Source organism: Grus americana, chromosome Z (assembly GCF_028858705.1).
Source record: "Grus americana isolate bGruAme1 chromosome Z, bGruAme1.mat, whole genome shotgun sequence".
Lineage (NCBI taxonomy): Eukaryota > Metazoa > Chordata > Aves > Gruiformes > Gruidae > Grus > Grus americana.
In genome coordinates, this window is record NC_072891.1 from 80,870,495 (window position 1) to 81,010,703 (window position 140,209).

The following is a 140,209-nucleotide window of genomic DNA, read 5'->3' on the forward strand; positions in this document are numbered from 1 at the left end:
GGGGCGCCGGGAGCTCCGCGCCGGGGGCGAGCGGAGCGGGGCCGCGGGAGCCCGGGGCGGGGGGGGGGAGGAGGAGGAGGAGGAGGAGGAGAAGGAAGAAGAGGAGGAACAGGGCGGGGGTGGGGGGGTGAAGGGGGTGGTTTCTGCATCCTCCGCTTTCTTCCCAGCTCCGTGTATGAGCGGCTTGATCGTCCGGTTCCCATCGGGGCTCCGGCGTTTGGGGGGTGGGAGAAGAAAGGGGAGGGGGGGGAAGGTCTTTAAAAATAATTGCTTTTCTTTCCCGTCTTGAAACAACGGATGCAAGAAAGTAGCCCTGAGGCTGGGTTAGCCCCGGGGTTTAACTCTTAGTTGCTTCTTGGTGGTGCCTGTAGGCAGAGTATGGTGCCCTTTCCCCCCGAAATTTCTGGTCATTCAGTATCTCCCCGTCCCCAGGAGGGGTAGCCAGCTCTTCAGCTGGACCCCTGGCACAGCGGCTGTCCCAGCAGGCACAGACAACTGCAACTTCCCCTCTTGGGGTTGTCCCACTTGCTCCAGGGGCAGCCACAGCTGCAAGAAGATAGCTCAACTCTGCAGGAGAGCAGGCATCTCCACACGGTAGGGACAGCAGAGGCACCGACTTCTCTTCCCTTCCTTTGCCAGGAGAAGTTGTTCAATCTCCAGTGGCCAAGAGTCAACAGGTGATGGAGAAGCAAGACCAGGGCTGCAGAGGTGGCTTCTGCTTTGAGGGGAATCACCCCTCCTGCCTGAAGCCAAGGCAGGGAGTGGAGTAAGAACAGATGAAGCTGGAAAGATGGGGCGAGTGGTGGAGGCTAGAGGGGACAACCTAGCTACCTTCAGTTTGCTGTGGTGCCTGATCAGTTACGAATTCCCCATTTATCTTGGAGCGTGGCCTGGTGTAGGGGAGATGCCTGATGACACAGGGTATGTCCTGCCCTCCTGTTCTGAGGCCTGGAATGGTGGTATCCAGAAAAGGGAATGGGCCACTGGAACTGGTGGAAGGAGAGGATTTGTCCAGAGATTCTCGCTTTATGCATATGTCCTCAAAGGGTTGCACCTGCAGCCCGAGAACGGGCTGAGATTGTATGGGGAGAGGGAACAGTGCCCTAACCATGCATCTCACACAACCCCTTTACGTCTGGGAGGGCTTGTCTGAACCAATGTCGGAGAAATTCAATGTTAGTTTTCTCCTTTCACCACAACATTGTGCAGAGGAAGCGTGCACAGCCTCAGCAGTGAGGGTTGCTGTCTACACATGGCGAGGCAGGGAAGACCAGGCTAGAAAAGAATGGAGTTAACTCTGACAACCCCCTTCCCGTGATTTAGTATTAACTGCAATGCCTTTGTGTGATTTTGCATCAAAAAGCCTCAAAAATATGCCTGCAACTCTTTATTGTGCCTGTTTGAAAGCACAGAGTTGCATTTCTGTCAACTGTTCCACCGCACAAGATTTAAGAATTGAGAAACTCACAACCCAACCTGAAGCAGGTCCAGTCTGTCTTGACAGGGTGTTGCCCAGGAGGCATGCGTGCCGTGTAGGGACCGACCCATGCAAGAGGAGCTGGAGGGATCAGTGCCAGGGGGGTGGCAGTGGTAGGGAGGCTGCTGCACACTGTTTATGTTCACACAGGAGAAGGGGATCAGCCTCTCTTCAATGCTCTGGGTAGCAAGTAAGCAATTGTGGATTTACCCTATTTAAGGAGGAAAGACCAACAAGCTCTGTAAAGGTGAGATAAGGATTTCACCCAGCGGTCCAGCTCCATTCACACCCAGGCCACAGCTCACGTAAACCTGATCTGGTTTAAGCCACCAAGTCTCCATTTCCCTCTGCTTGGCTGTCTTCTCTTCCACCTCCCGCTCCTCCAACTCAGCACCAAGGGCTGTCTTTAGAAATGAGGGCTTTGGGCTTGTTTCAAACCCTCTGCCAGCATAACTCTGGGGACCAGAGTAGCTGGAAAAGTAACAGCGAGAGGCACTGAAGGAAAACTCCTCCTGTCTCTTCCTAGCAGTTGTACCTGGGGCTGCCAAAAACGTGCCCAGAGCGGTGTGATCGGACACACCTATTTCTCCAGGTTTTTCTTTTTTGGCTCCGGATTTACACCTTCCTGGAGAAGGGAGAGATTGTGGCACACACGCTCCTCTGAGAGGGAGAACGCCAGAGGCACTGCTTTTGCCAGCATTTTGTGCCTGGTGAAGGGTGCCTTTAAGCGTCTACCACATACCAAGATAGGTACATTTTGGGAAAGGAGCTGCCGGAGGAGCACAGCAGACCCTGTATTAATTGGTGAACTTCCCTTGTAAAAGGGTGGTTTAGAGTTCTGCTTATGACTTCATCTCTGAGAGGTTTGGACAGCAAATGCAGAGTCTAATCTTATAAAAAAAGGGGAAAAAGAAGAAAAAGTGGCTGGAGATGCGTAAAACTAGGGTGGAGAAGCTTGGATCGGGAGGCTGCTGATGTGAGACTGCCTGTGAATTGGCACCGGCAGGGGAAGTTTGGAACAAGCACCGATATATTCTTTCATTGCAACCTCCGCTGAGATTGGGGAGGCAAAGGGGAAAAAGGGATTTCGGTCCCAGTCACTTTCCCCCATTTCAACCGGCTTCGGGGAGCCAGGGTGGAGGAGGTCTCTCCATTCTCTTCCCGGTTAATTGTTTAATTGGGGAACAATGCGCCTTTCGCACCCGCTTGCCCCTCTCCAGAGGACCGATACCGGGCGAGCGAAGGGACCCGTCCCGCCGCACGGGCTGCAGTTCCCCGGTACTTTTGGGGCCGCTCCCGGGCTGGGGTCTGCGGGGCCCCGAGGGCTCTCCGAGGGGGCGGCCGGGCCGGGGCGGTGTGTGTGTGGGGGGGACGACTGGGGCGCGCCGCTCAGCGGAGGCAGGCGCTTGGGGCTCTCCTGCGCCCAGCAGCTGTAGGAGCTTTGCAAATTGCAAGGAGGCTCTTGCAGAGCTTGTGAACCCTCCTCTCCCCGAGCCAGCGCCCCTCCTCTGCAGCGCTGACGGTACAACGATATAATAATGATCGGTGGCTGAGGCTCGCATTTGAACTTGCAGGCGAGCTCCCTTTGCTCACAACTCAGCTCAGGCTCCGCAGCTCGGAGTCAGGTGCTCGCCGGCGGGGAGGGAGGGGAGACCGAGTTCTGGGAGAAGGGGAGACCCCGGAATCACCGTCTCCTTCCAGCGCTAACGAGGGGATTTACTCTTTCATGCGGCCACTGGGATCTCTGGACTAGCCTAGCCACCACGTTGTGATTTTTTGCAATCTCTGCAATACGCTACCTTTTAAGGTAACTATAACTCTGTTAATGCGGGTTGGTTTTTTGGGGGTTTTTTGTTTGGGTTTTTTCTTTTCCCTTTTCTTTTTTTCTTTACATATGATTGCCAGCAAACACCTAGTGTAAGATTTAAAACGGTTGTTTTACTGCTGGTACTTGTAAGGACAAAGAGTTGAACCGCAAACCGTAAGCGGGACAGAATAGCGATGATTGGTGAATTTAAACAACCGGGGGTAAGTTCAACCACACGCAGGGAGAGAGGAGAAGGGATGCTCGGGGACCCACAAAAATCCCCTGGTGCAAAGAGGAGAACAAAGAAAACTAGGAAATAAAAGACTTTGGGGTGGGAGCCCTGACAGAAGTCTTTGGTACTGGTTGTTTGAATGGCCGGGAAGGTAGAGCTGCACCTTGGTGTGCGACGGGGCTCAGGAGGGAGAAAGGAGGAAGCTATTTCGTACGGGTATTAAATACACAAAGCGCCTGTGTGGCAGGAGCGACAAGAATGGACCTTCCCTCCGGCCACCAGGTTTTCCTGCGTGTGCTCGGTCTCCTCCGCTCTTGTGTGTTCCCCTCACCCCCCACCCTCCCTTTTTTTTCCCTTCCCTCTCCTTCCCCTGATGTTCCTGGAAAGCTGCTCACAGGGCAGAGCGGGGCTGAGGTGCTCGTACAGCATCTCTCCAGAGGAGACGGAGAGCGGGCGTCCTCTGAGCCACATTTTCATTGCTGAAAGGGGGGCGGTGGGTGAGGAGAAGGATCACAAGGTCAGTGGAGCAAAACGCCCCCTTTTACACCCACGGCCAGCTTCTCGGGGCACGGGCACTGCCTTCCCTCTCTGTTCCTCGGGATTTCGCCTTTGTTTTACAAAGAAAAAGTGAGAGCATCGTGGAAGGAATTAAGGGAGTTTCGACGGCGGGAAAAAAGCGGGTGTGTGTGTGTGTGTGTGGCGGCATCGGGTCGGGATCCCCGCGGCAGGGCATGGGGCGCCGCAGGCAGCCTCCATCCGGCCCCCGCCCGGGCGGCCCCGAGGCACCGTCCCCGCACAAAGGGGCGACCGGGAGCGGGCGGGGGCCGGGGCCAGCCCTCATTGTCCCCCTTGTCACGTCCTCCCAGGCCACCCCCTCTCCCTCTGGGCACCGGCTTTCGGGATTAAGCCCCGATGGCTTTTCTTTCCTTTTTCTTTATTTTTTTTATCTTTTCTTTAAAAAAAAAAAAAAGGAACGAGTGTTGAAACGTGTTGCAGAAGCCTATCCCAGGATGGAAGAGTGTGAATGTTGGGTGGGTTTGGGGTTTTTTTTGAGGATTTTTTCCTTTTTTTTCTTCTTTTTCTCTTTTTCTTTTTTTTTTTTTTTCTTAAAAAGGCTGAGCGAAAGGGGAAGTTTCCCTCCCAAAAGGAGTGAGTAAGACTTGGCGGAGCGAGAGGGGCGCAGCGCCCGGCGGGGAGCCCTTGCTCTGGCAACGATGCGCGCTGGCGGGGCGGACCCGGCCGCCCCCGGGACGTGCTGCCGGGCGGGGCAGGGGCGAGAGGCTCTGCCGGAGCTCGGCTGTGGGAGTCGCCGACGGCCGCTGCTCAGAGGCGTCCTGGATCCGCCGGGGGGTGGGGTGGGGTGGGGGGGCGTCCAGGCGGGCGGAAGGGGGAAAGGCAGGCGGGGGTTGGCGGGGAGCGGCGGGCCGGGGCCGGGGGGTCCCGCCACAGGGTCCAGCCACAGGCGGGCGCGGCCCCGGCCGCTCTCGAGGAACGGGACGGGCGCGGCGGCGGCACCACGGCGCCCCCTGGCGGCCCGCGGCGGGCTCGTCGTTTCCGTAGTCGCTCGTTTCCCGCCAGAGGGCTCCGGTTTCCCTCACCTTAAAGAGGAGGGGGGAAAAAAAATCATCATTATAATAAAATATTTTTTAAAAATTGTCGCCACGGCATTTCGGGCTTGTTCCTCCCGCTCCCCGGACCGACGCGGGAGCCGACGCCGTCGACGGCCGCCCGTCGGGTGCTGTTTGACAGCGGGGCGTGTCCGGCGGGTTTCCCGCCTCCGGCCGGTCTCTCCCAGCGCCCCGGGCTGAGGGTGTGAGGCGGGCCCGGGGACGCTGGTCCTGTCAGTGACACCGCCGGGCGGACCCGCTGAGGGGGGTTAAGAGCACTCGCAGCCTCCTGAGTGCCCAGTGCCGACGCCGGACGAGCCCATAAGACCTGCTTGAGGAAACCCTCGTCCAGCCAGCATACTGGTCCTTGTGCTGAGCCTCGTGATGGTGGTACGGAGTCGTGCCCGCGGGCACTGCGAGCTGCATCTTTACATCTTTTTCCCATTGCTGCTCCTCACGCATGCCTCTCGATCCCTTCACTGTGCCGGTGGTGTGGGTGCTGGGGAGAGGTGGGGCAGAAGAGGTACCCTGGAACGCAGGCTGGCAGGCGAGAAGGCAGAGCCTGCCTTTGGGGTGATGCTGGAAGGAGCATGGGGGTGCATGTGGCTCTGCAGGCACGTGAGCCCTGGGACCTCGCTCCACATGCTGCCTCCGACAATTTTCCACTGTCTCTCTGTGAGGCCGTCTGAGAGCCCAGAGCCGCTTCTGGCATAAATTAGCGGAGGCCTGGGAGGGATGTCCTCAGGCAGCAGCTTCTCGGCAGCTGCCAGAGTGAGGAGCGCCAGAACACGCTGTGCTCTGGTCACTTTTCCCGTCTGCGCCCCTGCCTGCACTTGGGGCTGGAGGCAGCGTTGCTCTCGCCTGTTGAGGCTCCAGCATGGGAAGAGTTCCCCCTGTAGCTGCTGGTGCTGGAGGTGGTGAGGAAGGGATGATGCCGATGCCACTAGGACCTTCTTGGGGGCCTTGGGTGGACCTTTGCAAGTGATAATGGGCTAAGCAGATGCCACTGATGAATCAGATGCAGGCTGACTCTGCCATGTGGCAGCACAGCGGACTAATTAATCACATGGCAGAGATGTGGTGAATCTGGCAAAGTTAATTAGGCAGCACTTACAGTGAGCTTGATACATGTCAGCAGTTAACAGTCAGATCGCATAAAATGATCAAAGGACTGCGAAAGCAAAAGAAAGTGCAGACTGTGTGCATTTGAGAAAGGATAGCAGCTGTGAAGGTTTTGGGCAGAGCTCGGAAGGTGGCAAGAGGTGTGCTATGTCTGGGGTCGGTCATTGATAGCTTGCCAGGGTTTCCCTGGAAAGATATGTAATTTATTGTTTTACCCATTAGTAGGAGCAGCAACCTCAATTCACTTCTGTAGTGCCAGGTTCTGTTAGGGTTTCCCCCCCTCCTTTTTTTTTCTTTGTTTTTGAATTTTTTTATGTGAACCTGGCTTTCACTATGCAGGCAAGGAGGGTCAATGGGCAGAGGCTGCTTTTTACATATTTAAGGAACATGTCCAGCTTTCACAATACAGCTACAGAGCATGTGCTGAATCAATCTCAGTGTGACCTGAGAAGCCGCAGCCTTCAAAGACAGCGTCACCTCCATGAAAGTAGCTGATTTCTTGTTGTCCCAACTTTAGAGAAATTTGGAATAGTTTTTAGACAGTAGATTTTAGTCTGCTCCACACCAGGACAGTTGACTGTCTTTGTTAACCTGGGTAGTTTAAAACAGAGAGACATGATGATGTCCCATCTGGTTAAATTAAAATAGCACTGGTGTGAGGTCAAGCTTACATTGTAAACTAAACACGAGCTGGAATTTGATCAGAACTTATTGCTCCTGTGAGTTTTTGCTGTAGTGAGGGAAGGTAGCAGTGCCTGCAAAAATAGGAGCCCTGCTCTCTCCCCACAGAGAGAACCTCTGCTGCTATTTTTTAAAGATGTGAACTTTGTCGAGGACTTGGCATCTTTGGTTAAAAGACGTTGTGCTCAGGGTTGCATCCAGTTTAAAAATGTAGTGCAAATTACTACTGTAGATTGGTCTGCCTGTAGTAGCTCCTAATAAAATGGATCAGTGCAGCTGGAAACTAGCCAGCAGGCAACCTGAGTCTGGTCACATTAAGTGAGATACTTTTTTTAACAGAAGGTGGAAATTAAACACTTACTCAAGTCTTGCAGTCTTTAGTTGGCAGGATTTTCTTACTGTGTCCATAATATTATGGCTTCCTCTTACTCTAGGTGAAGTGACAGTAAGGGGGGAAAAAAACCACCAACCACCTCATGAAAAAAGGTACGGTTAGAAGGATTTTGGCTAATTACAGTGGACTTAGGGGCAGTATGGCAGCCAGCCAGCAGAGGCCTTTGTAAACTGCAGAGTGCTGGAATGGGATATACAAACCAATTTTAGAGCAGGGATTTTGCTCAGGAGGCTACAAGGGAGCACAGTCAGCTGCAGCCTCTGCCTTTAAGAGGGGAGGAGGCAGGAGCAGTCACATCTGATAGCGGTGAACGAACGGGAATTGGGGGTGCCAGGTGTAAGCAGCAGCCTCTGCCTTGCCTGTGGCTCTTGAGGAGGATTGGTGGCACTGAATCTGCAGAGTTCTGCTTTCTCCTAAGCTAGGCTGCCCTGGATGGCTGAGTGAGGTACTGCTGTTGTTTGGAAAAGGTGGAGGAGGTAATTGCACATATAACTCTGGCAGCTGTAGTGGAACGGCACTCAGTAACCCAGGAGTGTTTATGGGAGCCCACCAAGGACCAGAGTGTGAAAACCCTCGTGCATGGACTGTTGCATGGGAATCATACTCGTGAGCCTAAAGGCTGAAAATTGGACCTTTCCCCCAACATTTTCCATTGCTTGAATAAGGACATCAGGGCAGAGGAGATTTAGGAAAAAGAAAAGGTTGAGAGATGATTTTCCAAGAGTTGGGTGGGGATTTTTGGCAGGTGTCTCATATTAAGCTCCATGCTCAAACAGTGACATTTTTTTCAGCTATCTGAGCTTTTGGTGCAGCAGGTGTAATTCGTGCTCTGCTCAGTAAAAGGCTAAGTAGCCATCACAGTCGTGAATGCTCTCTTCTGTAGTGACGGTTGCGTTCAGGAATCACAGGGTGTCTCAAAAATTATCCTTCCACAGTTGTCTTTCTGTTTTCATATTTAATCATGGGTGTATGTATTGTGTTTAGTGACTGGAAGCTGAAGATGTGAGGGTTTTTTTTCAGTAAGATTCCTCAAATTGCACTTGTAATGCTGTCGCCAACACGACATTGGAGGATCAGTGCTCTGTGCTTGTGCGCAAAGTGGAGAGGAGTGGGAAGATGAGGTTCTCCCTGTACTCTGGACCTGGAGTGTAGGGCAGCAGCTCATGTTCAGAGCTCTCAGCTGGCTCTGAGCATAGCAGCAGGGTTGTTGTCTTACGAAATGTAGAAGCCGTTCCACCACCTCTTGTCATGACAGTATTGCAATGAGCTTCTGCGGGTAGCAGGCCTCCCATAGGCATGTGCCAAGTACACAAGTACTCCTGGGCACGGCCGGTGCTGTTTAGGTGCAGCACGCCCATCTTCTAGGAAAAAGAAAATCCATTATTCCTTTTCTTGGCAAATTTCTTGGATTCCCTTGTTTCTGGTCCCAAAATCCAAGGTTGCCTTCTGGGGGTGGAGGGAGATAAAGCACATGGGTAAACATGGAAAGCTAAACTTGTAAACAGTTTGTTCTAGATTTTTGTTTAGCTATTGATGTAGCCCATGTGCGACACATGGGAAACACATGGGGACAGAACATCTCAAAAGAAGGTCTGGAGCCGCTCTGCTTTCACGTGGGCCAGGGATTTTGCATTGTCTTGCAGGCAGGTCCAGCATTCACTGCCTTTGAAGGTAGAGAAGTCTGTTGGTCTTTTTCTGCTCTCTTCAGAGAGCTTGTGTTACTGAAGGAACTGGTCTGCAGTGATTTTGGAGCTTGAGGCTTCCAGCAGTTTCAGGATATGAGGGTTGCTTGAAGAGCCTTCTGGTCCGTGCACATCTGTAGGCTTAGTGTGACTTCTCATTTTTTTAAATGTTGCGTAATAATGAGGATCATTTAAGTGTTTATCTAAGCAAACACGTGTCTGTATTTCAGAGCTGGTCCATTGCGTCAAAAGGACTTAGATGTCTGCAGCTCTTATCTTGTGCAACCTCCTCAGTGATAACGACCTTCTACAGGAAATTATTAGGGCATACATAGTATACCAGGGCACAGTACAGATTTTTAAAGTTAGCTGTTAAATAGACACTGTGTTTTCCATGTACAGTTTGGCTTGTGTAAGTGCAGGGAGAAATAAAACTCTGGCTGGAGGTATGTGTTAGAGTCTTCAGGAAAAGCTTTATGGCAGGTAGGGCTCAAACTGAATCAAGTCAAAGAAGTCCCAGTTCTTGTTTGGGGTTTAGTCATAAAAAGCGCAAATTCCATGAAGATAATATTGCAAAATAAGTGATATCACATTATACACTCAGCTCTATTGAATGGCTGAAGCAGAGATGGGGCGTCTTTGGCAGCGCGCAGTTTGCTCTACGGAAAGCAGCTGTATTCTTTCCTCCACGCCCTGGGAATAGGTTGCAGCATATGTTTCCCAGTGCAACCAGCCGACTCTGGCCATCCACGTATAGGGAATGAAAAGCTCTTGGGTTTTCAGCCCTTTTGGGTGGGAATTTTTAACATGATCCTGTTATGTTAGAGATTGCCTCATTGGAAAGGCTTGGTTTGAGATGTTTTGCATCTTTTCTGAACTGTTCAGCCATTACAGGATAGATGCCAATTCACACAGACCCATGTGAAGTTTGGACTGCAGCTGTAAGCTGTGGAGAAAACTTTCCTGAGACTGAACACGTCACCAGTAGTTTTTCTGAAGATGTTTCTCTGTATGTTGCTATCAAGTTCAGTATAGTTTGTAGAGGTTTTTCAATGTATTAGTTAATGTTTTCACCCTAAAGCATTATATGTAAGTACTAAAGAACTGAAATGCTAACGTGAAAATGCTAAAATGCCTATGTGCAATACAAGTTCCGTAGTTATAACACAGATGCATATCTATTAAATCTCTGTTTCACTGTTCCTTAAAGCAGTTCAACTGTATTCTCTCTTGGACAGGAAAAAACCTATCAGTTCAGGTTACTGGCCCAAGTAAAGAACCCAAGTAGCATATTTTGACAGCAATATCAGGAAACTCAGGATTTTGTGATAAAATTTTTTCAATGGCAGTGTTTGATAAACTATTGCTGAAAGTTATTTCTTATGTTGGCTAGATAGTACAAATGTGTAACTGTATGGAGGAGGGACTATTTATAGACCCTTTATAGTAGTTGACGTTTATGGGACTTGTAATGCTTTTGTTAGTGTACTTTTCCAATTTTCAAGATATTTACAGATTCAACGTGTGTAACTAAGAACTGGAATAAAAATGAATATATACTATTATGAACATGCAATATATTGTTATGTGCATATGATATATGTGGAGGACTTTTCAGCTGTTAAAAGGTGGAGTCTGTAAAGGAAGTGAGAAGCAAACCCAAAGGGAACTGACATGTCTGAGTATCACTCTGAACTCAATAACCTGAAACTCATTATGAATCTGTATTCAATAGGGACACATTATCATTATAACAAATTTCCACCATAAAATATTATATGGTGAACTCTTGAGAGCAGGAAGTCATCTGGCAACCTACTTGCAGATGGGAAGGATCATCGTGTGTACAATGACTCACTATCAAAATTCATGAGAAGCTTGCCATGGGAGCCCCTTCTGACATGAACCAGGTTGTTTGCTGTTGCTAAATGATGGGTAGTTGTGTTACGGACATAAAACTACCCAGAGGTTGGATCTGAACTGGCAACACCACACCAGGAACAAGTCATCAGATTATACGCATATACTGCTACCACCATATGGGAATAAATTTAAAACAGTGAATAAAATGGCAGAAGATTGACATATTAAGAATTATTCACTGTCCTGCTGAACATCTCTTTTAAGTAGATGACTGCTTCTAATATCAATGACAAACATTGATGTACTGAGTTACACCACTTGATAAGGACACAATGCAATACTAACCACTTACTCCTTTGTTCTTTATTTGTAGGTCAAGATGTTGTTAAGTATAAAAAGTATCTTATGGATGTACTCTACGTTAGTTATAACATATACGCTACCTAAAGGTAAGTCTGTTACACACAGAACCATTCATTAAAATTCATTTTAGTGGTCCAGTTAGTACGGTATTTCCCAGGACTCAGGCATCAACCTGAATTCAGGAGATTCAGTTTCTGGTCTTGCCTGTGTCACTGTTTTTGTTGCACTAACTTTGTTCCCATGTTCTCCTCATTACCGTACTGATTTACACAGAAAACCCTTGGTGTGTGGGCATATTTTTGACAAGGTTTTTACATGCCTGTCAGATGTCTGCTGAGGTTTGTAAGTGCCATTACTATAATTCAAGTAATAATAAAGAAAATGCCATAGGATTACACTGTGTAAAGCAAAATAGATTGCCTTCTCCAAATATTCAAGAATGCATTTTAATCCTTTAACCTATGTTTCTGAAATGTTGGACCTGTTGGCCAGGTATGTTTCACACCTTCATTTTCCATCATCCACTAAGGAGCTGCTTGCAGTAGAGGAGGTGAGGGCTGACGGGGGGTGCTAAGTTTAGTGGGGGCAGACAGCTTCCATGGGAGCTTCAGCCAGGTGCCAGGGAGGGAGCAGTGCGCAGTGCCAGCAGCACAGAAGCAGGAGCAGGTTCCTGGGACAGACCTAGCCAGGCTGCAGAAGTGGTGAATGAAATGGGGGAGGTTTTGGGCTACAGGAATACTGGTTTGGCATACCTCCCGGTCAGATCCAAATGCATGGGCTTATGTATGTTGTGCCACAGCAGCCTTTTGGGTCTATAGGTCACAGCTCACACCCTCTCTGTATTCAGGGTGAAAGGTGCCACATGCAGGTGGGATACAAGGGAAGACAGTAGCCCCAGTTTCTGCATTGATCTGTCAAGGAGCAGTTGGGGACATGCCTCCTGGAGTGGGCATTCTGGCTGCCAGCCCCGTGTTGTGGGGAGGCTGCATGAGCTAGCCTGGTGGCACGTCCCTTGGCTGGTGGGGTCTGGAGCAAAGACGTGTTAGGGCATCTGCAGGTCTTTGGTTTGGGTGGAAATGAGGACCCCTTTTTACTTGGTGACTACATGCTAACACTAAAGTGTGTATTCATGTGTGGTTGCCATGGTTATTTGAAAGTTTGAGTCAAGCCTTTAGTAAGGAAGAGGTCCCTATAGCTGCTGCAGATTCACAAAATTGGGATAACAGCTTTCTCAAGCCTCAAAGCAAGATTTTTCTTGATTTTTTTTTTTTTTTTTTTGAACATTCTTTTCTTTCCAGGAGCTCCTCAAACTGATTTTAGCCTTTGGGAAAATCAGATGTACTCATTTCTTTTTCCCGGCTTGAATACTGTTTCTAGCAAAGTTTTTAGGTAATCCTGTAAGATAAAGGAAAAGACCATTGTGCTTAGTGGAGCCACCTAAAAAAACAAACAAAAAAAAGTGTTGTTTTTTTTTTCTTCAGTCAGGTTGGGAGCACTATCCTTTACTATTTCCTACCATCACTTCCTCCTTAAAACTGGTTTTGTTTCTCCATTCTTCGTTAAACATACAACAGGCCAGGATGATTAGACTTGTCCTCAGGGACAACAGACTCAAAGCTTCAAGGAGGGGGCAAGCCACTAAAACTGAGCTTCCATTTCCTTATTCATAGAGGGCTGACACTAAACTGTCTGTAAGTGTAGACTGATGTCTGGATCTTGGATCCACAGCTGACATTTAATAATTTGTTCGTATGAAGCATTTGGAGAGGCAAAGTAAGTGATTGTCAGAAGAGGTCATGGACTTGCAATGTAAGTCTGCACAGTGAACTTGGGAATTTTTATTTGATAAGCCACTTAGACTTAAAGGGAGCTTATAAGAAAGATAGAGAGAGACTTTTTACCAAAGCAGGACAAGGGGAAACAGTTTTTAACTGAAAGAGGGTAGGTTTAGATTGGACATAAGGAACAAGTTTTTTACAGTAAGGTTGGTGAGACACTGGAACAGGTTGCCCAGAGAAGTTGTGGATGTCCCATCCCTAGAAGTGTTCAAAGTCATAGAATCACAGAATGGTTTGGTTTGGAAGGGACCTCAAAGCCCATCCAGTTCCAGCCCCTCTGCCGTGGGCATGGACACCCTCCACTGGACCAGGTTGCCCAAAACCCCATCCAACCTGGCCTTGAATCTTCAGCTTAAGGCCATTCCCCCTTGTCCTGTCACTGCATGCCCTTGTAAACAGTCCCTCTCCAGCTTTCCTGTAGGCCCCTTTAGGTGCTGGAAAGCTGCTATAAGGTGTCCTGGGAGCCTTCTCTTCTCCAGGCTGAAGAATCCCAGCTCTCTCAGCCTGTCTTCACAGGAGACTCGGATGAGGCTTTCAGCAACGTGATATGGTGGAAGATGTCCAAGTGCAGCTGATTAATTTGTTTAAAAAAACCTCTAAAAGTAAAATATATTTCTGCATTTTGAACAGTTAGACATCTTAAGTTTCACCTTTTTTCTTTTTAAATCCTGAATTTGAATATAAAATTGAGGCCTTGAAATCTTTCATGAAACACAAATTCCCATGCTTCAATTCCCCCAATGAATTGGATCACTCCATGTATTTTAACTGAGTTTAATTAAATAATCACTTCAATGTGGTGCATTGCAATATTTCCTTTAAAAAGCTTTCAGGCAAAATTGTTCTTAAAGTTTAAAATTTTTCTTTCAAGAGTCATATGGGAAATGTGTCAAAATCAGCAGTAATTTTTAAAGTGTAAATTCTGGAATCTGTAAGTCTTAATATTAAGTCATAACAAAACTGCAACTTAATTTAGAACACAGCAAGTTATAAGCATGCAAGGTTTTATGGATTCACCGCTAATCATTATTCCCATCTTTGTTTTCTTTCCCGCTCTCATCAATGGTCACATTCATAAATACCTAGCATGTTTGCATGGTGTGCTTGTTACATTTTATGTAGGAACAAAAGTGTTTTTCCTTTGAGGGCAAATTGAGAATGGTCTTGCATGGCTTCTTAAAGACTTTAAATTCTCAGAAGATGTGTGTCAGGAAGGCAGCAGGAAATACGGTGTAAGCTTCTGGGGTCACGGGAGTGCCCCTCTGCGAGACCTTTGCTGTTTGCTCTGATACATGTGAAGGATTAATGACAGAAGTTCACGAGCAAGGTTTACACCTACTGCTAGTGTGGCTTTTACTCACTTTGAGCTAGCTGATGTTAAGATATTGTAGTTTATAAGGTGGACTCTGTGATTATGATCAATGTTGGAGTTTATCTTACCCATTTTAAGCAACTATTTGTCATGCCATGGGTGAGTATGCTTTTGTGAAAGCCCTGTAATCCAGAAGACAGTAGAAATCCCCTAGACTGCAGTGTGTATGTTCTTTCAAAGTTATATAAATAATGTGCCAGTTTGAACATCAGTTTATCTGATTATGTTTATGTTCTATATGTGCTATAAAATACATGTGTGCATGCCTATGTTGTGTGCATACATTATGTTGAGTTCTACAGCTGAGATTTACATTTGCCTGGTTTCCTGTGAGTTTCTTGCAGAATATGTAAGTAGTTGTTTCTTCATCACTCTATGCCTCCTTCTCTTACTTTGCTTGCTCAGACCACAAATCACCTGGTAAAGAACTCAATGAGTGTTTTTGTTGGGTCTCAGTCTGTTACCTCTGCTGTCAGGGTTTCATACAAGTTTGTGTAAGCGGTGCATTCATTTTAATTTATCATCATCTACATTAAAAGATTTATAATTAATGCGATAGGACAAGGGGTAATGGCCTTAAGATGAATGAGGATAGATTTAGATTAGATATAAGGAAGAAATTCTTCCCTGTGAGGGTGGTGAGGCCCTGGCACAGGTTGCCCAGAGAAGCTGTGGCTGCCCCTGGCTCCCTGGCAGCGTTGAAGGCCAGGTTGGATGGGGCTTGGGCAACCTGGGCTAGTGGAAGGTGTCCCTGCCTGCAGCAAGGGGGTTGGAACTAGATGGGTTTTGAGGTGCCTTTCAACCCAAACTGTTCTGTGATTCTATGAAAAGACTTCTGTTAGGCTCAGTGTTAGTAGTCAGATTAACAGAACACATAACTTCATTGATCCTTTCTATTGCTTACCATATGTCTAGGCAGGTTGTTGATGAACTAAAAAATGAGATTCAATTTTTTTTTCTTATAAATTTGGCTTAATATATATAGATTTTTTATTCTTTAAGCATGTGGTTTTTGTCTGCATGCTCAGTAGTAACATTCTGTTCAGTTAAACTTAATTAAATAGCAAAATTGTTCCTCTAAGCAGCGGCACTTCATGTAGGGTATTCTTTTCATTAGACTTCTTGTCCATTACAGACCTACTGGTCTGGTTGTTGTCGTTAATATAATACAAAAGGGCAGATTTCTGTCCTTTTTTTCTCTTTAGATTTCTACTTTAAGTGTTTTATAACATTTACCACAGAAAAAATGTACAAATTCTAGGGAAAGAGACTTTGTTCTCGAGCAAGAAGTTCTTCTGTAGTTTGTCTCCCACTTCAGAAGAAAGATATCAAGCTATGTGTCATTGGTAGGATAAACTGACTTTGCAGCTGAAATGGTAAACTGGGGGGACCTAAGGCAGTTTTGCTGGGGACAAAAGCATGAAAAGGGAAGCTGCAATTTTTATTTTTTTAAAGAAAGAGTCATGCCATCATCCTCACGATAAACTGATACAAATGCACAGCCATAGCTCTAGGTTTGGAGAAAATAAGGCAGTCATAAGTTGTGGCAAAATCCTACCCGATAAGTTAGACCTGACAGGACTGTCTTCTGTCAGGACATCTCATGGGAGAAGTTTTCATTCTGCATTCTGTTCCTGCTACTTATTCCGATGCTGGAGATATTTAATATTTAAACAGAGGAACACAGCAAAAATGCCCAACTGTAAGGCATGCTATCTACCGAGTCTGCCCATAATCTGACTGCATTTTGCTGCTCTCGGCCCGACTCCATAGTTCCATCATTTTATACAAATCTCCCATTGACTTTGCTGGGAGTTCTGCCAAGAACGTTTGTGGCCAGGTGATTTGGACCTGTGTATTTTATTTCTTTATTGTCTATGTATTTTCCCTAATAAATTAATTATGCATGAGTAATACATATGAGTTAGCAACAGAAAAAAATGCTTATATTAATTGCCAACCAGCTTAATAATTTCAAAACCATCCTCTTGTTTAAGAGTACGTGAGGTTACAAGTATTCTAGGTCCTACATGGCGAGGTGAAGATATGGTATGAACAATGTTGTCAAATACCTGCTTTTCTCAGTTTGTCTTCCAAACAGTTGCAGAATGTTTTGTTTGTATTGTTCATTTTATGTCCCTTCTAAGGAATAGTCTATCACATACCATTAATAGTGGCTGAAAAGGAGATATGACATGGAGTATGAGCCCTGGGAAAATGCTAAAGGAACAAAAAGGCTATAGGGATTCGTAGAAGATATTGATACTTTCTGCATTGGCCAGTAAATTCTGCTTGACTGGCTAACTTGGCCAGCTGCAAGAAATCAAGCTTTTTGGAACTGTGCAGGAACATCATTTAATCTTATGTTTCAGTACCAAATATTGTTTTATTTTTCTTAGTAGGGAAAAGCTTGTCCTCTCTTCTTGTCCACTCTTCTCTTCCCCTCTTCTTGTCCACTCCTCTTGTCAAATAGTGCTTATTTCTACAGTTAGATGGGCATGTTTGTAGCTACATAGTCTCCTAGTCTGGGATGAAGCCCAATGTAGGGCAGATCTAGTTTGCATATCATTACGATATATGTTGTTTGCCAAGGGTTTCAGTCTGCTGATGTGAAGACACAAGTTTTAAAGAGAGGAAATTTCCTCAGGGTTCAGTGCTGATATTCCAGATCACTCATAAACAGAAACAATGTTCTCAAAAGTTTATTAAAATTCTGTCAGTCAGGATAATTATAACTAGGTCATTTTTCATTTAAGAAGTTCCTGTAATGTATGTAGATGACAAGAGATCATAATAAATACTAAATATTTTGAGACTGATTTTAATCTCCCACCTGTGCAATTTGGCAGTAATTCCATCATAACTGATAAGACTGAGTATTCATTCTGTTTCTTTATCTCTACCCCACTGTAACTCAGTGAAGTTTCAAGAAATTAAAGGTTATATAAAAGGCAATGGTGTTTCCATACTGTACATCTTCAGAATAAAATCAGTCCTTTCTAGTTCTAGTGCGATCAATTGACTCTAGGTGAGGTGAGTTATTATTTCCTTGTGGAAATAATAATTAAAACAAAAACACTCAATTTTTTTTCCCCCCTAAAAAAATATGTATGCGGTCAAAGTTTTTGAGCTAGTCTTTAGTCTTCAGTACCTTCTACAGGATTGTCTTCAAGCCTTGTGAATTCTCCAGTCTCCAGTTCTAGATTGGACCTGCTTTTATTTTTCCCTGTTTTACAAATAGATTCTTGCTAGGTCTGGGCCCAAAGTGTATGAAGTGATTAGTTGCTTTAATTATTAGAAGTGAGTTGTACCATAACTGGTCTCTGTTTACAAGTTAATGGAAGAATGAAAATCTCACTGCATGCCTGAATCACAGAGTGAGCATCTTGCTGGTAAATGTGCTCAGACAGAGCCATTCCATGTGAACTTTTCAGCAGAGCTTTGGGTGCAACACAGATGTTTTGGCAGAGCTCTACCCCATTGTTTTATACTCTCTCTGGTCTAATCAGTTTTGATACGGTCATGTTGAACGTATCTACATTGTGTTCCCAAGAATTTCTACTTAGGTAGGCATGGATGCAAAGACCCCGAGGACTTCCATTCAGACTTCTGGGTCTTCCTTGGTCAGTCCATATTTTTTTTTTTTTTTTTTTTTTCTTTTTTTTTCCCCTAGTTATTACTTTATTGTTAAAATGCTTGGCCATCAAGCTGCTGATTCTTGTATTCAGCCTTTTTAGATAATGCTATTAATACTTTATTCTATATAAAGTCATCTGTCGCTGTTAAAAATAATCAACTCAATGAGCAATTTGTCCTTTTTTTTCCTTCTTCCACTCCCCTCCTCCCACCCCCAAATCTTCTACTTTTTATGGAGAGATTATATTTTTTATGATAGATACATAGCTAGATAATTTTCATGTGCTGTTGTCTCCTATTTCATGTATGATTCTGTTGGTAGCTAGTATGTGAAGTTGTTATATTTCTAAATTTTATGAATCCTAGCTCACTTCAAATTAATGATCAGCATGTTCCACCTTTCAAAAAATGTTAGAGTGCAGAACAGTGAAAGAGGTAAGATAGATACTGTTGTGCATCAGCTTTTAATCTTCATTAAGCCATTATGTATGGTGAAATAACATCACATTAAAAATAAATCTAACAGAAATCCTCTCTTCAGACAGTTGATGTGTGCAGGTTGGACGAACAGTAGTCAACTTTCCCCTCAGGATATTGTCAGATGGAAGCATTTCACTGTAAAGTGCTTGCAGCTGGAGATGTCATAAAAATGATAAAGGTCCTATCATGTCAAGACTGAGCCAAGTAGGGACTTTCTGCGTGCTTTACTTCCTTCTTTGCTTCAACATTCTGAAATAATTTAGTTCTGCAATGTGTTAAAGTCCCTGAGGCTACAAGGAAATAATTTTAAAAGAATGACTGTTTGGGAGAATCTCACTGGAAAGGCTTTCGTTTCAGCATCAATGCAATACAAAGAGTTAACCCTTGAAAGAATAACGGGGTAGGCGATGTCATGTATGCAAAGTCATGGGCTATGTTTTACTCTTAGGGCAGGAGCAAATGAACAAATTACTGTGAGGTAAGGCAAGGTGTAAACATCAGTAGCTCCCCTATATGCATGCTTTTGTCCACCAGTAGATGCGAGATAACTCACCGTCTTTCTCTCAGAGTGGTCTTCCTCCTATGAAGTAAAAATCCATAGCTCTTTAGATGACGGTTCATCTGTCATCTAAAATTTCAAAACAGTTTCTGAAAAAGGTCAATAACTTGGTGAGTACAACAAATGGAGAAAAGTCAGAGAACAGTGAATTAAATTTGCCCAAACAGAAAAGGGGTCCATCAGCAGCCTAGGATATTGGTGCAAACTTTTTTCGCTTATACTAATCAGTTCTGTTACAAAGCAGCCAAGGTTCATGGATTTCAGGTCTTGTATGTCTGTGAATTGTTAAATAATAATGAAATATATCTGTTTCTGATTTTGCTATTCCGCTAACATGATTTCTCCTTTCTCTACCCCTCTCTTGCCCTTTTTCTAGTTAAAGCAGAAAAAAAAACCCTGGTAAAGGCATCTCTCTCTGGAACTACCGTCCTGCCATGCTTCTTTTCAACCACACCCACTATAGCCTCCAGCTATGCAGCTGAGTATCTTCGAATCAAATGGTCAAAGGTTGAACTCGATAAAAGTGGAAAAGATGCAAAAGAAACCACAGTCCTGGTGGCCCAAAATGGCAACATCAAAATTGGTCAAAGCTACAAAGACAGAGTGTCTGTTCCGACCCATTCAGAGGAGACTGGTGACGCTTCGCTGACTATCTCTAAGCTGCGTGCAAGTGATGCAGGGGTGTATCGCTGTGATGTTATGTACGGAGTTGAAGACACACAAGGCATTGTATCATTGGCAGTTGAAGGTAAATATTTATCTGTTTCATTTGTAGTCAACCCTAATTCCAGTTAAAATAGTAAAAATTAGTAATTAACATTTAACTAGAAAGCATTTAAAGGAGTGTCTTTGCAATTTACTCTTCCTTAACTGTTCACTCTTCCCATTCTCTTTCTGTCTTTTATTTATTCTTATGAATCTTTTCCAATCTGTAGCTCTCTCATTTCTCACTTACACCTTTGGGGAGGCTCCTCTTGATTCCTGGAACAAATGGTTTTTGCTTATTCCCAAAGTAGTTTGATAGTTTGGTTGGGTTTATATTCTTTGCAAGGCAAGCTCCTTCTTTAACTTTTTTGTTTGTTTGTTTTAGGAGATACCTTTAAAGTTTACTCAAACCAGCCCTTTTGAAACATGATACATATTGTACTAATGCATCTGTCTGAAAATATAAGTGTCCTTACAAGAAGACAGACTTGGCAGGCAGAAGCAATTTTTTTTTAATTGTGTAGGATGAAAAGAAGCAACTGCCTTGCTGCTGGAGCTGTGGTGCGATGTACAAAACCATAATGCCATCAAAACTGGGAGCCACTCTTTCTGTGATAGGAACATCAAGGACAAAGGAAGAGTTTCTTTTGTCCCTGTAATAAAGGTTGGATAGGTAGGAGGAAACCCATCTGTTAGAAGCTGCAGGAAAACAAGTAGGGAGGTGGCCACTAATGTTTTCCCATGTGGGGGTTCCCGGGCTAAGAGTTTGCTTGCCATCACTACAAGGAAATAGCCTCCAAAACTTTGAAGGGGAGAAGTGTACATGTAAAGAGAGAGAAGAGACAGAACTTTAAAAACCATGTAAGTGCCAAAAGGAGCATCTGAACTATACGTGTTTTTCTCCTAATAGTCTGCTTATACAGCACGATAAGTACAGCATAGAGACCACTCCAGAGCCCGGTGGTGTATAGCCCTGTCAGTTTGGCGCTGAGCCTGAGCTAACAAACTGTGCTGAAAGGCAGAACATATTAGCCCAGGCTCTGTGCCATGTAAATGCAAATTCTGGACCTGAATTACTGTGCATGCTTAAAACAACACTGTGCTGTATGGATGTACCAACTCGCGTGAGCCTTCGTTTGGACGCTGCCTTGCACTCCTTTCCACTAAGGTGTTTTTTGAAAGTTCAGTATTTACTCAAATGGCTGAATCCCAAAACAAACATTAATATCTGCTGCTGGAAATTATGGCTTTGGCTAAGATTTTTTTGTGAGCTTAATACTGCATTGTTCCAATATGTTTAACCCAACTTGAACAGTCTCATGGCATTGATTCAATGAAAGGTTTTGAAGGTGTGGTCTTAATTTGGAAATAGAATAAATCAGTATAACCATTAAGGTCTGTATAAATTCATAACCTGTTTAGTCCTAATGGCAAAAGCAAAAGAAATCCTGATTTTAATATTACTTTTCAGTAACTAGAGTACCTGGCATTCCTTATTCCTTTTCAAGTGCTCCCTTGACTACATATCTATATCCAGGAGCAGCAGATGTTTATTGCAATAAAATACCTGATGATTTATGGCAATACTTTATCTTCTGTCGTTAGTGCTCCTGCAAAACACTGCAATGAGATGAACTGATCATATTTTTTTTTAATTGAAAGAAAATTTCACACACTCCATTTTCTTTGTGCAACTGTTCTTTTCCATGATTTCTTTAATGTCAAAATTTCAGGAGGATAAAAAGCCAGATCTTTACCCAAATGGAAAATAGCATTGTTCGATTGTCATTTGTGCACTCCATTCTCCATTTTACTACATTAAGTAAACAAATACTGTTTATCAGACTTGGAAGAATTTAATGTGAATGTGGTTTCTTGAATCTTCTGCACTCATTTCAGTAAGGCTTTATGGGTTTTTTTGGTGATTTCAGCTTTTATTTAAAAAAAGGAAAAAAGTCCCAAATGAAATTTATTTCCATTATGTTGTCTTTTTGACTCTACACCCCAAAGTGATAACAATTGGAGAGGCATGATCTTCTGTGCACTCTCTTTGAGCATTCTCCACTGCCTCTTGCTAGCGTGGTGTAGGGAGATTTTTCCACGTTAATCGCAGTAACTTCAGCGCTGACAGCTAGCATGGTTCAGCACTGTGCTTTGGTCAGCTCTCCTGGCTGCAGCTGGGGCTAGTGCGTACGGGGCGACCCATGGAGTCGTGTTAAAATTATAACCGTTTTTGCTGTTCTGCACATTTTATACTCATCACAAGTGAAACATATAATGCGTTTGTGTAACTCTCTTTCTCCAAGGACCGAGCAGGCACGTGTTGCTTTAGCTTTTCAGTGCATTAAAAAGTATGCAGAAAAAGTCGTAACTCTGGCTCCAGTAGTACTTGCTTGAACTTAGGGATAAGCTTGACCTTAACCCCAAAGTGAAGCAGAATAATTTTACTAAATATAGGAAGCTGCTTCAAAATTCCCTGTGTGGGGCAAACTAGGTGTGGGAAGAACTGTTACAAATGCTTCAGAAAGCAACATTCGTCTGCTTCTTTACACACTGTTATGTGTGTAAAGTCTAATTAAATAAATTTCTCGGAAATGGCCAAATTAAGTAGGCCAAAACTTATCTGCATCATTCTGCTGAAGTAGGTGAAATTGCTCTTTTGTTATTATAACTGTATGGTGTTTGTATGCTTGGGGTTTTGGGTATATTTAAACCAATGCAGGAATAGAGTTCTAGATATTTTCAATATTTCCATTTGTTTTACAGTTTTTCCCTAATTTCAAAGTTTTAAACAAAACCCACATTCCAGCATCAATGAAGCTAGGTAAATAAGCATAGACTGCTTTGTGTTTTGTTTTTCAAATGAACCTTTGCAAGTAAGATAATAGATAACTGGGAGAGCTAACCTGAATAAGAAAAAACAAATTACTGTAATTGCTATTTCTATCCTTTCATTTAGGTGTCTTAAGAATATAAAACTGTTATTGAACTCATTGTGCATCAAATGATTGTATTTTACCAGCGATGGAATGTATTGTGAATGACAAATGAGATTTCTAAGAAAGAACGATTTTCTCTGTAGCATATAGTTTTTCCCAGGTTAAGCTGTACAAGCTGAGGAGTTGGTATTAGTCATTGGAAGTAAACAGTAAAACTTTTAATGCCTGATTTTTTTTGCCTGAGTCTCAAGACCAAGACTATCTACAAAAGATGAGTATAATTGTGCATCTATTTTTTTCCACGTAGCTATCACAGCACACAAATTTGATGATAATCCAGTTAATATGCTATTTTTAGATGCCAAAAGAACTTCTGAAGTTCAGAAAAGTCAAATTTATACATTATTAACAACAGTATAAATACTAGCCTTACCAAGAAGATAGGATGTATATACAAAACTGCCATCTTCGACCATGACAAACCTGTATTTCGGTGCTTTGACTCAAAATGCTTCAGCATCAAATCCTACCTTGCCATAGGATTATTTATATAGGCTCTGAGTAGAAGATTTTGTTTTTAATATAAAAACTATTGCCTAATTTACATTCCATGCAAATTAGGCCAAAACCAAGCTCACGTCTGTACCATTTCAGACAAAGATCTGTCTGTCCCAGTGTCCTGTTCCAATGAAAGCAGCAACAGCTGATACCAAAGTGCAAATGTAGACAATTTTCCTGCGTACTCTATTGCTGGCAGAGACTTGTCACTCCTGACTTCCTGAGGCAGAGGCGATGGCTTTATGTTAGAAAATCCTGCACAGATTTTTTTTTTTGCCACTTGTTTTTTAAATGTATGTAAATTTTTAGTATCCACAGCAGGACTCCTGGTTAAGCCACCACTTAACCACAGCTGGTTAAGTTGGTTATTATTCACAAGGAAGATATATATTTTTAATCTTTCGTGTTGTCTTTGTCTCTACATCGCATGTTTCTGCTGCATCCTTTTTTTGACAAGTAAAATCTTTCTAAAGAATGGCAGGATCTTGGAAACTGACCCAATTCTATGCTTTTTCTTTGCTTTGGTTGTAGGCACAACCTATGCCAGCTACTTGGGTATCAGTAGCTGCTTATAGTCTGTTCACTAGGACCTCAGAAACATCACCAGGACACTGTGATTTAATATGGTATCTTGTATCTGCTGAGCAGTGCTGTATATGCTTCATTAGCTTGTGATAGATGTGAAATAATTTAATTTGAATTCTGTGTAAACTGCTCAGCTTAAAGCTGTGTCTGAACTGCCTTATTTTTACTAGGGTATAAGAGTGGTTGTGTTCATGTTACTAACCGGGGTGTCTCAGTTTTGTGTACAGTCCCAGGGATCTGATCTGGGAAAGTCTTAGCAATGTAGGAGTAGAAGGACATGTGGGGTCACTTAATCTAGTTCCTTTGGTATTGCCAGTAACCATGTTATGTGCTGTGCTACGTGACTTTATTAATCCCAAAATCAAGTGAGACTACCCATTCACATGGGTTATTAGGTGCTTTGCATATTTCATCTCTAAGATCAGTGAGGTAAGATTGAACTGTACCCTATATGTTACTGTTCTCATTTCACAGCTGATGAAAGTGTGAGAGAGGAGTGAAACAATTTTAGCCCATGCAGGAAGTTCCGGGGCAGCCAGATGCCTGACCTTCTCATTAATTGCAACTGTAGAGCTGTCCTCGAGGCCAGGGACGCTGCCAGTGCCGACAGGTCTGCAGGCTAGTGCAGAGGGGCAGTTTTTTGTTATGTTATTTTGTCTTCATTCTTAGTTGTTTTCTTTGCCACCGTTGTCTGATAATGTCAGGTCTCGGAAGCCTTCAGCTACTTGAGAGATAGTTTTCCCTTCCCAGTAGCTAACACTGAGCTGCCACTTCCTTCCCACTTTAAGCTGCTTTTGGACACGGGTTGGTTTTCACTGTATCCCGGTAGACACATTTGAGAACACGGTGGAGGTTGATGACCAGCAGGTAATGCCTTCTGAAGATCCTCCCCAAGTGTTCACTTGCCTGCTAATAGTTTACCGAACACAACTTAACAGTCTTAACTCAGATGCCAAGTCTGAAATCAGGAAACCTGAAGTAAGGGTGGGATTTATTTCACCTTTGACAATTTAAGGTCACATGCCTAGACTAAGCTAAATATGCAAGCTCGTGCTACCTTCAGCTCCTCTCTGATGAGAGCTCTCCGGCAGTCCATATCCCTGGTCACCAATTAGAGAGATTTAGATGACTAGTTTAGACTAGAATTCTAACCTTTAGGCAAAGCAAACTTTGGTGAGTTGAATCTCAGAAAGGATTTTATAAAACTATTGCTGTATATCTCTATGTCCATGTTTATTCCCTTTCTTTAGTTATAACAAAGTCCAGTTGTATAAAAAGGTGACCTAGAAGTGCAATATAACAGTACTCTTCATTCTGGAACATAATTGAATATTTAATGAAATTCTCATTTTGTCTGGTGTTATGATATTGGGCAATGAAAAATAACATGTATGACCAAGTGTAATCAAAAAGAAAAAATCTGAACAAACCACTCATTTGAGCTGATTTTTTGTTATCCTCCTTGGAGATGATTTGGTTTAAAGGGATCAAAGTGACAAATGGAATCCTTCCAGTTTTGTTCCTCTCTTTTCATATTTTGTTTTTGAATATTTTTTACCAACAGTGAGAGCACTTTATCTGTTTCTTACTGATGTTTTGGGAGACCACTGTTTTCATGGGCCGTATGTTGGTAGTTTCTGTTTGATTCTGCTGCAATTCTGAGAGACTTTTTTAGTCTTTTTAGTTGTTGGGGGTTTTTTTTAGGACCAGTAAAGAAAATCCTAGGCTTAAAATGCTGACCTTGTTAACGGAAAGAAGCAGCAATTAGGGAAGCAGAGTAGATGGTAATTCACATTTTCATTTTTATGCAAACTCTTCTTTCTTGCAAGCATTATAATGATAATAAATGGGAGTTGTTTCTAATGTGGGAACTCTGCCACTCAATTGTGCTGTTAGCCTTGAGAGATTGTGTGTTGACAACCTAATTGATTTATTCTCTCTACAGCCAGAACTCCCCTTCATTATCTCTTAAGTATTGCATTTGAAGAGATGCTTTTATTTAATTGTTTAGATTTATGCCAACGTTGTTCTGGCTTGTATGAGAAACAGTGTGGCCAGCAGGACCAGGGCAGCGATCGTCCCCCTGTACTGGGCACTGGTGAGGCTGCACCTCGAGTGCTGTGTTCAGTTTTGGGTCCCTCACTACAAGAAAGACATTGAGGTGCTGGAGCGTGTCCAGAGAAGGGCAATGAAGCTGGTGAAGGGTCTGGAGCACCAGTCTGATGAGGAGCGGCTGAGGGAATTGGGGTTGTTTAGCCTGGAGAAAAGGAGGCTGAGGGGAGACCTGATCGCTCTCCACAACTACCTGAAAGGAGGCTGTAGCCAGCTGGGGGTTGGTCTCTTCTCCCAAGTAACAAGCGATAGGATGAGAGGAAATGGCCTCAAGTTGCACCAGGGGAGGTTTAGATTGGGTATTAGGAAAAATTTCTTCACCAAAGGGGTTGTCAAATACTGGACCAGGCTGCCCAGGGAAGTGGCTGAGTCACCATCCCTGGAGGTACTGAAAAGACACATAGATGTGGTGCTTAGGGACATGGCTTAGTGGTGGACTTGGCAGTGCTAGGTTAACAGTTGGACTTGATGATCTTAAGAGTCTTTTCCAACCAAAATTATTCTATGATTCTATGATCTGTCTCGAAACCTTACAGACTCTTGATGTTAAACTTCCATGCTTCCTTGCTAACTAAATTAACATGAGCTGCTGCAATTTTAAGCTTGTATTTTACTCCCCTGCATCATGCATCCCAAGGACTTTCTGACTTCTCTAACTGGGAAGGAAAGGACACAATGGGTAGCGGCCATCAAAGGATGGGAGAGGGAAATTTATTTTTGTGTGAGAAAGACCCTGGGTCTATCTGCAGTGCACATCAGAAACAGGGAAGCAAACGTCCCTCACATAGGACTGGGAACATGGCAGACAATGGGAAGGCTGGTGGGGTTTCTGTATCAGGCTGGATGGAGGACCTTTGGTGGGAAAGCTCTGAGCCCAGGAAGCACATGGCATGCCTTTACACACAGGATCGTAGAGCAGAGGCCAGTACCAATGGCTAAATGAGTTTTAGGATGTTGGTCATCCCCCAGTATGAGGACAGTTCTGAGAGGCTGTGTATTTTAATTTTTTAAGTAGTTTTAATTCAAGTAGCAGTGTCTTGGCCTCAGTGAATACTTGTGTGACCTAATACCTTGCTGTGCAGAGATAACGGGGTGATGCAGGTGATCCAACTGTGTATTCAGAGATTAATGCAGGTGTAATAGTCCCTCCCCCTGAGAAAAATACAGGTAAAGCTCAGCATCAATCACTTTCATTGTCTGGACCATTTTGGTCAGAGGAGGTCGTGTACACCTGCACGCAACTGTGTTGCTCTGTGAGGACAGACACAGACATCTTGCACAAAGGAGCAACGTGCGAGTTAGTACAAGAAGTGTCTGTCCCTGGAGAGCAGGAGGCACTGGAGCTGATAGGGTGAGAAAGTACGTACTTTCTATCCCCACCATGAGAAGTTCCTTGAGGCGTTTGGCAAGGGAGCTCCTGCTGATGCGAGGCGAGCCTGTTCTCAGGTTGCCAAAGCCTAAGACTGGGGTCAGAAGATGGGTGCAAAACCTCCAATGAGGGACAGAAATGAATTATTCATGCAGGAAGCTGAATATGCTGCCCTATTCCTTCCTTTCATAAAGTGCTCAGTCCTGCAACCTCTATTTTGGTGTGTATTTGTAATGTAAATTGTCTTCTGCATTAAAGGGAAGGAGGATCACCAGACTGTGTGGTAGCTTTGGCAGTGGGTTGGTGGTTATTTCAGGGGTCCGCACCACAGTGGCTACAGTTTGAACATAAAAATTAACAGAATAACAACCACTACCATCATCACCTTTCTTCTTGAGATTCTTTGCTATGTGAGACAACTGAAATTCAGGCTTTATGTGACTCCAAGAGTGCATGTTGCAGCAGCGTGAGCTCACTAGTGAGAGTGAACTGTAATTTATTATCCATACCAGGAGCACTTCCGCTGCAGTTCAGTGAGGTTTTGCTGCATGATACCCTGGCAAGTAATAAAGCAAAGTTGCAGCCCAAAGGTGTGAAACCACAGAACCAGGCTCTTACCCGTGGAAGCCCTAATTTGTTAAAAGTGAAATACTTCACAATCTCATTTTCTGGTCTAAGACAGAGATAAATGATTAAAGGACATTCTCTCTTGCTCAGACAGAAGGGAATTTTGGATGCTACAATTTACTTTCCTGTGAGTGCTCTTTCTTGCAGTCACTGCTACTCCTTCCTGTAATTACACTGACTTTGTTTGCCAGATGTGCAGTGACAACATTATACTGCTCTAGTCTGTTTTCCAGTTGCTTTTTTTGTTCCTAGGACAACTTATTTCTTGCCTTTTCTTTCAGAGAGGAAATAGACAAAGGGAAAAAATCCTTTACAAATGTTTTAAAGTGCAAAAACTCGGACAATGGATTTTGCCCCTCTCTCTCTGTCTAACTGAAACAATGAAAGTCCTGCACTTTAATCTTCTTAGCCCCAGGGGGTCTTCTAATTATTGCAGCTGTTGCACAGGCTTATACACACTGACGTCCTCCTTCCCATTCATCTTGGAGGCTCTTTTATGTCCATTAGCTCCTCACTGGAAATGGAAGAGCCTTCAAATCTAAGAATAAATGAAGTTTACCTTTTGGATCAGGGTGAGGAGAACAAAGCATTCTCCAAGTTCCTTTCCAGGATTTACAAATGACCAAACGCTCTTCTCAGCACTGCAAAAGCTACTTTAAATTGGCAGTGATATTAACTCTTTAGTCTTGCCTTACTCAGGTATCGCAGGGTTCCCAAACACATGCCAGCTAGGAAGGGCAGTGGTTGCTTCCAACATGGAAAACCCGAGAGGTGAGAGAGCTGTTGTGGAGAATGCACTCCTATATTTAAGTAGTAGGAAGCTTTAAAAAACTACAAGTTCAGAGAAATATGTTGCCATCTCCTGCTAAGCTAATGAACCTTTTTGTGGATGTACTGAGAAGCAGCACTTTTGTGCCCAATTGAAGTCATATAGCATCAATTAAGCAATCTTGGGGGAAAAAAACCCAAAACCAAAAAAGAGACAATTAATCTAAATTAATATAAAATACATTTTAATTAAGATTAAAACAACAAATCAATGAACAAATTACTTCACATACTTAGGAATTTCTGGTTTGACCCTGAGTTGCAGAGTCAGTGTCAAATATTGTACACTACAGAAACACCAATGCTACTAAAAAAAAAAGCTTAAAATGTTTGGATATATTCAACAGTAACATGCAGTAAAGCCAGATGCCCAGCTTGTGAATATAATTATGGGTTCATACTTATGATTCAGGGTAAATGTTTCATTCTGTTGTGAGCTCTCTAAAACTTGCCCATTTCTTATTTCTAGACCTAGAACACCAAGCAGGTCATCTGAACCCATGTTTTTATTTACTATTGTTCCACTGAATATAGTTCATTTATACCACCAGGTAACTTGCTCACAGTGTCAACCAATGTTACTAAATTCTGAATATATTAAAATAAATATTTTAATTCATACCACAGCTTTTAAAAAAATAATCTCCAAATAATATTTTTGTTATTTTAAGATTTTAAATGCTAAATATGATTAGTTGCTGTTGCCTAACTTTTTTTATGTTGTGAAGTAGTGCTCTGTGTTGGACGTGTTAAAGCATGGTGCTGTTTAGGGTACACAAAGCCAAAATATGCACATGCATACACACATATATACAACTACATATGTATAAATAAAGTTTTGCACCTCTTAAGACAATGTAAATGGTATGTAAATTTGCTCTAACTAGGCAGTGGAGGATGCCCTATAACAGAAAATTGCAGGAATACAGGACCTCTCTCCCTGACATTCCCTTTCAATCTCTGCTGGTACAGATAGTTCACATAAATAAGGAAATGTGCTTGAGGCTGTGCTTTAGCACTGAGGCTGCCTGGAGCAGTGTGGCCCCCATCCATGCTGTTATGCTCCTTTGGCTCCCAGCACAGGATGAAGATGCCTGTTGGAAGTTGTCCCTGGTCTTTGCTAGCTGCTGACATCTGCCCAGAAATTGTTTGGAAGGGTATTATGGTCCCTGGGTCAAATAATGCAGTGAACTAATCTAGCTATTTAACAGTTTTGGTGACTGAATTGCAGGCACCTGGAATATTTAATTTAGTAATATAAACATAACCATAATTTTTCAGGGTATATTCTTCACTTGTCACTGCTGCCAAACAACACTTGGGTCCATTTGAAGCTGAAATTACATCGTTGCTTGGAAGAAGCACTGCTTGTGATGGGTTCTGTCAGTGGTTCTGAAAAGGCATTTTATGGGGATGCTAATGGTCTGTAAGCTTCCAGTTAGTGGCTGCAGCTGGGGTGTGACTCCATATTAAAAGATGAAATATAGGGATTCCCAACATTTCCTCTTTGATTTCCTGTTTCTCTGCCAGTAGCTTTGATAAAATTGGTGTCTAATGACTACCTGCGAATAGGTTTTGAATAACATATTCTATTTTAATTCCAGAAACATTCTTAGTGAATCATGAGAAGAAGAAAAATGTGTATTTTCTATTTATTGGCCATATCCAGACCTTTGATAAGTGGCAAAATTTTACTGACTTTGTCTTCATGAGAAAAAGTATTTCTGAATATGTTGAAACCTCTTGAATCAACATTTTACTAAGTTACCCGTATTTCTATTTACTTGTAAATTAGCAGACTTTTTCCATCTTTCAACAATGCTCTCATAACAAAGACTTGTTGTTAAATTCATTATTGCTACAACGCCACCATTTTCCCAAACTGTATTACAGTATGTTATTTCCTCATCATGAAGTGCTTCAGTAAAATCATCCTAGAAAAGGAACATTTTATAGTTTATTTTTCTTGCTTTGTAGCCATTCTGTGTAATGGATGTTTTATGGTGTTGCAAGGCTTCTGAAGATTTTAAAGTGCAATAAGTGAGGTTGAATGTTATTTTGCAGACATCCTTTTGATGCTAAATTGTAAAAGACGCTGGCAATAGGGGGGAAGTGAGTTTGCAAGGTGGAATATCTGTTTTCTGCCACTTCGGAGTTGATGCCCTTTATGGTTTGTTTGAGGTGTGTGCATGTGTAGCTTTTGCCAAATTCAGTGGGAATTATGTGTATATAGAAAACAGAATGTGGCTTCTAGACAGATCCTGTCTTAACCAAAACCATCTTAACCCTAGCCCTCCCTCTCCAAATGTCTGACGTGCTCAAGTAACTTTTGAAATTGTCGAGATTCTTTCCAGAACCAGAAAGGCCCCAAATAAAAGCAAGCTTTGTTTTGTCTGTATCATTCGTAGTGTGTGCAGGAAAACGTGGTTACAAAAAATTGACCAACAGTTGTATATTTAAAAATGTTATATTTGTAGTAAGCTTTGATGCATAGGGACAGGCATCAGAGCCACCACCAATGAATGAATCTGCATCAAAAGCACAATTTTTTTGGTGTCCCCACTGGTCACGTGTCCCCACTGGTCACATGTCTCACTGCAGCTAGCAGAATTCAAGCACTCCAGGGATCAGGGGTCTTCTGCATGCAGTTACTGTGGCTGGCTGCTTCAGAAAGTCTATTTTTAAGCCCACTTTTTCCGAGGACTTGATGTGCTTAGTCTTGTCTGGTCACGCAGTTTGACTCGCAACTGGATGTGTATGTAGGCCAATAAGCCAACATGTCAGGTAATGCTTTTAGCATAAGCAACCTCGCCTGCAGTGTAACTGGAACTGGAAGAGTCCAGGTAACTGTGTGATATCATTGACATACTTTATTAGCATTCGTTCTCCCTTTTGATCATGATTTTCTGTAATACAGCAGTGATAGTGCATATATGGTTTAATTACTTTTTTCTATGTGTACAGTGAATATAATTTCACCAACTATTAATAACATAAGGTGATATATAATTACTGGTAGCAGCCACTAGAGGGGGGGACATCATTTATATAATAGCATATCTCTTAGCCTTTTAGTATTTTTATTGTACCCATCTGTTTTCAGTGTTGTAACAATACCTAGGTAAAGTTACAGTATGCTGATGGTTGCAGAAACGATGCAAGATGTGTCACTAATGTAAGTTTTTTGCCTTTTCAGGTGTTGTATTTCACTATCGCGCAGCAACCAGCAGGTATACTCTGAATTTTACACAAGCTCAGCAGACTTGTCTGGACAATGGTGCTGTCATAGCAAGCCCAGAGCAACTGAAAGCAGCCTATGAAGATGGATTTGAGCAATGTGATGCTGGCTGGCTGTCTGACCAGACTGTTAGGTGAGACATTTAAAAGGCCCCTTGACACAGTTTCCCCAAATTAATACACTTAGCCTGTACAAGCTTAAAATGCTGACTTATCATAATTATAAATATGAGCATGCTGCATTTCAGGTATCCAATTAGACATCCAAGAATTGGCTGCTTTGGAGATAAAATGGGGAAGAAAGGAGTCAGAACATATGGACGCCGTTTTCCTAATGAAACTTATGACGTGTATTGCTATGTGGAACACATGGAAGGTAAGATAGGTTCATATTTACTCTGCACTGCAAAATTTAAAAATGACCAGAGATTTTAATGTGGAAAGACAAAGAAATAAGGAAATCTGTGTAAAATAAGTGTTGGCTGTTTTAAATCTGAAGAAAATTGCTGAATGAAGTGAACCTATAGTTTGCGGTCTAGCAGGCCTTAATTAAAGGCGAATGTGGAGTGTACAAAGAGACGGTCAGATTTAAAGCTGCTATAGTTAGTGCAGTAGATCTCACAAAAGTTGCTGTTGAAGCATCTTATTTTTTGAATGTTATAAAGGGATTTTCAAAGAAATGCATTTAATGTTTGAGAAACTATATATACTATATATATATAAAAAGATGGATATAGTACATGTGCTAACTATATTATAGTTCATAAGGTATGTAATTAAGTTTTTTACGTGTGCATGGCATAAAATTAGACAGATATTTAATTGCAACCCAAGTTTAATAATATCTTTTTAAAAAAGGGCATCTCAGCATCAAAAAGAAACAAAGCAAAAACCTTCCAGTGAGGAATCTGAGTCTTTAGCAAAATTCTTTGCAATGCCATAGTACAACTATGGTCTTTGCAAAAGCTGCTAATTGAATGGCCCTATGATTCTGCCACATGGTGACTATGAACCATGGATCATATTGTGAACCCCATGGTACCTTGTGATGCGTGATTAGGCTCTATGATTGGTCTTTATTCAACAAAAAGTTTGATGGTAAAAAGAAAAATATAGTAAGTTTTTCTGTGATTGGGCAGTTCTAGCATGCACAAATCTCTCTCTTACAGGTGTGATGTTGTAATCATTTCTTATAATCTCTCTTCTGGAAGTGAATTTAACTATACCCTTTCAGTGGCCCTATAGATATGTTCCAGACACCAGATATCCTTATGCCTAGATATTAGTGTGACTAGTTAAATATGTATACTTAAAATACAAATGCAGAAATAGTCTTTCTTGTCCTGTAGCCTATTTTTTTTTTGGCTTTGTGCTGGTTATGCACATGGGAACTTCATTCTGGTACAGAAATACTTTGCAACCAGGACCAAAGTACATTTTCCATTTACTTCACTGGTCTGAGTGTATCACACTGCTTCTGTCTTGACAGGTTTTTATTCCACACCAGTGTCACTGTTCCTTTCTAAAAAAAAAAAACCAAAAAAAAAAAAAAACCAACCAAAAAAACCAACCAACCAAACCACAAAAACCTTATAATTCCTCATTACACATCTTTTCAGCTGATCCTTGACTGATATACATTTAGATTAGTGCTCATAAAGTCAGCAGAACAATAAAACAACCATGGCTCTGAGCAAGCCTGCTGTTGTATGTGTATATTTGTAACAAGCAATTGCAAAATTAAGGTGCTCAGTGTTTATTTGTATTCTATCTTAGAGCAGAAATAAATTAGATCATGCAAAGTTTTCTCCTGTTGATGACTGATAGAGACTTTAGTCACTGAAATCAGTAAGCATTTTCCTCTTCCTTTTAGTAGCTCAGGATCTGCCCCAGACTATGTTCATCTTGCAGAGTTATAAAATACAAGCAGTACAAGTCTTGCAAAGACTCAAAAAACTTATAAGCTTGAGAAGCCTGAAAATTAAATGACGGAATTTTGTTAGTGCTCAGCATTGTCTTAATTTTACTTATGTTCCATCTGTGTCTGTCAGTGAGCAGCACATCTGAACACCTAGAGTTCGTAACATTGATCCTCCATCAATCCTTGATGGGATTGAATTCTGAATCATCTCTGAATCAAGGCTTTCAAAATCAATTTGGGTCTTTCCTAGCTTACAAAAAGAAGTTTTGACTAATCTGTATCATTCCTGGATGAAGAGCACTGCCTTGTTCCTTTCCCCCTTAAGAACAGAGCAGTGTAACTAATATGGAGAAGCTTATCCTGGATGCAAGTGAGCCAGCAATTTCTCAGGGTCAAATATTCTCAATGAGCTTTTAAAAATAAAAAATTAAAAAAAGGCAAAACTGAAGCCTCTTTCACTGAGGCTAATGTTCAGTGCTCAAAACAATCTGGAACCAGGCCATGAGGTTCAAAGAGGTTGCAGCGACTCTGCAGTCTTCTTTGGTGAAGATGCACATGCATAGGCTTTCAGTTTCTCATGAACATTAATTGATTCTTCTTTGTTACAAAATTTCATTTACCAAGATTTATGAGCTGGCATTCCTCTCTGGATAGCTATACATTTCTGTCCTATTGTTGTGGGTGATGATCTGTTTAAACATATGCATATCTTTATGGCCTGTCAGCTGGACTGCAGTAATGTGATCTGCTTGGATATGAAAGCTTCAGCATTTAAGAAATGTAAGCTAGCACAGAATATTGGGGATATTTGCACAATCAACCCAGGTAGCAATAAATGTGTTCATTTTACCTTCTTTCTTGCACAGCAGCTTCCTGTGGAAAACTGATTAAAGCAAATGCACAAGTTTCAGCCATTATCTTAAAGGCTCTGTAGCCTGGAATAAGGGTTAAAGACCCACAAGGACAAGACTTGCAAGGGCTTGTAGGTCTGACTTGAAGACTGTGATTGACCACTTCACTTCTGGGATCCATTGAAACTCTCCAAGAGCTTTACAAAGCCTGTTATTTGGTAACAGAATGCTCATAGAGATGGGCACAGGTTCAGAAAGAAACTCTGCAGGAGGCAAAGATTCCTGCGAGTTACATTACTGTCCTTGCCAAAGGTGAAGTGTGTTTGACCTAGCCTTTACCTAAGTTATTCTCAGAATATGCTTTTATAAGAATGTTCTGGAATCTTTTCTCCCAAATTAGGGAAAGAGCACTCCATCTTAGACTGGTACATATTGTAGGCTTTTTGTGCACTGAAGAGGGTGTGAGACAAAACAGCGTGATAAATGACGGCTGCACATTTTGTTATGTTAATAGATAATGGCATTGCTACTAGAAGCACTTTGCTGTGGTAGTAAGCTGAATCTGAGAAGAGAGGAGAATTTCCTTTGCAGTTTTGCCATTGACTTCAAGAAAGTAGAGCACAAAGGAAAACTCATTCTTAAGATATTTACATAGCAGGAAGGTCCTGTATGTGCTGTGAAGAGGCAACTGCTGTGAACGAGATAATTGTCAGTTAGCTGTACAGCCTCCGCCCACTGCATAGGGATTTATTTTTTTTCCTGATTATACTGATAATTTTTAATGTCAGATAATTATAACAGTTAACTAAAGATACTCCCCCCCCCCTTTTTTTTTTCTGTTGTTTGGTTGGGGTTTTTTGCCTGTTTTCTCAGAAGTTTTCAAATGAACTGCAGTCTGAAAATAACTTCTAGGAGTCAGGTTTTGTGGATTTAGGATATAGGCATGTTATACTGACATGCAGAAGAGTTAATTTATTCTGTTTGGATGAAGAGAAACAGATGCATGTCAGGAAGACACAGTACCACATCATGGTATAGAGCAGGATAAATTATTCTTCAGTGCCTTCACAGAAACCTAAGCCTCTGAGCCAGACTTCCTTTTTAAGATGGGGCTTAGGAGCCAAGATGGCTTTGTCTATATAACAGAAGCAGTTTCTGTAAGAACAAAGGTTAATTTCAAATGCAGAGCTTGTTTGAAGTTACATAGCATCAATGAGATTACACTTTGGTACCACACATCCACAGAAGACAGAAAATTAGATAACATGTCTACGGAAATTTTTGGAAAGCAAACATTGCAGTAAACTAGATCCTGTGTTTTGTTTGCTGTATTGTAATGCATTCATACGTTGGTAGAGACTTACACTTCAAGATTTAAGGTTAAGCCAGATTTAGAGAATCACAGAACGGTTTGGGTTGGAAGGTACCTCAAAGCCCATCTAGTTCCAGCCCCCTGCTATGGGCAGGGACACCCTCCACTAGACCACGTTGCCCAAAGCCCCATCCAACCTGGCCTTGAACACTGCAAGGGAGCCAGGGGCAGCCACAGCTTCGCTGGGCAACCTGTGCCAGGGCCTCACCGCCCTCATGGTAAAAAATTTCTTCCTAATATCTAATCTAAATCTGCCCCTTTTCAGTTTAAAGCCATTACCTTTGTCCTATCACTACATATATCACTACATTTCTCATTGCCCTGTCCACCAAAGACTTACTCTGCAAGGTATGACCTTTCTCTTGTAATGAGCATGCTCAACACTTCATTAATAACAAAGGACATTCATGGTGCTTAGTATACTGTAGAACTGTGCTTTAACATGATTTTTTCCATATGAATTTGAAAGTTCATATCTACATAGCCTGTTCTGATTCAATGCCAAATTCATTAGACTTACTTGCACTAAATTCTCCTTATTTGGAGAGACTGTGTCAGTGGGATGACTATTCATGGAATAAGATGGTGCTTGATTAATGATATCAAAATCTGGGCCATAATGAGAATGTCATCATGGAAGTCATTGAACAGTTATTGTTCTGTTGGCCGCTATTAGCATGTTGCCCCAGAAGGCCATAAATGATGGTAGGAATTCTTGCAAGACATTTTAAAATATAGGCATATTGAATTTACAGTACTAATTTGGGTACTTGCACTGAGAATTTGTAGGAGCAACACCATTTCAGTTTTCTTCCTTTCTGGCCATATGAAATCACAAAGTTAGCCAGATACATGGATTTCTCCCTGAAACACAAATTATTAGCTTAGATTAAAACCAGTTGTCTAGGCTAACTCTTACCATTTCCTTGTTCTGAGGAAAGCCAGGGAGATTAAAGACTGCACAGTTATAAGTTAAATATTTTGAGTTTTGCTAAAACACACAGAAGAATAATTATGGGAAGGATTTAAAATTTCTGAGCTTTTAGTGATAAAAATAAGAATCTGGAGTCAAAATATCATTAAATAGGTACTGGGCATAGTCTCTTATTACAAACTGGTTTACATTGCTCATATTTCATTGCATAGTTCAGTGTACCAATCATTAACAAAAACATATAGGATACCTTTAACTGTGGGAGATGATTTACTAATAAAGAGTTTAAAGTGATTGAGCTGCAAAGGTTTGGATATAACTCTGAGGTTCTCTTAACACCTCCAGCTGAACCAGTGTCTACACCAGTGTCTTCTACAGAATAATCCCTTGAATGGAAAAGGGTGATGGGGAAGGAGGGCTTTCCATTCTGTCTTCAGATAAGTGTGTATGTGATTGATTTGACAGTGTCAGAAATGGAGACAAAGTGAGATCTGCTTGCCAAAGCCCACTGATGAAGTGAGGGGCTGTGAGAGCGTGGTGCGCAGCCAAAGCACAAACTACTCCATGCAGTGTTGTCTTCTGGCCAAAGCCAGTTAGAAGCCATATATATCTAACAAGCATATGCAATGTGCAGATAGGGATTCATGCTAAGAAAGTTATTTTGGGGTGTCTGTGGGGAAGATTATACAGTCTCCCTTCCATGCATCATTTCCCCCCCCCCCCAGTGAGTACAGGGAAGAGAAAGAAAAAACAAAACCAGTCCTTCAAATACTTTCCACCTAGTCTCATGCAGTTTTGCTATTACCATGGAAATTTCTGTGATAAAAATAATAATTAAAGAAGTCATAGTCTAAAATATGACTTCAGGTGAGAAGTTTCTTCTGTGTGTTGGGCAGCTAAAGATCTTCTCTGAAGTCCTTTCTGATTCTGGAGCAACAGTTAGATTAGATGTTAAAACTGGGACACAGAGGAAAGGGTCTCTTCTGCTAAGTTCAGGGCCTGTGGTAGAGTCACAGCCTTTGCACTGGCTTACACTGGACACTGCTCTAGCTTTGAATTGTGTGACCTAATGGAGGGTCATGAATCCAAGAGCTCTCAAGGGGAGTACAGAGCCCAGGTAAAGTAAACCAAAAAGGAGATATTGCCATGGTGGTTTTTATGCATGACATTGTACTCGAGCTCATAAAGTCATAAAGTTTATCTTTGGGGAGATCCAAATATCCTGACATCTAAGTGATTTTTCTAAGAGTAAGGCACAAAGAATCATATAAAATGCAAAGTTATTTTCCCCTCTTCGTATAAGTAAAAGCCAGTGACTCTTTGCAACTACAGCAGAGCTCTAAGGGTGTAGCAGTTGTGATGCTACTCTTCATGCTTGAGGGTAAGCTCATGGGAAAGTATAGTCTTCCAGTCTCATCAAATGCAGGCTTCCTGTTCAGCCTATGGTTTTGCACAGAATAGACCTAAGACATTCAGGAGAGTTTAATTAAATCATTACTGATGTGTATCAACTAACTTGTTTTAACATGTAAGAGAAAAAGACTTCTTCAGCTTGTCTAGCCTTCTGCTTTACAGTTGAACCTAGCTGCTTGGTCTTTGTGGTTTTCCAGTCCTAGAGAGTGTTTCTCAGTAATCTGTGACTTTTTTAAGGATACCTATTTACTAGTCTGGTGTGTCAGAGAACCAGAACTTAACAGCAGGAGGATAGAAGAAGAGAAGTGAAGCTGAGAGAAGGTGTTTTGTCTGCAGTTTGGGCAAGAGGGGGAAGGCTGGAGCATGATTTGGATTAATAAACAGGCTAGCTACACATAGCCTCCAAGGCCCCTGCCTGTAGTGGAGACAGATCAAACTATTCAGGTCTATCTTGATACAAATGTATCTGTATTTTTTTCCCTGCACTGTTCAAGATGAGGATAGTGGTCTCCATTATCTTCACATGTGTGTGGAGGGGATGGACAGATGTGGGCAGTATCTCTTCGCTCCTTGGTGTACAAGCAGTCTAGTAGTCCTGTTGATGGCTGCTGCTGCCTTTTTGTGTGGGCCTTTTAGCCAAAGAGAGAAAGAGAGGAGGAGGAAATGGAAATTCTTGGGATGTGTGGTCCTCAAGGTGCAAGGGTAAATACTTTAGTCTCCAAAGTGGCCACAGTATTCCTGCTTCTTTGCACACTTGCTTGTGTTCTAGAAATGAAGGTTTGGACACATTCCATGTTTCTGAGATAAAATCATGATGGCAGTGTCTCTTCACTGCTTGAGCTTTGAACTGTCAGCCATGTGGCTGTGACCACATGTTTATGAGGAGCAGTAACGTCATGTTACAGCATCAGGTAGGAAAATGTCCTTAGAATGTTCCATATAACATCAGAAAAGATGACATTTTGTCACTTTTAGCCATGTTTCATACCTGAACCAGGGCACCCTGATCTGCAACTGTAGTCACAGAAGCCTGGAGCTCTAACATCCCTGTACGGGCATCTTTGATTGATGAGCTACCTCTCAGAAACAACTAATGAACAGGTCTGGAGTTCACCACAGACACATTATGCTCAAAAGAGGAGAGTTGCCAAATTTTTAGCGGGGAATAATGTTTCTTCTCCTCAAACAGGGACACCACCAAGAAGCTAAAATGGGAAGGTACTGAAACTTTTTTGTCTTGTTTTTATTTTAAACTGTTAGAGTTAAATGTTTCCATCTATAGAAATGATTAGCTTTTTGTGTATTTAATATCCCTTTGGATATTTTTACATCTTTCTTTAGTTGACATTGAAAGTAGTGAAGGTTGTAGATTCTGAGCACCCAACCACAAGGTAAAGCTTGTGAGCACCAAATTCCAGATAGGACAGTAATAATGAAGGCTCCTGTTGCTCTGTGAGAGCACAATGAGGGAAAAGACTAAAAATATTACAACCAAATAAATCTAAGTGTCTCCTTAATATTTGTCATTCCCTTATGTGGATTGGATAATAGTGACGACATTTAATGGTTGACCAGCCACCACCCATGGCAGTTGGTATGTTACCAGATGTGTCAAAAGCTTTCAGTAGGAGACTCACAGATTACCTCTTCAGCTTCTCTGCAGTTTGGAAGAATCCTTCAGACATCTGTAAAACTTTTGCCATTAACTTGCACATGGTCCCTTCACATGCCAGGTGCAAGTGACTTGTAGCTCATTTTGTTGTGACTGGCATGGTGGGTGATAGTATGTGAAGTTGAGGAGGTGATGCTCTGCTCTGGAGGAGAGTGCCACATAGGCTCAAAGATCTCCTCTAGGAAGTGGCAACCCACCAATCCCTTCACTGTGGTTTCATCCATGAAAAAAAAATAAAAAAAAATTACTGGTGAGGTCTGCGCTGGAGGGCTTACATCTAGATTCATTACTTCTACCCTAGTCAATACTTGTTGTGTATTGACCCCCGGCTATGGTTCTAGCTTGCCCTTATTTCTGTGCTTGCTTTTAAGATGTGTGATTCATGAAATTCACATCTACAAACATGCCCAGTGCAGTGAGATGTCTTGTGATGAGAGAGAATAAATGAATTAACCTTCAAAGGAATGAAGCTTGCTATAAAACCAGCTGATAAGTCTGTAGATCTTTAGCTTTGTCCTTGGGGGTTGTGGTGAATCAGGTTTTGTCTTCAAGAGCAAAACCTGGCTTCTTCATCTGGTTTGATATATTTGAAAGAGAGGGAAAAAGCATGACTTTCATCAGGTGTCTGTTTTAACCAAGCAAAACAAACACATGTAACAGGAAAATCCTGGGGATTCTTCAAGTGCTCTGACCGCTGAGGCTGGACGATCAACCTGAACCTTGGTTTTAAACAGGAGCCAGCAATAACATATATTACATTATTGTCTGCAGTCTAAACATTGCCACGGTCTCCATTTCACCCCCTGGTACTGTAGAACTAGTTCCTTTTCATCTGTTGCTCTAAGCCCTGGGGTTTGCCTGCTTAATATTGCAAAGTTGTTCAGAGTGTACTCCACACACGCGCACACTGTCTCTCTCTCTCTCTCCAAGTCTGCCCTGCTTTGGTGTTGGTGGCTGTGTCATTTGTTTATTGATGAGACAAGTTTTCTCTCTTAATTTCCTTGTTTCCAGTGTTTTGGCTACAAAATTGAGGTGCTTTCAGATATCATAACAAAGACACTGTAAGAGTGTGGCAGGATGAATCCTTCTGCTTAATATGGAACCTGTTGTGCTTCCAAAAATAGTAGTTAATTTTAGACACTGCATGGATTAATTACATTTTATTAGCTTCACCGTTAATTTTTTTGCTTTTTAGAGGAAGTTTCTGTGCAAGGGTCAAATCCTTTTCTCTTTGGTACTTTGAAGGAGTCAGGAGTCAGCTACATTGACTGACATGAAGTCAGGATTGGAGCACAAATCCTGTTTCCATGGCCTCTTGAAAGCCTCTGTCAGTTTTGAGGTTGAGTCCGTGAAAGAGCTCAGCAGAACCTGAGCTCCATTGTACAGTTTTTCCCGGTGTGCTAGGCAGCGCCAGAGGAAGTTCCTAGAGCTTCTCTTTTTTTTTTCATCAGCAATCAGCACCTTTCTGCACATGCCACCTTCTGTGATTCCTGCTCTATTGCTCAGCTTTTGTGTAGACTGACTGGGGAACAATGTGTTTTCTAACTCAAGTTCTCACTATGAGAGAAAAAGCCACATTGACATTGAAGTTGGACCAGAGCTCTTTTCACATATGATAAACTGAATTTCCACATTGCTACGAGGATAAAGAAGTGAGGGATTATCAGGTAGAAATTCCAGAACATGGACCCAAAATATCAATAGTTTGGTAGCCATCTCTTTCTGACCAAGGAGACTGGTGGTGAGCAAGTGTCTCAGCACTAATCATGTCAGAGAGGCGACACGGATAGCAAAATGTCATCCCTGCGCATTCCAAGTGATTGCCCTTCCTGCAGACAAACAGTAGGTCCTGATTAGTTGCCTCTGTGCTGCATGGGTCACCCTACCCCAGCTGCTCAACAGAAAACATAAACCTTTCTCTCTTTCTCTTTTTGGTTTTTTTTTTTTTTTGGTAAGGTGATTTTGGAAGGTTGCAGGACAACTTTTAAGTGTTTCTGGATTTATATAGCAAGCAAGACTTTTTTTTAAACTCTTGCTATGTTTTTCCATTTTAATTCCAACAATTATTATGCACATTAAGTGCACACTCAATCGTACAGAATTTTAATTTATTTTGAAACTGGACAGTCAAATTGTAGAGTCATATCTCCTAGAGTAAATGACTGCTATTTGGAATCTAACTTTTGCATTTTACTGGATTTTTGTAGAATAGGAATTCTGGAATCACAGAAAAACCCATTTTAAGTAGAACAATTGCAAGGTGCCATGTTTTAGCATCTTTGTATCCTGTATCTTATCACTAGCACTCCTGAAGTAAATATTTACATGGTATATGATGCAATAACAATAAGAGCATTTTGTGGTTTGCTCTGGCACCTTTTTGCCTTTGTTAATTTATCATCACAAATATACACCAAACAGATGGCAAAGAATGTGACTTTGGACTTCACTTATTGGGCTGATCTGGTTAAGATGCATTTTTCCTTAAACCTATGGGTTTTTTTATCATTTAGTTTTTCTGGCAAAACACCCTTTGACAAAGATGGTATCTGTATGACAGCAGCTGACTTTAAGACATGAACCAAATAAATAGATGTACGGTCAGTAGAATAGATTCAATAGAAAGAAAGATATGCCATCCATCTTTTACATGTGCAGTATTATCAATATTACATATATGGGCATACTCCAAAGCAAATTTAAGGCAGATTTCCATATAGAAATGCTCTTGTGCAACTTGGATAACTAAGTTCTCTGCAAAGTGACCTCTTTTGCAAAAGTACTGATTATTAAACCTTGCATTTTGATGTCTTATAGCAAGACACAACTGTTCACTAAGTTTCTTTGCTTTAAGAGAGTGCAGATGACAGCTCAGAGGAATAAATACCCCTAACTTTAATGATGTTATGCACAAGCTGCATTTGGAGGCAGTGATCCAATTGATTGGAAAATTGCTTTGCTATTAATCTTGCACTGTTTATTCATTTTCTTGTGTATTCATTAAGTTTTTCCCAGAAGGAATGCTGTGGGATTGTTTGACATTATTTAGTTTTTGATCCATCATGTTTGTTTCTAGAAACCATTAAAATGCAGGTTTTCTTACTTGTCTCATTTTCTTGTCTAACCAGACCGATATCTGCTATTTAATTGCAATCACTTTAGCTACTAATTCTTGTATACATCATGGTTACTGTGTGAGAGGATAAGTGAATAGTCCTCAGAACAAAGGGGGCTGCTCTGCAAAATTACTTTGCTCCATTGTTTCATGATACTGCTGTTGGGACAGCGTGGTAGGATAACTGCATCCATCATTCTGTATTGGCCATGACACCAGATCTGCCCCTTGATGCAGAAAAAGCTGTCTTCTGCAGAAGTGTTTAATAAAAACGTGTTTTATCCGTGTGTTCTGAAGAGCTGAATGAGGATGAATGATTCTTTGCTTTCCTTACCTGTCCTCCAATTGACACGCCCTTTACCTCTAAGTAAGAAACTCCCTACAACACGTATAAAGAAACTTACACGATGGAATTGATATTACAGCTGCAATAACAAATCAGAGTTTCTACCTAGGAGGAAAAATAAAATTGACACATTGCCTCCTTTCACACTTGCATTCCTTTCAAGCCTGAAACAAGCGTAATATTGATGTGAATGAAACTGGTTGGGGTGATGTAGTTTCTGTCTGCCTTTTACTAGGTTGCCTTGAGACATCTGCAGAGGTAAGACAGATTGCATGTCCAATATGAATAAGCATTGCTTTTCTGCAACAGTGACTGCTGTAGTTGAGGAAGAGAATTACTGTCTTGTACCAAGTATTTTGAATTTGCACTTTTTACTACAGCTGAATGTGTTAATTTTAGCTCTCATCAGTTCCATCTGAAGTCTGAGCAAAAACTAGAAAGGAGTCAGTTTATTGCTTCATTCCCAGGACATGAACATTAGAGCCTTGATTTTGTTTATAGTGTTTGGGTGAACGAGGCGACCAAGCCAACTGCATAACGGTGATTTAGCTTGGAAGTAAAATATTAGATGCGCTATTTGTTTTGTTTCAGTTTCCAAATGGGTGGCTATTATTACCAAATTGTTATTCCATGGAAGCATTCTAGACTCATTCAGCTTTTTCATACAAAAAGGGCTTTGTGCATGCAACATGTCTAGTGCATTCCCTCACCTTTGTTTCCCCACGGGCAAGATGAAGACTGATGGAAACATGACATTAGAAGCTGCTGTGGAGCAGCCAGTGAAGAACATTTGTTTTTTTTGTGTATCTCAAGTGAGATTCTAGTGATGACTAAAAAGGTCAGGTTTGCAGATGTAAAAGATTTGTTTTACTGAGAAAGTAAATTCTATTGGACTGGATTTAATTAGTGCAGTTGAGCTGCAAAACCTACTCTAACAGAGGTCACAGAGGAACTTCAAGGATGCTGTTAACTCTGCCTAGAAATTGAGGGAGGGACTCAATCTCCAACCACTGTACTTTGTGGCATAAAGTTTGCATATGATTGCTTATGCTTTGTGGTAGGTTCATGTTCATATTCAAATCTGGGACATGTGATTTTCCAACTATCTGATTTTTTTAAAGCAAAAAAACTATTCCAGCAAATCTTGGGAAAAAACCCAACCTTGCAGGACACTGACTGAAAGAGGGGAACTAAGCTTGATGGTGGTTTGTGATACTCAGTCTTTGTGATCTTTGTTTTCTTCCTCTAGATGAAGTGGTTCATGTCTCAGTCCCTGAGAAGCTCACCTTTGAGGAAGCTAAGGAGCTGTGTCGGAAAAGAGATGGTGTTCTTGCTTCTGTTGGGAACCTGTATGTCGCCTGGAGGAACGGCTTTGACCAGTGTGACTATGGCTGGCTGGCCGATGGCAGCGTTCGTTACCCAGCCTCAGTGGCGAGGCCCCAGTGTGGTGGAGGTTTACTTGGGGTGAGAACCCTGTATCGCTATGAGAACCAAACAGGCTTTCCTTACCCAGATAGCAAGTTTGATGCCTACTGCTATGAACGTAAGCTTTTTTTAATTTATAATTTTCAGTATGCTCACCATGCTAACCCTGAAAAGTGTTTACTTTAATATGTGTTTTGTTTCAGTTCTTGCAGCATGCATGAGTTTTTAAAAAACTGTTTTATCACTACAGCTTTACAAAAAAGAGGGAAAAGCTGAAATAAAACAAATGTTGTAAAGTAACATTGGCAGATAAAGATAGGCTAAGTTTTAAGGTAAGATTTCAGCCCGAATAGTGCTTTTACACACAGTGACACACCCTACCCACAGTCACCCTGAGTCTGCAGATGCTACGTATTTTGGTGCCTGAGTGCACCCTGGTATCTTTGTGTCATGTCAATGAGCATAAGAACAGAAGAAATGTCCTGCTTGACCAGGTGAATGACTGTCATCTAACTTGATATTCTGTATCCAATGATGGCAATAAGAGAGGCTGTTTACAGACTGCTTACAAGCCTGTCCATTTTCTGGTCTCTGAGATGCCGGTAATTTGGGGGCTATCTCTGGATTCCAGGTGTTTTGCCCCATCATATTTTTTAGGCTTCTAAAGCAGTTGTAAGTTCTCCTCTCACTCGCTCAGTGTTTCATGTGCCAATCAGCTCGTACTGTGGATGGTCTAAATTGCTTTTCTTACTACTGCTTGTTTCCCTCCTGGTATTTGCAGAGGTGCATCAAGCATTTGCCACATTCACCTGGTAGACTGCATCAATCTAAACCAGATCTCCTCTGCACCTGTCAGCTCTCCTTTGGTTTGGGGTTAAATAATTCTCTGTAACCTCTTCCATCTTCAGTGCCAGCAGCCTCGCTCTGCTTTTATTTTGGTGCAGCGTATCCTTGCATAGGTTCCTTTTGTCCAAAAAGGTTCACCAGCTTCTAGCGTACCTGAGTTTCTCTTCCCTATATCATCTCACCGGTGCACCAGTTCCAGATCCCTGCCTGTCTCCCAGGCCTTCCTGGAACTGTCAGTGCTTCATAGACCACCACCATGGAGGTACTGGTCTCATCTGCCTGGCCTTCTCCAGAACATCCCTCCTACATTTCTCTCTGTCATTAGTGATGACTACTTAATCTTTCCCTTCATGTCCAGAAACCCATCCATGCATCTCATGATGTGCAACATTTAAGTTTCTACATAGTCCTTTCAAATACCACAGACCAACTATCTGTGTCTGTTGAGAGGTTTCCACCACCTTTCTTCCATCCTTTAAGATCCCCTCCATCACCAGAGTGTTCTTTGTGCAAGAGGACACTGATAATGTTGGAAGGTGCATCACATCTAAGACATCAGAGTGCTTCTTCCCAGCTGAATATCCTGCTTCCATGAGAGCAGCCTCCTCAGCAGCATAGGGAGGTTGGACTGTTCAACAGTTTTCCTGCAGGCGTCTCTGTTCAAGGAAATTCCTGTGGTTGCAAATAGTACAACTGACATTAACATGTAAAGGTGACTTGTGTCGATTTAAAAGTTCAGAACTTGGTCTTTAACTATGAATATCTAGGTTTTTTGGACTCAGTCCTGTGACTCTAAGTCAGAACTGCTTGAAATGTGCAGTCTGTACTGTCCCCATTTTGTGGATGATGAACCATCTGCAGCTGCAGATCTTTCCAACTCAGGCACTGAAGACACATTTATGAACAAACCTTACTGCTTGAGAACCAGTCCCAACATTTGGTGTAATGTTACAGTCTGGCTGTTCTCAGACAGTCTTCTCTGCAATATTTTAAAATAGGACTTTTGGATTTTTTTTCCTTTGTTGCTTGGGGGTATGATGTTCCAAAGCTTTTCATGTAGAAGTAGTCCTAATGGACTTCAAGGAGACTGCATACAGTAATAAGGACTTGTTAAGTTCAGGAGTGTGCTCATAATCTACAGACCAAAATTTTGTCATATCACTGCTCCTGTTCCTCCCCTGAATTGTTTATGATCAGTTTTAAGTGTCATGGGTAAAATTGACTTTAATGGGGATGAAATTCATCAGTCCCTCTACAAGACCAAAGCGTTGACTGGACATTTTGCCTGTAATCTAGTCTTTTCTTAGGACAAATTACAATTTTCTGTTTGTGTGAATTTCACTCCTTTCAAACAACATGTGCCTTTTCAATGTTCTTTCCAGAAGTTTTAGTTAACAAATTCTAGTGACATACCATTTGTTCTAAAAACATTCTTGATAAGTATTGGGTTGTTGCCTTTTGTATAACTGCTTTTTCTGCAAACTCTTGCCCTTGATACACAGAGAATAAATATTTCATCAGTTTGCAACCCAGGAAGTAGAGAGTCTATGACTATCAACCCTTTTACAAGAAAAAAGACTAAAAGAACCAACACTATTTGGTAGACAGTGGGCTGTTCTCTAGCAATTTTAACTGCAATCAACATTACATCAGAATTAATTAAAGGCTGCTAGCTAGATGACTCAGCTTTTGCCAAATACATCTGTTTTTCTGTAGGGAAATTCAGGAGTGTAATGCTGAACCCTGCATCCTCCTTCACGCTGCCTGTCTGCCACATATTTCAGAAGTTACTGAAAGCTCTGTCTCCCTCTTGGAAGGTGCTTGGGGTCTCACAGCAACCAGCTGTAACTCTTCATTGCTTTTGCTCAAAGATTTACACAAGAGGTGACTAAGTAGTCTCGCTGCCTAGCATCTTGGTCTTTCACATCTCAAGCAGCTGCCTGAAGCAGTGGCTGTAGAGTGAGTGACTCTCTCCTGTTGGAGCCTTGGAGCCAGTCCCTTTTCGGGTGGCAGAAAAAAGGAGAGAAAAAAAAGAAAAAAGGCTCTATAATACAGCAAGAGGCTTGAATGTAAGTTCTTTTTTCAAATCATCATCTTTTTCTGAAGTTTCTTCCAAAACTTCCCATTATCTCTATTTCAAAGTTTCATTGCAGTGGGCCATCACATAAAGTCCACTATCCCCAACCTCTGAGTGCTTTTAGCTCGATATGAAGCCTTTACGCAGTGATTCCTGCTGTGCCAGACAACAAAACTGCCCTCCCCAAGACCTTGACTCTTTCCACGTAACAACAATCCAGTGCTTATAGCTCTTACTGTGCTCATTACGTGTCTCACATTACATCTTTATGTTTCCCTCCTCACCGGAATACCCAGTCACACCAGCAAAAAAACTTCTGTTGCTGGAAAAAGAAGAAAAAGGGGATGTCGTTACATGTATTTGTGAGATCTTGGTCAGCTAAAGCGAAAACCACAGAGTGCCTCTGTGAACAGGGGAGGATCAAGCCAGCTATCCAGGTAGCACCAGCGCCAAAGGTCTGCAGCACAGATGTTCACATGGTGATCTCAGGTTTTTTACAACATCCCCATAAAGTTTCCCCTGCCTCCTGTGTGAAAGCTAGCGAAGTTCCCGGTGACTTAGCTCCAAGGGCAATGGCCACATGTTGCACAGTTAGGCAATGATGAAGGACCTGTGTCTGCCACTTTTACTCAGGCTGAGTAATACTATACTCCCTGTGTAAGGCCACCAAAACAAATGCCTCCCAGCCACAGAAGGGATGAGTCCAATGCTTGACTTTACACATACTCTGAAGCAATAGATTTGTGGCAAAGCAGTCATCTGTTTTAGTCATTACGAAGACAAATTGTGTATTTAAGAAAGGAGATAACTCTTTCTTCAGCCCTGCTTAGAGTCTTCACTGCTATCCTGTAATTAAATTCTTTTTGGTGAAAAGTCTCAAAATACTGATTTTAAATTAGAGTTAAAAGGAACCTCAATACGTATTCTGAATATTTTACTTACTTTTAAAAAGGAATCATATTTATTAAAATACATGAAAAACAGTAAGTCAAGCAGTAAATTCTACTTTAAAATGCACTAGTTTCAATAAAACAGCCAACCTGGACAGCATTTAACAGTAGAGTTAAGTTCAGGATTTTAATTTCAGCAGTGTTCTGGTTACAAAATTACATTGTACAAAGTGTCTTGACTTTATGAAAATAAAAGTGGCCCAGACATTATTTAAAATCTAAAATTCTTGTTAAAAAAATAAAAAACCTTCTTCACTTTGATCATAAGTGTTTTTCACTCTACAGAAACCACATGGCTCTGAGTTTCTGAAACATTATCTGCGTGTTTCATCTCATCCCTCCAAGACTTTCAACAGACTTTTTAGTTCTTTTTTTCTGAGAAGTACATAATCATGTATCTGATGGGGCTTGAAAAAAGTTTCAGGTTAGACACATGATTAAGTACTTGAAGCTCCTTGGAGGCCATCATCAGGGGAAAAGTTTTTCAAGTGTTAACACTTAGAACTTATAACGTATTAACATATTTACAATTTAAAAAAAAAAGAAAGAACAACTATTGCTGAACACTTTATTTATGAGAGAATAAAACATTGTATCAGCAAAAAAAAAATTAATTTTTAATGGGGTACCTATTTAATAGTTAGTTCTTGCATAGACCTATAGGGTATTTGTTTAATTCCATCCCTCATTCCCCCAGTCTTGTCAGATCTAATTCACTGGAGTTTGTGGGAATCTCGTCACACACTTCAATTGACTTCGGATGGGACATTTTATACTACAGCATCTGTAGAATAAATTGCACTCCAGAAATGCACTAATCAAAATGTATACAGTTTTTGTCGTATATACCTGCAACAAAACTGAACTTCATGAACTTCATACAGAGGTGGTTGAATTTTTGAATCATAAATCTATGTTTTGCTGAGAAACACTGATTTGTTAAAGCTGAATTCTTTCATAGACCTGTATTGCTTTTGGCGAATCTTTCAGCAAAACATTTTTTGCTTGACTCAAAACATGTGTTGACCATTTTGCTCTGGATTTGACCATTTTGTTTCAGATTTGCTCTCTTATTTTGACTTCGTTTCATGCACCTTTGTTATTTCTCTTTGGTTATGCCACTTTGGTTTGGCATTATGATTTCATTTTAGCTGGAGATTGGAAAATTCCAGTTCTGAGACAGCATTGCCATAAGTGTTCATCATGAAAGGAGTCCAGTACAGCCCCATCACGAGTGTATCCAAGTCAACCACTGCTTGTGACTGAGGGCCTCTTTCTTTGATGCTTCATCTGTATAGAGCTCAAAATCAGAGTGCACTTTTATAGAAGAAGTATAGGAAGCAGCAACCTTCATAGTACGTAGCAGGACAGATCTTTGTAAGAAGAAAGTGGAGAATAATTGTCTGTCTTGAAACCTCTCCCCTGCACACCTGAAAACCTTGCCAACCAAACCTTCTGTTTCTTGTCAGTTCAAGTAAGAGTGTTTTGCTAGGACAGAGGTGTTTGGTATTGCAAGGTGACTTGCAAGTGACTTGTTCTTCTGTGGAGGACTTCAGAGCAGGGAAAGATAAAAAGAAAACCCCTTCTTTGAGAGGTCCTACAACGTGAACTACCATGATTGCAAGCTAAGCCTCAGAAAACATCAACTGTGCTCCACTTGTCCAGCAGAAGAAAGGATAAGATTTTCAGGCATAGCTCAAAGGCTGGCAGAAGAAATGTTGTCTTCTCTTTTGCTACATGTGACTTAGTTTGGAAAACTTTGAATAACTAGGCAGTTCTGTCCTTCTCCACAGCAACCGTTGGTAGCTACATGTCCCAGCTATTTCCTGGATGAGGGAATTATTTCCAGCCTGATGTCAGGAACTGTATTACAGGAGATCTGTGGATTTTTGATCAGTTTGGGAATGATCACAGAATACTGAAGATATAGGGCGTGGTGACATCCAGGGAACAAAATTTTCAATCTGAAGAAAAAGAGCAAAAAAAAGTTTATCGTAGACAAAACACAATAGAGTGCTGAACATAATAAAACCAGTGTCCCCCACCATTTCACAGTCCAGTATCAGAATGGATAAAATGCCTTTGAGCAGGCAAGCATCTCAAGGACATGGCACTGACCGTGGCGTATACAAGGCTGTTGGCTCTGCTCGTACTTCTTTTCCCCTCTGTGAAAGTGAAGCTATGCAAAGGGCTTAAACTGCCTTACCGAGGCAGCTGCCACCAGATAACAATTCTCTAGCTTTTATTATTTTGCTAAGAAGGTAGATTTCTGTGCTTCTCTCAGATATGCAGTTCAGCAAGACCTACATAGCTGCAGAGATCTCCAGTAATATTTTGGACCACGTGTAAGAGGAATAAATCTCTGAAGCTCTCTGCTGGGTTTATAGCAACAGGCAAACATCACAGAGGCTGTGCACACTAACAGCTTGCAGCGTGTTTCTTAATTCACTCTGCTTCAGTCGCATAGCTGAATTTTGAGAAGTCAGTTAGACCATGCTGAAAGCAGGAAGAAGACCTCAATCCACTTCAGACAATCCTGTGCCACAGACCTCACTAGCACCTCACCCTGAGAAGGAGGAGGAAGTGGTGGTTGGGTGCAGCTTGACCTTTTAAAATCTGTGTAGAGTATGAACAAACAGAACCGAATTTATCAATCTAACTGATGTATGTGGAGCAACTGTTTGCAGCCTCAGGACGTGGACCTTCAGGAGGAGACACTGCTTTGGTCACAGCAAGTGAACTTGCATTTGTCCGAGTGATTCAAAACTGGGTTCTTTAAGAATAGTTCATAAGTGCAGACATTGTGGACATAGGGAAAGAGGAAAGAAAAGAAGACACAGTTAAAGGCATTTTTCTTTCAGTCCCTCAGGTCACTGGACAGGTCAGGTAACAAGGATGGCATTAGGATCAACAAGGTGAAGAAGTAAAAGATCCATCCCTTTAGGTGTTCAAGTACAGGAAAGATAAATTGGTTTTGCTCTTTAATACCTTTGCTCACTGCTGTGGGAACTGGTTACCACTCACGGGACATATGCGTAATTTGCCTCCTATCACATCAGGTGGGGAGAGCAAAGCAGCAAGAATTTTGCTGTTGGTTCCTCACCTGAGTGACAATCTTGGCGCTCTCTGTTCTTCAGTTGGTTTTTGTGGTCAGGAAGCAAAGATTGTAGCTTTTATTTGGTGCTGGGATTACAGATGACTAAAGAGGCTCGCTGATTTTTTGTCCTCTTTGTCAGTTTTATTATAAATAATGTGGAAAGAAAAATGCTTTTTGCTATTGTTCTTTTGTGGATAGATTGACAGTTTATAATTTGTTCACAGAACTACACTTACGTGTGGGGAAGCCAGGAGATAACACATCCTTCCCCCTTTAACCGTCTGACTTCAGAGGTTATGAAATAGCAAGTGGTTTTACTTAAGAGTGTTTTTGCTCACAGAGCTAATAGAGCTGCTGCCTCTGCTGTTTTGTTAGCTGGAAGAAAAGAACCTTGTGCAATGGTGTGAAGAGGATGCATGACCTTTTGTCATGTCTTTAAGTTTTCCTTACAGATAAGATAGACTAATAGCTTTTAAATTACTTTTTTTTTTACGAATCCCATTATTTTTCTCTGATATCGCACATATTTTGTAAGTGGGAATAGACACTGCATTTAGATTTTTTAAATTATTTTTCTCATTACATTTGGCTTGTGTTTTGATGTCACTACGTGGTGTAGCTAAGTGGAAGTATACACCTGGAGTTATAGAGAAACTCTTATGGCTGCAGTATCAGATTTCAAATCCTCCTCGTGCTATCACACACCTCATAAGTAATGAACAGAACTCCACATCCCATATAGAATTTTCTCCTTCAGAAAGTACACCCAGATAACCTGAAATTATTATTAAGCAGCACAGAACATATTAAAATGCTTATTTGGTAATTGCAAAGTTAAACCATGTCTAAAGTTGTGTAGTGTGATTTCCTTAAAAAATATTAAGTTCTAATATTGCTCCATTATTTTAAATCCTTATTTAAACAATGGTGGGAGAGAAGAAGAAGAAAATGCTGTACAGTGAAAGCATAAAATAAATAAACAGAGAGTGAAAAATACAGTATCTCTGCAAAATCATATATTCCATCCAAAATCAACTTCATGCAGGTTGTTCAATATAAAAGGAATCGATTAAAAAATGACAAGATAATCTTTGATATGAGCAGCTGATGGTGAGATAATTTGCTTTCTTGCTGTTAATATGTTCATGAATTTTATTAGGAAAATCTTCCTCATGTCGTGAATCAGAAGAAGGACAAAGGAGATAACATATTGCATGCATGATGCAAGGAGTACAGTAATGCAAAACATCTGGGTGGAGTGGACGACAGTTCAAACTGATATTAAGTCTATTAAAAAAGCAACCTTCTTTTTGGCTTTTTATTTTTCCTAAGAAAAAAAAATTATAGATTTCTCTGTGAAAAAGCATCTTTTTTTGATCCACTCAAATAAGTTTGCGAACCTGAATGATGTGTATGAAAACTTATGCATCATATTTATAACAAAGAAGTTTTAGAGGCCCTGTAGTTGATTTTAACCAGAACTGCTCTTTGCACACTGGTAATCCTGTGCCAGTTTTCACAGGAGAAAATTTGGCTGTTTATTGACAAACTCTTAAAAAAATATGTGCTTTTCTTACACCAGTACATAAATTTAATATTTATTGATTCACTTATTAATAAAAGCAAATCAAATACGCTTGGAGTTTTTTCAGTTTTACTTCATAAATATGTACCTATTTTAACAAGTAATTAGCAGATAATGAATCATGAACAACAAATAACTGCATCTCAGGCATAAATATGTGAACTTTTGGGACTTCCAAATGTTTCTTGGAAACTGGGAAGCTACATAAATGGTTGTAAGTGTACACAATTTCCCAGCAGTGATGAAATAAGTTACCCCTTTTCCCCACAGATTTTAAAATCTATTCTCATGCCCTCAATTTTGTTTAGCTTTGTTAGGGGGTATTATGTTTTCATAGTCTTTCAAACAGTGATCTTGATAGTCACTTGACAGATGGTAATTGGGGTCAGCTTGATGTTGGCTATAAAATACATGCAATCTGCATTAAGGAAACTCATCCTATGGTTAGAAGGGACAATATAAGACTATGCTGTCTCCTTTCTGTTTTGCCATAAAAAAGAGCTTAACGGGCAAATTGGCGGATTCTTTGGTAGAAATTCAACAATTACCAAGTACCACTCAGGAGGACAGTGCTAACTTGTGTGCATTCTTCACTCCCTAGTTGTGAAGTAAAACTCTGGTTTAAACCATCCCCATGCAAGCAGAAAGGGAAAGAATTGTAAAAGTTTGTTGATTCTTGATTGTATGAACATGATCCCATACTTAAATCACATAGGCATTGAAAAGAACAATAAACATCCACTTCAGGTTGTAGAACCCTGAAACACAAAATCAGTTGTGTTAATGCTGTGCTTTGCTTATCGGGATTTCAATAACTTTACTCCTTCTTGCTCAACTAAATGTTTTACCCTACAAAAAAAGAGTTATGTAAGTAGCTAAGTCTTCTTTGTAAAACCACAAAATGATTTAACATACAGTAGGGAAAAGAATCCATTCGTTTTTCTGCTGGGAAAGAACACTACCACTTCTAATCATAGCAATGTTGTATTTTCTTACCCTCACAATTTCCCTTTCTCTTTCACTTCTCATTCAAGAAAGCTGAAATATCAGCTCTTTTTTCCCCATTTCCCTACTCTCTAAATCTACCCATACTTCTAGAAATCCTAAGCGGCCATCATCTGGCAAGCCTGTCTACTTCAGGGTAAACGAAATAGGTCTCTTGCAAAGGTGACATTTTCAAAGCTTGGTGTGTGAAACTGAACAAATATTTGTGTGACCCTAACTTACACATGCGGAATTCATATCTACAAATACCAAAGGGGTACCTAATTAGACATGGGTGTGTGAAAAGAACTGATTTGTGCATACATACTGCATATGCTTGAGTATAAATTGTCATTGCACAAATATGTGACTAAGTTGAGTCTTTCTAAATTTTTCACTTATTTTCTTCCTCTCCTTTTCTCATATTATTAGCTCCTGCAAGTCCTGAGTCAGTCAGGGGCTGCATCATCATCTAGAACATCTTCATCCCCATATGCCAGGCAGTAAAAAATCCAATCTCAGAACTCACTTTTTCCCCTGATAACTGGTATTCATACCTTACATTGAGTAAAGTTTCCTGATCTCTTTTATTAACTCACAGCTGTAATAATGAGCCTTTGGCTTCAATATTTTCTTGTAAAATACTGTAACTTTCGATTTCTGCATGTTAGGGGAATAGAGTTCTTTGCTCTTTTAGAAGTTGAGCAATATTTTCTTTTGCAAGAAGCTATGCATGTAGTTGTCTCTGTCTGGTAAGCAGTTAGTCCTCATATATACAGCCTGTTGAACGCATTCTTCATTTGCTTAGTGTGATTTAAAAGATCGTATTTTTCTTTTTAGTTGCATCCATATAAGGCTTTTGACTCTCAGATACTTAGCAATTAACAGCACTGATTTAAGCTATTCACATCTTTCACCTGTCTGCTGCCATTGCCCTTCTGAAGATTACCAACCTGGAAGAACTGGCAGAAGGGAAGATGTTTCCACCCTGGGCTTTTCCCATCCTGTTTTCTGAGCAGAAACTCACCTTTTTCAGGAGTTTAAAATCCTGATATCGACTTTGCAGTGTCGTGGTTGTCTGCACACATTTTCTTCTCAGATAGGATGGAAATCTGGGGCAGGAGTGAACAAGGCACAGGCAGCAAGGTTCTTTAAAACATCACAATTTAGTTCACTGGAAAGACGTTTCTTTGTGTGTCTTGTGAATCTAGGATAGCTACCCCCTTACTCCTCCCATCATTCAGAGGGTTCAACACTCTGCCTTTTCATGTTCAACACACCCATAGAAGCACTTTTGTGTGTGAAGGAGCTTCAAATGTGTATCTTTGAAGTGTTTTCCAAAGATCAACATCATTATAGTATTAAGTTTATGATCTTATGGTTTACTGTTCTCACCTTTCTCCATAATAAATTTCTCTCAGTATAATTTAAATGCAGGGCAGTGGCTCTTGCGGCATTGTAAAACAGTACTTCCTGATGGCATGTTTGTTCCTGTTGCTTAAGCATGCTTTCACTCCAGTGAGGGTTCCTTTTTGCAGTTTGTAATTATGTGCTGAAAATAAACTAAAGTGGTATTTTACTCCCTTTATACATTTGAGTTGTATGCTACAGTAAACTTTGAAGAAAACCCACAGTTTTGTAGTACCACTCATTCATGACATCATGAAATAAACTTTTATATTGCCTGATCAGTACTTAGCTGTCTGATGGGTACTCATATAATATGAGGACTTCTAGGCGTAATTATATAAATAATGAATATGAAGAATACTGCTGTTCTTCTTATTTCATCTGACTTTAAGTTAGATGTTCTGCAGCCTTATAATGTGTTATTTTATGTCATTCGAAGCTCTGTTGCATGCTAAACAACTATCTAAAGCCTTTGAGCGTTATACTTATTTCTCAGTGTAGCATTTAGTTTTTGTTGGGAACATTCAAACTGAATTAAAGTAACATTTGTTTGTGTTCTGACGGAATGATTCCTTAACTCTTTTTCTTTCTTTTTTAAGGTAAAAAAATCATAACAGAGCCTACAACTGTTAAGCTGATTACATCTCTGAAAACTGACAGTGTGAAAGTGTCATCTGCTAAAGTTACTCTTAAACCTCCTGTTTTTGAGACTCCGATTACTGAAGTGGCTCTCACCAAAACAGAGGTCCCTGCTTTGGAGGAAACAACCTTAGCGACTGAAGAAGATACAGAAATGACTACTGATGTGGCTGAGGAAAAAAGGGAAATGGAGGTGCTTATGGAGAACATTAAGTTAACCACCCTTCTACCTCAGACTGTCACAGATGGAGAAATAAGCACTTACGATACACTGGGAAGGACTGAATACGATGTTTCACCTAGGTTAACAGAGAGTACATCTGCAGCTTTGGAGCTGGAGCACACTTACTCTGAAGCAGAATTGCCCGAGGAACAAGGTAGGTCTGAAAGCATTGAGGACGCTTTCTTGACCTCTGTAGTTTTTCAGGATAGCACAGCTGTAGCTAAGAGTTCCCCTGGTTCATGGGAAGATACTGAAACAGGAGATACACAAAAACATGATGCTGATAATCAGACTGAACAAATAGAAGTGGGTCCTATGATGACAGCTACAGATAGCTTGTTACCAACATCTCGGAGAGAGTTTCCCAGGACAGGGACTTCAGTTTCACTAACAAAAGAGAATACGTATCTTGGTGCCCACTCAACAAAAGAACCCACAGAAAAGTCAATGGAGGCAAAATCTGATGAGAAACTTACAACAGTCGTAGTCCCTACAGCTTTGTTCACTGATCAGTATGATTTTACTACAGAGGGGGAGGGCGGACGGAGCATGTACACCGTTATGCCTGATACAGTTTCTGGCATGGCTGCTGGTAGCATCTCGGGATCAGATGTGCCTGCTGCATCAGAGACACTCATAGATGAGCATGCAGTAACCACTGGACAATTTTCTACAGCAGATGAGTCAACCCCATTTGTTAAATTTAGTTCTGCGACGATGTTTGATAGTGAGGCGTCAGCTGAAGGAAGCAGAGAGGACCTGAGAGATGTGCAGCCTACTGTGTCATCTGGAATACCTGTATCCTTTTCTGTATCAGCTGTTAATCAAACAGGATCTGAGGCCATCGCTCTCTCAGGAAGTACTGCTTCCCCGCAACACTTTGGAGAAAGCACCACATATGTTATCCACTCATCTCAGCAAACGGAAGGATCAGACATTTTAGAGGAGCAAGGAAAAACAGAGGAGCCAGGAACGAGAACAATGGATGTTAAGATCCCGCGTGCCACAACCGCCATTCCTACTTGTATTACAGCAGAATCTGAAGGGTGTTCTGCAAGTGAGAAGTTCACACAGGCTTCTCCAGCTTCTGGCATGTGGCTGCTGACAGATAAAGATCAGGGGTATATGACGGAAGAGTCGTCTCATACTAAGAGAATACATGAGCTAGATACAGAAGATGGTATCTCTGGAATGGAGCCTACATCATCTCCAGGGCAAATTACAGAATACACGAAGCATCCAGGAGCTCTGATTTCAGCAATTACAGATGAAACTGAGACAAGCATGGAGCCAGAGGAAACAAAAAGTGATGAAGAAGCTGTATCAGCTGATTTTGATCAGAGTAAAGATACTACAGATTTCTCCCACACAAGCAGCTCTTTGGATTTGGAAATCATCACACTATCCAAAATATCCGTGGATGAAGGTAGTGCAACAATGAAGTCTTTTAGCTTCTCAGGTGTCACTGTATTGCCAACTGCTATGCCCACAGTCATGGAGGTAACTGAACATGAAGGAGATGAAACATCAGGGTATGTTTTGAAAACGTCCATTCCTATCCCAGAAGTTGAACAAAGAGAGGCTACTGAGACATCAGTAGCAACGCCTGGTGAAGATGTCTCTACTGAAACGGAGGTCTCAAAATACACAGTGACAGAGGAAGGCCAGACAGGCATTGTGACAACAACAGTGGCAACACTTCAAGACAGAAAAGGAACACCATCAGCTGGCTTTGGAGGGACAAAAGAATCTATTGTATTTACAGATGTAACGAAGGTAGATACTACAGTTCCACAGAAAGAACGTGATGCTTCCCTAGTTCCAGTTACTGTAGAGAGTGAGGTCACTAGAGATATACCAGCTACTGATCAGACTCCTTTGGATGGTATCTTTCATACAGAAGCAACAGAAACAACTGCAAGAGATAGTGAGGGGTTCCCAGAGGAACTTTCCACGGATGATCAAGATAAGGAACCAGATAGTGCCACAGAGTCTACCTTATCTATGACATCTGTCCAAATACGTGAAGAAAAGACAGCACCAGCATCTGAATCATCTCAAACAGCTATTCAGGAAAAGCAGGATGAGACAGGGTCAGCTTATGATGAGACATATCCAGCAACAGAAGTATCAGTGCCTGCAGTGAAGTTCACAGATTATGGAAGAGTTCTGGGACCTCATGAAACTAGCACCAGGACCTTGCATGTCATTGTGACTCCAAAAGCTGAAACTGCTACTGATCAAGAAGAGAAGGTCACTGAAGTGATGCCTATAACAGTGGGTACTGAAGCAAAAACATATGAAAGCAGAGGAACCCCCACAAAGGAAGAAGACAGTGATGTTGTGAGCTGGGAATCTGTGTTGTCCCCCCATACGATGCCAACAGATCATTCTGCTGTGGAAAGCCATACTCATCTGACTTTGGGAGCTTCTCCAAGCCAAACTCTGGAAGGTTCAGGAATATCAGAAGAACCTGAAGAAATCAAACCAGCTATATTTTCAGCTAATGCAACAGATAAGGCAACAGTTCTCAGTGATGTAACAACACCTTCCATTAGTTCCGTAGACAAAATTCAGCCTACATCAGCATCCAAACCTTTCGTTACTCAGAAGTCACCACGTATCATTCCTGAGGAAGAAGAGGAGGTAACAAGCAATGACATCATCATAATTGATGAATCTATTTCTCCCAGTAAAGCCACTGCAGATGATGATCTGACAGGAAAGATGTTAGAGCCAGAAATCGATAAGGAATATTTCACAACATCAACTGCTACTGCAGTTGCACGACCTACTGCACCACCCAAAGTGAAGGAGGCCACAGAGGCTTTACAACCTCAAGAGGTGTCTCCTTCTACTTCACACCCTGATAGTGGAAATGACATAAGATTGTATGTTATTCAAATCACAGGCAATGAAACAGGTAAGATTTTGCCATTTAGACCTGCAGTCCATCAGAATGGACAGTTTATCATAACAAACTGGTGTACTTTAGAATATGCTGGAGATGTTTCTTGGATCACTGAAGGATGCAAAGTACAAGTTTTATCTCGATAACAACTTACTAAATATTGATAGGTCTATTTTTCTAGCCATTAAAAAACCCTCAGAAATGTGTTGTATACATGGTTTGGGGTAAGATTAATTTTTATGTAAGAATGAAAACCTATTGTATTTCCTCTTCAGAGTCATGATGACTGTAGTCTGGTTTTCTTATTTAATGTTGCCAAGTCACTGATTTAACTTCAGCTATCTGTGAAACAAACATTTTAATTTCACAGCTTCCATTCCATGCATTACTAGTCCTAAACAAAGCACTAGATTATTTTAACATTCCATTAGTCTGTAGCAATTAACAATGCCATGTACAATGTAGTCAGCTAAAAAAGGTTAAGGCACTCTACTGCATTCACAAGTGGACATCCTGTGATTTGGGGGAAGGGATTTTGCATGTTTTTGTAGCATATCATAATATTTTTTTAATCCATTTTATAGAATCTGTAAGGCAAGTTGACATAATTTTTAGTTTCGTTACATTTTTTAGCTGATGGCACTGTACATGTGTATGTAGCTTCAATTCCATGGGTATCCAGAACAGAAACTCCTGAAGTAGCAAGGAACCGTTAAGTTTTATGATGAATATGTCTCCATAATGCAATAGCTGAAGGCTATGCAATTTTACATTAAAGAAGCCTGTCAACTGACTATTGTTTAAGATGCCTTGGTAAAACCTTATTTTTTAAAATTAAATGCAAAAGAACTGACAAAAAGGATAAAGCTTAAAATACTTATTAGGTTCAATGTTGCATTCTATTTAAATATTGTACAGTTACTTTACGATTATTTTATTTTTTGAAGGAACACAGTAGAAATTCATATTATGTCTTATATACCTTAACTCTATGCAATGCTTTTGAATGGTTATATAAGAAACTGTTTTCTCATTGGTTCTCAGTCATAACGTCAGTATCTTTGAAGAACTTATCCAACAGAATTCATAATTTATGGAAGTCTTTTGGTTGGTTTTGTCAGGTTTGTACTTGGTAGAATTTCATTCAAGAGTCAAAAGGCAGAAGTCGTTTCCTTGAGATTTGTCATATCATTAATGGACTTTTCATACAGCGGATTTTGTATCTTTATTCACTTTATGCTTATTATTGTACTTTATATTTACAGGATGTATAACTGCACCAGTCATATCAGTAGCTTAACCTTCTATTTCAGGAAATAATAGTTCTGTTATTTTTACATTTAAACGGTACTTTTGCTTCTGTGGTATATTATCATTATTTTTTCTGAAGCTTTAGATGTTGCCAGTATCTTGGAAGTCTCAATTAAATGAGATAAGTCCGGTAAGTCAGAACAGAAGGGTAATTTCTGAAGAACAGAGTTAAACCACATATTAAATACTTTTGTACCTGTGGAAATTTGGTTTATTCTGCTTAATAATTAATAGTTGGACTGTGTAGTTGTGGGGTAGTTTTCCCTGTTACATTGTTGAGTTATACTACAGTTTATTGCACATGGGAGAGTGGGTTGTGCTGGGCAGCTGTATGTTCTAAGCGGATGGAAAGGAGTAGGATGGTTTGGGGGTGTGTGGAAACAATATTTGCTTCAAATAGTGCACAAGGTATACAATTCAGGATTTCTCTGAATATACATCAAGGAAAGCCTTATTTTATACTTTTTTTTCAGAATGGTATGGGTACTGTGATTCATTAAATTAGGAATTAGTTCAAGCCGGATTATCTACAGCACAGTGGATCAATGGATAGTTGCTCTTCATAGCTACTCTTGCTTTCACTTGGGTGATCAGGTCCTTAGGACAGACTTTCTTTAGGATTTGCCTTCTGCATCTTCACAAACTTTCTAAAATTGCACATGCATTTTCCAGGTATATATGTGCATATGTGTGTGGGTGTTTATAAGCAGAGTTAGAGCTATACATCCTTAAAATTCTGCCTTTAGGATTGATTTAGTCTTTCAGCACAGAAAAAAATCTTTTTCTTGAAATATTATGAACTTCTTTATATGGCAGTATCTGTGTTCTCTTTAAACATAAAGGGTTTTATCATGGATCTAGTGCAACGTCACAAAGGAGTTTTCTTTATTTTTTTGTTTTTGGAATCTGACAGTGGAACTTCCTCCATTTAGTTATCCACAGGGAAAAGGTACCCTCTACCTACTTACCACAAGTTAAGTTAGAGCTGCCAAAGATATATTCTCTCTGAGGATTTGGATTAGTGTTTTCGTTTCTTTCTCCAGAAAAGAAAGACTGCATCTGAAAAATCCTGTCAAGCCGAGTTTCTCTTCATTGTTCCTCAGTCCGTAAACTTTTCTTCGTGCTGAAGAAAACGTACATAGGAGGTGCTGAAGAGGAATGAATTTGGCAAATTTTACTAACATATGCCTTTTACTGGGACATAGTTCAACTGCTTATTCTATTACTCTTTGTTTGAAAATTGATCCGTAGTCATACAGGAACTACATAAACTGCAGCTTTGGCTTTTTATTCTCTGCTAAATGGGAACAAGAAATAGAGTTTTCATCATTACACTTCTGTGATAAAACAAAGTTTTTTCCTCCTTTGCTTTGGCATGTTTTCAACCTAATATAGCTTAGCATTCTCAAATAAAATAATCAGTGAGGGTTATAAACAAAGGCCTTCATAATTTTCAAGTCAAGAGTCCAAAAGTGCCTCCTAAGAAATGACAGCTTGCTTACCAAAGCCCCTTGAACAATAGCTCTTTGAAATAGGAATAATAATGAGAGGTTTGCTGTATAAATTGTATTGTGCATAAATGAATATAGTATTTTCCTTTTTGTGTATGCACAAGTGTTGGAAATATTATGAGATTATTTTTTTTTTTCATCTTTCTTCACCTCCTTGTTATTCAGCTTTGCCGGAAGCAACAGTTTAATAGTGAAGCAGGGCTCAGTGGAAATACGGTACCATGTTTTGTTTCCTATCAGCTGTATCACTTAATTACAGTAAAAACCTGCTATTATACTAAGACAGCTGAATATTACTCTCTGCAGCTCCATTTACCATCTGAAGCATAAGCATAATAATATTTAAGTGCTCCACGGAGGTGCTATTAGGCTTTGTTAGTTACGAGCGATATTTTATACTCCATGTGGAAGAGAAAGGTTATGCCAAACAAATGGAGTGTTGAGAGATGCAGACATTTTTAGCAGTTCCCAGCGCGAAGGACAGAACGTATCCCTTGCAGCACAGGATCCCTTTCTGATGGGTGGGTGTCTTACCTCTCAGCGAAGCATGTTGAGAGCAGCCCATTGCTGCTCCGGGTCTGCTGAGTTCACCTGTGGCCATGCACTGGTAGAGGGAGAAGCAGGAAGGATTTCCTGCACCTTTCTTCTCAGTCTCAAACCCCCGCTAAACTGGCACCAACTTTGCTGAAGCGCTTTGAAGTCTTTGGCTGGAATGTGCTGTTGGTATATGGAATGTGTTATGGATGTATGGAATGTGGGGGATATTATTCTTTGTTATTATTGTAGACTCAAGCTGCACTTGAAAGACGTTGAATGTTGACTGGGTTAAATTCAATTAAATATAGTGGCAAGGATCTTAAACTGTCTTGTACACACAATCTCCCTTAATATGAACTAGTACAATGTAGAACTGAAAGCTGATATTAAATATTTTCCATTTTTTATTACAAAAAGCTCTTAAATTTATTAGACCAGAAAAAGTTTCTCCTAGAGGACTTCTTTTCTTATACCATCTAAGAGGTAAATAGTTATACTCCTAGCATTTAAAAGGCATGCTTGCAATCAATTAAAACTCAGGTAAAGGAAGTCTCAGTTGCTTTTAGATAAAAAAAATGTGCCCATGGAAATAGAAGTAACTTGGGGGCCTGATGGGAGATAAAGCTCATTAGCTTGAATTCTGGAAAATGCACTCTAGTGCCGCTAGGAAAGAACACACCCCTGAATGGATTAAGCTGCTTATTTGTATAAGAATACAGTAGTTCTCATTGAGAAAATGTATTGTACAACCAATCCATATACTTCCATGTGAGCAAGAGTGAGGCAGGTGCACAAATTAATGAAGGATACAAGGCATGGTTTTTCTGACAGCCTATGGCACACGGGCATATCCAGGGCAGGTGTTCCAATTAATGAGGAAAATACATTTGTGCATGGGGTAACATCCCTTTTTATGCTACAGAAAGGACCACGCACATGTTTCATAATGGAAAGAGCTTGGGACTTCATTCACTTGAGTGGAACTACAGGCTTTTCTCTTGGCATCGTGACCGTGTTGTGAAAGTGAGAAAGAAAAATAGCCCTGCACTGCGATGTGTTATCACATCAGCAGCTTTCCATTGCGTCAGATAGGGCAGAGGAGTTTTGTCTTTCACTGCAAAAATACAAAACTTGCCATCTCGTGCCCTTTTATGTTCTCTTAGCTCCTACGTATTGTAGTGGTGAGGGCTGGTGCTGTTGCTGGAAGGTAATGGAGTAGCAGCTGAAAAAAACCCCAAACCTGAAGGAACTTTTCAGCTCATAAAGCTTTTATGAGCTGAAAAATGCTTGTGGGGGTGTTGTTTAACAGTGTTTGAGGGGATGCTGGAAACATAACTCTTGTCTGTATCAGGAGTAATTTGCACACCTGCATTTTTTGGAGACATTTAAAAGTCTTTACTTAGTGAATGTTTCAAAGTGCTTATTGGACCCTGGGACTCACAAGAGCTCTGTCTGGTTTCTTGTCCCCTCCAGCTTTGAACGGAATGAAATTGCAGTAACTTGTGCTTTGTAGATGTGGAATTTTATGGAAAGAGGTTACAACCCTTTGTGTTTCAACATGTAGTCCTCTGACATGCATATTTCTGTCTTAGCAGTGTAAGAGGTCATGTGAAATTTGAATGAAAAGCAGAATGGTAATGAGTCATAGTCATAAACCTTAACAAAGAAGGCAGAATAGAGTCTTTTCAGGTCCATCTTAGGCCTTGTCTTAAAATTCATTTAATCCTGTTGTCTTCACAGCTCCTTCTGGAGGGCTGTCCCAGATCGTCATGGCTCTCTTTAAGTCTGATTCTAATATCTAGCCTGAATTGCTTCTTGGCCAGTTTATACCCATGTTTATTCTTGCCAGCATTGTCTTTAGCTTGAATAGGTCTTTTTTCTTCCTGACACTTATCCCTTGATACTTTTATTTCTCTGTTCAGTTATAGAGAATAACCATGTCCCCTTTCAGCCTTCATTTTGCTCACTTCTGAGGGGAATGTGTGCGTGGGAGAGCGGAAATGTGCTGGGAGCATGCTGGGAGGCAAGGCTCTGGCTCCGTTCCGGAGGCTGTGGGTGTCAGGATAGTGCTATGATCAGATCAGATGATGGTGTGGAGGGACAGGAGCAGCATGCCTCGCAACGCCATTTCCAGGCAGCGCCTTGCTTGCAGTAGAGCCAGCTTAAAAGCATGCAGCATGTGGGCTTGTATCTGTCCGCACCTGTACCCACATTGTTCTCTTTTAAGTTATTTTATTTATGCCCACTGGCAAATATCTATCTGGACAGTGTTCTTTGTAGTATTAACACATGTGCTACATGCAATTTTTGGTGTACCTTTCAAAATTTACTTGTATTAATTATTGTGTTAGAGAGACTTCTGCTGAAGGTGAGGAGACTTTGTCTTTTATGTGCTGAAATTATCATTTGTTTTTCCTCAAATGAAAAGTATATGGTATAGAAACCTATTGTTTATGCATAGGACCTATTTTGAATCAAAGTTTCTTGTAAAGGAAAAATGCTATCTTGCATTCACTGCATTCTGCTGCTTTATGTAGTGACTGATAACATACCCAAGAGGATGCATATGAATAGGACTTCCCTGCCTGTGCAAGCTGTTCAGCTTAATTCTTGATATCACTGTCATGCATTTAAGAAAAGAAGAGTTCCAAATTTACCTAAACATTGTGGTGAGCAAAGTACCATTTACTTTGCAAGTGCATTTCATCTTGTATGCATTTGGATGTGGTGTTCTTTGGCTGCAGTTTATTGGTATTGTGCACTAGACTGACCTGAATTAATTTCTGGTGGGATGTTGAAGCAAGAGTAAAAGTGGCCTCACGTGGGCTGAACCAACTTCCCATCTTATTAAATGCAATATCTCTTATTTATTTAATGAAGAGCTGGGCTTTTCTCCTTATTAACTGTAATTTTCGAGCTGACATTAAGACTGCTGCTGGTTCCTCATCAACCCTGGAGGAAGACCCTGAGTGCGCTGCAGTCAATGGACACGGTCTTATTTCAGTGTTTGAATTAGTAATGCAGCCCTTCCTGGTAGTGCTTTGTTTTGAGCCCTGGGCTTGTGCGTTCAGCTAAGAAAGAAAACCACCTAGTGTTTTTGAAACACATTTCCAAATGAAACAGGTTTGTCAATGTCCGATAGCTACTCAAGTCATTTTCATGCCCTGAATGACTGAACTCTCTGTGTTATTCATAAAATCTGGCATAGAGACAGCCAAGCTCTCGTTTTGTCTAGAGTAACTGAAGTGTTAAATGCTTAGTAACATGGCCAGATTCTGATATCATCTTCCACAGTGCAATTACACCACAGCAATTCCAATGAGATGACCGAGAGCAGAATTGTTATGGGGATGTGGGGATGGTAGGTATCAGAACCTCTTCATAATGTTTACAGCTGCTGGTTCATTCAATAATTAGGGGATTTTTTCTTCAGAACAAATTCAGAACATATTTACCCAAACTGATAGACCTGTTACTTAATTAAACCAATTGGAATTTTTCTATATTAGAATACTCGTGTTGTACTGGTGCTGTGGAAGGCTTTTTAAAACAGGTTGGACACTATCACATATAAATCGTACTTAAAATGCAACAACAGTGGTGCCCTGTATGAAAGCAAGCCCTAATAAACAAGTAATTGTAATAAATTCAAGTTTTTGTATTCTGCTCCTTTTTCCAAAACAAAGGAAAAGAAAAAAAAAAAACAAAACACATCCAACAGAGCTGAAACTTGATACTTAGAAAGTTTCACAAGAAGCTAAGACTGTGAATTAATAAGTAGTCTTTAGGCCACTATTGCTGGCTCTTCCTGAAGACTTATTATAGAACAATAATTTCTTTTTTTCACATTCCTTTATAAATTTCCATAGATACAAGGAATAGTGCCCTCACATTAAATACTGTTCAGAGGATGCCTACACATTCCCTACTGTTTTTGCATTGTTTCCAAGGAAACGTCTCAGATCTAGACATAGGGATTACACATTTCTAGCTTTCTTATAGCTCTTTGTTTATTCATGAGAGAAATTAAGGAATTTTATTTGTAGGTACAATGTAGTTTTTCATACTTCTGTTGTGAAGGAGAGGAATCTTTTAGAAGTTTTGTTTATACATGGAGAAAGTCTTAAAAAATCCTATTGCAGAAAAGATGGTCTGTCTTTTACATGGAAACACAATATGAATTAATTTTTTTTAGGAAAGTGGCTTTTTTTGTACCCAGGTTTTCTGAATGTATCCAGATTGTAACAAAACTTAGTACTTGTGATGAGGATATCATCTTTTTTTGCCTCTTTCAGAAAATATTACCTATACCTTTTTACTTTGCATGAAAAGATTCATTGGATATAGTGAAACTGAGTGAAAACAGGATGTGATCCTGGAAATGTAAATAAAGATATTTTTATAAGTGGCTCAAAGGCTAAAGATCTTAATAGAAAATCATTCCCATAAGATGGGTCTCTTGATAATTTGTCTAATAATGGCACTTAAAAAGTATTTGTTGGCTATTCTTTCTTTTTAAGAATGTAGTTTTCAGTGGTCTTTTTTTTTTTGCAGTTGTTCTTTGCATAATTTATATTTAATGATCAAATTAATCCTTGTTAATCCAGCTAGTCTTTTTCTATCTCCCTCTTTTTTGCAAGTAATAATACTCACTGGTGTCTTTCAAGATACTTGTGAATTGTTTCCTGACATAAGTCAGGATATGTTCAGAGGGTCTGCTGCATATTTTGTGTCACCTTTGGGTATGTTGAGCTGAAATTATCTATCTTTTTCTATGCAGTAATTCACATTTTTTTAAAAAAAACTACTCAGTGAATTGTATTAGGACTTGTCTGACCAGTCCCATATTACTATATTTGCTTAAGTAAGGAGAACTCAGTATAAAAAATTCTGTAGAAATTTCTCTTCATTAATAATAAAAGCTGAAATTCCCAAAGAGGAGAAATGTAGTTGGAATTTTGTTCCTGATCAGGAGCAATCTTATCTTCCAGAGGTCTGTGCCTGCTTTGGTATTAGCTCTGCTGCACATCATTACTTTTTTGTTACCAAGCATTAGCTTAAAGAGTGCATAAGAAACTTTATTTTTTAACTTTTTTAACCATAATCTTGGATTTTTCATGTAGTACCTCATCAAGTGAGAGTTCCATAGTTTCAGTGGGACGTTTTTGGCATTAGGAAAAGAATTTCCACGTATATGATGTAATTTTTTTGCCAAAATAACAGCAAAGAATATGCCTATATGTACACAGAGTAGCACTGGGATTTTTTATAAGATTTTATTGTGGGATTTTGTCTAAAGTATTTTTTTCCTTTCTTGCAAATGGTGAGTGAAATGTATCTTGGGTTACTCATGTATTTACTACTAAGGCTTGTAGTGAGTTTCCAGTGATGTGTTTAATATGTACAATATTAAATATTACAAGCAAAATTCTGGAGTCCTTTGGAAATGTTGTGTACACTTGGTCCAAGTGACAGGCAAGGATAAAGACCACAGGATATATCCTCCGGTGAAACCAGATAGTGATAATGGGGTTGTAATGCTGAGTGAACCTGGACAAAGCTTTTCAGTGGTCACAGTGGCTTTTGCCTTAGTGCAGGTACTTCTTTTCACATTTGAAAAAAACAAAGGTAGTGTAAGTTCCCACTAAATTTCTTGGACAACGACTGAATTTGGGTGATGTCATGCCATCAGGGAGAAGGGCACTAATGTCAAACTCATCACAGTGTGGAAATTACTAAATTGCAATAGGAAACAAAGACACTGATGTTTGTTTTTGCTGTTTTGTGGGTGTTGGATGTGGGAGTCCAGTGAGAAACACAGCTGAGCATTGCAGCACATGTAATGGATAAGCAGTTTAGCACTGTATTGAGTTACCAGAATTACCAGGTGACCTAAGAGGGCATAAGCTAGTTGTATACTCTACCCTATGTGAAGTAGGAACACTATGAAAATCAATGAAACTAAAGCATTTCTATGTCTCCAAAATGCTACTCAAGCATTTATTTGTTCTTACCTTAATTGAATTATTTGGCTTCTTTGGCTATATGCTTTTTTCTCAGTTTATTCTGTTCATATTCAGAGCCTGTCAGGTGTGAACTAATTCTGAGTCAGTAGCCATAGAATCATATTAGTATAGGATGGAGTTTGTGCTAATAGGTTTATAATCAAATGTCTGTCCCCTTCTGCCTTATTTTTTTAGTACTGCACGAAGGTTACAACAGGTAGGCATCTATTTTTAGCTACAGTTGGTTGAAAACTTTTGTTCTCAAGTATTGTCCAACAAAAAAGGCTTTTTCAAAAAACGTGTTTTTAAAAACAAATTCATATTTTTCCAAAACAAATGTTCCATGTTTGCCAAGAGAAAAAAAAATAGATGGAAAAAGTTCTGCTTTTAAAAGAAAAATGAAACCATTTCTCATTTTCATATATGCATATGAATATATGGTCAAAAAGAAGCTCATGCTCTGTATGCATTATATGTTCTTTTCCCAGCTCTGAGCAATGAAATGGTTAAATATTTACAGGTATACTGCAACTTGCTCTCAGATAAGTCTTCTCCAGTTATAAGCTTATTCTTAGAGCATCTGCTGCATCAGGCTTCCTTTTCTACCTTTCTGGGCAACGTGGTCTAGTGGAGGGTGTCCCTGCCCATGGCAGGGGGCTGGAACTAGATGGGCTGTGAGGTCCCTGCCAACCCAAACCATTCTGTGATTCTATGATTCTATGATTCTGCTCTGCTCTTCTTTCTATTTCATCTGCTGTTCTCATGTCTCTGCAGAGTTCAGGAAAGTGTGAGGATCAAAGGCACCCCAAAAGTTGATCCAGGTAGAAATTAGGTATTAAAATACTGTTTGGTACATAATTTTTGAAAGGCTTTCAAGCACATGGTGCTGCACTCCTTTTCCTAGAACTGTGTTTGAAAGACACTCACGCTTGTGTCATTCCATCTGCAGCACTGGGGATTTTACAGCCTTATGTTGATTTAACTGACAATCCAGTTTATCCCTAGGCTCCTTTGGTTATTTAATTCCCAAAGTAATCATGTTTATTTACACCTATAGCTAAATTTCACATTTTTTCAGCTTTGGTTTGGTTTTCCTTCCTTCCTTCCTTCCTTCCTTCCTTCCTTCCTTCCTTCCTTCCTTCCTTCCTTCCTTCCTTCCTTTTCCTTCCTCCCTCCCTCTCCCTCTCTCTCTCTCTCTTTTCCTTCTTTTTTCATAAATATGCAGCCACATATATAAACATTGCTGTCTGTCTTAGATCTTGGACATTTGAATATTTTCTGGTTTTATTTTTGCCACATAAAATTCCTCCTTTGAGACAAATTAATTAGATTAAGAAAGAAAATTTAGCAGATGCCTACTATGTAAACCAACCGTTGTTACTCCTGCACTAATATGATATCAACCTAATTTTTTCCAGATCTGCCATATTAAGGAGCATACTGTAAGTTTGCTCCTAAAGCCAAATATTGTTGACATTACTGGAGAAAGGGACCGGGGAAGGAATATTCATTACAGGCCATCTCACCTCTGAGCAGCCACAGGAGCAATCAAATGGTGGACATCTGCTTCAATATTGTAACTGTAGTATTTTGACTTTTGCACAGAATTTTTGTTGTGACAAATTGGTTTTGTTTCTTCTGGGAGGGATCACACTCTTCCCACATTAGTAGGGCCAGAACTGGTTCCTTCTTTTTCCATCTGCAAATTAGCAGAAGCATTTGAGGTTGCCCCAGTGTAACACAGTGTAAGTGTAACCAAGGAATGGCGGTGAAGTGGGCTAGGAAAGGGCAAGACTGATTGATATCTTGTGTTTCCACCTCAGTCATGGAATACCACACATGAGATCAAGGCTGGAATCGTTTTGGTGAGCAGTTGCTTTCCTTCCCAGCCAGTTATTCTGTTTACCACCTGACCTGGTGAGTTGTCCCATGGAGTTGCTCTTTTCTATATATATATTTCCAGACAGACCAGCTAATCCAGATACCGTGTGACTGCACAGTCTGACTCTTTGCTTTGTTTAGGATTTCAGCTGGAGACAATGATTTATTACTTGCCAGTTGTTTGGTTTTGGGTTGTTTAGCCCTGCAGAGTTTTAGAATTGTCTTCTCTGTAGGCAATAAGTAAAATGTTGTCGTTGGAAGGATGCTCGTGTCAGGGACCGCTCAGGAGGAGACACCGCTGGCTGGAATGTCATTTTCTTAATGACGTATTGGAGTAGAAAGGAAGTGGGAATAGTTGTCCTTAGAATATTGTATAATAACCAGTCATTATCCAGGGAATTGCATCCTGCGCTAGCTGGGGCTTAGACTTGACACTGCATGCTGCCATTTTTTTAACAACTTGACATTTTACTCAATCTGTTTTTTCTTAACAAGTTTACCGCTGCCTCGGGAGGGGGGAACACAGGAAGCAATGAGGCTGACGGAAACACCAGAGATTGCCAGAAGGCTTCATGATATGCCTTTATAATAAAATGGTTCCTTTATTTCTGACATGGTTTTTGCATCATCATGTCTATTAATTTAAAATTTGGCAGGGGTGTTTAAGCGCAGCCATGCAGGCCAGAGCCCTGCGCAAAACAGATGTCCACATAAGTGACATCCACTTTCCACAGGTGTTTCTGGTCATAGCCAACAATTCTGTCACGAGGGAGCTTGGGGGAATGGCATAGCTGTAAAAAGACTGCCGTTTAGGAACACGCCAGCAATTGATACTCGGGTTTTCAACAGGGCTGTATCTTGCATGGAAACAGAGACACCCAAATATGGTAAAGCAGGCTGGGTAAGTGAATTTGAGTAGGCAAGACTGACCACCCACCTTGAATTACTTTCAATTCCTGCCCAGCCAGCTGTGCAAAAATTAATCTTTTCAAATATTTTCTTCCAGAAATTTACTTGAGTAGTTAAGATTTTTATGCAAGGTCAATTTATATATGATTTTTTTTTTTTTTACTGCTGCTGAGATTGAAAAAATGCAAACTTCTCTTTTGACTGTCAGAGAGAGAACAAAATGTAAATTTTGATAAAATTTAGAAGGTAAAAACACCCCCAAACCTATTGACAGTGCCCTACATCCTTAAGCATTTCTAAAGGGAGCCAAAGTTAACAAAACTTTTAGAAATATATATCCTGCTGGGGAACATTTTTAAGTGAACTAAATAAAGCCTTTTGTTTATTTCGACTGAACAGTAATCAAGAATTGGATTTCACTAGACCTCATCATACATACTAGTCATGTTAATGTGAGGTAGAAGGATTAAAATATCAAAAAAAATTAATTATTTCTGGACCTTTCTTTGTTGTCTTTTACTTACGTGTGTATAATAGTAGCCATGTTTCTTTAACACCTTAGGCCAGCTCCTTGGCAGTATTCCCACCTTTTCCTGATGGGGAACATGGGGTACGCCTGAAGCACTGTTACACTTTGACGGTGCTTAGGTAGGTTAATGATATTACAAGATGGCACAAGTTAGAGGAACTGCACATACCGAAGGCTGACACTTGGAATTTTCCTTCAGCAGGAAACGTCTGTATTTCAAAATCTTATTTCTTTTGAAATGAGATGAAAAGAACAATTAAAAAAATCCCTTTTCTATGAAACAAAATGGCCCAAAAGATGTTATCAGAATGGTTTATTTCTGTAAAATTGAAGCTTTCTGTTTCAATTTAAATGTAATACTTTAAGGGAGGGAAAAACCTAAATACAAAGGTTTTTAAACAAATGAAATTAAAGAGGCTGGGCTTTTTTTTTTTTTTTTGTATGAGGGCCATCTTGTCAGATTGCTTCTTTACTTCTTCAGTATGCTTTTAAAATAAAATATATTCAATGAGACTGACACATTCCTGTGGAATTGGTTGAGCTTTGTTTCACTGGAAGAGTTTCAGCAAGCCGTAGTCATAAAACTGCTTGAATCCACCTAGACTGCAAACCCTGGCAGGGCTGAGGTTCAGGGGAGTCAATATCTGACATAAAGCTATTTAAGTCTTTCCTCATGCTAGATCCTCTCCCAAGCCCAGATACGAGGCTTCACTGGACTTTCAGAGGGTTTAAATAAACCGACTTGAATCTCTTCTACTTTGAGAACTCCTAAATATTTTCCAGGTAAAGTGGAGACACCTGTTGGCTGAATTTAAGTCTGCTGACTGTAGGCTGGCTCTTCGCAGGTCACCTTTGCAAACCTGTCAGGCACGTCCCACAAATCTGCAGGGATTTTGGGATAACACATTAAAGCCATTTTTTTAGGTTATTCAGAGTCTTAAACACAGTGTACATATTTACTGAATTATTCTGTGTATTGTCAGTTTGCATCCGTTTTTCTTAGCAGCTTCAATCTGCAGCATACTGTAAGAATGTACAAAAATGAGGAAGATAGCCTTCGGTCTCCATTGCTGTCAGTGTGCTTTTCTTAGCATATTTTTACAATCTATTCCTGCAGTGACTTTCTCAGAATAATGTTTTTTGAATGAGCAAGGGTCTGATCAATAGCTGCTATGAAGCTTGAGACATCTGACTTGAGTTGTCGTTTAACAGCCTATCTAAGCGGATGGTCTGTCCTTCCATGATGAGCTGAACCATTGTGCTAACTCCTAGGTATGAGGTGTTTTGCAGGTCCTAGTCCAAGACACCTCTGACCTTGATCTCAGAGCATCCGATCAGTCGGAGGTGACGTTTAAGGCTGTTGCCAGGGAGTGCAAGTTTATCATCATGTGTGTGATGGGAGGCTTCTGCAGGAGGTGATGACCGTGGTACCGTGCAGGCCAACTGTAGTAAAGAAGAGGAGGTATATAAAAATAAACATAGAGTACATATCTTTGGGGAAGAAACAAGGTGACCTAACATGGCAAATAGAGTAGTTAACAAGTATGCAAAGGGATACACACACATACAGATTTTCTCAATTTTTATCTTAAATTATTTATTGCTTTTCTCACTGAGCCAAACGTTTTTTATTTTCATTGCAAGTTACCGCATTAGCTCTTTCACAGTCATCAAATGTTGCATTTGCAGAAATTTGATACAAAACCACATATATGTAATATTTTAATAACATTTTAGTCATTCTATGGTCTAAATTCACCCTGATATAATTCTGTTGAAGCCAAAATGAAAATTTTCAGGTTAGGTAGAAATTTTCAGGTAGGAAGAAATTTGACTAATGTAAACTATTTTTGTTTTTTCATGCTAACCTGTCTTGTTATGGCTTCTTGGTAGTGAACGTTCTGGAGTTTGTGATAGTGTCACATTATGCAATGGAACACATGCTTTCAAAACAAACAGTCCAAAATGTTTTTGGTCTTCTTTTTAAATTCTTTTTTCAATTTTTAGTTCTATTCTAATCAAAATATAGGGCCTGATTCAAAGCTGACACAACATTTCATGAATCTTTCTGTGAATTTCACGGATTTATCAGACCTGAGTCCTTCCACAAAAGACTGAACTCTTACTTCTCACAAGCAACTCAGCATGTTGCTCTGAAGCAATAAATGGACAAATTGCAGGAATATATAGGTGAAATTCTGTCATCTGCAGGAAGCCAGCTTGGATGTTAACAGTCCCATTTTGAATGCGACTTCACGAAACCAGGCTAAATCCAGGAATCTTCTGAATTAAATATTTTGGGTTTTGAAAGTTTGGAAAACATCAGAATGTGTTTTCTATTTAATTATCCATTAATTCTTCTTCAGCCACTTATTTGAATGTTTTTGAGACTGAAAATGCTTTTTACTGCCTACCTCCTGAAAAATTATCTTGGAAAAGCCCTTTAGGGTTCTTTGTAGAATATTAGAAGTCTTCTCAAGAAAAAACATCACTACATCTTATATATTTTTCGGATATGCAGAAGTTAGCTTGTCCCTCACTACCATAGAGGCAACTTTTATATTTGATCCAATGAAAAATTAATGTGGATTTAGAATCAATTGTTATTAGAAGGATTGTAATGGAAATTAATGTCACCTCAGTCACTGCGTGTATGCATAACAGCAGTCAAGTCTTCTTGCGGCTAAAAAGGGCCCTGTAGCCAGGGGGATTTCCATTCTTACACAGTTGACTGTTACTGAGATAAATGCCTATTCCACAGAGGTAATTTCAAACATCTAGACATATTAAATGGATTAAGAATCACTCTAGGCTGCATATACACTCATCCACCTATCTATTCCATCTCTATTTCAGTGCATACCTCATCATTTTCCTCAGTATGAGGCTTTACTGATAAATCTCCCTTAGGACTTGTTTGGATTGGCAATCTGAACTGACAAACCTTGGTTTTACTACTTCTTAGCTACTTGTTTTTACTTTCTTTTTCTTGGAGTCATAGTAACAAAGTGTGTTTTTGAACAAGTGCTCCCTTTGGCTTGTTTACCATGATAATGTGTGAACTATTGATAAACAAATTTAGGAGCCAAACTCCTTTTCTTTAAAGTCCTCATTTTGTCTCTTTATTAATAGTCTCAGGTCTGTATGTCTTTACCTACAGCTGGAATGGACATGAACATAAATGGGGGCACCATATGTCAGCTGCATCTATCCAGTTTAAAACTATTACAAGTGTTTATGTGTTTGCCCTAAGGATCTAACAAACCAGTTCAACAGATAAGACTTTTCCCTTCTGTATTCATGTTTAATGGTAGCACTTAGACTTTCATCCTAGTGTCTTGCTTATTCTCAGAGGACAAGGGTATATGTTATATGTGCTATGTTACATAGATCATTGGATATCTCTGGGGTTTAAGAGAATTTTCCATAGCTGTTAACCCTGAGCATTGGCAACTTGATTGCTAACACTGAATAATCAAAGCTCTAGAAAGCAGAAGAAGTTCTAATAAAAAAAATTAATTCAATTGGATGCTTTATTATTTTCTTAAAAGCTGGTTATTTTTTTCTTGGAAAAAACCCCAACCCAAACCAAACCAAAAATGCTTAGTATTTAATGAAAGAGCCTCCTGAAAGTTTATTATTGGAATATCATACCTTTAGCTAAAGTTCTTTTATGTGGATCTTTGTGGCATGTGAGATCTTGAAAAAGCTAACAAAGTAAAAGTAAAGTCTGATAGAGATCTTTGTGTATGTAAAAATTTGTATATGTCTTCTAGGTGAATTTGGAACAGATGTTGTTCATTAAATTTATTACCTACCATAAATGATTTACCGTGAGCTAGTAATTTGAGGGAGTCCCAGGTGTGCACTGCTAAAAAAATAATACACTGGTCAGAACTTGTTAGTCATGGTACCCTCCTACAGATTACAGCCTATCCAGTCCCATCCAGGTTTTATAATTTTTTTAAATGTATAGTTCTGTGTAAAAGCATGCTACATGCTTTGTGCACACAATCCTAACAGCTGTGTATGAAATCACAATTAATCCTTATGCCACATTAGTCTATATACCATGTTATTTATACCTATTCCTTCATAAGCTGTGCAAGCCCCATCTCTTGCCCATGCACATTTCTATACATAGTTCCCTGGTTCTGTATATTGGTGCGGTTATTTTATAGTGAATTTACTGAGAATCAGAAACTGCCAGAGCTCCTTAGCAGCTTTGACTTTCCATTCCCCTTTCGGTTATTGGATTCCCATGTATTTTTGCATTCACAGTTTTGAAAAGAAGGTGTACAATTCTGTGTCAATTAGAGCTTCTACTTTTATGACGATTCCTCAATGTGACTAGCGTTGCTGTTTGCTAAAATCTGTGGATTCTGAAACTGACATTCTTAGACAAGTTTCTCCACCTCATATTGCAAGTCTTGGACAAATGACTAAATTCTTGCTTTTCTGCTTGACGAAAGTTTGAAAGGGAGATCTGGGAAAACTCAAATAAATGGCTGCAGAACTTGTATTTTTCTGTGGCATTGGGCAGCCTCTGTAAATATTTCTAACCTACTGGAGGAAGGAACAGGGAGAAATTCTCTATGGCCATTGCATAAAACAACTCCCAACAAGCACATGTGAGGGAGACAGAACGTATTTCAATTCCGTAGTCATCTAATAGAGCTGTCATAGCACAAAGTAAACACTAGGCTTCATTGGGGCAATACAGAATAGCCAGGCAGAAATGAGGATAAAACCAACCTTTCTTTCATTCCACTGGGAACACTGAGCTTAGTGCTGTAGAAACTGAATATTTTAGTGGAAATACACAATGCTGAAGGTGATTTATTCTCTGTAAGGTTGACATGGATCTTAATTTTTCCCAAGCCGTTTAACAATTAGATCAAAGCCTTGGATTCAGGGTACCTTATAACGTGTTCTTTCTAAAACAGAGCTGAAGATGCCATTTACTCTTCAGTTGGAGGTTTTTTTCCAAAACGAAGGTTCAGTACTATTTCGTGAGTTTAGCTGTAAACACAGCGTGGGATATTAGGACATTAATTGTCAATAGAGTTGCAATGACCTTTTCAAGACCTACATTGCAGTCAGTTTGCACAGACAAAACATCACAAACCTCTCACAGTGCTCTGCGTCACTCATTTTCCAGAATGATCACCTGATTACTCATCTCTGAGGGCTCAGTAGTCATAGAGGTTTAATGATGTTCGTATGTAGGGGAATTACTTCAAACTAATGAAATATTTTACCTGTCAGGTTCTCATTTTTTTACAGCTTGTAAATAGTTTTAATGAGGAAGATTTACTTAAAAATTGCACTCTGTTGTATGCTGGGTATGCCTGACTACCTGCAAATACTCTTTGGGGAGCAATCATTGCTGACAGTGCTGTAAGACAGGAGTCCGGGATGCTGGTTCAGATCCTTTACCAGCAGACGCAGACAAAGGTCCATCAGCTACAGCAGCTTATACCAGCAAACAGTAATTTTACTTTGGACAAAACAGCTATAAACATAGACTCAGAAGAAAGATACATTCATGGAATAAGATTTCAGTGCAGTTTCCAGCTTCAAGTCGGTCAACCAAGCTTGAAATGTGGCTTTTTTCTGAGTCTGTTGTATTTGTATCCATTTTACTTTTATTTTATTTTATTTTATTTTATTTTATTTTATTTTATTTTATTTTATATGAGGATATAGAATCATAGAATCATAGAATGGTTTGGGTTGGAAGGGACCTCAAAATTGTCTGGAACAGAAGGTTTGAAGTAATGTTTGTGTTGAGAGTGCACATTTAAAAAGTGTCTATGGAATTTGGGATCATAAATCTTAGAGGAATTCATGAGGGCTTCTGCAGCTAAAACCTTGTCTACTTAGAACTTCCTTCCTTCTCTTTATCTGCTTGGCCACCTAGAGAAAAATTGAAAGGTTTGTGATCTGTGGGAGTGTGTCAATAATTCAAAGTGAGTGGCAACAGAAGAAAATAGCTGGACTTCACTAATGGTACTGGCTGAATGGTGATTAAGTTTTGAATCTGGGATATTTTTTCTTATTTGCTTCCTACTGCTTTATAATACCAAATAGCAACAACTTTGTCAAGTGAGACTTCATTTACTGACCTGGGGTCCAAGTGTAAAGAATAGAGCAATTGGTGTAGTTTTTGTGGTGTTTCTAGTAAGTTGAATTACTCTATATCGAGAATAAATGGAGTTGCAGAGGCATATTCTATATGTCCTATCTTATTTTAGACTTTGTGTTGCTTAGCTTTGTCTAAGTTCAATTTATGGTAAAGGTTAGCTAGTGTCTCAAATCCATGGAAGCACTTGCTGCAGGTTGGGACCAGAGTCTTTTGATCTAAAAATGATTTTCATCTTGTCCATTTCTTATCTCTGCTGAATAGAGTAGGATAAGTTAGCTCAGGTGTGTGTTTGGTAGTAAATACGCATGGCAATTGACAGTATTACATAATCAATGTGTTTCATATACACAAGGGCTTCAACTAGGAAGTCAAACACTGTGGCAGCATTTAACTTTGTGTCAATAGAAAAACATACTGAATTTACTCAGTTTTATTTTAATTTTTTTATTAATTTTTTTTGTTCTCCGATGGATTGCTTGTACTTCATATGTCTTCTATAATGCACAACCATTGCTGTCACTTAGGGATTATGAAAAGCTCTCTTTTTTTTGCAGATCATCCGGTGAATGAATTTTTGGATCTGTTCAGTCGCCACATGCTTCCCCATGCAATAGATGAACCCCACACTGATGCAGAATCAACTCAGACTGAACCCTGTACTTCAGACTCTGTGCAGGATTCATCTGAATATTTAATATTGGATCCTTTCTTTCCAAACTTGGTAGAGTTTGAAGAAGAGGAAGACTGTGAAAATACTACTGATGTTACAACTCCTCCAGCTTTGCAGTTCATTAATGGAAAGCAACAAGTTACTAGTGCACCTAAGAGCACAAAAACTGAGGAAGCGAGAAGTGACCAAATTGAAAGCGTTGCACATTCCAAAAATGTAACCTTGTCTCAAATCAATGAAACAAACACATTTATAATACCTGAAACTGAAGCTTCTGGTACTGTGCAACCAAGCAAAGCTGGAGAAGTAATAGGGGCATTTGAAGTTACACAACCGACAGCAGATGTTGCAATGTTAGAACCTGTTTATAGTGGTGAATCAGAAGTTGCCACAACAGATAAATCCATAGCCATTACTTCTTCATATGAGCAGTCTCTGCAAAAAAATGAGACCGTAACATGGCATGGAACTGAGGAGAGCTCTATTAAAGATACAAAAAACTTGCTTTTTATTACTAGTGAATCTTCTGGAGAGGGCTCCACCGACTCTGATTTATCCAGTTCTGTCTTCTCAGAAACTGTGACAATGTCAAGAAAGGAAGATGATGAAAAAAATTCTGGTACAACTTCTGCTCCTGATGCATTTACTGTGGAAAGTTCTGCTGTAACTGCTTCTCTGGATGCAGTTTTTAATACTGCTACGGTAGGCGTAGGTGTGAAAGACCTTATTCCAGAAGATGCAACGCCTGCTCCAGTAGATCATTATAAATCAACTATTAAACTTAATGCAAATTCACCTGTTGAAAATCTTCTGGAAACAAGTAGCCATACCGCAAAGCCTGAGTTGAGTGCTGCTTCTTTTATAGTTCTAGAAGGCTCTGGAGATGTAGAAGAGGACATCACTATAACTTCAGCCATGACAACGGAAACAGCAGCAACAGAAACACTTACAATGAAAGATATTTCTTTGGGCTCTGGCACAGTACTGCCAACAGAAATTTCTGTAACCATTTCAGGAATCACCTCTGCTTTGCCTAGAGGAATAAGCACTCTTTATTCTGCTTTTGATAAAAGTTCTGAAGTAACTGTTGCCACCAATTCTATGTCAGAGTTTATTACGGAAAAAGTAGTCGCCAGCTCTCTTGTAACTGAAAAGAATATAGAAGATGAAAAAGACACACAGACCACTGTTTATTCAAGTCAGGAGAATTCAGCTACTGCTGCAGAGGAAAATTTGGAGTTGAATGAACTTGGGAGCACTACTAGTGAAATCAGAACTGTAAGTCATGAGCCCACTCTGCTCGGAAAAGCAGTACCGGTAACGGGTACCATGAGTTCTGAAATCAAAAAGGTCACTACCGTTCCTTTCTTGAGAGAGAAGAAGCTCTTTCTAAATGAAGGATCAGCAGAAGAACCAGCAGACATATTTTCAGGGGGTCCCACAAGAAAAGTGGTAAGTACTGACTCCCCGTTTATTGATCCAGGTTCTGGAGACATAGATGTTATCATTGAGTCTGCTACTTTGACTTCAGTTCCATTAAGGCCTATCACTGAAACACAAACAGAAAAGTATGAAGGAAATGTTTACAGCATAGATGATGCTTCACTGAAGAATGCAACCACAGAATATGAAGAACATGCAAGACCAGATGAATCAGCAATATCAGTTTCAAGTACTGTGTCATTTGTCTTGACAAAGGAGTCTGGAGTTGCAAGTCAGACGTCCCAGGATGTGTTTAGTACAGGAAACCTAGGAGAACAAAACCAGGAAACAGAACCAACTTACACAGTTCCTTCTGAAATAAAATCTAGTCCTGGTTCTAGAAAAGATATGATATCTCATGTTGCACCAGGAGTTAAAACTGAAGATCTGGAAACAAGTGAGGTAACATCATCTCCAGAATCAGTGGGTAGTAACAGCCCTCATGACATCATGGTGACACACGCTACCGGTGGTATAAAAGCAGTAGCTGAATCTACAGAAAGCAAAAATGCAAAAGTTAGTTCTTCAACTGTCTCATTAGGCAAGATTCTCCTGATTGAGCATGGCTCTGGAGAAGAATTCAAAGGTGACAGCAGCACCACAAAATTAATGTCTAATGGACCTACTGAAGAAATACTTGGAAGTCATTTGTCTTTCCTTGATCAGGGATCTGGAGAAGCAGACACATTCATTGAAACGTTTGCAAAAACAGCAGTTTCACCCACTGGGAGACCAGAAACAGGAGATAAATATGATGAAAAAGTTGGCAGCACACCATCTATGGATCATGCCTTCACTACCGAACCTGATCAGCTAGTCACAAGTACTGAACATGAAGTAACCACAATGGGAACTGTAACTGATGTAAGAATGGAGGAGAAAACAATTGATGAACTGGCAGTAAGAGCTTTTACTACGAAGATTCCTTTGATGGAAGACATACATTCTGGGGAAGACAGGCCAAGGGAAATTTCACCAAAAGCTATGGAATCTTCTGAAGAAACAACAACAGACCCATTCTTTAAAAGTACACAGGCTAACTATGAACATCCAGGATTTTTCAATGTTCCAACTGTCAGTCCGTATTCAGAAGAAAAGGAATTAGAAACTGAATCTGTTAAAATTCTTTTGCCATTTAATGATGACAGAGTAACTGAGCCTGTAAAGATTGAAAGGAAATACATAAGCTCTCCAGTTACAGATATAGAGCAAGAGGAGGAGTTGGTACAAAATATTTTCCCTACGAAAGATACTCCCAGATCACTCCTGACACCTAAAGAAGAAAAGCTAACAAATAATGAGCTCATCGGTGATCCATTATTTTCAGGACAAGGATCAGGAGACGACCTTGCTGTTATTCCTTCTGTAGTGCCATTGGCTGTCAAAGAAATCATGAGTACTTCAAGTCCTCAAACTTCTCATCCTGCAAGTATGGCACCCAAACTTTCAACTGACAAGACACAAGACTTTGAAAGAGGAAGCACTGACTCAAATGATGAAGTTAATGGAGGAGTTACAAGTGCTGTAACTGAGCTGCTGTCAGAAACAGAACACCAGTTCCCCAGCTCAGTGATCACCAGTTCTCCAGCTTTAGCAGAAGAGAGTTCAAAGAGCTTCAGCTCTAAAGAGATTAAAGAGATGACACATTATTTTGTTGTAATTGAAGAACCTCACAATAAGGAAACTGACTATAGGAGAGGAGAAAAAGAAACAAACAGGACAACAGCTACTTCTAAAGCTGTTTCTCAAGAGGAAACTTCACATTTGCTGATTGAAGATGGTGTCACTCCTGTTTCTGTAATACTGAGTGGAACTCCTAATCTTGAAACGGAAGAATTGCTTGTAACATCAACAACAAAAATGCCAAACAGAGTATTACCTGAAGGCTCCGGAGAAGGATCTGGCTGGGTTGGTGTTTTGGATTCATCTTCTCCTGATATCTTTACTCATTTGTCAATACCCCCTGTGTCAAAAGTAGAACTAAATGCTTCATCTAGTGTTCCTGGGGAAGTTTATTCTGAAGTTATGACAACAGAGGCACCAACAGATAGATCACAGACTGTGATCACAGAACTGGCATCCATTTTTACAGAAGAAAAAGAGATCGTGGCAAGTCCGTCTGCTGTTCAACCAAAGACAGCTACATCAGAAGAACTAACAAGTGATACTGGGATATATGACAAAATTATTCCTGTGATTGATGATAAAAGAGGTGTTATACTGAATGTTTCTGTTTATGGTGATATTACACTAATTGAAGAACGACTTCAAATCCCATCAGAAGAAACAACTATTATAGACATGGATCACTCAAAATCAATGCCTGAGGATATAATAAGTGTGCAGACAATGCCAAATCCTGTCAAGCAATCAACACATGGCAGTGATGATATCATGACAGCTGAAGGGGAGAAATACGATTCAACACCTAAATTTTCCATAACCAAAAAGACAACACTTGGATCTGGTGACAGTCTTTCTTTGACTACTTCCAGTCAGTCAAGTAGTGAATCAGTAACAGCTGGGCACAGACCAAAATCAGATGACAAGGATTTTGGTTCAGGGAGTGCCATGAAGTTTGCAACAGAAACTCTTGTCACTACTGAACCCTCTGAACTGGGCATTTTCCTTCCTACAGTACCATCACTGGCAAGCCCTCATGTGCCTCATGAGTCTAAACATGTCGTAACAAGCACAACAGAAGACACCTACGAGCTGAATACTTCAGCAAACAACCGAGTAATAGCAGATCACAGTGAAACAATCTCTGTCTCTGGCTTTTCTGGAATGGGCCAAGAAAACCTGGATGATAAGCAGCCTGCGGTTCCTTCTCTTACACCAGTTTTAACTACTGAGGCAGAAAAGGCTTTGACAACTGACCTGCTTGATGTAAGTATTGTCACCACACAGCATACATCCCAAGTGACAACTGTATCATCAAGCAAAAATGAAGAAAAGCATCCTACAGTATACACAAGCACAAAATCTGCATCGGCAGAGTATCCAGAAACAGATTCAGTGAGCTTTTATTCTGTACCTCAAACTCCTAAATCCTCAGTAACTGTTCAGTTAGTTAATGGAGCATCTGAGTATCCTGAGGTAATCATTCCAAGTACACCATCGTCATCAAAGGATTCAAATCAGTCTGATCATTCATCAAAAGGAACCTTCAAAGAAGTTAGTTCTGATATTGCGGCAACGTATAAACCACCCACTACAGAGCTTCTTGACAGGACAGAGTCTTCTCTGCTGGAGTTTTCTCCCAAGCCTGTTTCAGAAAGCACAACTACCGAAAGTACTCCTCTCTTTACTAGACTTGTAACAGACAGGACAGAGGAGACAGAAACCTCTGTAACTGATTTGGCTGTTGAGGAAGAAGCTACTGTTTCTGGAGACTCTCCATCAATACATATCTTCCCTACTGCTTTTCTGAATTTTGGAGAAAGAGCAAGCACAGATGTTCTGAAAGTTAGCACAGTAACAGTTGAAGCTTCTTCAGGGAGACTGAACAGCCCCCGTCAAGAAGATGACAGGAGTACTGAGAGAGAGATCCCATGGCTTTTTTCCACACCTGTTTCAGATTCACCCAGTAGTATTGAAAGTGAAGTATTTAAACCTGACCAGGAAGCAGTTACAATGCTAGCTTCATCTTCACAACCTTTGGACAGAAGCACGGAAACACAATCAGCTTTGTTTGGTCCAGAGGAGATCACAACAATTTATTCTAACATTGCAACAAGCAGCACTGCCCCTGGAAACAGTCAATATCAAAATGAGCTGTCAACAACAAGCTCTGAGGAGCCAAATACTCTTGAACTTGTAACTTCGTCATTTTCCCTTCCGGAAGTCACTAATGGATCAGATTTCCTGATTGGCACCAGTGTGGGTTCAGTTGAAGGCACAGCAGTGCAAATTCCAGGTAACATCCAAATATGATCACTGTCGTATATGTTTGTTGTGATACTTGTAAATGTGTTTCTTAACTCTGATAAGAGGTATGACAATCAGAGCACCGTGTGAAATAACACAGAACTTGTGAGCCTCAAGCTGTGAAATCAGCATGACTGTAACCCATACAAGGTGAAGGAGGATGGGGTTACCAAAACTCAAGCTTAGTGACTTTTGCTGAGTGTTTGCATCATGGAGCTCTGGATCAGACTTGAGGTGACCAGCCAGTTCTAAAAGACAGGAAGGTAACATTGATTGTGGTAGAGAATTCAGCTGTAATTATTTAATTTTCCAATTTCCAGCAGATAATTTTGTCAGATAGCTTTTTGGTGTTGGCATAATCATAGTACTTGTACAATTGCTTTATAGGAAGGGTTGTTTTACAACATCTTGCAATTGACTTAGAGAGCAAATCTAGTGTGCGTTTTAGGATCCGAATATCCTATAAAAATTAACTTCTCTTAACTTACAATATAACTTTCCAGACAAGAGAAAACTGAGACTTCACATTTTCAGCCTGTCTGTAGCTTTAACTGGTTGATACAGTGACTGTCTCTTACAAATTACAGATCTTTTTGTTAGACATCACTTGCCACATTTTGTTTTCCATAATGGTTATTAGGCACCATTTCACCAAATACACAGATGATGCAGGTAGGGTCAGCATGAGTAACGTTGCTTCAATTCATATTTTATCTAGATATAGCTGAGGAAAGAACTGAACTGACTTAATTTTATAGGTTTTTCTATTATTTTTCCTCAAATAATCCAGGTAGCTGTCAATTTGAAAATGTTTACTTGCAAAATATCCAGTCTGTATACCCATTTTGTAAGTTTTCAAAGCCAGTGCGTTCTTCTTGTATCCCAGAAGGACTGTCTTCATGATTTTCCTCTAACTCTGAGTAGCTAGTACTTACAAATGATTATCTAGTGCGTACTTCTTTGTGTGAGTGATTACCTCTAGGCATTACATCAAATGCAAATACCTAGGTATCTAAACTCAATTGAAATAAACATCACTAGAAGGCATAAAGCTCTGCAAGGAAAAGCTATTTAAACGAAAAGTCCCATAACAACTGAAGATTTCACAGCAGGTAAGCTTTTCTCTTAATGTTTAGTTAGTTATGAATGTATTCAGTATCTTTATTTGTATTTTTGAAATGTATTTTTAAGGAAGATACATGGGAAATATGCATGTGTGAAAATATCCTTTCAAAGAAATAAGACTTTGTGGGCATTGATTAAATATAACAAAGTGAAACAACAGCAGCTAGCCAGTATGTTCTGTGTACCCAATCATTCTACATAAACTAACCCTGTTCAAAAAAAAAAAAAAAAAAAGGCATTTTCCATTCATTTTGCTTATGTTTAACTGATTTCAGCTATAATTAATTGTCATGTCATGCAAACTAAATCCTCAATAGAATATCATGACTGCCAAACATAGTACAAATTGCTATGAAAAAATGTAATTCTGAAAATTATTTATACTGGTTCATAATAAGTGCCATGTTGTTGACGTTGAAAATAGTGATGCCTGAAAATAAGCTTTACTATTTTACAAAACTCTCTTCTGCTCAGTAGTCTATTATGTAAATAGAGTTTCTGTAACGACAGTAAAGCCTGCAACATCAATGCAGAAATGAAGAAAGATTTCTTCTTCCAAAAAATCCAAAAGACATCAGTTCCTTGAAACAGAGTCAATTTTCTTTTTCTTGTTTAACAGGCCAAGATCCATGCAAAAGCAATCCCTGCCTTAATGGTGGTACCTGCTATCCGCGTGGTTCATTTTACATCTGTACATGTTTGCCAGGTTTCAACGGCGAGCAGTGTGAATTAGGTAAGCTGATGCCATCTAGAAACTGATTAAGTCTAGCATTAAGTTTTTATACATGGGATCTGCAGAAGTGGTGTGTTTTGAAATTGAAGAATACATAGACATTTGAAAAATTCTACAGTGAGGCCTTACTTAAGAGAACAATAAAATGAAGGAGGTCCACTTACGCCTTTTCTCTCTCCCCATAAAGGCACAGATGTTTACACACACAAACTTAAGAGAATTGTAAATGAACTACATGACCTAGAATTCATAACATTAAATTCATAAATACATCAAATAAAATGAAATAAACATTAATATTTGGGATAGTTCTTACGAGCTTTGTGTAATTATTCGAAAGGATGGTATAATAAACTAATCCCAAATGTGACTGGGTAGCTGAGCACTGAATGCCAGCTTGCTATTTTCTCAAGGAAATGGTAAATATGATCATAATCATATACATCTTTGGTATAAATTATTATTTTGATAACTTTTCTAGCTGAGGACTTCTTCAAGCTGCCTGTGACATCTGTGTTTACCTGCTATGACTGTGAGTTTCAAGAGACTCACCAGTACAGTTCAGCATAACCAGCTTTTCATTCCAACCAGCAAGCCAAATTATGATAAAAGTGGTAGTTTGGCTGTTTAGTTAGAGCTGGTTTACGCTTTTGAAAAGTTTTAAGTTTCATGCCCTGATAAATACCCTGAACTTGCCTGTTACACAGTTGCCTACCAAATTTGAAAGAAAAAAACTCATGCAATGTTGCTAAAATGAGTTCAACTCATCATATATAGCTTGGGAGAAAAAAACCCAACCCCACCCAAAGGTTCATAACAGTGCAGCATAATTGTCAGGATTACTATGGTTTTATTTGTGTTCTGTAAGACAGTATGTGATTAAAAAAATAACCGTCCAGTGTTTTTCTCTCCTTTTCTAGCTCATGTTGATGAGTTGCTAGTTCCCTAGTAAGTTGTTGCTGGTAGATATCAAGTTTTAGTGTTGCATCTTAAATCTTCTTGTTTGATAAGGAACATGACATCCCCTGGTTGCAAACCAGAAGTCAGAGATAATAATTTTCTTTTTTGTTTTCAGATTGTAAAAGAATAATCTGGTCACTTCTTGTGTCCTAGAAATCTTAGTGGCTTATTAACGGATTGGAGCAGGACACTGCATGGCCAGTCAACATATAGAAATATGTTCCGTGGTGCTTAAGAAAGTAAACCTCAGCATTTTTAGCTCTGAATTCAGGGGTATTCTGGATATAAGGCATAAAATGTTGACTTAGAGTCAGGGATATTCTGCATAAAACATTGACTTGAGAGCTTTCCAAATGACTGGAAAAAATAAGACCTACAATTTGAACAGAAGTAATATTTTTTAAATAAATAAATGCCACATGATCTTTATAAAGACATATACTAGCTTATAACCTGTGCACAAAGTACATGCACAAAGTAATTATATTAAATGAACTAGTGCTCCAATTTAGAAGGTGAAGACAAAGTATTTTAGCAACCAGAGGAGTGGGGAAAAGAAATGTTATTTGTTTACTCTAGAGCCATAGACTCAGCAGTTAGCCTGTACAGGACTATGAATGTTACTATCTGGCTGGTCATTTAGTGAGATTGTCTTTATGATGCTTTGTTTTTATCTTGATAAGATTAGACAAGGAAGAAATCAGAAATCAGAAACTGATAAGATGCCAGGGCATGCTGCTCTGCAGACTTAAATTAGCAGTCTGTTTGATGATATATGATAAGATTTCAAATATTTGAGATTCAGAAGATATCTGAGGTCTCCAGTACTTGATAAGAGTTTTTTAGTGCTATAGTCATACACTCAAGTCAAATTTTCCACCAGTACGGGAAAGTACTACACACTGCACAGTATCACTTCTTTCTCAGCTACACAATGAGGGACTGAAGCTCTAGATTTTAGAAATTAACTCAGGAGTCAGAGTGCAGGATATAAAATTGTGGATTAGTAATGTCATATTTCCTGAGGAAACTGCTTCTTGGCTTGTGGATGAAGAGAAACGATGGTTGTGCACAGTGAGATCAGTTATCATGCAAATAACTGGTCACTTGAATCTTTTGCAATACTTCATGTTTCTGAATTGAACTGGTCCTAATAATAAGTATGACTAAGGCTGAAGAGCATTTCCCTTCTAGGAGGTGGGTGGATTATAAAAACATTTTTATCTTTATGTTGTAGATATTGATGAATGCCAGTCTAACCCATGCCGGAATGGAGCCACTTGTATAGATGGCCTCAATACCTTTACTTGCTTGTGTCTGCCAAGCTATATAGGTGCTCTCTGTGAACAAGGTAAGGTGTATTCTTTACTTCATGGTGATAGAGGTCATCTGTTTCCATTTCAACACCATTCTGGAATAACTAGGCAAAGCCTCCTAAAACCGAGAGGGTGGAAGAAACTGTCAAAATCTGTGGGAAGTCTTCAGTGACGAGGAGAGAATATAATTTTTGAGTATGTTAGACTCCCATGATTTGTGGCTCAGGACTTTTTGTTTAAGGTTACATCTGCACTACCTTTTGCAGATGGATGAGAGCAAATTCTATCCACATGCTAACCTGACTGGAAGTCACGTTACTGCTGTACGGAATACAAGCTGATATATTGGGCAGTTTCTGTGTCAACATAACAAGAGCCATGCAGTTTTCAGATGGCTCCAAGGCAAGCCAGCTTGTTCATCCTGGCTTGTAAGCTACAGGAAAGGCAAAAACCAAGGTTATCTCATTACTGTAGTAATGTTAAGGGAATAATGAGTGGGAGTAGAGTTACTCTTTAACCGAGCTTCTGTCTTAAAAAACTATATACAGTGTGAAGGACATATCAGAACTCATCACTTCCAACAAGCATCGCTGGAAAGTAGAAATAGTTTAAGGAATATGCCAGATTATATATCCATCCACTGGGGACCATAGGCTTGACAACTTCATCCCAGAATTTTCAAACTGATCTGTGATTATTTTAGGAAAAGTAGGTGCAGGATCAGTATTACAAGGAAGTTGTAAAAGTCTTTCTAAACTGGACAGCTGAAATCAGATTAAACATCCAAGTCTCTGTAATTGTTAGAACACTGCCTGCAAGAAATCCCACTGTATTTACAAGAAATATTTACAGTGCAAATGCTTACTCAATATGTGCATGTAGGAGGAGGAATAGGGTAGCAAAATCTGTTCTGTCAGTAACATTAATGAAAGCATTTCCATAGGAAAAAGAAATGGTGTTTTAAAGTGTACTTTCTAAAGCTTATGAAAATGCTTTTCTCTTTTTCTTCAGCTGATTGGTTTTGGTCACAGGTGAATGAACTAGACCTTTAATTAATATTGTGCATCTTCTTCATCTTTGTTTCTCATCTTGAAAGGCAGTTTGCAAACTCTTTAAGCTCAACCTATAGACATTTGTTTGTTAGAGCTGAAAACTCTCAAAGCTGACCAGCTCCAGCACTTTTCACTGTTTAGCTTTTTCAGTAGTCTGGCTGACCTTGTAATTTGAAAGGACTTTCTGAATCTGTTCTCCAAAATTATAAGTTGACTGTTTTTTCACAACAGAAGGTATAAATGTTCTCATTCCCTTCCTCCTCCCCTTCAGCTGAGCAAATCCATAGTAGCGAGTGGCTCGGAGTACCATGGTAGCTTTAAGCTGCTTTTTATGACCAACCTGAGAGCGCATTTTAGGTGGTTAATGGGAACATTTCCTAGTTTGTCAATCAGAACCAGAGCCCTGCTCACTCAGCTTTGGAATTTAAATTTCCTCCACTTAAAGTCCTGCAGTGGTTTGGGACTTGGGAAAAGCATTTAGTGCCAAATTTCCACTCCACCAGACAAAATAAAACTGTGTTGGCGATTCAGACACGGTTGTCTGGCAAGCAGGCTTTATTTCAAGGCACCAGTCCTGACCTCACTAGATTTAAAGACCAGCCAGAACGACAGAATGCGTACCTCAGTGCCACAGGAAAGGTGGAGTTCAGCACACCGAGATTATATTTCATTACTCTTTTTTTTTTTCTTTTTCTCCAATATATACTATTCATTTTAGAAAGCTTCAAAAAAAAGTCAAGCTGAAGGGCTTTCTAACGCTCAGTGCTGAGTATTCAAATGCCATGGAAGGGAATGGAAGCAGCGAGCCTGCATTGCCTCTAGAAATGAAGCTCAAAGTAGGAGACAACTCCACAGCATCGTGGTCCCACAACACTGGTGTAGGAAAAATGAGAGCTCAGAATTTCACCCGAATGTCCCTGTGAGATTTTTCTAGACTAAGGGATCTTAAGCTGATATATTACACCTATGTCAGCATTAGGAGGGGATGTGACCAGAGGACAGTGCAGCTGCACATCAGGGAGCTCCAGCAGGTGGTAGAAGTTAGAGGAGCCTTCAGGGTGATCTAACCTAGGGTGAGGAAATCAGTCCTGCGACTCAGTGAGCTGTAATTGGCTCCCTGACAGCCGTTTTTCTTGCCAGGTGGAAACAGTTCAGCAGACAATCTGAGCCCAGGAACTTCTTCCTGAAGAGAGCTAAAGTTGTCTGATGTTAGGAATAGAGCAGCTGAGGGTGTTTCCTTTTTGAACTAGGTTGGTAGTTCAGTAAGCCAGCATTGCTTCTGGTTCAGACTAGGTTAAATGTGAGCGGAGTACTGCTAGACAATACCCTCTTTTGCCCTCCACATGTAACTTTTCAAAGTACAGATGCATATTCCGCATGCCACTTGGTGACATTTGAACATCACTTCTTAAAATATCCCAAAAACACTTTTTGAAAGGGTAACTGCAGGCTACAGTAGATCTTGATGCGAGTCTTATCCTGGGGGAGCCATCAGTCTTTCCACTGTCATCCCTCTGTGAAAACCCCTTATGAGAGCTCTCAGTGTCCAGATAAGAGAGCCCAGAGCTCAGATCATCTCAATTTTGCTGCCTGAAGCATTGCTTTGCAAGCTCCATGTTTGGGGAAAGAGGAGAGGAGGGTTGTTTGATGCCCTGTCTCACACTGGGCTGGTAGAACCAACTATAAAGAATAGTCCCCAAGGACCAGTGGTGCATTATCTGGCCATCTGTATTTCTGATGAGGAGTACCTTACTTCATGAAACATGGGAAACAACAAAATGGTAGAGACTTGCAATTTGAACCTAAGTTTCAGGAATAAGAGTTCTTCATGAGAACTGCATAAGCACCTGTTCCTTCCTTGGTTGGCTAGAGTTTCCTTTTCTTTTTCTCCTTTTGCTGTTCTAACTGGTGTCTACCTGCTTTCAGGAACAGTGTTTGTGTTTTAAAATTTGGCTTTCTCCACTGCAGGATCTCCGCAGGCGCACCTAGGCTAGCCTGTTTACCAAATGCAGCTGCACGCATGGACCTGTGTGCCAAAATGGCACATATGTGTTTGTTATGGGACATGCCTCCTTGGGATAAATCAACCAGCTGTTCTCTTCCAGGTTCTGAAAACAAAACAACTGTGTTTTTTAAAGTCATCATATCAGGAACAATGTTTTTTTATAACCCAACTTCATTGTTCAAATGTCTGTGATTACTCCAGTCTCATTTGATTCACTTCGTTCCCAGGGCTTGGTAGCTTGGGATGGAAGTATTTGAGAAGGGCTCAGTGTAAAGATACTTTCTGAAAACAGATGGTCTCTAACTGATATCTTTCAGCTGAGAGGGGATTATTCTGAATATTTACCAGAGAAATGATTTCTCCTCAAGATGTGTGGGCTAATGGGTCTCAGGCATTTGTTCATTAGCTGAAGGCTGACACTCACAGATACAATTCACAGCTGAGTAAGACTCTCATTATGTTCTAGTACCTGTGTTTCAGTCTTTGTTTTCTTTAAGCCTCTTATGGAATTTCTTTAAAGACAAGGGAGCTATTGTCAGCAGCTTATTGCAGCTGTTGAAAAAGCAGTACCTATCTATGTATTAAACCTACAGAGAACTTTTTTTTTTCAAAGCCGTATTTAGAGATGTTTTTATACCTATACAATTGCAGTTACAGAGAACAGAAACTGTGTAAGTCCTTGCACACATCACTGAAAAAGCCTGTAAATTGTCATAAATCTTAAGACTAGTCAGACAACTTTTAAAACACCATAAATATGGCAAGCAGTGTTTCAGTCTTTCCATCACGTTCTGGAATAAGGTTACGGAAAACTGTGATTACCTCCCTGGATAAGTATACAATGAACATGAAGTATTGTATTCAGTAAGTGCTTGTACCTACTCTGCTCACAAGTGATCAGGTCAGAAAATTTACAGCCATCTGCAATTAAACTTTACTGGTTCAGTAAAGGCATTAAAAACTTATACCCATATGGACCCCTTACCCTTTCAGCTTTGTTAATGTAGTAAGATACACACACTCAGGACAAAGCACTGCAGAGATGGAACAGTCCCCACATTTTTACTTGTCTGGTTTGCATTTTTCATCCTCTAACCTCCTTACTCTCTTTTTCTCCATTCCTTTTCCCCCTCTTCTCATCAACCTCTTCTCTCAAAAACAAACAATAAAAATTCTCTTTTTTCCCTTCTAAAAATCACAGAATCCTAGAATGGTTTGGGTTAGAAGGGACCTCACAGCCCATCTAGTTCCAACCCCCTGCCATGGGCAGGGACACCCTCCACTAGCCCAGGTTGCCCAAAGCCCCATCCAACCTGGCCTTGAACACTGCCAGGGAGCCAGGGGCAGCCACAGCTTCTCTAGAAAAAGTTTCTAGACAAAATCCTATAAACCCCTATGTATTTTATAGCCATCAGCCCTGTCTTTTTCTGTATTTGTAGATTTGGGCTATAAACACGTGCAGAAGTTGTTATTAAACTTTTCCTTTTTGGAAAACAACATGCCATCTTGGAAAGGAGGGAGGAGTTGTATGTGCACTGCAGTGTCTGCATTTCAACTAAGAGTACCTATGTCAGTGTTTGGCATCCCCTATTTTAAGAAGAGAAATTTTGTTATTTATGATTTATGCTCAGGCCATTATATCTCATACTTTGAATCCAGTCTACAATGTTTTGTGTTTTCAAGCCTCTTTGCCTCCCCCATATGCCTTTCAGCAGATCTCTCGAATCGTGCACTTCTTCCCTAGCAGAGGCCAGGGAAGGCTTGATTAGAATAGCCTGGAAGTGCTCTCTGGCCACAATCTTCTCAAGATGCAATGCTGCTTGTTATTATCTGACTTCTTTCCTGTGGGACAAGGGAGTCCCTGAACAAGATGAATAATAAAATCTTAAGTGCCTTCACAAAGGACATAACACTGTTAGTCAGCATTGTGTGGTTAAACAAATGTTCTAGAAAGCAAAAGACAGACTAAACTTCAAAATGGCCTAGATACCAGAGATTAAAGCTGTATCTGCAGCCTGCACCTCATACAGACTACAAAGAGGGAAAAGATAAAAAACTAACAAGTCGGTAATATAGATTACATTCCTTTTTCATAGCTGGGATTACTCAAGGCACAAGCAGTTTTCTACAGCTTAACTTGTTGAAAATAGAAGAGAGATAATCAGTGTAAGCCCTATTATGCCTTTGTATTTGGTACATTTATGTCCATACTGATGACTTTTAGAAAGCAATTTTAATACCAGACTCCTAAGACAATGACTGCTGCGTTATTAGTGTTGTCAGGAATTGCCAGAGAAATTCTGGTAAGCCTCCGAAGTGATATGCTTGCACTTCTAAATCCATTTATGTACATGTAATTCTATTTTTTATCTTGGGAGATTTAAAAACTTTTAAAAAAATGGACACTTTCATGCTTCAGGATGTGAAAGGCCTCTTCCTTCCATGAATTAACCACCCTTGTGTTGTGAAAAAAATATTCCATGATTGTCTTTCAGGTGGTAGCTGCTCAAACCTAAAAATATCATAGTTAAAGAATTTGCAGTCATATGTCATTGGCATATTCTGTAATATTTGGCTTTTTCTGTACTAATGCAGAAAGAGCCCCTTTGGCCTAAGCATGTTATTGAGTATATTGACTTTATTTCTTATTTACTGAAAATAAGAAATCCTATTTCATACCCAGGAAAGGCAAGGCAGTTGCTTTCAGTCACAGTTTTGTTTGGGAATTGATAAAACTTGGTGGGAAGTGGCAAATTCCTGTTTGGTGGGTGGGATGAGCAAGGCCAAGCTTTGTGTTTTTGTTCCACATCCTGCAGCCAAGGCCCATCGGTGTGAACTATCAAGTACTTAGATAGCTCGAAGCGGCTGTAGTCAGAACAAGCTGTAATCCTGTGCCACAGGGTCCTTTTTGATGCCATTTCATCTACCATAACCAAAACAGTCTGAGTTTTCTGTATTGTTTCTCCTGTTCCTCTCTAAAACTCTCTCTTCTCAGGGGCAAAGTCTTCTCATCATCAAGCACAGCTCAGACCCATTCAGGCACCATGTTTGTTATGCTCATTAATACTGATTTTTGTCTGTGATTCATTCTGGCAGTGTTGGTGCAGAAGCAAACTTGGAACCAGAACTTTGTTGTTTCTTGCCATCAATTCTGTTTGCAGCTGCCTAACCTTCACAAAATAATTAACATCGAATCCATGAATTGTTACTGTTCCAAGGCCCGTGTTTATTTCTCTTTAGATGAAAGGATATACTGGCTGATGCGAACTTCTCTCTATTATGCATTCTTATCAGTACCATCCCTCATACAAGCACAGACAATGTGTCACTACTTTGTATTTCAGCTTTACGGCCTGCCTTAGAATCTGATGCCTAAAGTTTATTAAGTTAGACTTTGTCAAGGAAGATGAGATTTGTAGGAGGAGTTGGAGGGGTAAGTTCAGAAAGATAATACTGTGGCTTTGCATCTGTGGCCTGAACAATCACAAGCACTTTCCTTCATACTATTTTCAGTTATCAGTTTCTTCCAAACTGAGGCAATTCAGTACAGTCACTCAAAGACTCTCTATTTGCCCTTGCAAGTAAAAATTCCCATTCCCATGTGCATATTCAGAAAACTCAGATGAAATGTAGACTAACTGGAGTCCAACATCCAGGCATTTCATTCATCCAGAGTTACGAACTGAAGATGACCTCCTGAGATTGTCCAGATACAGCACAATTTGATCAGTGGAAGCTCACAAAGTTGCCAGTTGCAATTATACTCCTCACATAAGTAATATTTTTGTAGCTTGTACTGGGTAAACAGAACTACTTGAAAATGTAAGGAGGTCTCAAGGATGAGTCTTGATTGTTTGCATTTGTACTGCTTAATGGGTGGGTATCTTCTTGAACCTTTGCCCTGCAGAAAATCCATTCACTTGCACAAAACACGCCTGCATTTCACGCCCATTGACAGAGCTGTGATTTATTTGTTTGTCACAGACACGGAGACGTGTGATTATGGCTGGCACAAGTTCCAAGGACAGTGCTACAAATACTTCGCCCATCGGCGTACGTGGGACACGGCCGAAAGAGAATGCCGTCTCCAGGGAGCACACTTGACAAGCATCTTGTCTCATGAGGAACAGATATTTGTGAACCGTATGTACTGTTAGGATTCCTCTAAACAAGAGCGGGCGCTGAGGGTTCAGAGCTAGTGAAATATCCTCCTGATCACTCAGCTTTTACATCTCTGTCTTAAAATATAATTTTAGAATGTTTAAAAGGCACACTCCGTGTCCTTCATGATTACTTTTGCAATGCAAGTTCCCTATCACTAGGAAGTTATTATTTGTTACATAGAAAATACTTTGGTTTTGAGGAAGAGAACTGGAGCTATTGTTTTGGCATTGGAAATTGATGAAACACTGTTTTCTGGAGGCTTTAGATTATTTGTGTGCATGACATCAATGACCATGCCACCATATGTTGTACTAAGTAGTCATAAAGAAATAGTTCCTGTATGTTGTGTCACACAGTCTAGACAGCACTGGTCACAGCCTAACCAAAACTTGAAAAATGTAGATTAAAATATGTGCTTTTATTATTTTCATCTTTTTTTGATTTGTTTTTCCTTACCCTTCATATGCACTCAGGTAGGATCTATTTTCTTTGAGAGATGCCATCAGGAGGGAAGAGACAAGACTGTTTAAAAATGTTGGATGAGAATCTGCATTTTTATAGACATCCCAAGTTAAAATTGAAAAGCTAAAAACCAGCCTGTAAATAGTTGTTTGCATAATGATTAGAAGAATCTTAAGAACAGGATGTCTGATTCATTCTGTGTAAATTCTTTTTATTTTCTTTGGTGAAATCTCTTCCTTTTATGGGAAGCTTAATAAAAATATCCTTCTGGTTCCTTAGGTATTGGGCATGACTACCAGTGGATTGGCCTCAATGACAAGATGTTTGAGCGTGATTTCCGCTGGACTGATGGTAGCCCACTGGTAAGATGCCTTTGAAATGAAATCACTCATTCATTTCTTTTTGTGGTGGCTTATCAAATTCCCACCAGCAATGAAGGAAGCTGCATGAAAAAATGCAGTCACTAAATATGCACCCAAGCAAACAGCCAGCAAACTCTTGTGTTGGGATAACTACTGTTTTGTGGTATAGTTCTAAAATCTTATTCTTAGTTCTTAATATTGTACCTGCGGGAGCTCTCAAAGCTTCCCAACAGAAAAACTCAAAAAGTCTGAGACTGTAATTTAAGGGTCTCTGCTGGAGCTAGTTTGTGCTCTTCTGCTCTTATACAAAGACATATGTGGTAATTCTTTTTTCCCTTCTGTATATGGAGCAGGATGCATTTTTTGGATGAGAATAGGACATTCAAGCTCTTGCTGTTTGCTGAGTCTGTGAGAGTCCACAAAGGAGCCTCTTGAGTACTGGAGATTGTTCTGTACGGCAGCTCTACAGCTAGGCTGGAGAAACAGCCATCCCTAGGTGGTTCAGGAGGCCTGTAACCAATAATCTGTCCATAAAATTTTAAGATGCTGTTGATACTTCTTATTGCCTTAAAACAAGAAGGACAATCAGCAGAAGGAGATGAGAACACTCTCTACCCACCTTTAGCTATCCTAAATCAAAGTTCTGATGGATACAGGAAATGATTGAGCTCTTTCCAATTCAAAACAGTCTCTTTTGTAGAAGAGACAAGTGATTTATTGATGTTTAACACCCACTGCGGAACATTACTTTAAAAAAAAAGAAATTGATTATGCTTATTATTTTCCTTTCCAGTTGTGAATTCTTCTTAAAGCAAAAAGCATCTGGATATTCATATGCACATGCTCACACATGCACGCAATGACAATTGCTGCATACCATGCGGCTGCAACTTATGTAGAAAGACACCTGGGGCAAAGCAGGCTTTGTTTATTTACATTTCATGAAATAACCAGAGGTTTAAAGTCCTCTGAAATGACTTGTAAATAAGCCATTTCTTGGGGAAACTACCATGTGTGGCAGGTGACAGCACAGGGGGGGAAGAAAAAGGTGACAAAATTTTTCTTGTCTGACTGATCACTCAGTGCATCCAATGAACCCATTTGTGCTTGGAGCTGCAAAGTCTTGTAGGATCTAAGCAGAAGAGTTTCATTTCATTGTTTTCTGTTGCCTATTCTCATGTATTTTTGGAAACATGAGATGTGCCATGGACTTGAACTCTACTCATTCTGGATGAGTTTATTCTCTGTCTCCTGATGTGGCTTTCTACACATCACTGACAGTAAGAGGCACTCTCTGAGGGTGGTTTAGGTTTGGTTGGAGCTCAGGGGTAGTCCAGGCTGTATGCAGTGCTTGGTCAAGGAGCCTGCACTGCACTAAGGGATCTAAAGTTAGGTGAGATAAATTTGGGTGTAAATGTTGTGCCTGAAGGGGCAGCCCACCTTATACTGGGAAGTGTAAAACAAGATACATGCTCGTATATTCCAAAGACAAATTTGGTATGTCACTGAATGATGAATTCAAGGAAATAAAATTAGGGCTGAGATTCTATTAGTTAGTTCAGGTTACTGAGCAAATGTGGTATTACATTTTTACTTTACTTTTCAATTTTAGGAAATGAAGATATTCTAGGAATAGAATAAGACCATCTGTCCAACAGATTTCTCTTTTGATTGATCTTTTTTCCACTTTATTTTTCTTTTCTTTTTAACAACTTCCCTCTGTCTCTTCCTTTGGAAACAATTTAGGTGTCTCTTGAAATCATTCATGTTCATTGCTTCAATAGCTTTCCCTCATAACTTACTCCATATGGTTTCTGGATACCATGGTTCTGACCAGCTTCCTCATTTGCTCCTTTTCCCTAGTTTTTAACTTATTTTTCATACTTTTTAACCACTCTTCTGGTTACAGTGATTTATTACTTCTCTAGTAATTAATAGGAAAAATAACATAATTAAATATGTACATCAAATGTACTTGCCTGATGATGTCTTAAAATTCAAGTGAATTTGAATACTGTGTAGGTCAAAAAATTACATTGTTTAGGTATTTGCAGGTGAACAGGAGTCATGATAGCGTTAAATGCATTAATATAATTTGTCATCATAAAAATCAGCATTATTAAATCAACACTCAGGTTCTAACTTGAATTTCTGAGATTAAAGGTAGCTCTTGTATATAGCCAAAATCTAAATAGCCTTCTTGTGTTTTACATATCAGGGCACATCTGTAATTCAGCTGTTTCTAACTATGTTGCCAAGCTCCATGCTTTCTCCAAGATAATATTATCTATCTACAATTCTATTCAACACTTCTGGCATAGAGAAAAACTTGTCAAGTCTGCTGAGGATTCCCCTGATATAAAGGATTTCTTGGAGATACTATCAGAAAAGTCGCTCCACCTCTTAGATAGACTGTCCATCTACAAGCGATGTACATTCATCTTGATACTTGTTTGAATTTTCTGCCAGTAACAGCTCAGTTTAATCTGAAAATCATGCTTAAATGATTTTATTAGATTTTGGATTTAAAAAAACCGAAACAGTTCTGATGTTTGGTAGACTTCGAAAAAGCAAATGAACAATAGCAGCAGCAGCAAGACATGTGGATGGAAGTGAGGGACCAGTGCTGCTGTTAACCCAGTACTGCTCAGATGACATAGCAGTGATATGTTTTAGTGATTTCTCTTTCACGTGAGTTTTCCTTCTGAACCAAAAAGCCCTCCTAGAATTGGGAATCATTGAAGCACAGACCCTACCATTGGAGATTATGGAACTATGTCTGTATTACTTTAGTACTAATTTTCCATGGACATAAGGAAACCCACAACTTCAGTATGTTGAAAGGAACTCTTTTGCCAGGTGTTGGCATGTATTTTATTAGTAATTTCTGGAAAAGGGATCAAGTTGTTTTTTTTTTTTACTTTGCACCTAAAAGGTATTTCAACCAATGGGTTCAATGGAAGGAAGTCAGTCATTTTTTGACATTTTCAGCTCATGCCAAGTTGTGTTTTTCCAGATTTTTTTAACTGAAGCTAAGTCCTAGCCACCGTTAAATATGATAGTTGGACAAAGCATGTACAGGAGTTCCTTAGTGAAAACCAACAAACATGCTTCCAAGTGCACTGCGCGTTGTCTCTAACTGCAGTGAGCTATTGAATACACATGCCCACCTTAGCTATTTTTTGTGCACTTCATAGTCATATGCAGCCCTGGCATATAAGTCTTGTGCTGTCTCACTTGCATTGCCTCCCAAAATACAGGAGGGGAGAGGGCTTTTTTTGAGGGCACTTCTTGTCAGTTCATGTGAGATGAGAGTGATAAATTCACCTTTGTCATTGGCCTAGTCATGTGAGAAAGCTTAAATTCTCAGTTGAGGTTGCAGAAATTTCCCTTCTCTCATGAATCAGTGGATGTTAGTTTCACCAATCAAATAAGCAAGGGCCATTCGGTTTTCTGTGCAGTGTCCAGATGAGATCAGTTCATGCCCCTTCAGTGGGATGGGAGGTTTGTTTGTTTTTTTAAGGCATGTGGGGCAATGTGACCAAGATTTTTAAAAAGCGAGCATACAGAATAAAGGTTCTTATGGTGAAAGCTATGCTGAACCTGGAGTACCCTTGACAGGCTCATAGCCCTGTTGAAAATAGGGGCAATTATTTAGGTGCCTAGTAGTGGAGTAATTATAGTCAGCCACTTTTGATATCCTGGAATTCTCTTTTTAACTCCTATAGAAAACACTGGCTGTTAGCAATTGATCAAAACCAGCAGCAGTCAAAAAAAGCCCTCAGTTCCTGTGCAGGTTTTTCATATATCAACTGTAATTACATTTAACTTCCAAAAATAATGCCAGTAAGTGAGTCTTGGAATAGATGAAGAGTTATCTTGTAAATACATGCTCTGATTCTTAGAGTTCCTCAAGGAAAATGCTGGCATCTTGATTAACGAAGCAAGTACAATTGGATTCAGTGAGAAAAAAAGGAACAGTATTTAAAAAATTCTGGTCCACAAGACATTTGTCCATATCCCTTTTGAGTCTACCTGTTTTCTATAACAGGAACTTTTAAGAGAAGGAAAATTATCCTAACAGAAATGGGCACATTCCTAAATTATAGTATTGCAGACTTTGTTCCTGTAAACAGAACTTGAGGAGGCTTTTTGATCTGCCTCTCTGAAGTGTGTGTTGCATAGTTATCTGTATGCTTTTAGGGGATTTTGGCAGGTTTATTTCTTAATTGTAATCTGGTTTTTAATTTAAAACTGCTCAGGAGTTTCCTGCCTTTCGGGCAAAGTGGCATAATCTTATGCAATGGATTGGGTTGTGTAGATAAAGTCTCACCATCACCTGGTAAAAGACACCCTTTCAGTGTGCTGTACCCACTGCGTCCCAAACACAGACTGGGCTTGAAAAGTGCAAAATAACATGAATAAAGTAATTGGGTCATACCTCTCATGCCCTAAAGTTTAATTGTCAGTCCAGGTGCTACTTTTCCATAAACAAATTGTTTTCAAGGTAACCGGTATTTCATTATACTGGATTTTATTGGCCAGGCCAATTTGCTTACATTTGTCCTTTTTTTGCAATTTCTTTAAAAACCAAATTGGAACCTTCTTGGCTAAGGTCAAAGCATGTCTTCAAAGGAGCTCCTTGGCTAAGCTTAGGCTACCTTGTCCAATATGCAGAACAAAATAAGCTATAATTATACTGAATTGCGGAATCCATTGCTGGCCACCCATATGAATCTAATTTGTTCCGATTTGCTGTACTGTATCCGTATGGCAGGAAGCAGTCTTTTCTCATCTACAGTGTGTTCCTGCTCCTTCTCTTTTTTTCCTTTTCTTTTTTCTGTTTTTGAAAGCAAGATTTTTTTTCAGTGTTTCCGGTGGTTGGGAGAGGTGGATTTGTGTTCTGGAGCTGTTGGGCCACATGAAAAACACTTTGGCAGCAGCAACTGTTCCCTTTTTTTATCAAAAAAGTTGATTGCAGCTGTGTTAGTGCAACATAAAAAGTGAAAGCTCTTTCAGGAAACCTAGATCCTCACTTGTGCTGCACGTTCAGTGAGAGGTGAAGATTAGAGGCCACTGCCACAAGCATGGGTTTGGAATACCAGCAACATCCGAGATTGCTTGGACCAGTGGGAAGGGAATTTGTAAGCTGCAAACTTTGGTGTATCTGCCTAGTTGCTAACTTCAGATAATTTGTCTCAAAGGTGAAGGTTGTGAGAGCAGGTACTAAAGTGTGTTCAGAGAACTCACAGCACCTCAACATTTTTAGAGCTTCATTATTCATTACTTCCTGAAAGTCAAGCCAATTTCTGCTCAAGACATTTCAGGTACGATTACATTGACAGATGCAAGAGGCAGAAGAAAATAATATAGTATTTTAAAGAGTGTGTTTTGTTAGCTCTGCTTTTCTTCTATTGCAGTGTAGTCGTAGGGCTGTTCTGTTGGCATTTGGTGTGGGAAAGTATTAGTTTTCCTCTGATTTACATTCTACACAGGAATGAAAAAGGCTATTTCTAAGACTTTGTTTACATTAACAAAATTACAGAATGAAAATTATTCTTGCACTTTTTTGCAGACTTTTCTCCCAGCATTTCTGTGATAGTGAACAACTCTCTAAGTTGGAGAATCATGGACAATCTTCATCCCACAATTACCATAAAAAGCTCTAAGCAATAACACCAAATATGTTTGGGAAAATCATAGTGATACAGGAGAAGAAAGCAAGGCCTAAATTCTCACACAGCTATGTGAAAAGAGGAATTTATCCATAGCTACCTGGATCTTTGTATACTTTAAGTTTGATGTAATACGAACTAAAAAATAACAAAACTTACATTATCAGTGGAGACATTTAATAATTGACTTGATCAAAGAAAGAGTGAACACAATGTGACATTTGAAAATATCTTAGGGAAATTGAATTTAAATAATTCACTTAGTTCTGTGAATAGTAACTTTTACAGCTGTAAAGCACACCCATCCAAATAGAAAAAATCTGGTGTTGCTTTTGGCAGCTTCTCCATTGTGTTTGGATTGCTGGCGTTTCACTGTTAAGGACCCTTGTGAGCAGGCACAGTGGTAAAGGAACCCTTTGGAGCTATTCATGTTATGGATTAAGCGCATACAGCTACTTGGGGTTGTGCCTTGGGCCTCCGTCTCACAAGGGGAGTTATTCATATCCTTTGGAAAATGCTGTTGATAATTAGTGCTTTGTAGGGCGGTGAGCTCACTTCCATTACATAAGATTAGTGCTGTAATAAGGAGCTGGCTAGTGTCTGTGGCCAGATTGTCTGTCACTTGGAGAATGCTGCCAGCTAGGAAAGTAATGGGGCATATTGCCACTTTTAAAACTGTCCAGAGACTCTACGTTAGTTTTTCTTCCCTTCGGCACAGGAGCGTTCATGCTTTGTGTTTTGCAATGCTGGACCTCAGGTTGTCAGTGTTAGGTAGCTACTTTAAAAAAAAAAAAAAACAACAAACCAAACCCACAAAACAAAACAGAAGTTTAATTCTGGCAAAAACAAAGCCCTCTCTTTTCCTTCCTTTATTGGTCAGTGAATCAGAATGCTTTCACTTGAGCAAATCTGTAACTGCACCCCTCTCAGAAAGAGTAACTTTATTGCACACAAAAACCTTCAAAAGGCATGGAGTATTGTAGGGAAGCAGCCTGCCTCTGAGGGTTAAATAAAGCAAACAAACTAAAAAGTACTGTAGTCAGCTGCAAACAAAAAGCTCATTGTGCCCATGTCCCACAGGATCCTTGGAGAAGGAGATTTTAAATCTACCAAATGTTTTGGTTTTGTGCTGCAGTCAGTCATTACAGCCTCTTTTTTAAGATGCTCATTTGACCTGCATTTAAATGGAGGAGAACTATATAATGTTATTAATGACAGGTATATTTTTAGTTCAGTATGTCATAGGCAGTATGGAGGGCCTCTTGGACAAAGCGGTTTTTTGTCTCATTTTTACCAGGGGGGTCAGCAGTTACTTCAGAGCCTCGTTATGGTTGGCTCTGGGCTAAAACGTTTGGACAGCTTCAGACCTGCAGTAATTGTTGACATAAATGACAAAGTGCAGGGTTTTCCTTTTTTTCAGTGGCTCTCCTTGTAGTTGTGCACAAAAAGAATAAGTCACACACCCCATGCAATTTGATAATACATAATTACGTTAGTGTAACTCCCAAAGAACATGTATTATACCAACCAGCTTTTAACACCCTAACGTACTTTTCTTGGTAACACACCTGCCCATTAGCAAGAGAATTTCACCAGCTCTTTGCCATTCATTTTTCAGTCTCTGTACTAAGATGACTTCAGAAAGCCCAGCACACACAGTATACCCACAAAATTGAACTATACACTGTGTAAAACATGATGAAAGTTATTACTCTACAAAGAGTGGGTACAGAGCAGATAAAAGTCAATCGAGTTGTGTCCACTGGCTTCAATTAGCTTTTAAAAAGTTAATAAAAGAGCAATAAAAGAGATATCTTTTCTAAATAATTATTATTTTGGAACTACTGAAAAGTTAGTATCTGGACTCAGTAGTGAGTAGACATTGCCATCTAGTGGGAGTTTCTTGCCATACTTAGTGGTTTCTGCTTCGTGAGGAAAATTTGTCATACTATGGTATTGTTTTAAAAAAAATGTGAAAGAGTTAGTCATCTGCTCCACAACATAATCAACTCTCCTCAAAAGATAGAACTGCTAGTGCTTTTATGTTACAACTTCATCAGCTAGCCTTTTTTTTTAACTTGTTTCATTTGTATTCCTTAGATTTCTTTCCCAAATTATTTACTTTTTTCATAATCTTACTGCGTATTCAATCTGCAACCAGTTCTTGTGGATATTCATGGATATACATGAGAGTATGTTATTCAGAGTCCTTTTTTTTGCAAGCTAGTGCATAGGAAATCAAAGAGTTTTTCAATACATCCTACTGCTCTGTTACCAAAAAACCCTTTCAAGTGAAATCTTTTGCAAAAGTCCTTAGCAAAGCTCCTTCTGGGAATTTGTCTTGCTCACAGTGTGCCTCTGTAATGGGGAGTGTTGGGTGCCTGCCTGATCCAAATCCTGCCAGTTTCCCAAATCCCATGGAAATAAAGCCCAGATTAAGGGTTTGAGGGAAGCCATTCAACTATGATCTAAAAACTATCAGGGTCCGGACGTGATTTTTGTGTGTACTTCTAGATAAGTTTAAATACAGCAGTTGTCTTCAAATTGACTAGAATTTCTCCCAGCAAAGATCTACCAACAGGCTTCGCCTGGTCCCTTCTTCAGCAAGTTACTTTAGCATGTGTCTGAATTGTGCATGTGATCCACCCTATAGAGTTTAGGGCACCACCTATGTCTTTAAAGCAAGTTATATGCTTAAGCACTCACTGAATGGCGTTTTTAATCATATGAATGCTTTTGGTGAGTTCTGTCAGACTGCTCCCATTCATAAAATTAAACAGAAAAATCCTGTGCAGGAGTGGGGTGAAATTAAGTGAAACAGAGCCTATGGTATAAGGTAGTTTCTTGGTTTTTCCCAGTGTATAAATGCATTTAAATACTAAGTGAACTTAAGGAAAGTATTTCAGACATTGCCAAATCTTCACAGTAATCTGTTTGATTTTTTTTTCTATTGAAAGAAAATGCAATCCCTTCAAACTTCCCATGAGTGTCTCATGTAACAGAATCAGTGCTGTATAACAGCATGAGCCAAAAAAGAGGGTTTTCTGAACTGATCCATTTACTTACTGTAACCTTGTGCTGATCTCGCTGTAGTTCAGCCAATCTATAAAATGGAGTAATTGCTAGGACTCACTGAAAGTGAGATGCAATTTTTAGGTAAGCTATCCAATTATAACAGAACCTCCACAGTGAGGGACTTGTTCAGGGGCTTTCCTGATAAAGATTTCTAAGAATTTGTCTGCTATTGTGAAAAAAAGCGTATTCCTGTTCTTAGCAAATTTATGGGGGGAACAAAGGACAATAGCTAGTAAGCTTTGCAGTGGTGGTTTCAGCTTGTTTAGTGATAAATACCAGGCAGGAAATGTTGCTTCACTTTAAGATGAAATGGCACAGAGAGTATTCAGTCAGCCAGTCCCTACATCTTTCCTTGTTTTTTTTGTTTTGGCTCATTAGTCTTGCATTAAGAAGCAATCAGATAGGGAAGCAGCCAGAATGAAAGAAAATAAAAATCACATTGGAAATTACAAGTGCCAAAAAGCGCCAACACATATTTGTACTTTGAGCTTATTTAAACATGCTCAAAAGCATTCCCCAGAAGGAAAAGCATTAACCCTGTAAATCTAAATAGATGTGTTTCAAGTAAATTATTTCCTAGTTTTAGTTAGGTACAAAAGATTATTGGCCTTTACACAATAAGAAGGTCAAGCAGTAAAGTTTTGTTTGCACCAGTCATTTATTTTGTTGTGCTTCATTAAACACAGTGCTTGTTGACTATTTTGGAATGAAAAATCCAAGCAATTGATCTCAGCCACTTGGTGTGCCTTTTGGAGATAAAGGAAGTGCTGAAATTTCCAAATGAGTGTCACAAAGCTGAGGTACTGCTTACTTGTAGATTCACCTCGGCAGTGCAAACATCTGAAAGAGCTGAGTGGATTACTCATTAATAAGGAAATGAGTCCCTCAAATAAGGCTGGTTATCTGAAAATTTAAATAACAAATCTCCCACAAGGTAGGATCTTGTTCATGATGGGAAGGCTATGCTCATTCAGTTTAATTAGCAGCCATCTGAATGAGAAAAAATAGTGACTAGCTAATGTTATAGCTCTTGCTATAATCCTGGCATTCTTAGGTTTAATTTATGTGAAAAGTCAGCCTGTCACCAAACTGGCAGATGCTGGTTGTGAGTTAATTCAATGCCGTATAAGGAAATCCTCCCCAAAAATGTGGAACTTAACAAAATGTCTTCGTGGGCTCTTCTAACCATCATATCCAAGCTCCCCGTGTGAGCCAAGAGAATACATTGTCTGTTTTACACACTGGGAATCAGCCAGCTGAGCGCATTGTCTAATGCCATGTAGGAAGCCTGAAGAACTGAACCCCGTCTCAGCTGCAGCTCTAACCCATGGACCATCCACCCTGTTTCTACAGGAAAAACTTCAGTGCTCTTTAGCAGAGAAAGCCAGAACAAGTAAATCCAATGTGTCAAGCACGGGCTTTAGTTTCAACAACAACAACAACAACGAAAACTGCACTAGAAAGATTAATTATTACAGTATAATTAAAGGCATAAAGAACATATCAGGAGCTCCAGTTTTCAGCCTGAAATGGTGGCAGGGCAGACAAGTGGTGTGCCTCCCAAAGGACCAAATGAACGTACAGGGACCAAAATCTTGTCCCCACGACTAGGTCGTGCAGTTACCTGATTACACAGAAACCTCAGTTTTTTGATAAAAAAACCCAATTGTGACGCCATCATGGATGTTGAGAGCTTTGAAGAGTGTCTGGTGCAGTAGTGCCTGCCTGAGCCTGAGGTGTGTTCTTCCAGCCTTCACTCCCCTGCATTGCCTTGAACTTCCCTCTCCATAGCCACCTCAGCAAAGCACACTTCCTAGCTGGAGGAGAAAAGTGTAGTGGGCCAAATCTCCTTTGAAGTACATTTTGAGTCATGTACATAATTAAGATTATATATCCTAAAATGTACAGTCTGGAAGTGCTTTGCATTTTTAATCCGGGGAAAACTTCACAGGTGTTATGATAATGCTGCTTAAAAAGCAAGTTATTAATACTTTTTAGGTCCCTCCGTGCGATCACGCAGTGTAAGTATCTCTGCTGAGGACTAAAAGAGTCGTAGCAGCTTTTCTTCCATGCATTAACATAGCATTTGAATCTATTTAGATTTTCAGAAACATAAGTCGTATCTTATGAATGATACAGCTAAGAGTATTGCTAAAGGTGTCAACTGAAGCTTGGTTGTTGGCAAAAGGATGTCTTGAGCTTTATCAATTCAAACACACTGCTCCTTAGTGCGGTTTCATTGGTCTGCTGAGACAATTACAGTTTATATGAAGATAGAACCTAGCAGCAGGGCGACTGGAACGACGCCAGCGGTTTTTGGCTCATCTGTGAATATGGCTGATCTTTTTTGGACATGATCTTAAAAACCAAACAAACCCGAATTGTACATGTTGCCAAGTAATGAAGTTCATTTTTTTTTTCTTTTTGTACAATATACTTTTCTAAAAGACAGTAATGCATTGAAACACAAGAATCTTAAATGACATAGACACTTCAAAAAGGGCATCTTGTTCAGGATATTTTGAGCAGTGTTTCCCAGCAGAATAATTATAACCCGAGTATCTTAGATGCTTGCTGCACTTATTGCAAGGGCAGGGGAGTCTTTACACTTAGCACACTTGGTATGAGAGATTGTAAGGGATACCTTTGAAAACAAACAGTGCAAATCAGTATGTGACTTATGGGATTTGGTTCTTTCCTGTTAATTTTTTGCTGATGTAGGTTTACTGGAGATAGTGCAGTCACCCCTGGTTTACACTAGTGTAAATGTAATCATGCTCATGGTCATGCAAAAATGTAATCCGTAAGAGGAAAGCAAAATATTAGTTTATTTGTCTAGCAACTTATTCCGCTCAAACTGTGAGAATCTTTTTGTATCATTATCCCATTATCAGTGGCTAAATAAGGAATTGAAAAATTACAGAAGAGCTGGGTGGAGACCTAAGAAAGCAATTCAGCAGTCTGGAACTTCCTCTGCTAAGCAATTCTGGCACTAAACCCAAGCAAAATCAGAGTTATTCAGCCAAAATAAATCCATGCAATGACGATATCAGATGTGAGGTAACAGCAAGTCATGCTGAAGGATATCAGACATTCTTGAATAAACCACAGGTCCTAGATATAATCCTTTGCCATTACGCTGCAGCCAGCAAAGCAAACACAAATTTTGGAGTCATTATGGCAAGGCGAGTAAGAGCATAGGGAGTCTATGTGCTCAGGGTGGGAGCTGGCAAGCTGCTGAGCACCTTCAGCTCACACGTCCCCGATAGCCATAAAATATCCTTCATTCCCACACTCTGATCCCTGTGCAAGCAAACAGCTCTGTAGTATCATTTCCACAAGAAAAAGTTGTAAGACTTGTGGAAGTCTTTCCTTTGCTGTCAGGATGTTACTGATCAAGCTTTTCTACCACTAACCTGGCTGTTTAACTTCTCTATGTGTCCATATGTCTGGGCATAGTCTTGAAAGTGATTGGATTGCCTCAGCTTAAGAAGTTGCTGCCCATCCTCTGAGCAGTGTGACCAACCATGCGTACGCCCGTGACTTACATTAGCAAATCTTACTTTTCAGTAAGACGTTCAGAGGTGAAAGCGAGAGGCGATCACTTCTTTCTGCTTACCCCATCTCTGCAACACTCAGACAGACTTCCCTGCAGTGCAAGTGAAACCCACACCAATTTTCCTGCCATGCCTTATGCTTTGTGGTGCTCCTGAAGGTGCCTCGCAGCCCGCCATGTAGAGGAGATGGAGCAGGTACCTGGGGCAGTACCATCGGCGAGCCTAAGCCTTCAGTGTGTGCGTGCACTCGGCTATCCCTGGTGTAGCAGGCAGTAGCTTTCTATGTTGTGGTAGCACGACCTTACCTGATTGAATTCTTGCATCCTTAACCAGCTCTGCTGTAAAAGGGTGCTAGACCTTTGGCTCGGAGGCCATTCTAAGATGCCTTTTTGGAAAAGAGGTCTTGGAGCACTCTAAGTTACATTAATACATGCCATGCATGGGCATATTCGTTCCTTCTCATTTTCCTTCTTGCTGGAGATATGCACAGAGCTTGCTTTTCTTTTTTGCACGAGGTGTTGCAGGAAGCCCCTCACACCGCAAATCCCATTTGACTCATATGTATGGTATTTGGCTACTGTACTCGAAAAACCCGTACTCTGATTTATAAGCTAATGTGAAATGCTGAATTCTGGACTGGACTAAATGAGTTAGTGTGTATTGTAGTTTAGGACTGTTAAACACTGAAATGTTGAGATGAAATTAAGTTAATTCCACATAAAAAGCGGGATGCTTTATTGGAGGTAATAAATTCAGTGCAGAATAAATTTATTTAGAACATGATTGTTAAATTGCTTGGATAATTAAAACCTGTGATGGGTAAGGTGACAGGTGGTAGGAAAAGGTTAAGTATTTAGCTCAGGTTTTTTCATAGTTTGATTCATTCTAAGGTAAATACTACTTGTGTGGGGTATGTAAACTTTATTTCTAAAATGTGTTCACCCAGTCAGTGAATAGTGGTTATTTCATAAAGTTAAGAAAATAGAAAGCTAAACTTTTATGACATTTATATGGGCCAGCTTTAGACAGAAAGATGTAAGCACTGAGGAAAATATAAGCACTGTAGAAACTGTGTCATTTTGACCATACAAGGGGCTAGCTGCCTGGTTAATGTCTGGCGTTTATGTGAATTCCAGTTCTTTCAGATATCTATTTTTATCCTTCATTAAATTCTTCTTGGAGTGACACAACAGAAATCCCAAAGAAAATCACTAAGAATAGTTTCCCAAATCTTCTCTCACTTTTCTTTATATAACATTATGCTAATCTCAAATTACTGTGCTTCATTTGGGATCAAGATGAAACAAAAAGTGGGATAAAGATTATCCCACCTCTGATGACAGCAAGGAGAGTAGGCTATATGTCCCCTACCACGGTCTACTGCATAGATTTTCTATCGGTGTTACACTTCCTTTGTTTCTATTTTTCCTGCTTATTGACTGAAAAAACAGACTGAATCCTCCCTAATTTTCATCCAAAAATGACATCGTGCAATGGTGAGCTTAGCCGCGCTTGAAAGAGTGCGTTTTACAGCGGAATAAAAGTGGGTTTAGCTCATGCAGGGAGCTGTGCACAGCCTGCCAGCAGCCAACATCCACAGCTCTTGGTAGGGACATACCTTTAGGTAGTTGCAGAGCTGAAAGCTGCAGAGCTGTGTAGCTAAGTAAGTGCAGACCTGCGTGTAGCCAGCTTGAATCCCAAAGAACAGAGCGTACCCAAATTGATATGCCAGATGTGTGTCCCAGGTGAAGGGCTAAGAAACTTTATTTTTTTATGTTAAAGCTATTTTTCAGCCATTTGAAGGTTTGTGGGTTTTGGTTTTTTTTTCCCCTGTCACAACAATCAGATTTCTACTTCTAAAAGTAGTGTGCCAGTTTCTGTGTTTACTCATATATTCATAGAGGTCTGGAGTTAGTTTTTCTACAGAGGGCATAATTTGGATCATCATTTCTAAAGCTGAAAGCCTGCTGCTGTATATGCTCAGTCTGCCACCTAGGCCTTTTTAATGGAAATATCAATCTGCAGTGACCTGGGGACACATTCTGACACTTTTACTTATTTTACACTTAATTCTGCACATCATCCCATTGAATGACTTCATTAAATCACAGAATCACAGAATGATAGGAGTTGCAAGGGACCTCTGGAGATCATCTAGTCCAACCCCCCTGCTAGAGCAGGATCACCCAGAGCAGGTTGCACTGGATCACATCCAGGCGGGTTTTGAATATCTCCAGAGAAGGAGACTCCACAACCTCTCTGGGCAGCCTGTCCCAGTGCTCGGTCACCCTCAGAATGAACAAGTTTTTCCTCATGTTCAGATGGAACTTGCTGTGTTCCAGTTTGTGCCCATTGCCCCTTGTCCTGGCACTGGGCACCACTGAAAAGCATCTGGCCCCTTCCTCTTGACACCCACCCTTTAGATATTTGTAAGTGTTGATGAGATCCCCTCTCAAGTCTTCTCTTCTCCAGGCTGAACAGACCCAGCTCTCTCAGCCTTTCCTCATACCAGAGATGCTCCGGTCCCCTCATCATCCTCATAGCCCTCCTCTAGACTCTCCCCAGTAGTTCCCCGTCTTTCCTGAACTGGGGAGCCCAAAACTAGACACAGAACTCCAGATGTGGCCTCACCAGGGCAGAGTAGAGGGGGAGGTGAGAGAAATGAGGTCAGAGAATAAATAATTTGAGTCTGAGAAGCTAGTCTGTAATTTGCCATTTAGTAGATGTGGACTAACGAGGGTTATGGCCTATTTACTGCATTTCCTGGCATTCCACTTCACGTCTGTCTATGTAGGAAAGTGTGTTTCAACACACTTAGGATCAGATTTTGCTTGCACTGAATTATGTCACTTTGTTTTGTTCACCTGACATCAGTTTACAGTAAGTGAGAAGTTAGATCAGAATATTTTTTCCCATTGAGATAATCTGTTAACAGAGTGGGAGGATATTATAAATTTAGCTTTGTTTAGCTCGTGCTTAACGGCCTGAATCAAACAATTGAGATTCCTCGTCACCAAAGGTAATATTGTGTGTTCTTCTGTAAAATGGAATGTAAATATACTCCAGCACTGGGAATAATGGTTTTGCTCCTCTTTTCTGCAGCAATATGAAAACTGGCGACCAAACCAGCCAGACAGCTTCTTTTCTGCTGGAGAAGACTGTGTTGTTATAATATGGCATGAGAATGGACAATGGAATGACGTACCATGCAATTATCACCTTACCTACACCTGCAAGAAAGGAACAGGTACAAACTTAAGTAACAATAGCGTAATTCTCTAAATTCTAGTTTTATAAAGTTAAAATGACAAATTCTAGCTGGTTTCTGGTGACCAGTACAGTGAACCCTCAAATGAGTTAGCCTCACAGTCATCCTTCATCTATATCCTCATATTACATCTCTACCATCTGTTCTTGAGTCAGGCACAAAAGTATACGCAGTTGAAACTCTTGGTTAAAACCAGGCAAATTTCTTAGGCACAGATCTCAGCAAAAGAGGCATTCATGTAACTGGCAGGCCTGCTTTACTTGCATACCATGAAAACATTACCAACTCTTCTTTTCTGGGATGGCATCACTGTCAAGTATGTGGGCAGCAGAATATTGGTAGGCAGTCAGAGCAGGCAGCTGACCACTGGTATGTGGTTAGCTTTTCGGCATCAGCTGAGCATAATTTTCACCCATCAAGTAATGCTGACCTTTGTCTTCCTCTTTTCCAAAATCATCTGGTTTAATGGCACTGCTGGAATCTGAAAAGCATGTTTGGTTTGTAGACTGTTAGAGCTGATACTTACAGGAAACCTGACTGTTACCAGGAGCCGTACAGCGATGCTTTAGGAATTGCCTCTGCCTCTTCACACTGGGAAAGTAAAGCAGCAGCCAAAATCTTGTGTGCACTCCATTGTTCCCAACTACCATTTACTCCTTTTTCTTAGCATGTTCTCTGGGCCTTGGCGGATCCATCAGTTTTAAGTGCTTTTAAATAGTCTATTGTTGAGGAAGACATGATAAGTATTGAAAATGAGACATTTTTCTTAAATGCTTGTAATAACTTCATCGGTTTCCAGGTTTTGCAGCTTTCCAGTGAAAAGCACTACTTTGTGTGAGTATGCCAACCTTTTTGGCTCAAATTTACATCAGAAATTTAAACCAAAAAGACAGTACTAACCATACTATCTGCTGTTTCCCAATTTTCATCATTACTGTATTTGGTCTACAAGGCTGGAGAACTACAGAAAAGGCTGATCTCCCTGTCCTTATTTGGATGTGTCTTTTGGAAGTCTAACTGAGGTCCCTTGACATCCTCCCCTAGCCAGGGTTTAGAGGTCAGCACCATAACCAGCAGTGCATTTACAAACTGAGGTTTTGGGTTGTGTTCTCTCTTCCTTTCAGTTGCTTGTGGTCAGCCTCCTGTTGTGGAAAATGCAAAGACTTTTGGGAAGATGAAACCTCGTTATGAGATCAACTCCCTTATTAGATATCACTGCAAAGATGGTTTCATCCAGCGTCACATTCCAACCATCCGGTGCCAAGGGAATGGAAGATGGGATATGCCTAAAATTACTTGCATGAATCGTGAGTTCTTTGAAAGAAAACCAGTGCTGGACCAGAAACGATAGACTTATTTAAGATTAATAAGTAAAGAACATATATTTTAAGAGAAGTGCAAAACTGGTATGACAAATTATAAGAGCAATACTGCTCACTCTATTGTAGGAATAAACATCAGGCCTCCAAAACTAATGAAAATATTCCTCTTCTGTTTTTACAGAAATCACTAAGATTCTTTTAAAGTAAACAGCAACACTCTTACAAAGCCCCTGAAATCAAAAGTTTCCTAACAACACTAACAATTCTTTCTGCAACTGTGGTCTAACTGTGTGTAAGAGATGTTTCTCCTGTCTGTAACATGGTCATAGTACCAGTTAATCATTTGTTAACCCTCTAACTAATCAAGAATAAATGAAACTGTAATGTGAAGTATAGCCAGACCATTCATAGTTACATAATTTTAAATTAATTTTGCTTTTTTCCTCCTTCTCATTGCAGCGTCCACATACCAAAGGACTTACTCTAAGAAATACTACTACAAACATTCTTCATCAGGAAAGGCAACATCGTTAAATTCATCAAAACACTATCATCGCTGGATCAGGACGTGGCAAGACTCAAGGCGCTGAGAGCTAAATGGTGAATGCGGATTTCCACCATTTCAGCCAAAGTCATAACTTTCTGTGCCTTTTCTATCACTTGTAGGAGTATTATCAAATTGTTTTGAAACTATGGACTGCGGTATTCACAATGCATTTTGCAAAAATATGGTGTTTATCAGAAAATCTAAAAAAAAAAAAAAGGAGAAGTGCTTATGGGGATAAAAGGAAACCATTTCCAGCCTATAAAGATTAGTTTTCTATATGCCATCGGTGTGGACCATTTTATGATATATACCAGCCTTCTGCAATATTTAAACAGCTCAATTCTAGCACCAATGAAAATGTAAATAAGATGATTTTAATGTTGTTTAATTGTGTGTTGTTTTTAAAATCCTGTATATAAAATGAAAAGTCACACTAATTTCAGGCATATTTATGGTTAGAACGGCCTCAGAGGTCTTCAGTCATTTATGACGATGTTTTTATGTTGTTTACCTAGGCTGGAAATGGTTGAAATAACTTCACTGACTGAAATTTGCTATTATCAGGTGAAGATAAACACACAAGTTACATGACTTTTTTTAAAAAAAAAAAAAATGGGAACTGTGCCAATTCCCATCCAAGGTACAGTTTGTGTCCACGTGATGCAAAGTTTAGACAGAGCACATAAAAGTGGCATGAAGCATGAACTAGGGACTGCATGTGGAACTTTTTTTCTGCTCTCCATTCCAGCTTCACCATTCATAATAAAGAACTGCATGGAGGAGTTGTGTATGGCAGAGAGGGCCTGTAAAAATCCAAGTGCTAATACATTAACTTTATCAACCAGGGCCACTTTTTTGAAAAGAGAAAAAAAAAAAAAACCTGAAAAAAAATTACTTTCACAACATTAACCACAAGGTCTATATTACAGGTCTCTGCATTCTAAAATGGAGATAGACCTGGTGTTTGGGGGATTTTTTTTGTAAAAAACAAACAAAAATCAAAAAAGTAAATAATTTTGTATATATAACCATTTTTTAATCTTTTTATAAAGTAATGAATGTTTGTGTATGAATGCTGCAGCTGTGAAGCGTACATAAATAAATGAAGTAAGCCATACTGATTTAATTTATTGGATGTTATTTTACCCAAGCAAAGAAGATTGAAAGAGCTCACCAGTGCAGTATTAGCCCCTGAGCTCCACTTTTGGAACCATCTTTCAGTTCAACTGCTATTTCCCTGGAGAACAAAATTCCTGCTAAACAGGATCATTTGTTTGCAGTTAGATGGGTGAGAACTGTGTGACTTACAGAAAAATCAGAATCTTGGCTTTCTAGAAAGAAGTGTGTGCACAAAGAGATTGTAGGTTGTAGTTGGTGCAGTGTGTACGTAGGAGTTTTCTATTATGATTTCTTACCCTGGTCAGCTCGATGACTGACCTGGATCTGTACAGTAAGTGTAGAAGGTAACGTTTGAAACGACCTCTCCACAGAAAGGACTGTTATTTCTGCAAAGTGCCTTGCACACCTTTGGGCACAGGACAAAAAAAACCCCAACGAACCAACAAAAAAAAACCCCAACAAAAACCAGTGAAAATAAAGAACAGTAAGTTCCCTACGATATAGGTTTTAAAATAACATTACAAATACAAACACAGAAGAGAGGCTTATGCCTTTGTGTTAGTGTGGGGATATGATGCAAAAAGTTGAAAGGGAAAAGAATTGAAACACAGCCAACGTGTAAGAGTTTGTACTAGGCAGAGCTGTCCATGGAGTGACCTTGACATAGCTCGTTGGGAACAGTAACTACAGTTCCAGACAACATCTCTTAAGAAATTGCAGTGGCCGCTCCATCGAATGTACCCAATCTTTGTGCATTCGACGTGGCAGTGCGTCACTGTGTTGGCCGGTTCATTCCCCACCCCTCGCCCCCAAACAATGCACATAATACTTTTCTCTATTTATATTATTATCTTGTATAGTGTAAAATGTGAATGTCTGGTTTTTTGTGAATGAAAGTCTAAAATCTTTGTAACTTTTATATCTGCTTCTGTTTCACCAAAGAAACAAGGTTTTGCTATACTGTGACTTGTCTTGTTATTGCATGTCTTCCTGTTTAAATCTATGCAATGTGATTTTTTTCATATGAATACAATTAGACTGTCAGGTACTTCACAATAGTCATGGGCTTAGTCAAGTGCCCACTGGAGTCAAAGAGAGTCAGCTGGCTGAACTTTAGTAGGTGCTGGATTTGACTTTATATGAGCAGCTCTAGGGGATATTTTAAGATATACATTGTATGTTTTGAAGTCGATTATTGCTTGTATAAGTCAAGGTTCTGTTCATAAATATACAGTATTCTACACATCACTTCCTTGTACCAGAAACATACAGAACAGAAAATATATTTTAACACTTTGCAAACTTTCTCACCATATGTATAAAAAACCCTGCATAGATTTGTTGTTTTCTTGTCTACTTGTTGGATTTAAACAATGTTGTAAGGCATTCAAATAACATTGTGATTGTAGTTTTAAATAGGTTAGATACAGTGCTTATATTGATTTTTTTCACCTCCTTCTATTACGCATAATAAATTAGGACTGACAACATTCCTTATTAAAAAAAAAAAAAAGAACAAAAAAGCCTGTTACCCACGCTTGTTTATTTAGACAGAGAATGGAACTTTATTCAGCTCTGGATACTTTTTCTAATACTGATCTAAACCCCAAATGTTCCAATACCAGCCCACTGCAAAATGCAGCCGCTGATATCACAAAGTTAGGTCTGCTGTGAAGCTGGGGCATTATCACAACAGGTGCCATGATTCCCCTACGTGGAGCATCTCTGAACTCCAGGTTGTAGAGAGGCAGAAGACAAAACTAGAGATTTAAATACAGATTTTCCAAGCGAGTGTTTCTTAGCTCTCCTTTCTTGCCTTTCAAGTTAAACCAGAATTATTAACTTATTTTTCAAAGTTACCCTGTATCTGCTGCAGAGATGGCAGAGTCCGCTTTAGATTGTGTTTTACAAGTTCAAGCAAGACAAATACTAGAGTGGTATTCCTGTAGTAATCTTCCCCTGTTGCATAAGTATTAAACTTTTTGTCTCTACTAACGCACTGTCTGCCGTTTAAAAGGATACAGAAACAGCTGTAGACAAGGAGGTGGAAAGGTTAGGAGAGCGTGGGGGGCATTGATGATTAAAGTCATTAGCTTAGAGGAGTCCTGATGTGCACGGCACATCTGGGGTTACAGCAGCACGGGCAGCATCTGGTTCAGCCAGCGCTCAGGCCGCAGGTTTGTGCACAGAGCTCGAAATGCCACGAGAGAGCAACCGCGTTTTGTGCGCCCCTGGCAATGTCTGCAGGGTAGCTGTTGTTATTCTGAACACCTTGCCGCCCCTTCAGGTATTGAATTTGACTTCCTGCCATGAACCCCGGGGCACAGGGTTCGCTTCCCGCAGAGGTTAGCACCACACAGGATAGAAATAAGCCAGGCCACTTATTTCAGCAGGGCTTCTCAAATAGCAAGAGAAGGTGCTGGTTAGTGGAAACGTTCCTGTATTCCAGCTATGCCCTGAAAGATGCACAACTTCTAGAAGCTAGGGAGGAAGGGACAGCTCCCTGATGGCAGGGCTCCTTCAGGGACATTGGTTTCTATGGGCTCTCTTGCCTGAGATGTCTCTGCCAAGCAGCGACTCATCAGAGGCTGGGGATGGACAGGCCATGTGGGAGAAAACAAAAGTCCCTGGAAGCGCAGCAGGTGCGCCAGCAAGATACGAATGGGCTGGCAAGGGGCCGCCGATGGAAGGGATAGCCCACAAAGAGGGCTCTGCAGTCAGAAATTGCTTTAGCAGTGGCTGGAGGAACATTGTCTGAGGTTCAACCTATGGGTGTGGTTACGGTCTGTGTAAGACTTCTTTTAAGCGAAAAGTCTTCATTTCTGTAGGCAGCATCTGTGCTCTGAGCACACGCAGAAGCAAGCGCACGCAGGCAGAGACATTCCCTTGGCAATGGGAGGCTGGAGCTGCAACAGCTGGTGCAGGTTGGAGCTGTAAGCAGCTCAGCAGCACCGCGGCCTGGGGGGACTGAGGAGGAAGGGAAGCAAGAGGAAGAGGAGCAGCAGCTACCCATGTCAACACTGTTCCGTAACTTCTGAAAACCTGGATCCTGCTAGGAGTGTGACTTGTGGATATAATTAAATCCTCAGTGAAGCTCTGCACATCTAGTAAGTTTGGGGGTTGTTTTGTTCTTTTTTTCCACAGTGTAAATGCTGACTTTTTGCATTTGGAAGAGCTGTGTTTTCGTCTGCTGAGGAGTCTTGCTGCTGTTGTGTCTCAAAAGAAAAAAAACCCAGATGGTTCCTCCTCAGCCTGAGCACGGCTGCTGAAGGCACAGTGGCTGCAAAGGTGCCTCCTAGGGCTTCTGGGCAGATCTGTGAACTTCAATGGCATCTCTAGGCAGAGGGGTATGAATTGCTCCTGGTGTGAAATGGCACTATTTCTTAGGGTGGTCATGTTCTCTGCTCAGTTAAAAGGATTGCAACATGCCGTCCTGTCCCCCAGAGGCAGAAGATGACTCAAGCTGTCTGTAGGCTTCATCCCTCCAGGTAGAAAACTGCTTCTTCAGCAGGAAATGTTTAAGGTATTGCATACCAAGAATGACTGGAAAAATCTCTGGCCTCAGCGCAACTGTGTTTACTACACAAAGGCAAATGCATTCTTTTTTTCAGAGAAAACATACACCTTGTATTATTGATTGTAAGCAGTAACGTCCGTAGGACTCTGTGAGCACACTGTTTTTCCTGACAAACAATGAAAGGGATAAAATCATATTTGGACAGAAGCTTACAGGGCACACAAAGTTGTTAGCCTGGTGAAGCCAAGAAGTATAGTAATTGTAAGGACACCCAGAAAAAGGTATATCATTTGAACACTCCAGCAGTAGACATGGAAGGGAACTTAAGAACCTCTAAAGTGCAATTTGATGGCAAATTTTGTTTTTCACAGCAAATAAATATTTCCAAGTGGGGAAGCCATCAGCTGTTACTGCTACAGAGGCTAAGTTACTGTGCAGATAAAAAAGAGAAACTGGACCTTGAGGTGTATTAGCGAGGAATTTATTGCAAGTGTGGGAATGGATTCATGATACTACTAAAATGCCTCCAGATTTCCAGTTGCAATAGCCAGGGGAAATGAATTCAAGCTGGAAATGGTCCAGCAGCCTGCTTCTGGGATGGTTGGAAGAATGGAGAAGCTAAAAGGAAGGCAAACCCTGGTGGTGGTGGTCCTACCCAGATGCAGCAGTCTGAAGGAACAATTACATGCCTTCTGGTTTTAAGCTCTAGAAGCTGCGTCGTGTAGTGGTGAGAAGTCCCGTAAGAGTAAAAGTCCTTATTACTTTAAGACAGGAGGTAATCAGTTTGGCAGAGGGAATAAATGGTGTGGCTGTCTTTGGTAGCAGGAGAATGGCAGGAATTTTATTCTTGTGTTTGTACAGTGTTTGGGGTAGTAATTACACACACGTTCCTACATGGTGGGGAAAAAAAGTAACGGAGAGGCTTGGCAGAGGTCATACACAAACATCTGCAGCAGACCCAGGCAATGAAGCTGTGTTTGCTAAGGGCCCTGTTCCTTCACATTTGCCTTTTTTTAAAAAAAAAAAAAAAAAAAAAGTGAATTTTCTAAGTGGGTGGTGGAAGTTTTGATTCCAAAGTCAGTAGGATCCCAGGCTGCTCTCTTTAGGGTTAAAACAAACCTTGGGCTCACCCATGTACCTCATCTTTGTCAACATATTTTTTAATAAGCTTAGAAAAGGGGACAAAAGCAGCAGATGTTGCTGATGGTGCTATTTGCTTGCTGAATGAAGGATCCCTTTGATGGTGAAAGCCATACCCATCCTTCCACTGCAGCTTGTGCATCTCAAACCACGGCAGCTTGTAGATATGCGCAAATCCTGACCGAGGACAGTATATGGCAGGGTAGCAGGCCCGGTGACTGCTCCCGCTACACTTTCCATGTCGACCTCATGGTGAGAGAAGCGGCAGCCCCAGCTTCGCGTGGCTGCAGGGGTGATGCCGTACCTGCGCTGCCTGCAGCGTGAGGCAGCTGAGAGGGACAAGTGCCAGGCTGGAGCTAATGCCTCGTGTCTCCCCAAAAGGCATTTTAATGGGAACATGCGTTCTGTTAACAAAACCCATGGACTTTGGTGTATTTCGAAGCATGCTGTGGCCAGGCTGGTGTCTGCAGCTTAAAAACAGCTGATGGTACAGGGCTGAAATGTCAGCTATTCCCCTTTGCTTTTGGGGAAAATAAAGATGTTTTCCTCTCAGTAGGCTGAACAGGTCACGCTGATTTTTCTCATGCTTTCAGGCTATAAAGAGAATCCTAAACCCAGCACAGAGTCATTGATCATGGTACCAAATCAATGACACCCCATTGCTTCTTGCAGAAACCACCTCCATCAGATTATCTCCATGAGGGGATCTGCAGCGGGTTGGAGCAAAGGTCTGTCTGCTTGCACTGTGCCATCGCTGACAGAGACCAGTGACAGATGCTTTAAGAAAAAAGACGTGATTGGAAAAAGTGATGTTTTGATCCTTTCTCCCCCATGTCCTTCCCGTGCCAGCAGCCTGGCTCCCTCCCTGGGCATGCGTTCCAGACTGACATTTTCGAAGGCAGAGTAAGAAGGGCAAAAATAATCAGAAAACAATATTGTTATGAAAAGGAATTGTGATCTCAGAGATAAAAATGCAGGAAGAATGATGGGAGGAAAAGTGCGTGGATATTGATTTGAAAATGGAAAATCAATCCATGTTAACTTTGTATTAGGGAGGAATCTGAATTTATACCAATGAATTTATACCAACCAGACAGTGATATCGCCAGTACGTGCACATCAGTATAGTAGCTACATATAATATAAAATATATGCTATTGTAGTTTTTGATAAACTGGTCTAAATGTGTGTGCTCTTTTTTGGTAGTAGTTTTTGTTTGCACTCTATGGTTACAGGTGGTTTTTTTTAAAAAAGCAACTTCAATCCTTCAGGACTTTATTTAAGACAGACCTTTTAGCCTGTGTTTGCACAAGTGGGCTATGCTTTTAGTCACTCTCCAGTTCTTGAAAATTGTTAGGAACTGCTGTTTTTACTTGTAAAGCCAAATGTTTGAGTTTAAAACAAAAGGCAATGTGGACACAGAGATTTTTTCAAGTTGCCTGAAGTGACATTAACATACTGCTGAAGTGGAATGACTTCTAAAGATAAGAGAAGATCTTGGGACACTCAGTATCACTTACCGTCACTCTAGAGTGGAAGATTCTTCCTGAAGAAGAGATTCCAAATGTGAAAGTTAAGGAAAAGCTGGGGTTTAGTCTACAATGGTCTTTTGAGCTTTATAGTATCCGTGATACTAGCTAACATGTAATTAGGCAGAGAAGTGAGTTTAACTTTTAGGACATAGTTTTATAGTAGTATATAGTAAATCTTCATTTTCCAGGGTTAAAAAATCAGATATGTGTATTTTGATTGACTCAATATAGTAAGTCCAAGGCATCATTAACAGCATCAGGGCTAACCTTAGAGGAAAAAATATTTGCCAAAGGAGAGATGAATAAAATTACAGAAATCCAACCCTTTTTCTCTTACCCTGTCCGAGCTGACTCCAAGCACAACTTTGATCTTAAAAAGGCCATAGGGATCACTCCAGGCTGCTGAGGATGGCTGTGGGGCTGCTGTCTTTGGAGCTGTTGAGCAGCTGAGATGTGGTCCAAGCCCCTGGAGCAGCAGGGGGGCAGCGCCAGCACAGGATAGCAGGGGAGTGCCGTAAGAGGGAGAAAGCAGGATGACTGAGGATGGTGTCACCAAGCCAGTGCAGGAGCAAACCCCCTGCCTGGACAAGCCCCATCCCATGGAGAAACAGCTAGGGAGCCCATGAGAGCTATCATCCTGTGCTGGCAGTCCTCCAGCCTTCCCAGGTGTGATGTGACTTGTGGTTTTGGCACTATGAAGGAGCTGAGACGTTCCTATTAGGCTAACACAATTCTGAAATGGCCAAGGTAATGCACTTGTAACCACTGATAAATTTGTGTCAAATGATAGCATGCATGGTCCAACAAACCGTCGGGCTGCTAGGACAGTTTCAGTTATTTCATTTCACTGACAGCTTCATTTCTGAACAGTCTCCTTTCTGTTAAATCATCGTGACTTTTCAAAAGTGGGTGCAGATCAAAACTATTGTCTTTTTATGTAGCAGTTATCTACTCTGCGGCATTCATGGCTTGGCCTTGCCACTGTCCCTCGAGGTTGTATCTCCTCCCAACCATCTTCTGCCGCTGCTAAGCTTCACTTTAATTCCGTGAAGTTCACAGATCTTGCTCTTCCTGCGCAAAGAAATAGTATTGCACATTCAAAATAATTGTCTCAACCTCTATGATAATAATCTACCAAAGTTAACACATTGTTTTGTTTTCCTTTGTTTACCTAACCTTCTTACAAGAGTCCGGTGTTGTCTGTACCTGGAAATCCAGGACTGCCTCTCGATGTCTTCTGTGACCTCCTCATGGCAGAGACACCTCTTTGGATCTTGGACCATAGATATTCTGTGTGATAGCCAGAGTGTAAATCTCTCTAGCTGATCTCACATCACGTAAATAATCCCTTTTGGCTGTAAATTTTCAACTTGTGCTCCACGGCTGGTGAGCAAAGAGAACAAAAGGAGAACAAGAAAATTCTGTGTAGTACAAAACTTTTTTCCTTTCTCATCTCTGCTATATCACTATTTATGTAACAAATAGCCTTAGCATTTAACCGTTCCTATCTCCTTACTTTTTATAATAGATGATTTTAGGACCTGTGTGTCTTCAGATATCATAAGGGTAATATCCCTGACCCTCCATGGTCAAGTGTTTTTTTTTTAAAAAAGAAAAGTTTTCAACGTACATCAATAGCTATCCCTCCATCTCACCCAAGAACTGTGTTTCATTAATTAATGGTCTCCAGCTTTCATAAATAAATAAATGCTGACAGATTTTTTTTTTAATTATGCATTGTGTATCAAAATAAGAAGAGTTTCTCCTGGATTAAGGAGAAAGTGCAAGTATTTAGTAGCCTTAATCTGACTTTATTAAAGTGTGAATCTTTGAGTGAAAGAGTTATCTTGCATGTTTTAAGAACAGATTCAGTTAAGGGTAAATGGGATGTTACATTCTCAAAACTGGAGAAATCAAGTTTACCTTTCATCATTTATATTGCCTTACTCCAACGACAGACTCTTCAGATGGAAGTTGTGCCATGACCACTTTTGCAACATAATGGTTAACTAAATGAGTGGCAATTTCCCAGTACTTCACGCGTTCGTCCAACCATTTGTGTGTTTCTCTGCAAGCTCAGTGAAGGAGAACTCAGCCAGGAGAAGGAGAAGTGTGCAGGTACCATTATAAGTACCAGATCATTAGCAGAGTTGTCCAGTTTTTTGTTCTCAGATTTTCTAAGTCATCTGTGATGTGAAGTTCAGGGATAACATAATTGCACAGAAATGTGCTGAAGGACCAATACAAAATCATTGCTGGAAGTATCACAGAAAGCAGGACAGAGGAGGAATCCTTTGCTGTGATTTATTGTAATCTGGTTTTGCGGAGATAAAGAAACCCATTTGAAACTCGGTACAGAATGTGCATGAATAAACAGGGATTTAATTGTACAGCTGAGGGGAAAAAGGGATCTTCCCAAATCAAGGGACCAATACCCACTTGAACTGGGATCTGAAATACCCAGTTTCATAATGACTTTTAGTCGGTTTGTGTCAAATACAGTTCGAGTCTGACCTACCTGCACATCTTCCTGGGTGGGAACTTTTACTTAGCAAAAATTTTGGAGTCACCTTTGGGAGCTACTCCTATGCTCATTAGCCTTGCAGCACAATGTAACTCAGGTTTAATGCAAACCTATACATCAATTTTTCCACCAACCCAGTATTGACATTTTGTGGTGAGGGCAACTAGAGGTGGCAGGAGGTTTATTACCCTTCATGGGGGGTAACAGCAGCAAGTCACATCAGCCCTGCAGAGAGGCAGCTTGTACCCTTCCATGAGCACCAATGTGCTCCAAAACCACCCCTGCCTGAAGTGAGAAGCTGTGTTTGCTTGGGGTTTCTCACTGCGAAATGAGCAGAGATAGTTGTACCCACTGCTGAAAATGCCATCTGGAATCCCTCACTTGAAGTCAGGAGATTATGGGGAAAAATGTTTGCCCCCACCATGTAAATGAAGTAAGAACTGATTGTACAAGCTAAGACAGTACATGGAAATGCAAGCACAAGAAGGCATTTCATTTACCCTTCCCTTAACAATGGGGCAAAGCATCAATTTTAGCACAAACATTAGAAATTTTATATATATATATATATTGCATGACTGGATAAGGAAGAAAATCAAGAAACTTGAGAAATATTATGAAAAAAATCATTGTCTGGAGATAAGTTTTGGTGGATGTTAGTAAGTCTCCTTCCAGGATGAACATTTCCACATCCAAGAATGAGATAAGCTCCAAGACGTATTGGACTACATGGATTTTATTAAAGTTTATGACTTCTTCAACTTCACACACGCACAAAAAATTAAACCCATATAGTTATGCTCCAGGGCAAAACATCTCTGGATGAAATAGCCAGCAGGATGACAACAGCTGAATGGAAATCTTTGCATTTTAAGGGACTGTATCTCTCTCTTTTGTACCCTTCCTGCAGCAGACACATAGCTGCCTAACTTTTGAGATACAGTCAGATGGGGAATTAGAGATGAAAGAATTTTACTTGCTTCCCTTTATTATTTATTTAAAAGTAGAATTGCTTACTTAAAGTTCAAAAATGGAGGGAAAAAGACTTGAAAGTGGAGGAAAAAAGAAAAAGGAAAAACAATCTGCTATTTTTTTTCCCCAAAATCTCAGAAGGAGAAAAATGGCCTGAACAGAGGAGATACTTGATACCATTAGGAATAATTAATCACCTTAAAAAATTGGTCTTGTTGCTGATGGATTCCCTAGTGGCTCAGAGACTATTTTTTTACTGGGAACTGACCAAGGAGGGTTCAAACCTTAAGATGCCTTGCAAATCAACAGCATACATTTTTGGTCTGTGAGAATTAATTCTGCTGTTCAGCTATTCAAAGGATTACTTTGGGTAGCTACAATGTCAGGTTTATATCATTAACAGATTTATATAATCTGTTCTGACAGGGACCAGAGTCAGAAAGGAAAAAATACGATAGCTTAAAAAGTAAGTGTACTAATTGCTAATCATATCTACAGTGTACGAGCAACGCGAACAAGCCATATTTTTTTATAGCAGCATCCTGCTTCAAGAGGCTGTGCGAAAATACCTGCAACCACAGACCATGAAGAAATGTATAAGCATGAAGATCGTGGTCTTACAAGATTTTAGCACCTCCTCATACGCATTCTTCAAGTAGATTTGGGCTTGTGCAAACTAATTTTCGATACTAAATGGTTCAGTACACCTGGAATTGGAGGCTTTGCTCCAATATTTATTGATGTAATAAGTATCTTATTGTGCTATATGATTAACATTATGCCCAGAGGCAATGTTTACCAAGATAAAGCCAAAGACAACTAAATAAACAAATGATGAAATGCTCATGTTTTGCTTCATCATGTGTTCAGGAGCAAGTTCAAAATGGCTGGGTTAAAGGGGAAAGCTGTAGAACACGACTATCTGCAATATCAAACATTCAGACAGAAAATGTATAATGAGCAACTTCTATTTACCATGAGCACAGTCCAATTTCAATTTTTAGGGCTTGTATTTTGTGGGAGCTACAAGTGCACCCCTGAAAGCAGAAGTGGAAGCTTAGCCAAGCAGGGTACTGTCTCAAATATTACAGAAGGATGTAAAATATGGTGTTACTGTTGATAAACACCTGCCTTCCCAAAGTCCCTCCAGGGTGGCTGTGGTAAGACAGCTTTATATTTTTCTTCTTCAAGCTTAGTACTTTTAGCAAAGGGAAGTTTTGCTAATTCCAAACGCTCGAGAAGAGTCCTTAGGTCTTCACGCATTGTAAGATTTCTTAAGAAAATTAATTTCTAACTTTGGAAATGCTGGAATGCTGCTGATTGCTTGGACACCACTAGGCTGAACATTTTCACCTTTTAATGAAGTCTGCATAGTTGTATGATCTGGGACTTCAGGAAAACCCCTGAATATTGCAGGGCCTGTGATATAAGAGTTGAATCTGATATCTGCATGGGAAACGGAAAAAAAAACTTCTCAGGTTATAGACAGGCAATGACATATTAAAAAGTTCCCTTTGAGAAATAAAGGTTTGCATTGATAACTACTGTCCATTTTGTGGATAGTATTATGGTGAACTAACTTGGGAAATTCCAGTGCCTATTAATATATTTTTCATTATGGCCCCTGTTAAAGTTGTTTGAAACTGAAATGGAAAAAAAAAATATTATTTCCTTTCACCCTTGAATCATGGTGGCAGCATGTATCCTTTATAATAGCAGAAAACACTAATGGGAGTGTAAAAATGTGTGTTTTCAGTGAAAATGCTGTTTGGGTTCCCCCCCCCCCTTGGTGCATTGGCTACTTCAGGAGAAATCTGGCATTTGTTACCATATCAGGATCAATTTTCAGATTTAACCTTGAAGTAGGAGCGCGCAACACTCGCCTCCTCTTCACTGAGAAGACTAACAGCAACAAACGCTGTGCAGCGAATAAAGCTCTCGGCTATCAGTCTGTCCTCGCAACACAGCAGTCCTGAAACATCAGGTTACTTGTCTGTCTTGCCTGTGCATCTTACTGAAGTAGCACAAGGTCCGTTTAAGGACCATTTGGTCAAACAAAAGTATGCAGAGAGCACACACAAAGCCCTTCCCCTTTGGGCATAAAAAGGCAGCTGTGGTTAAGGATTTCTGCAAGTGAGTTAGGGGAAAAGGAGGAGAAACAAGTTCCTGTAATGAGTTAACTGAGAAGGATTTACTAGGAGCGCTGACCTGTTGCCCTTGAAGCCTCTGGGTGTTTTAGGTGGGAGCAGAGCTCAGGTGAGCTGTGCATTTCTAAAAATCCTGGTTATTTTACATAAGAAATGCAGGTGGCTATACAAGAGAGACAAATCTCGGGTGCAGGGCTTGCAGCTTCTGGGGCAACGGGTGAAAAACTTGGCAAGAATAGCAAAGGGTTTAGGAGCACCGCTAAGGAGAGCACGCTCCAGCCCACAGAATAAACCACTGGCGTGCTTTGTTGGAGGGGGCTTGGCTGATTAACTCATGACAACATTATCCCTTAAAATATATATGTGCATTTTTTTAGCAAAACCTAGAAAGAAGAGGGCTTCATTAGTCTTCTAATAAATTGCCTGCACTCAGATTATGTTTTCTTCATGTGTGCTGAGGCATGGCACATTCCTCTAATTTATGTCACTGTTCAAGAAGCAAAAAAGCTAAGGGAAATAGGTAAAAATTAAAAACAAAACAAAACAAAACAAAAAAATCAGAACAACCAGAAAGCAACCTTTGGGAAGCTTGTAGCGAACTGCTGTTCATTTGCTTGTCAAAGCTACCTGACGTGGGTCAGAGATGTACCTTTTCTAGATAATATGTATGATAGTCTTTGTAATTTAACAGATCGTATCTAAGGATTAGTGTCCACCTACTTTTGTGGTTATTATTTATCTATTTTTAATCATGTGTAATCAACAAAGGTAAATACCAACTAAACTAAAATTTGCTGCCCTTTTGCAAAAATATATGAATAGTAATGTCTAGGACAGAGGAAAGTCAATGACATTGACCACAATTATTTTTTTGGCACCCAACAACAGCCATAGGTTTTTTTTAATTCACCTTTCAGATACAATGATCAGGCAATGCAGCAAAACCTCTGCACAATGTCTGTTTGCTCTTCTGGTGGGGAATATTTTCCTTCCTTCCTTCCTTCCTTCCTTCCTTCCTTCCTTCCTTCCTTCCTTCCTTCCTTCCTTTTTTTTTTCCTTTGCCACTAATTAGGTGAGAACATATTATTTACAACAGCTCCAAGGTGCTGTTGGTAGCATCCTGATTAGTTTCTGGGGGACTGACCTCGAGAGGTGATTATGGTACACAGCCCCAGCCTGGATGGGGTTTAGGGCCACAGCTATTGCTGTTTGGGATGCAACCTTCTCCTTTCACTACAGTGGGGAGAAGCATTTGAAGCCGTTGTAGGATTTCTTCTTTCCTGCCATGTATGTTTTCTATAACTACCTTGGAGTTAATTGTCTTCAGCTGAAGGAGCTCCTGCCCTCCAGACTCTAAACTGATGGCCTCAACAATTGACTGTGATGGCGCACTTTGAGTTAAAATATCAGTGCTTTATAAGCCAAGACTTTCTAAATTAGTTTCTTGGGCATTTGATTCTCTGCCACTTTGGTGGCAGTTTTATTTCCTGTTAATAGTGGAGTATGGGCAGTGTTATTTTTATTAGCTTTGTGATTAGTTACTGTCCTTTGCAATATGAGATGTCTTTCTCACAGTCTGATTTGGTTTCTGTCAGTGCCAGGCCAAATCAGTCTCAAATCCTCCATCTGTCAATGTTTCCAGTTCATAAGAAAAAGTGACCTCGTGTGACCTATGAATTGGTGGACTTTTCTGCTTTCTTGCAAGGAAAATGTACCACGTGCTTTCTCCAAGGCTCTTCTTGCATGGAGCACGAATATCCTTGAATTTTACAACAGCCATCTTCAGCCATCTGTAGCCGTGGTGGAGTATATGACAGCTTTTTGAGTATCAATGGACTGCAGAAATTTAGCAATATGCAGATTTAAGTCAGACCTCTCCAGTTTGACCTAAATATTGTCTGCACTGGGGGAAAAAAAGAAAGCACTGCACTCCCAGGAGCTCTTTCTCAGTTTTTCTCTTGGAACAGAGGATTGGAAGGGTTTAATTTTCCCCTTCTCTATATAATGTCTTTTTCTAAACTATATCAGTTAGAGGAATGAAAAACCCTGTATCTTTCTATAACCTTTGCCTTGCATTATATCCCGAGATGACCTTGGCTAAAATAGCAAATTTAATCTTAAGCCAGAAATACTGTTTCAAAAGGAAATTACAAACCACATGTTTAAAAGCATATTCCTTTTTCCTATCAGCCAATTGGCAAGAAAGACTTTTGCAGATTTTGCTTTTTCCCCTAACAATAATTGATAAAGGTGTGATACCAAGGAAGGTGAAAAGCTGGGGTAGGTTTACAATAGTATGAAGAGGATTAAGGGACACAAGTCCGGTTTGCTTTCTGCACATTTTTTTCCTTATCATTCTTTTAGGAGCCTCTGAAAATCTCTTCTCTGTACTGTATTTATTTGGCCTGTCCACTGACAAGGGCTGAAATTATAAATGTCAATAACTCTGTATAGCTGTGGCCATTACATTCGTATCCAATTAAGGATCTAAAATACAACTCTAGCATTCCTTGCAATTTGCATGGAAATTAGAGCACTAAAACTTGCTCAGTGCAGTTTATTTCCTTAACTTGTTTTTTGTTATGAACTGATCTTTTGTACTATCCAGAGAATGCCTGTGAAACGCTATTTTACTCACTCTTCAGCTGAAATAAATCTGGTTAATTTATTTTGAGTCCAGTACTAGTAATAGTCTTGCTAGAACAGGTAAAGCAATCTCATACCTGTTATCAAATAATTGTGTTGTCATGACGTACTTTTTTCCCCCTCTCTGTCATGAGTATGCGGTTGGGACAACTTGAATGATCTTTGTAAGCTCCAGGCTCTTTCCTCTTCCTTCCTTTACAGCGTGTGGCAGGAAAGTTCCCTCCAGCACCAAGAGGGTGACCCAGAAATGACAGTGATGGGACAGAGCACTGCCATCACCTCCTGATCCCGGGCCCTCCCAGTTGTCCTCTCTGCCCTGCCTGGAGGAGACATTCAGGCAAGGGACTGAATTTGTCGCAGCTTAGGCCAAAATAGTCGGGTTTGGATTAGAAGTTTTGTGCCCCATTTTGATAACACAGGTATATTGTTGCAGCCCCGGCAGATCCCACGGGCTCTGGCTGGTGGGTGGCTGCACAGTATTGTCCGTGCTGTGGTCACTCCCTGGTTAGCCCCATCAGAGGGGACTTGTGCCGTCGAAGGGTAGCCCACTCAAATAAAAAAGCAACTGGGTAAGCAAAGACTTGGGGAAGCGAGGGTGCTGAGGTTGTTTTTGCAAGCGAAGTGGAAGCCAGAGCTGGGGCGAGGGGAGCGGAGTTGCCTGCTGCTGGGGTGGGGGGTGAGGCTGGGGGGGCTCCGGCACCCCTTCTGCAAAGCTGCACGGCTGCAAGCGTGGGGTTTGCACGGGCTTGTCCTTCAGGCAAGCCGACGCTAGATGTCACACGGAGGAGGGTTATTGCATGGGGTTCTCCACTCCCTGCTTTGGAGGGGCTCTCGGTGCCAGATACCGCGGCGGCTGCGGGAGCAGCCTGCGAGAGAGCGATTTTTTTCTGTTTTATTTTTATGTCTTTCAGCTGCAGCTACGGGTTAACTCATAATAGACCAGCAGCTACACGAACGTCCGCTACTGTAGCAAATAAACCCGATGCATTTCACGTTATCTGAAGGAGAATATAATCTATTCCTGTCAAAGGACCGACAATTGAAATCTGGGGTCTCTGTTTCCAGATCTCATCTAGACTTCAGCATGCCTCTGTTTTAAATAAGGCACATTTACGATCTTTTGAAGTTGGAAGACTGCCATTTGCAGGTGAAAATTACTTAAAATTGTGTTTTCAGACATTTGGGATTGTTGGTGGAAGTTGCTATAGAAATGCAAGCTCTTGCTACAATTACTGATAATGTGGAAAATACACATGAACCCAAAGCTGCATTAAATGCCTCAGATAAATCGTTTACATTTTCTGTAGAGAGAGAGCTGTCTGACTCAATTTTAACTGTTCATCTTCTCTCTTCATTAATACCCTCAGTTCTCATGCCACATTAAGTGCTGAATAGAATAGTGAAGAGTCTGTCTTTGTACATCACTCTTGATAACTGTCTTTTTCCTGGCTGTAAAGATCAATAGCTTTACTAGTTAACATATGAGCCTTAAATTTTCCCAAGATTATGTAGAATTCTACAAATCACATTTGCAATCCTTTTATTACTTAATCTCTGGAGATTCTTTGGGGCAAGGGGGCAACTGTGTGTCTTGTATTTCTATTAAAATCACTACAGTTGCCCAGTGGTGGTGTTTGTGAGTTGTCCTGGAGTTCATTTGCTGCATTTGGCTGCTTTTATTACTGAATAATCATTTTAAATGATTAATTGATATCTGGGACCCGGACCCCAAAACTTTACAATCATATACTTTGTTACTATAATCATCAACAGAGAGGAATAGATGCTGTTTTGATAGCTGCCATTTTCTGTTAAATTTTTAAGTTTTTGAGAAAGGACTTTATCTGTGGTATGGAAAAATCAGATCCAAACAACAGAGATTTGCTGGTAAAAGTGTGCTAACTTGAAAGCCTAATGAAAAATACCCTGTGGTGTAGGCTCAGCAAGTCCTTTCCATTTGCAGGCTTCTAAAATTTTTCAAGTGGCTTCCCCCAGTGAGCTAAATCCTCCTCATTTTCTTTTTCAAGCCTCTGCAGCAGCCCATGTACATCTTTCCCTGCCACTCTCCCCACCCCAGGTCTGTGAATCAACACATGAAAAATACAAGTTTACAATATTTGTGGAAACAGTGGAGTCACCCCAGCAAGGGAAAAACCCGCAGGTGTTCTAGATTGCTCTCTGTCAGGGGTCTCTGCCAACATGATATGCTAGCACAGATATATCATCTGAGATGCCGTGGTACAGACATGCTTGTTGTGAGTATAATGCTTGAAGTCTGCCAAGTTCAGGGGAGACGCGTAAGGCAGACTATGATTTTCCTGCTACATGGATTTGTAAAAAGAGCTGCACAGGGTAGGAGTAGGAATGTGAGTGCTTGCTCCTGCACCTGCTGCTGAACACAGGTCTAGTATTAATGGTTTAGCGAAAAAGTACGTGCAGAAACATAGTGATGATTGCTTGAGGCTGGGAAAATGGCCACAGGGGGACATTGACAAGCTCTGTATCACTGTGAGAAGGAATGGCTAACAACCAATGCTGGAAAATGATGAAGAATAAAGCAAACACATTGTTCATCATCTGTACAATTACCAATGAAGTGAATGGGAACTTGGAATTTTCTGTGGCTTTTCATTATCAAGATAAAGCTGGACATACTTCTGGAAGTGAAGTACTGAGCAGGAGTACGCGGTGACTGGTGAAATTTAAATGTCCCATGGTAGCAGAAGACCTGTTTGCATCAGGGCTGGCTTCACACTCAAATCCCAAGCCTGACTGTGGCATGTGGTAATCAGCAGGGCTTGCAGGACATCACCCGTCACTTCTTCTTTGAAAACTGGTTTCAGCACAGCAAAGTCAGCACCCAGGAGCTGGACTTTGATGTGACATCTGGCATTGAGTCCTGGCAATAAATTTTTTTAAAGGTTTTCAGTTTTGGTCTCAGAATACTTCTGAACCTCCATCCCAGCTAAACAGTGGTGTACCTTCTGGAAAGGTAGCCTGCTGGGTCAGATAATGTCATGTCGTCATAAATGATATAGAAAATGGCGACCGGAATACTTAAAACAAATTATTATGACTTTTCACAATTAGTTGGTTGCCTGAGGGAAGAAAGAGGTGCTGCCTTGTAAATAATATGGTTTAACTACTAAAGCAGACATATGAAATGAAAGAAAGAAAATCAGAGGAATTAGTATTCAAAACTCTGGTTGTGGATATTGTTTGATGCAGAAACAAGACTAGAGACTATGTGCAAAGTGTAGAATCCAGCATTTCTGAAATGCAGCTAAACTGCCTGATCTCACAAAATTTCTGCTATATTTGGTTATGATATGACATCGTTAATAAGACCTCAGAATGGGAAGGACCTGCTTCTCAGTTTGAACATGCCTGAAAACTTGTATTAGTCACCATAATGCTAGGGTATTCACTTTATGTGACATTAGTACAGTATCTTATGGAAAGTGTGACACTGTCATACCTTCATTTACTTGGAATCACAGAAGAGCTGAGGTTGGAAGACACCTCTGGAGATCACCCAGTGCAAACCTCCCTGCTTGAAGACAGGTCAACCAGAGCAAGCTGCCCAGGGATTTTGAGTATGTCCACGTATGGAGACTCTAGAACCTCTCTGGACATCCCGTTCCAATGTTTGACCACCCTCACAATAAAAAAGTGTTTTCTTGTGTTCAGATGGGTTTGTGCCCATTGCTTCTTGCCCTGTCACTGGACATTACCAAGAGGAGCCTGGCTTTGTTTTCTTTACTGCCTCCCATCAGGTATTTATACCCATGGATAAGGTCCCCCTGCACATAGTCTTCTCCAGGTTGAGCAGTCTCAGCCCTTTCATTGCTTGTATGACAGATGGTCCAGTTCTTTAGTCATCTGTTTGGGCTGTTGTTGGACTCACTCTGGTATTTCCTTGCCTATAGTAATATATATATATATATACACATTTATATGTATATATGCATGTATGAAGTGTTTGCATGTGTGTATATCATTAAACGAAAATGTTTATTACAAGTTATACCCTGCAGTTGGTATCTTCAAGAGACTTGCTGGGATAATCAGATTCTTTCTTCTTCACAGGACATATATTCTTCACAGAGACGTCAGAGTCAATGATGTTGTGCATAAGATATGTACCTAACACAGAGTGGATACTTGCTGTAAGAAGAAACAAGGTCAAACTGAAGTGTATCCAGAATTTAGATTTGTTGTGGTACGACTGCAAAGGTCAGATGCAAATTAAGTAGGACTGGGAAGAATATTTGTGCCTTCACAAATACTGCTAGTTCAGAGAGAAGGCAATTTTACAGTGTTTAATGTGGGCACATGATTTCAAATATATTTACAGTGTCTCAGCAAGTGACAAGTGCAAGAACCAAAGTGTGAAACAACAACCTGCTGGGCCGTACTACCTGAGGTGCAGGATTATGTGACCAAACATTACAAAGGTTATTTGTAAGTTATGATGTCATGTGAAAGAGCCAGGCAGTAATGTCTTTTGCCTGAGTTCCCTACCAAAGTGTTTATCTGTCAAGTAATGCCAAGCTTTTAATCAAATAAATAATTCACAACCAGTGTTTGATGATACTAGTGCCTGGGAATCGGACACTGTATAGAGTAAAATAAGGCTGTCAGCTCGAAAGGGCAGTGTTAGAGTACAGGTCGGATCAATAGAAGCAGAAACATATTTTCCTTTGGTTTATAACTAAGGGATCTTTTTTGGAAGCTCTAATTTTGTAAAACTATACTTCAGTGATTGCCTTCTTCCATGATCAGTCAAGATTTGGGGTGTTTCAAGTAATCTACAAATTATCTTTTTTTTTTTTTTTTTAGTTAATTCAGTGATGTTTTAGATGGGGTTGATTCATGTACTCATAAAGCAATGAAACAACCCCTATAGAACCAGGTTATATTAACATGTCCTTGGAGTTAACCGTCTATCTAGTTGCTAATGACTCTCTGCACGATTTAGCATTTATTCCTCACCTAGAAACTGGTTTTAGTCCTCAGCCCAGAAGAGGTGGTCCCCAGAAGCAGTACTGAGTGCCAGCGGTGCTTCTCCTGCGGGACCCGAGGGTAAGCATCTTCCCTCCTTGTACAAAACTTTCCGCAGAGCTGTTGGCAATGAAACCGCAACGCAGTGGCCCTGGGCTCCCGTACTAGAGGCGAATGCCAACCAGATGGAGGTTGTTTTCTTTTGTGCTTGCAGGAAGAATTCAGCCTTGGACCAAGTACAGTCACGGTGTGATCGACCATTGCTGAGTTAGGAGAGAAACAGTCTTTTCACTAGCTGTTGACAGCTGGCCAGTAGTCTGAGTTGTTTTGCATGTTTATGTTTGTGCTCAGTTGGCTGCATTCATATGGGATCACTTGAGAACCAGGTTGTAACTCTATCATGCAGCACATGTAACTCTCAATGTGAATAATGAGTTGGTTGTGCTTTGCTTTTTCCGTCTTACGCTGAAGAAATAAAAGTCATCTGGGATTTTTTTCCTTTTTTTTTTTTTTCCTTTAGATCTAGAATTTTAAAAGAAAAAAACCCTAAAAGTTCCTATTGTCTTGGTTAAATGTCTGGTCACATGATTGAAACCCCATCTGAGCTTGGATGCAACCCACTATTGACTGGTAATAAAAAATTACCCAATATTAGAAACAAAATAATTATTTCATCTTCCCTCTTCTACAGAGTTATGCCTCAAATTTTTTCTTGACTTTGGATTATTCATAATTTTTCTAAGACATTTTGTTATTTGGGAGGCACATTTTTACCTTCCTGTTCTCTTCATGTCTTCTTTTTGCACAACCCCCACCTTGCCCCAGACTTTTCTTAAAAGCTTGATATTGACTTTTGTGTTAGTATGGAAGTAAAGTGGCCAAGTTGGAAGCGAACCCTAATTTTAGAAATAGTGCAACATTTTACTCAAAGAAAGTGGTATTCAGGCAGCTTAGAGCAAAAATTATCCACAATGGTATCTGCATATTTCTTCTGTCAGTGATAGACTTCTGCAACTTTCGCATGGATTCTTATTTCTTCTAAAAACATATGTCTCCAGAGTCACTCTGCAAAACGAAAGCTGGGCTTGTACATAACTCAAAGTATTTCTGTGGAAGGTGATGTTTTAGTTTGCTTTTCGTTGTTTTTCAGCAGAAAACTAGACAGTGGAGATCCCCTAGAGACCTGTCTGAAGACCCAAGCATGCTCTAAACTGAGAGCTGTGGTATCTCACATGTGGGGAGAAGCAACAGAGCTAAATATATGTCTGGCTATACTGTGTTAGAGATAATTTATATGAACTGCAGCAGTTGTAGCAAGTGACATACAAAAAGAACATTGAGCAATTGTTTTCAATGCTTATTTTAGGTCATTTCTCCATCTCTTCCCCTAAACACCCTTTAAGGTCTGCAGAAGTTTTCCAAGTGCGCAATACGGGGATCCTTTTTGGGATCCAGTATGGTCCAATACTGACACAAGACAGTCAGGCCTTGCTGTGTATGGTTAGGCCCAGCCTGGAAAGTGAGATCAGAGGAAGGTGTGTTGAATAAGTATTCTTCCCTTAATACTGGGACTGCTGTGAGAATTGGCTTTTTGTTGTTTTAACTTGCAAGAGCAAAAAAGTCATGAATCTGTACTGCATTTCCAGAGAGTGCAGCATCCTCAGTATCTGTACTTTAAATTTGTCAAATAGGGTCAAAGAGTGGGAAATGTATATCTTTTTGCACATCTTCTGCAAGAGGAATGTCTTTAATGCAATCCAAGTCAGCTTTACATCTACTTTTCATTGAACGAATAATGTGAAGGGTCAGAATAGTGCTAAGGATCAAACTCAACATGTGGATGTGCCAAATGCACCAGTCTTCCAGAGACAAAGGTTACTTTTGCTAGCTAAAATCCTCTTCAGAGTGACATTTGTTTATCTAGACTCTTTTTTACTGTGAAGTGCCTGGAAACTAATTTTATGAGATTTTTTTTTTTTAATTTGATTAATACAGGTTCAGTTTCTTTTTCATTCATGGAGTTAATGGGTGAAACTTCAGTAGGGTTCAAATAGTGAAGAACTGCATTTACTTCATATCTACTCAAAACTAGGCATTAAATAAAATGTACTAATTATTGTGTGAGTACATGTAAAACAAAACCCAAGTAATGAGGAGTATTAAATGTTTCTTTTGAAAAAGTGGAGGCAGAGGGTGGTGGTAGGAAGATCCTGACTGTGTTCTGGTGTGCTTCTCTCCCCAGCCAGAGTCCCAAGCCTCCACAAACCTGTCATTTGGTCTCTGTGTTGAAAATATCAGTTTTCACCATCGATTAAAGAGATCTGCACAGGCTTTCAGCGCTTTCATTTCCAAGACCTCTTGGGGGTCACCCTGGAGAACTCCAGCTGCCCTCGAAGGGAAAAAGTGTGACCCCCTTGACATAAATTTGACCTCACCCAGGACATCTCAATAAGGGCATATTTCTTCTTAGTCTCTGCTGGTTTCTTTGCAGGGCAGCTGCTCACTTGTGCGCCGATGCTTGGAGCAGTGGTCTCATGGGCTTTTGCCTCAGTGGCCATTGCAATACTGTGTTGCAGCTGAGGTGTAGCTCCAGGCGTTGTACAAAGCGCTAAACTGCAAGACGAGAATTTGGATAAGACACTTCCATGACTTCTGTGACCATAGCTGTGAACTCCAGCTGAGATGCAGACAAAACTTGCATATTTCTTGGTGGGAGATAGTAAGCAGCAGGGCTGTCTCTTCAAAAGATGTCTGGCAGTTTATCTTGAGATGTCCAGTCCATGAGGCTAAGTCAACATTTAAGATGAAGGGGTTAGTGATCCCTCTTTTCTCTCCTCTGCAGGGCCACAGTCCCCTCCTGTCTGATTTATGAGTTCCTGCTGGCTTCCAAATGGCCCCTGATCCTTCCTCTGAAATCTGAGACCTGGAGGACCCTCCTGAAATTTCTCCTTCATGCTCAAGGGAAAAAAAAAAAAAATCAATTTCCAGGTTTTCTGATGGATGTTTTGTGCCTATCACCCTTCTATCCTATCCCCATATATGTTAGCAGAGGAGAGCGGCTGCAGATTATTACTTAGCAGCTATCTCTTCCAGTAGGCATCATTTGGGATAACCTATTGTGTAGCTCTTCAGTCAGATAATTGGCTTTATGCTTAATCTGTTGTGAGCGCTGTGTGAGTGCTACAACTGTAGTCTTTTTGTGGCTGAAGAGGCCACAAGAGGCAGGGGAAAATTATTTCCATTTTACATGAGATGCACACAGAAGATACAGAAATGAGTTGTATAAAATGACACAGGGGTTTTATGCTGAATGAAATGCTTGAATCCAGCCGGTACAAAAATGAAGCATCCTAGCTGCCTACGCTAACCTCTTTTCTGCACCTTAGGAGAGATCTTATTGTGAGAGGGAAGAAGACTTACTGACTGAGTGGCACGCAGTCACAAAAAATCAATCCAAAGTGAAGTGTTCATTGGATGGCTCCCAATTAAATTTATTGCTTGACATCTTCCTGACAGGTTTCTTGAGAGCGTTCAAAGCTTGAGAGAAATTGATAGTGTTTGAAATTTTGCAGCAGAAAGTATTAGTTGTGTGTGTTTGGGGTTTTTTGGGGGGAGGGGGGGTGGGTATGTAGATTGGTTCTTATAATTTCTTCTGTTATCCTGGTGCTGATTGAAATACACTGCTGTGACCTAACATGGAAATCTTTGGCTGCTGTGACATAGCTGAGCAATGGTGCTTGATGTTTTTGGCAGGAGGGAAGTGGAGGCAGTGGCAGTACTACAGTACATGCTGCGTTTGAGACATCCCTCAACTTCCCAGTAAGGTCCTTTTCCTCAGTTTTTAAAGCAGTGTTTCAGGTCCCAGCATTAGGCAGGACAAAGAAAATATGCTTTCAGAAAAAGCTATGTGATGCTGGGGAACTTTGTGAAAAGCCTTTCTGAATCTCTGTGTCTTTCTCTTGGGAGTGGTGAGCTGGCTGGCTAGGGCAGGACCTAAAGTTGCTTCAAATCCATGGCCATAAACCACCAAAGGATCTTGGGGCTGTGTGGCATTTAGAAACTTTCGCCATATGCCGTTAAATCTTGAGGATATTTGTAAATAATGCAGCAACCTTACCGGAGACCCTGACTCTGAAATGACTTGTGACTCTGTCATGGATGAAAGTTGTTCGACATGGTTATGATTTAGTCAATTCAGAATTTATTAATAGTATGACGTAGATCAGAGGTTAAATTTTAGCAGTGCTTAATGGTTGACCAATTTACAGTAATTCAGTAAAATATATTATGATCTAAACAGCGACAATTACAGATTTGAAGATGACAAGATTCACATTAACTCACTATAAGGTGTCTTAAATCACAGTGTATACATACATATATATATATACACATAAACATAAAACACGAGACAAACAGGTACAAACAGACAAACAGAAATCTTTGGGCCCAATGATATATGCCACCCACACTCGTAAAGGCAAATGTATGTGTTTGAAGACGTGTATAGGTAGAGAGGTGGATGAAGGAAGCTAGTTTATAGCTAAAGTTTCCCTCTTTGAATTCAGAGTAAATTCTCCCAATGCACCGGCATTACTCAACGGGCGACAGTTCAGACTGGAGAAGGCCGGCTTCACCCTGGCAGATGATTCTCATGAAGTTTGTGTCAGAGAGGTGTCTCAGCTCAGGGGAGGTGGTGGTGGTACTGGTCCCAGCCCGCTGCCGTCCAGGAGAGCTCCAAAAGGTCTCACGTAGAACCGCTGTTCATAGGGTCCGAGATAATTGGCTTTTGTCAGGTACTTTTCCACTTCCTCCCAGCTCGGATGATGAAATATTCTGGTATGTTCCACCGGCTGTGCAGAGTCAGAACTTTCCTGGTACCCCCCCTGTTTTGGGCCGTGGCTCAGGCACAGGTGCACCAGGTTGTCAGGAGGTGATCGATGATCACTGTTGTTCCCAAGTAATGAGGGAACAAGAATGTTAAGGTTCAAGCACAGATGTGCCAGGCCGTTACCCTTCCCGTTATGAGGAAGCCAGAACCAGGCACATCAAAGGGGTGTCTCAACGCTCTGGTCTGCTGCTCAGGTATGCGGCCTGGAAAAGGGGGGGAGAGATTGCACCAAGAGCAGCTCAAGAGAAGGGGGAGTCGCACCACCACAGACTCTTAAAGACTTGTCCAAAAAACATAGAATCCTAGAATGGTTTGGGTTGGACGGGACCTCAAAGAC

General features: G+C 40.3%; 1 protein-coding gene across 2 annotated transcripts; it reads left to right on the forward strand.

Annotated features, from left to right (window-relative positions):
* The first annotated feature begins 3,035 nt into the window (after window positions 1–3,035).
* VCAN (versican) lies at window positions 3,036–117,308 on the forward strand. 2 transcript variants are annotated; one of them, XM_054809554.1, is made up of 15 exons: window positions 3,036–3,284; window positions 11,239–11,314; window positions 19,490–19,861; window positions 32,033–32,207; window positions 32,322–32,449; window positions 44,947–45,240; window positions 56,671–59,856; window positions 79,230–84,746; window positions 86,502–86,615; window positions 88,813–88,926; window positions 95,933–96,091; window positions 96,854–96,936; window positions 112,346–112,490; window positions 113,636–113,818; window positions 114,293–117,308. In XM_054809554.1, the coding sequence occupies exons 2-15, from the start codon at window positions 11,245–11,247 to the stop codon at window positions 114,421–114,423; spliced, it is 10,671 nt and encodes a 3,556-aa protein (XP_054665529.1). In that variant the 5' UTR covers window positions 3,036–3,284; window positions 11,239–11,244; the 3' UTR covers window positions 114,424–117,308. The 2 variants fall into 2 exon arrangements, with proteins under 2 accessions (XP_054665529.1, XP_054665530.1); XM_054809555.1 differs by having other exon boundaries at window positions 3,061–3,284; window positions 56,671–57,087; window positions 114,293–117,305.
* The last annotated feature ends 22,901 nt before the right edge of the window (window positions 117,309–140,209 follow it).

Bases quoted from the DNA above. Each gene is read 5' to 3' on its own strand.
- VCAN (XM_054809554.1), top strand. From the start codon at position 11,245: ATGTTGTTAAGTATAAAAAGTATCTTATGGATGTACTCTACGTTAGTT. The intron at 11,315-19,489 runs GTAAGTCTGTTA...CCCTTTTTCTAG, and splicing joins AACATATACGCTACCTAAAG to TTAAAGCAGAAAAAAAAACC. The intron at 113,819-114,292 runs GTGAGTTCTTTG...TTCTCATTGCAG, and splicing joins TAAAATTACTTGCATGAATC to CGTCCACATACCAAAGGACT.